Source organism: Castanea sativa, chromosome 2 (assembly GCF_040712315.1).
Source record: "Castanea sativa cultivar Marrone di Chiusa Pesio chromosome 2, ASM4071231v1".
In the NCBI taxonomy this organism is placed as follows: domain Eukaryota; kingdom Viridiplantae; phylum Streptophyta; class Magnoliopsida; order Fagales; family Fagaceae; genus Castanea; species Castanea sativa.
Window position 1 is genome coordinate 40,690,223 of NC_134014.1, and position 144,179 is coordinate 40,834,401.

The window sequence follows — 144,179 nt, forward strand, 5'->3', positions numbered from 1 at the left end:
TATATATATATATATATATATATATATATATATATATATATGCAAAAACTATAGTTAAGTTCAAATCAATCTCAAGCATTAATATTCAACGAAAAAAAGGGTGAGACAATTATTGGTGTCTTGGTTAAAATTGAGGTAGCATAAGATGTGAGATCTTTTCCTTTGAAAAATTGCAAAGTTGAAAAAAAAAGTAAAAAAAATAAAAAGTTAAAAGTGTATGTTAAACAATCACATGATAATGGACGATAACTTTGAGCTTTTAACAATTTTTTTTTTTGAAAACTTTAACTAAGTAAATAATAAAGCTTTTCCCATCTTTACATTAATTTAGCTAAGATACAAAGTTAATTACCAATACACTAATTGCATACATGCTTTGGTACATGGTAGTTTAGGAAAGGCACAAAACAATATATTGTTATTGTTTCACATGTGTATTAACATTTATGCATGCATGAAAGTGTGTCCCAAAATTAATAAAACATTAAAAACTAATGAAATTCTGTCATTCAAAAAAAAAATTCCACAAGTTGAGTTAAAGACACTAAGGTTATGTTTGGTAACAGTTTTTGTTTTTTATTTTCGAAAACTTGTTTTTAGGAATATAAAGAAAAACAATTTTCTTGTATTTTTGAAATCAAAAACATGTTTGGTTAGTTGAAATTAAAAAGATAGTTTTTTGAAGAAAAAAATAGAAAATACTAAAATATGTTGTTATTAGGATTTGAACTTTAATGTTATCTCATTAAATGAGATAAATTCATTAAATTAAATACATATTTTCATTGACTTTTAAAAATTAAAAGCTGAAAATAGCCTTTTGCATGTTTTCAATTTCCTTCACAAATTGAGTTTTGAAAACAGTTTTTGTTTTTTGCCCATTTTGAGTTGCCAAACAAGTTTTTTAGTCTCAAAATAGAAAATTATTTTTGAAAACAGAAAATAAGGGGAAAAAACAGTTACCAAACATACCCTAAGGGTGTGTTTATTTGGAAGTGAAATAGGGTAGATGAAAAACTTTGAAGAAAAAATGGGAAGAAAAACTTTTTTGAGTGTGTTTGATTGGGTGGGGAAGAAGGAAAATAAATGGTATGGCCTAGGTGTTTTTTCTTCGAGTCCACAAAAAAGTTGTCTCTCCAAAATAGAGAGAAAACTGAAAGGAGAAAATGGAGCTACTTAATAGACAAAAATGTCCATGTCCAGTTCTTATCTTTTTTTTTTGGCTGGGCATGTTGCCTCTTTTTTTTTTTTAATTTATTTTTCTTTGCACGTTGCTCTTTTTTTTCTTTTTCTTTTTTCCTGGGCAAGGGGTGGCACGTTGCCTCCTTTTTTTCTTTTTTTTTTCCCTCTCTTTTTTCTTTCCTGGAGGTTGCCTTTTTTTTTCAAAAAAAAATTTCCAGGGCTTTGGGTGTGATAGTTGTTTTTTTTTTTGTTTAATTAGACATGATTTTTATTTTTTAATAATTTGGGTGATTGCTTTTTTTTTTTGGTTGCTTGTCACTTTTTTGTTTTAATTGTACATCATTTTTTAACAAGAGTATATGAGTAAATTTATATAAACTCACTTTTTCTATCTCTCCACTTTTCCACTCCTAACCAAATAAAAATGAGAGAAATTAAAATCTTTTTTATCCTCCCACTTTTTCACCCCTCCAACCAAATGGACCCTAACTGATTCAAGCTCCCAGTGACACTAATTGGTGTGTGGATGGAGCGATCAGCAGCATAAGAGCTGTCTCTGTGGCTATGAGGTGGAGTCATTTGAGAGGGATAGAGAGCTCTCAAATGAGAAGTGAAAATTAAGTAAAAGCTATTGAGTTTTTGGGATTTGTTTTGCTAAGATTTGTAATTGATTTGTTGTAATTGTTTTTGTTTAAACAGTGTCTAAAGATTTTTCTTATAATCCTGATATGTGAATTGTTTTGTAGATTTTTCTTGTTGTCTAGATTTGTACATTGTCCAAATGTTTGGCTAAAAGTTTTTCTTGATATTCTTGGGATAACTAGACAACGAATGATTTGATAAATTTTTCATTTTTGGATTTTATGGGTCAACTTATAAATTTTTTGGGAGAGAGAGGGCCAATGATATTAGTTTTAGAGTTAAAAGTAAAATTTTTGTGCTAATATATATATATACTAGTGGATTTTTTTTCAAGGCTGAGGGCATGGCCCCACCCCAGCCCCAAGTTAATTCTGTCCCTACCCCTAAATACGCTACCTCTAAACATAACCAAAAAGAAAAAGTATATATATGTATGTATGTATATGTGGGGGGTAAAAGCTATTGAATAAATGTTTGGGCTTTGGGCCTGATCGGTTAGTGCCAGTCTGTTTTGATCAGGGCCTTTAGGCCCACAAGTCAATCTGCACTGTAGTAGTCCGAGGAGTTGTCCGAGGAGGAGTGTCTCCTCGAACAGGTCCAGCAATGACCCTGAGACTTGCTAAATGGATTAGAGGCAGAACTCTGGAAGAACTGGTGGGTAAGAGGGTGATCCAAGCACCCTTTAGAAAGCAGAGACATGTGAGAAATATTCAAGGAAAAAGCTGCTACCATCACATTAAAGGCCCTGCATCTACCTCCCTGGCTGCATTAATGTGGAAATGACTTCCAAACAGTAGGATTCAGTCTCCCTGCTATTATTCGAAGACTTCAAGAAGGTGGTGGATGAGACAAGTATCCAAGGGAAAGATTTGTATGACACGTGGATACACCAGTGAAGAAGAAGTATATAAGGAAACGAGAAAGGAAAGAGAAGGGGGATCTGCACTTTCTGCTGAGAAAAATAGGAACTAAGAATTGTAAACTTTGGCATAAAAAGAGAATATATACACAAATTGTCTTCGGCTTACGTCCGAGGAGGTCTCTTTGTCATATTCGTTTACCATTTGCATAGATTGTGGCACTCTAGTCTGTTATTCAAACTTCCAACATCCCGAACCTAGATTTCAAACCCATACTCTACAAATTTTATTGTATAAGGCTCATTGGGTCTGAGCCCAACACTTGTTTTTGGGTTCGGGTACAATTGTGCACTTACAATTGGCGCCGTCTGTGGGGAATCTAGCGTTGAAGGAATTGGAACATCATGGTAGGCTTGGGTTCGCATCATGCAGAATCTCAGGGATCACAGTCCGATGATCTTTTTTAGCGTCTTGAGCATCGGAGGGATCGAAAGAGAAGTGTTCATACCATATATCCTGCCGCGAGTCATACGCACGGCGGAGACAGTGCCACCCATGAGGATGATGCCAAGATCCCGAACCTACCGTATAGTCTGTTAGTCAAACTTTCAACATCCCGAACCTAGATTTCAAATCCATACTCTACAAATTTTATTGTATAAGGCTCATTGGGTCTGAGCCCAACACTTATTTTTGGGTTCGGGTATAATTGTGCACTTACAATTGGCGCTGTATGTGGGGAATCTAGCGTTGAAGGAATTGGAACATCATGGCAGGCTTGGGTTCGCATCATGTAGAATCTCAGGGATCACAATCCGATGATCTTTTTGAGCGTCTTGAGCATCGGAGGGATCGAAAGGGAAGTGTTCATACCGTATATCCTGCCGCGAGTCATACGCGCGACGGAGGCAGTGCCACCCATGAGGATGATGCCAAGGCCATGCAGAGGGAGATTGGCCACCTCAAGAAGAAGCTGTGCCATGTTAGACGAAGGCAGGCTTCACCCCCATCCAATCCTTCTTCAGGGGAATCTCGGGGAAGCAGTTACAGTTCAAGGTCCAGGATTCATCCTAGCGAAACCTTCTCTCGCGAAGAGGATGACCTACCAGGTCGTAAGCATAGGAAGCTTCCTTCCAGGGGCTTGGGGAATGATGCTATGAGCCGAGCATTACACCAACTCTCCAAATCGCCCTTCTCACGCAGGATTGAGAATGGAAGGCTCCCTAGGCGATTCACCCAGCCCACCTTCACCATTTATAATGGCCGGACAGACCCGGTGGAACATGTGAGCCACTTTAATCAGAGGATGGCGATGCATTCTCATAACGAGACCTTGATGTGCAAAGTCTTTCCTTCTAGCCTGGGACCTGTTGCTATGAGATGGTTCAATGGGCTGAAGTCAGGGTCTGTCGGTTCATTCAGGGAACTTACTAGGGCATTCGCGTCTCGGTTCATTACATGCAGCAGAGTGCCTCGACTGTTGGACTTGCTATTATCTATGGCCATGAGGGAGAGTGAGACATTGAAAGCTTACTTCGACAGGTATTGGGAGATGTTCAATGAGATAGATGGAGATTTTGACGAGGTGGCGATTAATACTTTTAAAGTGGGCCTTCCCACTGATCATGATTTAAGGAAATCCTTGACCAAAAAACCAGTACGGAGTGTACGTCGCCTCATGGACTGTATTGACGAGTACAAAAGGGTTGAGAAGGTTATCCCGCAGGAGAGATTACACTGGGCAATCTGGTCTAGCCACTCCTCAAGTAGTTAATACTGTATTTCGAGAACCAGTGCACCAATTGTTGGAAAAGGTCCGTAAGGAACCCTACTTCAAATGGCCCAGTAAGATGGCGGGGGACCCTACGAAGCGGAATCAGAACCTTTCTTGCCAGTACCATCAGGATGTGGGTCATACTACCGAGAATTGTCGGACCCTCTAGAACCATCTAGAGCAGCTTGTTAGCGAGGGGAAGTTGAAGCAGCACCTGTACTAACCTAATGGGCAAGGCAGTCAGTCAGGTTCAAATAATCAGAAGAGCAACTCATCTCGGCCGCCCTTGGGAACGATTAACGTCATCTTCACTACACCTGGCAGGACCGGTTCCTATCCAACCACGGTGATGGCAGTGTCATACTCCCACGCCGAGGAGTCAGGCTCGAAGCTGAAGAGGATCAGAGGGAGTGTGCCTATCTTGGGATTCTCTGATAAGGATAAGGTTGAGACTATTCAACCCCATGATGACGCCTTGGTGGCCACATTGAGGAGAGGAAATTACGACGTCAGAAGGGTTATGATCGATCAAGGCAGCGGTGCAGATATTATGTACCCCGACTTATTCAAGGGGCTTAAGTTGAAACTAGAGGATCTCACTCCTTATGACTCACCATTAATAAGTTTTGAAGGGAAGATTGTTATACCAAAAGGACAAATTCGATTACTAGTACAGTTTGCTTTGGAAACGGTCGAGGTAGATTTTATTATGGTTGACGCATATTCCCCATACACGGCCATCCTTGCCAGGCCTTGGCTGCACGCTTTGGGTGCTGTCTCTTCGACTTTGCATGTTAAAGTGAAATTCCTTTCGGGGGGATTTATCGAAGAAATTCTTGGCAGCCAATCAGTGGCCAGGCAATGCATATCGGCTGCAATACTGCATCAAGCCAAATCAGAGTCCTCGGCCTCGGCTGGGAAGGACTTATAGCAATTAACAACTCTAGCTGCGCCCGATGCGGTGACAGCGGAGGAGGCCATGTGTGAAGATTTGGAGAGGTTTCTCATAGCCGATGACCCCAAAAGGTTCTTTCAAGTTGGTATACGGTTACCACACCAAGAGAAGATGGAATTGGTGAAGTTTTTGAAGGACAATATCAATGTCTTTGCCTGGGATCCCTATGAGGCTCCGGGGGTTAACCTAAGCTTCATTTGCCATCATTTGAACGTCAACCCTGCCGTTGTTCCTAGGAGGCAGCCACCTCGGCGTTCCTCCAAAGAGCATTCCGAGGCTGTCAAAGAAGAAGTGCTCAAGCTCAAAAGGGCTAGGGCTATTAAAGAAGTTTTCTACCCGGAGTGGTTGGCGCATACAGTTGTGGTGAAAAAGAAGAACGGAAAGTGGAGAGTATGTGTGGACTTCACAGACCTGAACAAAGCCTACCCAAATGACTCGTTCCCGATGCCACACATCGATCAGCTTGTGGATGCTACGATTGGGCATCCTCGGATGAGTTTTTTAGATGCTTTCCAGGGTTATCACCAAATACCATTGGCGTTTGGTGATCAGGAGAAGACTGCTTTCATCACTCAAACAGGTAACTATCACTATAAAGTGATGCCGTTCGGATTGAAAAATGTCGGGGCTACTTACCAAAGGATGATGACCAGAATATTTGAATCGCAACTTGGAAAGACCGTTGAGGTATATGTGGATGATATGGTAGTGAAGAGTAAGACAGTACCTACGCATGTGAAAGATCTGGACGACACCTTTCAAATACTTAGAAAGTACAAGTTGCACCTTAACGCCTCAAAGTGTTCTTTTGGAGTGGGTTCCAGAAAGTTCCTAGGCTACATGGTGACTCATAGAGGAATAGAGGTGAATCCGGCACAGGTCAGAGCCATTTAGAGCTTGCAACCACCTCGGAATCCGAAGAAAGTTCAGAAGTTGACCGGGATGATCGCTGCTCTCAGCAGATTTATCTCTCGGTCAGCTGACAGGTGCAGACCTTTTTTTCAACTGTTAAATAAATGGAAAGGATTCCAATGGTCCGAGGAGTGCGCTTTAGCTTTCTAGCGACTTAAGGAATATCTTTCTCGGCCACCCATTATGTCTCGGCCGGAGGTTGATGAAATCCTGTTTGCATATCTAGCTGTGGCCGTCCAAGCAGTCAGCCTAGTCCTTATAAGGGACGACGGCGGGGTGCAAAGACCGGTCTATTATGTCAGCAAATCCTTGAATGAAGCTGAGGTGCGTTACTTGCCTTTAGAAAAGGCACTTCTGGCTGTAGTCCATGCCACGCGGAAGCTTCCTCACTATTTCCAGTCTCACACCGTTGTGGTTTTGACCCAACTGCCTCTCAAGTCAGTGTTACGCAGTGCTGACTACTCGGGAAGGGTAGCTAAGTGGGGAACTATTTTGGGAGCTTTTGATATCAAATACATGCCACGCACCTCGGTGAAGGGTCAGGTTCTCGCGGATTTGGTGGCAGAGTTTGCTGAACCATTGTTGGAAGAAACTGCGAAGGAATCACACATGGATGAAGAATTAGTTGGCATAATTATGAACAAAGGACCTCCAATGTGGAAAGTGTCCGTTGATGGGGCAGCCAACTAGAGGGGGTCTGGTGTTGGACTTGTTTTGGTATCCCTTGAGGGAGTCTCGTCTTCAAAAAATCATTGAGATTAGCGTTCTCGGCAACTAATAACGAGGCCGAGTACGAAGCGGTCTTGGTTGGTATGAACATGGTACGTAGAATAGGGGGAAAGGAAGTTCATATGTTCTCGTGTTCTTAGTTATTTGTAGGCCAAGTGACGGGGCATGGAGGCTAGGGATCCAAGAATGCAAGAGTACCTGACCCAGGTCAAATGTTTACAATCCGAGTTTGATTCTTTTATACTTTCTCACGTTTCTAGAAGTGGAAACACACATGCGGACTCGTTGGCCACTTTGGCGACATCCTCAACTTAGTGTTTGCCTAGGATTATCCTCGTTGAAGACTTGCTAAAACCAACTCTGACCACTAAAAGTGTCGTCCGTATCCATTTGATAAGGCCTAGACCTAGTTGGATTGACCCTGTGATATCTTTTCTAAAAAGCGATATTCTTCCCGAGGACAAGTTTGAAGCAAATAAGATTCGTCGAAAGGCGCCTCGTTTCTGGTTGTCCGAGGATCAGAAATTGTATAAACGCTCCTTCTTCGGACCATATTTGCTATGTGTACATCCTGAGGCAACGTAGGCACTTTTGGAAGAATTACATGAGGGAATTTGCAGAAGCCATACTAGGGGAAGGTCCTTAGCCCATAGAGCTCTGACTTAGGGATATTGGTGGCCCAATATGCAGAGGAAAGCTCAAGATTACGCGAGAAAGTGTGACCAATGCCAAAGGTTCGCTCCCAACATTCATTAACCTGGGGGGTCCTTAATCCTTTGTCCAGTCCTTGGCCATTTGCTCAATGGGGACTAGATATAGTTGGTCCTTTTCCGAGGGCTGTGAGAAACAAAAGGTGGCTACTCATGGGAACCGACTACTTCACCAAATGGGTCGAAGCTGAGCCCTTAGCAAATATTAGGGATATCAACTTCAAGAAGTTTATCTGGAAGAATATTATCACTAGATTTGGGGTACCTCACACACTTATTTCAGATAATGGTGTCCAATTTGATTAGTAGAGCTTTCAGGAAATATTGTAGTGGCATGGGCATCACAAACAGATACTCCACCTCAGCTTATCCTTAGGGAAATGGGCAGGCCGAGGCCGTTAATGAAGTCATAGTTAGTGGACTTAAGAAGAGGCTCGATGATGCGAAGGGTAGATGGGTAGAGGAGTTACCACATGTTTTATGGACGTATCGGACTACGCCACGCAGATCCACTGGAGAAACACCCTTCTCCATGACCTATGAGGCTGAGGCAGTGATACCTTTAGAATCTGGTTTCCCCACGCTAAGGACAAGTTCTTTTAGCTCGGAAAATAACGATGGCCTCCTTGAAAAAAGCCTGGATTTGGTTGAGGAGCGGCGAGAGGCCGCCATTGTCCAAATGACTTATTATCAGCAGAAGCTAAAACGAGGATATCATGCTCATGTGAGGCTAAGGCCACTAGCGCCTGGGGATTTGGAGTTAAGGAAAGTCGTGGGTACTGCCAAAAACCCAGCATGGGGAAAGCTAGCACCAAATTGGGAAGGACCCTATCGGATCATCTCTGTAGCGGGCATAGGATCATATCGATTAGCTGATCTAGATGAAAAAGTTGTACAATGTCCTTAGAATGTAAACAACCTACAAATGTATTTTTATTAATAAAGAGTACTTTTATCGTTCGTTGTTCGAATTATCAATATGTACTTGGGTTTATCTCTCGCAAATTTCTAAGTGTCAAACAGAAACTTGGTCATGCATGGTCCTCGAATCACATACCTTGTGGAAATTGATATCTTATCAAGTGTCAAACAGAAACTTGGTCATGGATAGTCCTCGGACCACATATCTTGTGGAAATTGATATCTTATCATTTGTTAAACAGAACCTTAGTTATGCTGGGTCCACAGACCTTCTACTTTGGAGAAATTAACAATTCAAGTTACTATTTCTAAGTGTCAAATAGAAACTTGGTCATGCATGGTCCTCGGACCACATACCTTGTGAAAATTGATATCTTATCAAGTGTCAAATAGAAACTTGGTCATGGATGGTCCTCGAACCACATACCTTGTGGAAATTGATATCTTATCATTTGTTAAATAGAACTTTAGTTATGTCGGGTCCACAGACCTTCTACTTTGGGGAAATTAACAATTCAAGTTACTATTTCTAAGTGTCAAACAGAAACTTGGTCATGCATGGTCCTCGGACCACATACCTTGTGGAAATTGATATCTTATCAAGTGTCAAACAGAAACTTGGTCATGCATAGTCCTCGGACCACATACATTGTGGAAATTGATATCTTATCATTTGTTAAACAGAACCTTAGTTATGCCGGGTCCACAGACCTTCTACTTTGGGGAAATTAACAATTCAAGTTACTATTTCTAAGTGTTAAACAGAAACTTGGTCATGCATGGTCCTCGGACCACATACCCTATGATAATTGATATTTTATCAAGTGTCAAACAGAAATTTGGTCATGCATGGTCCTCGGACCACATACCCTGTGGAAATTGATATCTTATCAAGTGTCAAACGGAAACTTGGTCATGCATGGTCCTCGGACCACATACCCTATGATAATTGATATCTTATCAAGTGTCAAACAGAAATTTGGTCATGCATGGTCCTCGGACCACATACCCTGTGGAAATTAATATATTATCAAGTGTTAAACAGAAACTTGGTCATGCATGGTCCTCGGACCACATACCTTATGAAAATTGATATCTTATCATTTGTTAAATAGAACCTTAGTTATGTCGGGTCCACAGACCTCCTACTTCGGAGAATTAATATTTCAAGTTACTGTTTCTAAGTATTAACTAGAAACTTGGACATGTATGGTTCTCGGATCACATGCCTTGTAAAAATTGACATCCTACTTGTTGTTGAAAGGAAGTTTGATTATGCTGGGTCCTTGAACCCTCTACTTTGAGAACATTGGCAAAAACCATATCACATTAGTATTGAGGTGTTGATGAAACACTTGGATTGCTTTATGCCCCAAATTAAATTCTAAGTTAAGTTTTTGATTGTATATTGCTGTGTCACATATGTTATGCTCTTGAGGCATGATTTGTAAAGCATAAGCTAAGTATGTGTACTTCTATTTAAAGTCATAACAAATTGACATATTACAAGTGGAGTTAGCTGTTCCGTTCATTCATTTTTGTGTTGATGGGTATTTTTATACTAAAAATTGCAAGTCAAATGAACTTAATCCATACAGATTCCCATTAATTACTGTTAATGTACATTCAAAGCAAAAAAAATTTTAAAAAATTTTGTTACATAACAAAAAAAGAAGTCCTATCTAGCCTAGACCCTAAGCCTTTGAAGGGGGGTTCTGCTCAAACGTGCTGGCAGCCTCTGTACGTTTCAGTTCTATTTCAAATGAGGACTGTGCTTGTTTTTCCTTGTCTGTTGCCACTGGTGGAGGGACATTAGGCTCGGCACCTTGGCTCGCAGTCTTCTCGGCACCTTCACCCTGTTCCTTCTCTTTGTTGGAACTCGTAGGTTCTGTAGGAGTAGGAATGGGCTCTGGGATCAGAGGAGGGAGCATGGAAGATGCTGCCTCAGGGGCAGGGGCGATAGGAGGAAGTTCTTCTATCACCTGGATGTCTAGGGGGAGCCAAATGTTTTCAGGCTTCCTCAGCTCAGAAGTTGAGGGAATCTCTGCCACATTTAAGGCTTCCTCCCACACCTGTTGGCAGTACTCTCGGCACAGCCCGGCGAACTCCTCAGTTAGCTGGTTTTCTGTCGCCACCACCCCTTCCTCGTAAGCAATCTTCTTCGCGCCCTCCATAGAGTCCTTGAAGGTACGAGCCTCGTCCTTCATCTTGGCAAGCTCCTTCTTCATGTCAAAGTTTTCCTGTTGAGTTTTGGACAAGTCTTCATCCTTTTGACGAAGAAGCTTGCATTGCCCCTCCACCTGGGTCCTCATCGTCTTTAAGCTGGCCTCAGCACCATCCTTTTCCCTCTCCAACTCCGCCAACTGTGTGGTTAGCTTCTCATTTTGCGCAAGAGCTTGGCCCAAGGACTTCTCGGTCTCCTGCCTAAGCTCCAGTTCAAGTCTAGCCTTCTTCCGAGAATCTTCCACACACTTCTCGGCAGCGAAGACTTCCTGGATGGCCTGTGGTGAAATATGAAAATGAATGCACTATTAGAAACGCAAGTATCAGGTACATAAGAACATTTCTTACGATAAGGTGTAACGAAAAATAAGGTGAGGATAAGACTCAAATACTCACCAGGGCCAAGTCCCTTTTTAGCGAAAGGAACAATGGCCTTGGTTCATTTGTCCAGGGCGTCCCATGTCCTTGGGAAGAAGAAGGGGACGTTCCAAGGCGTCGGCCAGATGGAGAGCATGACCTTGCTGGAACGCCCGGATACTAGACTGGCAAGAGATTGGTGCCCCGTCCAGTTTAAGCTCGGGAGACCAGGTAGCCGGTGCACGGCGTACCTCGGCAAGGTCCCTGTTCTCCCTGCTCTCTACTGAAGAGGCACGTCCCTTGCCTTTGCTAGGCTTTTGTTGTTGTTGTTTTTGTTGCTTCAACTTCTTCTGCCTCTCCGCCTCTGCCTCCTCGGCCTTACTCTTCCTTTTCTTCTTGGACTCTAGAACAAGAGGCTTAGGGTCGGAGGGAGGAGGGGGTGGTGGCAAGGACGGAGGGACTTGCGACCCACCCGTTCCCTTTTTGGAGACTCTCGCGCCCCTCTTGTGCATCAGCTGCCGTAAAGCGTCCATGTCTTCTTCTTCTTCGGAGCTAGAGTCAGGCTGGACAATCACCAGACCTTGTATCCCCGAAGTCTCAGTGGGCGCGTGTTCCTCGTCCGAAAGAATGACAAGGGGATCTCCTCGAGGCCTTTCAACGTCCTCGAGTTGAAATTGGTCTATCTCCTTATCCAACGATTATTGCGAGGACGCTTGCTTTTCTTGGACGGCGGTTGTCTAGGAGTGTGCCGAGAGAGGAATCGCGGCGATAGGGCGTGTGTATAGAATGATGGAGGGGTCTTCGGGGAGTTCGCGGTTGGAAAGGAAGCTGGGTCTTGCCACGTCTATCCTTCTGCGTCGCTTATCTCCCGCAATGATCGCGTTGTCAATTTCTTGGAAGTCCACAGATATGTGGTCGTATCTTAGTATCAGGTGGGCAGCTCTCACTTGTAGGTCCTCACTGACAAATACTTCGGAGCGGAGGACACGGTTCAAGTCAGCAACGTTGCGAAGGCTGAGGCGTGGGCGTACGTGTTGCTTATCTGTAAGAAAAAGCATCCGAGAAGACGAGCATGGTCAGAATAGTGATAAACATCAAGACAAGAAGTAATAATGTGCAATAAAAATTAAAGGCGATAAAGGCAACGGGATTGAATCATGGGTTAAGAAATCTAACTCCTAAGGAATCACACCTGGCTCTCCCCATTCGACTGGGCAATGAGGACCGTCATACCAGTTTCCTGAGGCGATGAGGTAGTCGTCCTTCATGCCTTTGTTGGATTTAGGAAGGCAGGAAATCAGCCTAACTATACTAGACCAGGATTTAATATAATATCCTACATTTTTAAATTTATGGCACTCGTACATATAGACAACGTCGTGCCATGTGAGGTTCAGACCCATTTGCTCGTTTAGAGCATCGACACAACCTAAGACTCTAAACATGTTTAGTGTGCATTGGTCTGGGCATAACCTATGGTTACGAAGGTATTCACTGGTCACATTTTTCATAGGGAGAGTCATCCCATCTTCTATGAAGGCGATCATGGGAATAAGGAATTCTCCCTTTCTTCTAGCGTTACCTACGACTTCTATAGGGCAATATCTTAGACCTACGTCACTGGGAATCCGATATTTGGCCCTAAAACCCTCCATACCGGCGTCAATATCTACCAAACACTTAAATCTACCCATTTGGGAGAAGCGAAAATGAGAGTTTAAAGAAGAAAAGAGGTTTAGATGGTGGCCGAAGACAGAAGCCAAGAAGGAATGAGTAAAGAAAGTAAGAACTTACGAGAGTTGGTTATGCGATTCTTCACAAACTTCTGGAGAGAAAAGGTAATGATTGACACTTAAACACGATTGATTTCTGAAGAAATGAATGAGGGTGCGGATTTTCAGGCGTTTTTGACGTGCGAGAGGCGGCCTCGAAATTAAAATTGTCCAGCTCAAATTTTTAGAGCTAATCTGGGCTGTTGGATGCGCATCCCACCGTTGAACGTGGGGAATAGGATGTAACTTGCGGTCATAAATGCGCACGTTCCGGGGTTCGAAGCGTCAGAGGTGTTTTCAGGGAGCGAAAGGACCCATACACGCGTGGCAGCTTGCAAAGCGTGTGGAAGGTATGCTGGTTGGTTCAAAACTCTATTTCTCTCCTCGGATGGGAGGGAAAAATAAAGTTTTGAGAGGCTATTGTGGGGGGTAAAAGCTATTGAATAAATGTTTGGGCTTTGGGCCTGATCGGTTAGTGCTAGTCTGTTTTGATCAGGGTCTCTAAGCCCACAAGTCAATCCGCACTGTAGTAGTCTGAGGAGTTGTCCGAGAAGGAGTGTCTCCTCGGACAGGTCCAGCAATGACCCTGGGACTTGCTAAATGGGTTAGAGGCGGAACTCTGGAAGAACTGGTGGGTAAGAGGGTGATCCAAGCACCTTTTAGAAGCAGAGACATGTGAGAAATATCCAAGGAAAAAGCTGCTACCACCACATTAAAGGCCCTGCATCTACCACATTGGCCGCATTAATGTGGAAATGACCTCTGAACAGCAGGATTCAGCATTCCTGCTATTATTCGAAGACTTCAAGAAGGTGGTGGATGGGACAAGTATCCAATGGAAAGATTTGTATGACACGTGGATGAACCAGTGAAGAAGAAATATATAAGGAAACGAGAGAAGAAAGAGAAGGGGGATCTGCACTTTCTGCTGAGAAAAATAGGAACTAAGAATTATAAACTTTGGTATAAAAAGAGAATATATATACAAATCGTCCTCGGCTTACGTCCGATGAGGTCTTTTTGTCATATTCATTTACCATTTGCATAGATTGTGGCACTCTAATCTGTTAGTCAAACTTTCAACATCCCGAACCTAGATTTCAAACCCATACTCTATAAATTTTATTGTATAAGGCTCATTGGGCTTGAGCCCAACACTTGTTTTGTCCGAGTACAATTGTGCACTTACAGTATATATATATATATATATATATATATATATATATATATATATTAGAAATAAAAATCTAAATAAGAGTTTTGAGATCAAAATTTTACTTACATCAAATCGATTGGGGTCAATAATCATAGACCAGATAACATAAGTTGAAATTCTATTATATATTTGAGATATATCAAAAGGAACCCTATCAAATGCCAAGTTATTGAACTGCAGAAGCTTTTTGCGAAATATACGACTGAAATTTGGCGAAATATACGACCAATTTTAGTTGCTCTTTGTTCGGTTGTTCTCCGCATTGTTAACTAACATGGTGGCCTGGTGGGAGATGCAAGCTAAAGCTAGCTACCTGGCCGGTGACGCAGCTAATTATTTACACTTCTATTTTCTTTTGAGGGTCCCTCATAACATGCTGGATTATTTATTGTTGAAGAATATATAAATGCCGTACTGAAGAAATTCTTATGTATATTATGATGTTCCGTAAACAAATGAAGTTAGACTGATACAGTGATATATATTTTTTGGTTATATATATATATATATATATATAAAAGTTGACCAATGATTATTTTTACTACAAACTTTTTCCTTCAATCAAAATGGAAGATACCTACAATTCTAAATTGACCGACTTTTTTTTTTATACGTTATTTGTTATAATGCTGTATTAATGGATGGCTGAATCAATTTAAGAGGATTTTTTTTTTTAAAAGGGGAAAGTCTTAAAAACACTGCAAATACAAACTTTAGACCCAAAGCTATACAAATTGGACTGAGGTTTTTTTGTTTTTGATTTTTGTTTGGCATGAGGTATTGTCCTAAGTTTAATTTAGAATCATTGGCGGCAAAATATTATATTTAACAAACTTATATTAAATTCAAGTTGTCATCTAAAGATCCAAGTTTGCTGTTCATTTCACTTCTACCCTTTCTTTTATTGTAAGTTAAGGAGAGTAAAGTTAGATTTAGATTTTTAAAAAAACGATTTTAAGATAATTCTATTATAAGATCTTAAATAGGACACATGATGACACCATATAATTGTTCATTACAATTTCGTATAGTTTTACTTCTTCATCTTCTACCAAAGACAAACTGCATTCTCTCATGGTTTGCTACCAACCAAACACAAAAACATAAAAAGTAAAAACCAAACTCTGTGCCACCGCAGATCTTTGTGAAAATGGGGCCGGAATTTGATCTGCCATTTCAATTCCTTGTTTTTTGATGCAAAAGAGAAGAAAGGAGTAAGATGCAAGACTTATGTTGGTGAGGCTTTTGTTGCAGGAAAGGTTTGTAATTAAGGAGTAAGAAAACAATATATTATTACTGTTTCACATGTGTATTACCATTTATGCACGCATGAAAGTGTGTCCCAAAGTTAATAAAATATTAAAAATTAATGAAGTTCTATCATTCAAAAAAAAAAAATTCCACAAGTTGAGTTAAAGAGTAGCGACTCTTAAATTTTTCTTTTTTTTCATGGGTTGAGTTAAAGACATTAAGGGTGTGTTTGTTTGGAGGTGAAATAGGGTGGATGAAAAACTTTGAAAAGAAAATAGGAAGGAAAACTTTTTTGAGTGTGTTTGATTGAGTGGGGAGGAAGAAAAATAAATTGTGTGGCTTAGGTGTTTTCTCCTCGAGTCCACAAAAAAGTTGTCTCTCCAAAATAGAGAGAAAACTGAAGGGAGAAAATGAAGCTATTTAATAGACAAAAATGTCCATGTCCAGTTCCTATCTTTTTTTTTTTTTTTGGATGGGCATGTTGACTTTTTTTTTTTCCTATTTTTTCTTTCCTGGAGGCTGGAGGTTGTTATTTTTATTTTTATTTTTTTTCTTGGGGCTTTGGGTGTGATAGTTGTTTTTTTTTTTTTTTTAACTAGACATGATTTTTATTTTTTAATAAATTGAGTGATTGCTTGTCACTCTTTTGTTAATTGTACATCATTTTTTAACAAGAGTGTATGAGTAAATTTATATAAACTCACTTTTTCTATCTCTCTACTTTTCCACTCCCAACCAAATAAAAATGAGAGAAATTAAAATTTTTTCTATCTTCCCACTTTTCCATTTTCCGACCATTTTCTATACTCCCACTTTTCCACCATTCCAACCAAACGGACCTTAATTGATCCAAGCTGCCAGTGACACTAACTGGTGTGTCGATGGAGTGATCAGCAGCATATGAGTTGTCTCTGTGGCTATGGGGTGGAGTCATTTGAGAGGGATAGAGAGCTCTCAAATGAGAGGTAGAAATTGAGTAAAGGCTATTGAGTTTTTGTGATTTGTTTTGCTAAGATTTGTAATTGATTTGTTGTAATTGTTTTATTTAAATAGCGTCCAAAGATTTTTCTTATAATCTGGATATGTGAATTGTTTTGTAGATTTTTCTTGTTGTTTAGATTTGTAAATTGTCCAAATATTTGGCTAAAAGTTTTTCTTGATATTCTTGGGACAACTAGACAACAAATGATTTGATAAATTTTTCATTTTTAGATTTTATGGGTCAACTTATAAATTTTTTGGGAGAGAGGGGGCCAAATATATTAGTTTTAGAGTCAAAAGTAAAATTTTTGTGCTAATATATATATACTAGTGGAATTTTTTTTCAAGGCTGGGGGCATGGCCCCACCTCAGCCCCAAGTTAATTCTGTCCCTACCCCCAAATACGCTACCTCTAAACATAACCCAAAAAAAAAAGTGTATATATATATCAAAAATAAGGATTCTGAATAAGTGATTTGAGATCAAAATCTTACTTACATCAAATCGATTGGGGTCAATAATCATAGACCAGATAACATAAGTTGAAATTCTATTATATTTATCAAAAGAATCCTATCAAATGCCAAGTTATTGAACTGCAAAAGCTTTTTGCGAAATATACGACCGAAATTTGGTGAAATATATGACCAATTTTAGTTGCTCTTTGTTCGGTTGTTCTCCACATTGTTAACTAACATGGTGGTCTGGTGGGAGATGCAAGCTAAAGCTAGCTACCTGGCCGGTGATGCAGCTAATTATTTACACTTCTATATTCTTTTCAGGGTCCCTCCTGACATGCTGGGTTATTTATTGTTGAAGAATATATAAATGCCGTACTGAAGAAATTCTTATGTATATTATGATGTTCCGTAAACAGATGAAGTTAGACTGATATATATATATAGAAGTTGACCAATTATTATGTTTACCACAGACTTATTCCTTCGACCAAAATGGAAGATACCCTACAATTCTAAATTGACCGACTTTTTTTTATATATTTTTTTTAACGTTATTTGTTATAATTCTGTATTAATGGATGGCTGTCAATTTAAGAGGAATTTTTTTTTAAGGGGAAAGTATTAAAAACACTGCAAATTCAAACTTTATCTATTGGGGCACATTAAATCTCGATTTCTTAATTCTGTCAATTTAGACCCAAAGCTATACAAATTGGACTAAGGTTTTTTTGTTTTTGTTTTTTGTTTTTGTGTGGCATAAAGTATTGCCCTAAGTTCAATTTAGAATCATTGGAGGCAAAATATTATATTTAACAAACTTATATTTCCTTATCTCATCCCTTTCCCTATAAATATGTGTATGTGTTTCTCAAAAAAAAAAAAAAAAAACTTATATTAAATTCAAGCTGTCATCTAAAGATCCAAGTATTGCTGTTCTTTTCACTTCTACCCTTTCTTTTATTTTAAGTTAAGGAGAGTAAAGTTAGATTTAGATTTTTTTAAAAACGATTTTAAGATAATTCTATTATAAGATCTTAAATAGGACACATGATGACACCATATAATTGTTCATTACTATTTCGTATAGTTTTACTTCTTCATCTTCAACCAAAGACAAACTGCATTCTCTCATGGTTTGCCGCCAACCAAACACAAAAACATAAAAAGTAAAAACCAAACTCTGTGCCACCGCAGATCTTTGTGAAAATGGGGCCGGAATTTGATCTGCCATTTCAATTCCTTGTTTTTTGATACAAAAGAGAAGAAAGGAGTAAGATGCAAGACTTATGTTGGTGAGGCTTTTGTTGCAGGAAAGGTTTGCAATTTTTGAATTCCCCACACAAGATGATATAAGAGCATCCACACCAGTCCTTGTAAAATTTTCATCTATTTTACAAGAAAAAACCAACTTTTTCTATTTTACACACTCACTTTTGCACAACTTTACAAAGTTCCCACATCAGTTTATCTATCCTCCACGTTTATTCAATAAAATAATTTTTTTTTTTACACAGTCATCTCTCAACACAGCCCACAGCCACCGTCATCAACCCAGCCTCCAGCCTCCCCCTGAGCAACAAGATCAACACCAGCATCCAACCAAAAAAAAAAAAAACCAGAAAACCTAAGCAACAACGAGCAACGACCTGAGCAACAGCGAGATCGAGCGGCGCCGGCCTGAGCAACAGCGAGATCGAGCGGCGCCTGCCTGAGCAACAGCGAGATCGAGCGGCGCCGGCCTGAGCAACAGCGAGATCGAGCGGCGCCTGCCTGAGCAACAGCGAGATCGAGCGGCGCCGGCCTGAGCAACAGCGAGATCGAGCGGCGCCTGCCTGAGCAACAGCGAGATCGAGCGGCGCCGGCCTGAGCAACAGCGAGATCGAGCGGCGCCGGCCTGAGCAACAGCGAGATCGAGCGGCGCCGGCCTGAGCAACAGCGAGATCGAGCGACGCCGGCCTGAGCAACAGCGAGATCGAGCGCCGTCGGCCTGAGCAACAGCGAGATCCAGCGCCGCCGGCCTGAGCAACAGCAAGATCGAGTGCCGTCGGCTTGAGCAACAGCGAGATCCAGCGCCGCCGGCCTGAGCAACAGCGAGATTGAGCGCCGCCGGCTTGAGAAACAGAGAGATCGAGCGACGCCGGAGATTGAGAAACAGACAGATCGAGCGACGCCGGAGATTGTGGGTGTTGCTCAGGAATGAAACAGGGAGAGAGAAGCTGAGAGTAAGAGGTTGCTCAGCGAGATGAGAGAGAAAAAAAGGAGCCAAAAATGTTTTTATACGTACAAAGTTAATAATAAAATATGGGATAACAGAGCTACAGTGTTCTGTGTATATTTACACAACACTGTAGCCGGTTAATGACTTTCCACGTTTTTACATGATTTTACACCCACTGATGTGGGTGTTTTTTTCTCAAATTGTGTAAATTTTTTCAATTTTTGCATTATAGATAATTTTACATAGGCTGGTGTGGATGCTCTAATGTAAGAGAGTGGAAAGTATGCACATAATAATGTTGAATATTGATAGGAGGAGAATTAATAAGAGTTTTGTGTATGGTTGGAGCATCTGAATTAAAAAGTAATTTTGGTCTTCTGTTTTATAAAAACCTTATCTTAAAGGGGTGTTATTCTTTCATCCCAAGCATCTTGGGTCTCAAAGCAACTTGTATTCAGGCGAGATTATAGACTATAGATACCCCACCCCAAGTGGGTGTCATGGATTGCTGTTGACTTCATTTACCATAGATCAATTGATTTCATTTTCAGTCTTTGAATTTTCTTTTTCCAATTGAATAAGCTACAAAAACATTAGCAAACATGTGACCCTTACAAGATTGAGGGTCACTATCCCTTTGTAATTGTTGCAAAGAGAGGTTTGAGTACAGTGAATTGAAAGTGAGCATATTTCACAATTGTAACATGCAAGATTGAGGGTCACTATCCCTTTGTAATTGTTGCAAAGAGAGGTTTGAGTGCAGTAAAGTGAGCATATTTCGCAATTGTAACATGCACAGAGTTTGGTAGGTGAAAAACTGTGAGAACAAATGCGTTTTCTCTTTGAAGAAGATGATAAAGTAAGATTATGTGAAAACGGCATGATCGAATTATTTTGTACTACGCATGTATTTTTAAAATGAATTGTTCCATGTTAGATGAAAAATGCTAAGGACAAACGCAATAATGTATACAATTATAAGAGAGATTTGAGTATAGTGAATTGAATGTGAGCATATTTCACAATTGTAACATGCACATAGTTTAGTAGGTGAGAAATTGTGAAAAAAAATTTGGCTTCTCTTTGAAGAAGATGATAAAGCAAGATTATGTGAAAATGGCATGATCGAATTATTTTGTTTTACGCATGGATTTATAAAAAAAAAAATGAATCGTTCTATGTTAGATGAAAAATGCTAATGACAAACCCAATTACGTACACAATTGTAAGATAGGTTTGAGTATAGTGAATTGAAAGTGAGCATATTTCACAATTGTAACATGCACTGAGTTTGGTAGGTGAGAAATTGTGAGAAAAAATGCGGCTTCTCTTTGAAGAAGATGATAAAGCAAGACTATGTGAGAATGGCATGATCGAATTATTTTGTGTCACACGAGTTTTTTTTTTTAAATGAATTGTTCCAAGTTAGATGAAAATGCTAAAGACAAACCCAACTACGTATACACCTAAATTGACAACATGCTTAAGTGTCTATTGTGATTGGTGCACTTAAATTTTTTTTTTCTAGCAAGGATCTATAGTGGTTTCACGTGTAAATACTAAAATCTAATAATAAATTGACACCTAAGCGTGTTGTGAAATTATACATGAGTTTGGGTGTTAAATAATTTAAAATTTAAAATATATTATCTCAGCATTCCCTTAAAAAAAAAAAAAAAATTAACGTATAATGATGGAATGACATAAACTAGAGTGTTTTAAATGTTTATAGACGATTTTTTTTAAGTTTAGATTTGAAAAAAAAAATTCATTGTAAAGTTTAAAGATAAAAAAATATTTAGTCTAAAATTAAAATGCCTTGTCAGTTGTTATCCAACGATTTTTTTTTTTTCCTGTTACCCTCTCCTCATTTCCTTTTCCACTTTCAAGCCCCAGATAATCTCTGATATATTGACTTGGACATCACTATCTAATTTCTATTAAGGGCAGGTTCCTGTGTGAATTGCCCAACAACCATGATAATTTTATTAGACATTAAGGGGGGGAAAATGTAGGACAAATGAATAAACAAATCTCCCATTGATTACTGATTAGACGGTGAGCAATACCAGCAACGTGTGGATTGGGAATGCCCAGCTAATAATTGAGTTGATTAATCGATAAGAATTGCCAATGTGCTACAGAAGATATTGAGTTAATTAATCTAAAAGCTTGAGTTTCTGACAAGTTATATATAAAGATAATAATATATATATATATTCCAATAGGTAGACACACGTAGGAATAATTATAAACATTATCTTTGTGAAATATATTTAGATTATTATAATTTAGTAAACGCTTAGTGTAGGCTACTTATTTATTTTTTAATTTTTGGTAGAGATAGACAGATGAGATAGTAAACGGTTATTGATGTGTAGTGTACTAGTGTGTTTAACCGTATAAAAATATAACGTTATATTCAATATTGTATTATACATTAAGATTAACCAATTCAATATCTTATATGAAAAATCTTGATATAGTCTCTTAAAAGTTCTAAGCAACAGTTATTTTCAATATCTTAAAATCTATAGGTTGTACTTGTACTGTTAATTGTATAACTAAGAAGAGTATAAGTGATAGCTCTTATAACTATTTAAAGTATTTTAGAATTGTATAGCCCTTCCACAACTCAAAATGTGTGATTTTAGTTTTTCTTATGTTGCATCCTATTTAAACATGACAAATGATCAATATTGTTTTTCCTTGAAGATTTTGTGAGGAAATGATTCGATTAACATAACATTTGTTAACTCGATTAGAGTTTTCTTACACATATCTACTTAAATATGACAAAAATGAGTATACCAAAAATTCACAAAAGAAAGCATAAAATAGAATAATTCACATAAATTCAGTAAATTAATTTAAGTAATTTGATATTTCTTTCAACACTTTTACGAGTCATTTATGTAATATTTGTTTGATTACAAATTTCACATTTTTCAAAGTTCTTTGTTAGTCTTAGAATTAATCCTAAGCTATTCATAATTTTCACATATTTACTATAAATATGACAAAAAACGAGTATACCAAAAATTCACAACAAAAAAAAAAAACATAAAATAGAACTAGAAGATGCTTTATTATACTTAACATTTAATTTAAACATTTTATTACAAGCATGATTGTTGCCCACAAATATTCTTCTTTTAGTGATTAAGTGATTATATATTTGATCAAATTCCATTGTTTGGACCCAAACTAGTAGATTCTTTTTTATACTTAACATTTTATTTAAACATTTTATTACAAGCATGACCCTTGCCCACAAATATTCTTCTTTTAGTGGTCATATATTTGATCAAATTTTGGAGCCAACAAGCCTTTTTTTAGTGATTAAGTGATTATATATTTGATCAAATTCCATTGTTTGGAGCCAACAAGTCTTTTTGATTATATATTTAATCAAATTTTGGAGCCAACAAGTCTTTTTTTAGTGATTATAGAATTAATTAATTTCAGTAATCGTCATCTGATTACATCACTAATGGCTCCTTGGTAATGTCACCTGTCTCATTCACTTGTGTTGGACTTACAGTTTAGCCTAATAACTCAGGACAAATCTACATATATACATACATACATACATATATAATAATAGGTGAAATTGACAGAAACTCAAATTAGAATTTCAAATTAGAGTTTCAATTTTGCGCCATGTGTCCTAAATTATTTATTCTTAAAGAGTTTTATTTCTTAAATTTAGAATTACATGTGAGACCACATCATAAATATTCATCCAAGTGAGTTATTAAGTACAAAAAACTAAAGAGTTTAGAATAAATAAATCGTAAAAAAAAAGTGTTTCACAATAATTTTAAAAAAATTAACAAATTATATTTTATACCTAATAATATTCTTACAATTTCTTTTAAAGAGTTAACAAAATATAAAAATGATTATTAATAGTATTTAAATTATATATGTGAGGACACTAATCAGACTTATCCGCTTTGGGGAGCCAGTCCCTCACGGTTTAATCTCAAGCGGCGTGGAGAACGATACCTGGAGCAAGGGCGGACGTTGGAACTCGGCAGGCCGTCCCACATCGACAAGAGATCCCTCCCACATATGGTTTATAAGCGTCTGGCGCGACCATATGTGTACCACTACTACACATGGTCGCGCCAGACGCTTATAAACCATATGTGGGAGGGGACCCTTTTAATGTGAGGACACTAATCGGATTTATCCGCTTTGGGGAGCCAGTCCCTCACGGTTTAATCTCAAGCGGCGTGGAGAACGATACCTGGAGCAAGGGCGGACCTTGGAACTCGGCAGGCCGTCCCACATCGACAAGAGATCCCTCCCACATATGGTTTATAAGCGTCTGGCGCGACCATATGTGTACCACTACTACACAGTCCCTCACGGTTTAATCTCAAGCGGCGTGGAGAACGATACCTGGAGCAAGGATGGACCTTGGAACTCGGGAGGCCGTCTCACATTGACAAGAGATCCCTCCCACATATGGTTTATAAGCGTCTGGCGCGACCATATGTGTACCACTACTACACATGTGGGAGGGATCTCTTGTCGATGTGGGACGGCCTACCGAGTTCCAAGGTCCGCCCTTGCTCCAGGTATCGTTCTCCATGCCGCTTGAGATTAAACTGTGAGGGACTGGCTCCCCAAAGCGGATAAGTCCGATTAGTGTCCTCACAATATATATAGGAATTATATTATGCATATGATTGTATATCTTTAAGTGTATCTATGCATATGCATGAAGTTACAAGCTAGTATAAATAAATAAATAGTCTCTTTCTTTATCAATGTAGGATTCAATCTTTTCTAGGACAAAATTTGGCTACAAATTTGGTTGTAGCCTAAGATTACAACTTCATTCAATATCTTTTTATTAGATGTGAATTTTGACAAATTTACCATTGAATTATATTTTCTTCTTACATCCTCCATGCTTATAATATTTTTAGAATATCAAACATTAATAGCTATGTCATTAGTCAATTGTTAAAATTGTAAACTTTTATAGTCTAAAATTATTCATAAAAAAAAATAAGTTTATAAATCATATAGTAAAAAATATTCAATTGACACAAAATTTGACATGTATGTTAAGAGTATAAAAAATATGCAATCCAATAGTTAGATTTTCAAAATATGTAGTAATATTAATTTAATTATAGAAAGCTATAGTTTTATGCTATAGTCAAGTTTGTAGCCAAACTTTGTTTTGTTTTTTCAATAAAATTTTTTATAAAGCACTAATTCCTCACTTAAGACTCATTAATCACATGAAAATCACACTTTTTCTCATTCAATTCACCATATTAATTTATTAAAATTACATTAGAATATTAAAATGTTCCAACATCATGTATACTTATTTAAGGAAGCAAGAAAGAAAAAAAAAAAATTGTATTTAGATGCCTATGGAGTATGGATGGCATAACATGAATTTCAGTCATATATTGAACCAAATAACCAGTTATTATGATTCTTTTTTAAGTGATTGCCAATTTGTATATAATTCTCCGTCGAATGGACAGAACTATCCTCATATATCAAAGTTACATCAAAGAAAAAATAAAATATTCATGGAAAGATGTAATTTTCTCCCCGGGAAAGAAAACGAAATTTTATATTTTGATTGGAAAAATAATCTGAGCACTATTTGTTACGATTAGTCACTTTCGTGATGATTAAAGTCACCCATCTCTCATCCGTACCACTTAATTAAAAATCACAATACACTGTATACATCGGAAGCCTTTTTAATGTTGAAAAAAAATAAAAAATAAAATAAAGATTCTAACAAAAAAAAGTCTAGAATTCAACCATCATAAAATTGAGTAATTGAGTAGCTATTACTATAGCCATAGGTCTGACCGTGATACTATGATTATCAATTGATTATTTAATACCTTGCCTTATTTATGTGTACATTCCTTAAAGCTTTGATAATCCATCCATTTTATATTTCACCAAATTTATCTAAAGGAAAAGAGTACGATACCTTCGATTCACCAAAAAAATAAAAATAAAATAACACTCTTTGATACCTTCGGGCGGCCATCTCAATTTCTTTGTCATCTACTAAATTTTAATCTTCAAAATATTTCTGTTTTATTTGTTTGTTTAGGGACATCTATTAGATTTCTGGCGCCACATAAAATATTCTTATCATTGCTGTTTAATAAGTAGTTCCAATATTATATAAAATATCATAACTTTTATTATATTTATTTTACGTGTTGTTATAGTCTATCATTTTTATATAAATCTATAATTTTTTCTGACCATTCATAATGTCCGCATGAATAACTGTGATGTTTTATATGATATTAGTATTTTTGTTATTTAATATTGGAAACCAAGCTTTGCTTTACTTTGACAAAGTCACGAAGTTTACTGAGTAGACAAAGTCGCCAAGTTCTTCCAAAGCTTCCTTCAATGGTCATTGGACCTTACTGTATACTACAAGGCCTTATTCAATATCCAAAAGCTAAACCCCATTTCTCTCTCTCATGCTATCACTATCATATTGCCAAATTGTCCCCCTCACCACTTATAGACCTTCATATGTAATAAATCGCATCCAAATACCTTCACACTTCATAGATCATATATTCCAATTAATTACCTGAATTCCCATACCAAACTCCTTTTTCCAATATAGCTTCTAGTCGTTTTCTTTTCTCTTGTTCATATCACACACACACATCTATACCAAAGAAAATAGTACTTCGTGTTTTTGAACCCTGCAAGATTGCAACATGGTTAGCAAGCAAGGTACCAAAAAAAGAAAACTCAGTTGGTACAAGGCACCAATTAGACTCCTGATCAAGATCAGGGATTTCTATGTCCATAGCATGACTGAATGCTCTGGCCACTTTGAATATGGCATTGGCGCGGCCATGGCTTGCCCCACGCCTCAAATCACCACTCTGCCTAAGAGCTTTAGCACCAACTCCACCAATTCCAGTAGCAAGGAAGATTACAGTGAGCTCATAAGGGTTGCTTCGACAAGGAGTGTAGGCAATAGAACTCAGTTGGATCCTCCTCAAAAACCGCAGGTTATCAAGTCTCCAATGGCAGGGCCCGATGATATGCCTCGAAGCCACAGTGTTGGTATTGGAAGGATCGACGAAGACAAGCCGTGTGAATTCGAAGAAGATATCAAGGTCAACACAGATGTATATCCAAGAAGCAGAAGCTATGCTGTCACTAGGAGAAGTAGGGCGTTTTAGAAAAGGGGAGCTTTCTTATCTTCTTTCATCATAGTTGTTTGTTTCTTTGTTCAAGTTATTACAATTGAAAGTATTTACAGTGGCTGGTGTTTAGGCTTTGAGATTTACTGTTGTTGTTGTTGTTGTTGTTTGATGTTGTCAATATAGTTGTTTTCAAATACTTTTCTTATGAAATTCTGAGGAATAGAATCCACAGATTTGATATTTGCACGTATTGGATTTTTTTTAAAGCCTTGCTAGCTCATTCATGAAGAAGGATTCTGAGAGCCGCTAATCAAGGGGGGGAAATTGGAGTGTACTGTTGACCTTGAAGCCAAGTTGTATATTGAAGCTTTTGTCAAAGTATTAGAATCCTCTCAAGTTGATCGATTTACATATTGCAGATCTAAATGTGTATCAATGTCACAACATTTTAGGTGAAATTGAGATGAGCATGCTCCTCTGTATACCAAGGGAGACGTAACACAATTCCAATTACCATCCAAATGGGAAATATCAAATAATGGCTGCAATTGCAAACATAATTAGACCAGATGATGAAGTGAATTTTCTTGTTGGGAATTTTATTAGAGTAATTTACTTCCTATTGAGGATATGGAATTATGCTGTGGAAAAATTAAAAATCATGGTCCCGTTATGTGTTAAAATGATTAAAATCTGGCCCCAGTAATTTATCATGGTCACTCAACTTATGATTATATTGAATTATCATATGTTTATATACAGGAAAAATGAAATTAAAGTTTAGTTGGTTGGCCAATGTATTCATAGTTTGGACCTGCAGACTGTAGTTGATAAAGGTGAGGGGTGTTCTGCTCCCAAATGTTGGTAGAATACTTTTCTTCGACTAATTTAATTTTGGGCATTTCTAAACTTTTTTATATGCTTTACCGCTTTAGTGCTACCTTTCCAATTCTATATTTTATATATATATATATAGAGAGAGAGAGAGAGAGAGAGAGAGAGAGAGAGAGAGAGAGAGAGAGAGAGAGAGAGAGAGAGAGAGAGAGAGAGAGAGAGTAAAACTCAGAGAAAGTTCAATTAAAATTTAAATTAGAATCCAATTTTGTGCCATATCTCTAAATTTTTGTGAATTTATGTGAGGACCACACCATAATTATCCACTTAAGTTTGTGTCATGTGTCAAATTAAGTTTTTTAATCTTTGTGCCAAGTGAGTTAATGACTGCAAAATACTAAGAATCTAATATTAATGAACTTTAAATTTTTTTAAAAAACTAATCACATTTACTCAATAAAAATCACTACAGAATAAAGATCACCACATGTTCTATATTATTAAAAATTAAAAAAATGATCGTAAGTAGTATTAAATTTAAGTAAGAGTTTTAATATGTGACTAATTACGTTTACTTTTTTTCTTAAAAAATAATTTGACTAATTATTTATATTTTTATGATAAAAATTGTGTTTAATTTTAAATATATCTATATGAATGCATGTGCAACATGCTATTCTATATATAATAATAATTTTACTAATCATTTATATTTTTAAAATAAAAATTGCCTTTAATTTTAAATGCATATCCATGCGTTTGCATGTTTATGCAAGTTTTATTTTTATTTTTATTTATAATAGTTGCGGCAGGAAAATGCAAGGTTAAAGCCGAAGGGCAATTAGAATTGATCAATTAGTGATCATGGTGTTCAAGCCAAAAATTGAGTCAAATAATGAACAAAATAATTAAATAGTGCTAAAGGCAATAGAATAAGGGAAAAAGAAAATGGATATTTCAAAATTGTCCGAAATCCGAATAAATTTTTATATTATTTGGTTATGATGCTTCCAGAAAGCATGAATAGCTCCCACCCCAATTAAAGAATCTTCATGTAAATTACAGCTACCTTCCAATACCTAGTCATTGTAGGCCAGGGATTACTATTATGTCATTGCAAGTCGTTGTAGGCCCCAGAAAAATCTCGGTATCTGATTTATAAATTAAGAGAGTCCAGCTATTAATAGCTTTATGAGATTCCTTTCAATAAAACTGACTTTAACATCAAAATCATATATATTCATATTATTCCAAATGTCTAAATATACTTAATAGCAGTTCATCAAAAAAAATATACTTAATAGCAAATATCGTCAGAAAAGCAGAAGGTTTTTGCGGTAAGACTGTGATGCATTGTTGGGGTGTTTGTGGGATTAATGGCAACAGTTATCGAAAGAGATTGAGATCGACTTTTTACTTGTCCCTTATTAGTTTAGGGAAGGGGCGGTACTACGTTGTAGGTGTAGGCTTGGTGGTACCTTCCCATCTACTTTCAAATATATGTAAGCACAATCTTCTGTGAAATATAAAAACAATGTTATCTATCATTTCATCCTATGCTCTTAAATTTTAAATAATTGTTGTAAGTGGATGAAAATGAAAATGAAAATGGTTCTACAACAGGAGTAGTCTCACTTGGTAATTGATCATGTTCTCTTTCACCAGATAATTGGCATTATCGACAAAGAAAAGCTATGGAGACATAACTAAACACACACCTAAATTCATAATATTGTCATCTTGAAAATACTCAACAGTGCACCTAAATTTACTTTTTTGGCAAGTATTATAATCCAATTATAAGTTGACATTAAAACATATTATAAATTAGGCGTGGGTGTATTTGTAGGCGGACTGATCTACAAAAAGAAGACACTTAAGTGCACTTAGCCTACTTGGGGGTGGCCAAAGACACATTGATAGTAAAGTTAGCTGAGTGTACCAAAGTAACGTTAGGTCTAGCAGAGCTTCTTCTTTTTTTTTTTTCGGCCAGTCATGGAGATTAGTATATTTAATTATGGACAAAACTTAGTTACAATATCTTAAATGATGTTTTTTAGGTTCCCTTTTTAAGATTCAGCCATGTAGCTACTTAAATAAAATATACACTTCCATCTTATGAGTAAAAATCCACATAGCAAAATTTTAAGAAAAAAAATCTAAAAAACAATATTTAAGTACTGTATCTAAATTATGCTCATCAATTATTTATATAAAACCTACATAGCAGAATTTTAAAAAATAAATCTAAAAATTTTTGCTATGTATATTTAATTATGGACAAAACTTAGTTACAATATCTTAAATGATTTTTTTTAGGTTCCATTTTTAAAATTCAGCCATGTAACTACTTAAATAAAATATACACTTCCATCTTATGAGTAAAAATCCACATAGCAAAATTTAAAAAAAAAATCTAAAAAATAATATTTAAGTACTGTATCTAAATTATGCTCATCAATTATTTATATAAAACCTACATAGCAAAATTTTAAAAAATAAATTTTAAAAATAATACTTAAATACTGTATTTAAATTTTACTCATCAAATTATTTATATAAAATGGCGGACATTATTTTTTCTGTAATTAAGGTCAAGAAAACAAGCTCTCCGTCACGTGTAAGATTTGCCTAAATAGTCCAATTGATGTGATGTATTTCATGGCGACTTGCCTTGAAGTGTACGTTGGGGGACAGGTTGAATTGCGTCTAATGCGATTGTATTGAAGACTTTGCGAGACACATTTAATGCTTACGTGAGGGGACCTTTCGGGTCCTAGAGGGCACATTTTAATGTCAGTTTGCAATTTTCACATTTAATGCTATATTTCACAGACTCTCAAAGAAAAAAAGAAAAAAAAAAAGCTATATTTCACAGTATTTTTTACATTTGTTAAATTAACAAGTTTTTATTGATTATCATTTGAGGTTATTACTAACCTTATTTTTTTATTTACTACTAACAATTTATCATATTAGTAGAAGTGACATTTTTATCATTTATTTTATTATTATTATTATTTTTTTTGTGTTCATAAACTCTCATTCTAGATATCTTGCTGAAGATTACAAGATTGACAAACCCTGGGAGTAGTTGAACCCAATGTCGATTGAGGAGGAGAGTGTAATTCCCAAGGTTATACTCTCACTTAGTCCGTTATGAGTTACATTGTTTGCTCCAGAGTTTTAGGGTTTGTTTGATACATATATTTAAACACATATTTTTAGTTTTTAAACAACATTACATGTATTTTTATACACTTTTTCACCCATACATATTTTCAAAAAATACAAACATTGTTACTAGAACAACGTTACCAAACGACCCCTTATTTGTTGAGAACCAAGGTGTTAATTTGGTCTGGTCTCTCAAGTGGGGACCTAGGTGTTACTCATTCTAATTTCTGAGACCCACGAAGTTTTTCTCTTATTTGGACTTCTATGGCAAAAACAAAAACTGAATTCCACAGGATTTATGAGCTAATTAAAGTTTTTGTTCGGTTTCTGCCTTTTTGGTTTTTGTCAAGATCATAGCAGGTTAGCAGCTAAGTTTTTTTTAGAAATACTATGTTCACAATATTTTTATAACAAATTTCAAGTGGTAGGTTGTTATTAATTGTTATAGGTGAGCAAAAAAGTAATTTTAAGTTGTGGGTTCAAATCTTCCTGATTTGATTATTGAATTATAAGAATAAAAAAATAAAAGAAGTTTTTGTTAAGTATTTTTATAAACTACTAGCCTCATATTGTACGTGCAATGAGGTTTTTTATTTATTTTATATATATATTAGTTGGTCTAATGTTATACTTTTATTTTATTTTTTAAATTTTGGATAAGTTTTGTTTTGAAGACATGAATTAGTAGAAAAATATCCTATTTTGTAGCTATTTTAAGTGGAATTGGAAATATATTCTTACCTGATTGTACTCAAGATTTTTCCTATTAAATGTAAGGTTTAGAGATATTTTTGAACCATATAAAAGTCCATTCCAAATAAAAGAATTCCCTTATAAATAGTACAAACTAGTCGCTAACCATAGAAAAACTATTGACTCTGAAAAAAATCCAACAATGAGTAAATAGATGTAGGCATGCAAGGCCCAGGGGCGTATATTGGGCCCTGAGCCTTGTCTAAGGATGTTAAGCAATCCGAGGACAGTTAGATATTAGCTAAGACATACAAATTGATAGGGTATGGAAGGATTATGACCATGAAGGTTCGGGAAGGTAGTCTGAGGAAAAATGCCTTCTCAGCTAAGCAAAACAGAGGTTAGAAGGTTGGATCTGCCATCAAGAGTAACACTCCGGACGATTTTATTGGTAAGGATAAACATCAGGAGGGAATAGGAAAAATGGAAGCTAAGAAATATCTAAGAGAAAACTGCTACCACCTTATTAAATGCTCTATAGCTAATTCTTTGGCCGCATTAATGTGGAGGTGATATTTGAACAGTGATATTCAGCCTTGCAGCTACTTTTAAAGACTTCAAGAAGGTGCTGATAGGATAATGATCAAAGCAAGCAACTTGACCTACACGTAGAGGGTGGAGATGAAGCAAAACAGGAGAATAAAATGAAGAAAGACCTCATTACAAGGAGATCCATCGGAGAATCTGGAGAGAGAGAGAGAGAGAGAGAGAGAGAGAGAGAGAGAGAGAGAGAGAGAGAGAGAGAGAGAGAGAGAGAGAGAGACACTGTAGCAATAAGAACTGGACTTGTAATCAAATTCAAGAGAGATATATACAAGAGCTATTCTCCTCGGACTATGCCGAGGAAGATTTTCTTTGAACAAAACTTGTTTATCTTTGTTTTCTGGTCATCTGGACCCACTATAATTATTGTCCAACTTGTTAAAGCCTAGTTTACAACCCACTCTCTACAAATTCATTGTGTTGGGCTCTTTGAGCTTTAATCCTTTTATCTTTTGGGCTTAAGATCCAAAAACGCGCCCTTACAATAGACATTCTGAAAAAAAAAAAATTTGAAATTAATCTAAACTAATAATTAATCAGTCAAAAGTATAGTTTTTAATAAATAAAAAAAATCACATGAACCTAAATAAAAAAAATTTAAGGTGAAGAATTAAGATCAACCTATAGTCCCTGAATAATTGAGAGAATTATTATAGAATCTCCAAATTTTACTTCAGAACCAAACCAAATTCAACAAATTTATATATAACATACTAAATAAAAATTGATCGTTCCCTGGGCTGGAAGATATAGATTGCATCTTTGATTTTTCTTCAAAAAAATAGAGATGTTTTATTGGCCATGTAGAATATAAAAATAATAATTAGGAGAACTTTCAACTCAAAAACCAAACTCACGATTATTAACATGAGACTTTTTTTTTCAACGTTAGTTTTTTTATTTTTTTATTTTAGTTCTATCATAATTTTTGTTTATAGATAGATTATCAACGTTTGCGTTTGAGTTTAAGTTGGACTTATTAGAGAGATAAAATTTCACTCCTTATTAAATTTTAATTAAACAAAAATAATTTTATATATAAAGAGATTTCAATTTTATATATATAAATAAATAAATATATATATAAAAGGGTGTCAGGTTTCTATTTTGCGTCCCACTCGCAAGCAATCTGCACCAGTGAGTCGATCCGGCTGCAATACCAATTTTACTGCCGCCGTATAGCACATTTCATATTGATGCATAAAGTCTTCCATAGGAGGCCCACTAGCACGAGCACGAGCACGAGCACGAGCACGAGCACGACCATTGGCAGCTTTCCTTTGCCTTCTTTTCTTTTTAATTTTTTTATTATTATTATTTATAATATATTTTTAAAATTTCTTATTTTTATGAACATAAATTTTTTTAAGAGGAAATTAAACTACAAAGGCCGACTAGCCTCACTTCACAACTGAAACAAAACAAAGGGGGCTATTGCCGACATCAAAGGAGCCAAAAAAAATACATTTTAAAGACCATTTTGCGATTTTGCTAGAGCGTGAGAAGTAGAATTGCATTGCCTAGACACCCAACGAATTGAAATGCTTGGAGAATTTGCCAAGAGAGCCCGAGAATCAGCAATGATGGATTTGATACGCTAAGGAGGGTAAGACTCCAACTCCAAAAGGAGATTGGCACAAATTTGGGAATTTGATTCAACAATCACTGCCTTAAAATCCAGATTTGATGTGAAGGATAACACCACTTAATAGTTTCAGCTTTGGCCTAGAGTAGGAGAATGGTGTTCATTTTCATCGAGCAAGCAAATAGTAGTTCCCCTCTCTAGTCTCTGAAAATGGAGGCAATGACAAGAAAGCAATGACTCACACCAGCATCAACAATCTTAATTGAAAGTTGGGAGGGAGGAAACAACTGCTGAGAAGGAGCCAAGCTTTCCTTCGCTTCACAAAAATGTGTTATGATTAATCAATTATAATTATGGTAAGACTTATTCCCAATTAATTGTAATTATTCTTCTCATTTTAAAGAGACAAGCTTATAATCTCTGCATATACAAGAATGCAGTATAATAAAACTTGAATTTCAGGAAAAAACAAAAAAAAAAACTTGAATTGAATATTTTTATATTTTCTAAGTTTAGATATATTAATTTGTAAGTATAATTAATACACCATATATATATAAAATTAGACTCTAATTATATGCCATACAGTGGTGTTCGTGGTGTAGTTTGGTGCATTTTTGGGCCATTTTAAGTTCCACACCGCACCTCAATTCTGCAGTCACATGTACAGTGCGGTGCAGTTTAGTGCTGTGTACAAGATAAGGTTTTGGTCGATTTTGGGGTAGTATATTTTTCAAGATGTCATGACTAATTACTAGTTTGCTATTAATAACCATAACAATATGACAAAAAGCTTATATATATAATATAATATAATATAACTTGTGTAACAAAAATAGTAACACAAATATATACAAGACAAAAAAAAACCTCCATGATAGATTGATAGTAAATTAAAAGTACCACAAATTAATATATATATATATATATATATATATATGTGTGTGTGTGTGTGTGTGTGTGTGTGTGTGTGTGTGTGTTTATGTAGGGGCCCGATGGCCGATGATCAAGTTTGAGAACTGGGACGTACGAGGATCCGAGGACCGATTATGAAGCACAAGAGTTGTAGTGTAGGATGACAAGGCTAGGGGCTGCGGGCCCGACGAGAAGGGTTGCTCAGAACGGTGTTGAGAGGGGTCCAGGAGTGTATGGCAGAGTGGGGAAGATTTTGGTTTGGAGTAGCCTATGGGCTCAAATTTCTAGGTCCCAACATCAATTGATTTTTTGTGTAGGCAGTATTCAAATTGAGTCCAATATATCTAACATTTATTGATTGAAGAAAATTAATGGATTATACAAGGTAACAAAATGAATGTAAAGAAAAGCAGAGGTTGTGATGACTTATAATTACAAACTTTTTAAAAAATAAGGGCACATTTGGTATACTGAACGAGGATTACAATAAGAATTGTAATATTTATTATTGATAATAAAATGTGTTGTAATGGAATAACTAAACCTATTCAAAAGTTTGATTGTGAGTTGTAACATTAAAATAAAATTTAAGATTTATTTTAGAAAATATCTTACTCATACAATTATATTTCCACAAAAATAATATATATTTTTTCTAAATTTGAGAGAGAGATGAGTTTTTTTATTTTATGATTTTTATATTTATTTTTATAATTTATATATATATATATATATATGTATGTATATATGGAAATTTTGTTTATTCAGAAATATATTAATTTTAAAAATTATTGTATTTACTAAAGAATATTTATTACAACTATTTTAGAGAGGAATAATTATTCTTCATTTTAAAGAATAACGGCTATTCTAAACTGCCACTAAAGCTTGTATTAAAAAAAAGACCTATATGGCATTTTTATACTGCCGCTACAGCCTATATTTAAAATTTAAAAACCCTATAGCAGTTTTTTGAAATTGCTGATATAGGTTTTCAAAAACCCACTGGGATCTATATTGACGTTTTTAAAACTGTTGGTGTAGCTCATCCGAGTCTATTTTCACACTTAGAGTCCGTTTGGATAGAAGTTATTGCTGAAAACTGAAAACACTGTACAAAAATAATTTTTTAATATGTAAAAATTACTGTTCATCCCAAAAAGTACTGTTCATTGGCCTAAAATCACTGTTCATGACCAATGAACAGTAACATATGCGCATGGAAAAAAAAAAAAAAAAAACGTGGACGCAGCTGGAAAACGCTGCATCCAAACGTATTCTTATTGGCTAGCAGTTGAAACCAGGGGCATTAGAAGCATTGAGATAGGTAAGTTGTTATAAGCTAAACATGTTTTGAAGTTTTTGATTGGTGCATAATAAAATAAGTGTTATTAATGGATTTATATAAAAATAATGTTACATTAATTATAACTGATAACTTGCCATCTTAACAAATAATAATAATAAGTAGTGTTCCTAGATTTGTTCTTTTAAATATTCTTTATATTTTTGAAAGCTGCGTCACATCGAGTACTAACCTCACTATTTTTTAGTATTTTATTAATTCAAATTTTTACGTTAGACCATGTTAAGTTTAAATAAAATAATGTTTACCTCAAATCTGTTGGTAGATTCCACCATGCATGTCACATAGTCACGTATCATTTCAAACCTTAAAATGGGCATTTATTAAATTTAATTTGTATTTTTCTAATTTTTTGCATGGATTATTACAAAGTCACACACTAACAGTGACTTCGATAATAATTTATGTTTCTACAAAAAAAAAAAATTAAAAGATAATAATTTATGTCAAATTGAAGAGTAATTCCATGGTGGATTATTAAAAGATAATAATCCCAAGAGACACCAAACCTTGAGTTTTAATTATACCTCTTCTTATTATAAAAAGAAAAAATTCTCTTACACATTTCAAGTCCAATGTCTTAAGCAATATTCATAATTAATATACTGATATAACTATTTTAAAAGACGAAAAGAAAATGTTCACAATTAAATCATAAAAGTAGATTTAAAACATTAAAGTAGATAGGAGAATATCATTACACATAATAAACATTCCCTATTTTTTTAAACTGAGAGCCCATAATAAACCTCCTAAATTCACTAGGAGGTATATGGTATATTTTTCCCTGTCCCACACTCTATTTTAACGTGTACATCAGTAGGTGTCAAAGTAGGCCACGTGATTGATACGTGTAGCACCCAACTGACATGCAACAAAAATTAGCAAAACAGATGTACATAGGACCACCATGCCATGCAACCTATAGTGGTGGTGGACTCCATATATGCTCTCACAATCTCACACTCCTCACTCACACCAAGAACAAATTACAGAAATGGCAGCATCGTATGATGAACAAAAGCTGGCAAAACTAAATGCCAAAAATTTCTTGTTTCTATGTCTTCTTTTGATCTTTCTACTGCTTTTCTCAAAGCCTACAGTTTCTTTCTCAATTGTAAAGACTCTGCCAGGATTTTCTGGTTCTCTTCCCTTCAAACTTGAAACTGGGTGAGTCTCCCGACCACTTGGCCTAATGCCTTCCTCTAAGCCTTTTATGATATGTTGAAAATTTTATCAATATCAAATAAAGATTTACAATAAGACTATAATCCACACAAGCCACTGTGTAACCCAGTGACTAAATTTTTTGTAAGCAGATACATTGGCATAGGTGAGAATGAAGATGTGCAATTATTCTACTACTTTATCGAATCTGAAGGGAACCCCAGGGAGGATCCCCTTATGGTTTGGATCACTGGTGGCTCTGGTTGCTCTGCTCTCTGTGGACTTATTTTTGAGATAGGTTAATTTCTCTTTATATATTTTTTGTATGATAATTAATTTATTTTAGAGTTAAATGAAATTTTGATGAGAAGTACTATTGTTTGTGTTTTTTTTAGAAGTACTATTTAATATTTTATAGAAAGGACGCTGAATGAAGATTACTACATAAATTAATGGCCATCTTTATTACTAAAAATAAAATATATTGTAATTGAATAACTAAACTTATTTGTAATTTTGATATACTGAATGAAGATCACTACATGAATTAATGATAATATTTATTAGAATTGTGAAACAAATAGAATTTTTGTGTGACTAGCAACCTACAATTATGCTCATCTGATGTGCCACTGGGCATATATAATGTACGTAGTCCCTTAGTTCCTTGACACTGCCATGTGTTCATTCTAACATGCTTTTACACACTTCTGGCTTTTTGTAGGCCCTATACGGTTTAACATAATTGAGTACAATGGCAGCTTACCAACTTTGGCATTAAATCCATATTCATGGACCAAGGTAAATGCAATATATTGACCATGATTGTCATTGCTAGTTCGTTTATCATTTTCTAAGACAAGTTTATAAATATACGTAGGTTTCTAGTGTAATATTTGTAGATTCTCCTGTTGGCACTGGGTTTTCATATTCAAGGACAATGCAAGGGTCCCATACCGGAGATACAAAATCTGCCGATTCGATTTATGAATTTTTGAGTAAGGTGCAGTATCATCTTCAATCACCTTCCAATTTATTCAAATAGTCACTAATTTTGTTTCACTATTAAGAAACTTTGCAAAAAAGGGAGTCAGGATTGATACATTGATATAACATTACCTACTTATCAATCCATTATGCCCATAATTTGGCAATCTGGTTATGAATTTTTGGGTCTCTAGCTAGTATCTGTTTTTGCTACACTATGATGGTTGTGCATCTAATGAAGGGTTCTATAAGAAGCACAATCATATCTGTTTCCATTTTAGTTATAAATTCTCATTAATGTCCCTATTTTGGCCTAGTTAAACAGTGGTTGCTTAGTCATCCCATATTCATGGCTAATCCACTCTATATCGCTGGTGACTCATATTCTGGCAGGGTTGTTCCAGTAATTGTTCAAAAAATATCAGAAGGTAATGATAAACAATTAAACAGATCCTTTTGAGCACTTCATTTGCTTCTCTTGATTATAAAACCCATTTAGTTACGATGCTGTAGGTATTGAAGCTGGGGACAAACCACCACTCAATCTCAAAGTACATGATCTAATTCCAAATCCTCGATTATTTCAATAGACTCTTGCTATCCTTGTAATGTTCCAAGAATTGTTTTAGGGTTATTTGCTTGGTAATCCAGCGACAGATACACAATTTGATATCAATTCAAGAGTTCCATTTGCTCATTGTATGGCAATTATTCCTGATGAGCTTTACGAGGTTATTTGGTAACATCTTTTCTAGTAGAATTTCTAGTTCATACAAAAATTCATCACTAACAAACTCTTTACATTTTATTGTCACCAATTGCCTTAAATTTGCCTTTAAAAAGTTAGCCATTGTACATTTTTTGCAGAGTGCTAAAAGAAGTTGCAAAGGTGACTTCAGAGATATAGACTCTAGCAACATACAGTGCGCGAATGATCTTCAAAAAATCTCAAATGTCAGTAAATCAGCCTGTTTTCCCGTTTCAGCTCATACTATTCTCCTTAATCTCAATTCAGTTTGCATTGTTGAATAGATTTATTATTAATTATTTTGCTTGTATAGTGCACTGAAGGAATAAACCAAATGCACGTCACAATACCTGGTGCCCTGATTACATGTGGCAATTACTTATAAAAAGACCCGGAGACCCTGATCACTCAGTTTGTAAAGTAAATCCTTCACCTCTCTCTTACAACAAGTTTGTTTCATGGATGTGATGAAGTATGAATTACTGACTACCTTATATTATAGAACTACAATAGTTTTCTCAGCCACATATGGGCAAATAACGCTACTGTCCAGAAAGCACTTAAGGTCAGAAAGGTAAGAGAAGCTCTCTAGAAATTAACATTGATGTAAAGTATTGCTAGCCAAATAATAAATTTTAAAAATCAAACAAACAAAATTTATATAAGGTACAACCTTCATGTAATTTTCATGATGAAAATCAGGGAACGGTTAGAGTGTGGAAAAGATGTCACCGTGACTTACCATACAAGATGGATGTTAAGAGTACAGTAAGCTATCATTTTTGTCTCAACAGCAAAGGTTATCGAGCTCTGATATACAGGTTTGATAGCGACTTATTTTTCTTATACTTCATGTTCTCTCTGCAACTAACATAAAACAAGATATGAGCAAATAGAAGGTTTAGGCTCGATATTCTAATTGGCAACTGTTTCTAATGTTTAGACTTCTTAAACTAGATTGTTTAACCTAATTAATTAACCAAATTGATTATTAGGTTTATTATTCAGATCTAGGTTAAACAAGCATATATCATATCAGCACAAAAGCAAAAAAGTAAATAGCATTATGATATGATGACTCAGGAAAATTGATGAAACGAACCTTTTCAAAGTAAAAACTTGAAGACGATTTGACTTAGTTATTCTCGAGGTAAAGTAAATCCACTATAAGAGAATTGAAATTTTTACAATCAGATTTAACTTTAAATCTATTTCTACCTTATGTAGTAACTGATATGACCATGTGTAAACTTCAAATTCATGACTTCCTTCTCTTCTTGGATTTACACCAACTCAAAGGTTTCAGATCACTATCAGTAATGATCTTGATGCTGCAACTATGATATACCAATACTTGATTGTAGATCTTGCTCCGGTAGATTATTGTGTAGTTAGAAGGTACAAAACCTCTTAGATCTCACAAAGAGTAACATAAAAGTCTTCCAAAAGTTTGAAAAACGTAACTAGGGTTTCCTTTTTATATGTGGAGAAGTGGGAATGAAACCCTAAACGTTTTCCGGGCTTAGTTCTGTTTTAAAAATTCTACAGAATTCTGTTCCTACGATTTTCAATTAGTCGAGTCTAATTTCTCGATCAGTCGAGCAAGGCAGAAACTCTTTTCCTTTTTTTGCAGTTAGCTGGACTTGAAACTTGAAACCGATGCTTTTAAGCATTGCCTAACACATAGACTAGACATGTTTTGTTTTCGGTTTACTAACACAATCAAAACATGATTCTAAACATTTAAACCTAAATCTTTAGAACCTAACAACAACTCTATTAATATTGTTAGTATCTATGCTGCAGTGGTGATCATGACATGATTACTCCATACATAGGAACCCAATTGTGGATCAAATCTCTAAATTTGTCCATTGTTGATGAGTGGCGTCCATGGCTGGTAGATGATCAAGTTGGAGGGTAGGCCTATCCTATGGTTATACTGTTGAATGTTAACAATGTTGAGTTCTATTGCAAGTTGTGATTGTTTTGATTTTTATGTAGATTCACAAGGAGATACTCAAACCACCTCACATTTGCTACTGTAAAGGCAAGAGTTCTATTCAACCATAAGTGTTTTGCCAAGTAAAAGTGAATAGAGTTCTAATTAGTATGATCTTTGCAGGGAGGGGGTCACACAGCTCCCGAGTACAGGCCTAAGGAATGCTATAACATGTTCGAAAGGTGGACCTCTCATGAACCATTGTAATCGCTCTTTTTATTACCAGCTCCAGATGGCAGACAAACTAGAAGTTTTGCTAATAAATGCCTTTAATAAGGCCATGACACTACAAAACACGCGGGTCTTAGGCCACGTTTTTTTCGGCCGCGTTTGCAAAAACGTGGCCTAAGACCCTAGTTGGGCCACGTGGGTTGAACGCAGCCCAAGCCCAGGTCTGTAGCTGCGTTTTTTTTTTCTACAGCCGCATTTTTCTGGAATGGGCTGAAGTCGCGTTTTTAAAAAGCGGCTTCAGACCCATCTGAATTTTTTTTTTTTTTTTAATAAATGTCTTGAAGCCGCGTTTTTAAAACGCGGCTTCAGACCCATCCTAAAGCCGCGTTTATTAAAAAACGCGGCCATAGTCACCTTAAAGCTGCATTTTTAAAACGCGGCTTCAAGAATCCCTGAAGCAGCGTTTTAAAAAACGGGGCTAAAAACTATACTATAAATTAGAAAGAAAAAAATCCCCTTACCAAAACGCGAGACCCTTCCTCTCTTCTGTCTAAGCCCTTCAAACCCAGTTCCCACGAAACCCAAACCAAAACCATCATCACTAACCTCCAGACCAAGCGCCGTTTCACCGCCTCCACCCTCACCTGCACTGAAGTCCGAAGCGGCGGAAAAAAGCCTTACCCTCAAAAAAATAAAAAAAACCCCCAAGGCACCGAATCTCCACCACCGATCGTAGACACCGGCGCTGCCTTGGGTCTCTCCCTCTCTCTCTCCAACTCTCAGTCTCATTCAAGACACTGACAGGGCCGACTAACAGTAAGTTTTTTAAACTCATTGTTTTGATTTTTGTTTTAGGGTTTCCATTTTTGTTTTAGGGTTTCGATTTTCGGTTTAGGGTTTTGATTTTAGGTTTAGGGTTTCGATTTTGTGATTGTAGGGTTTCGATTTTAGGTCTAGGGTTTTGATTTTAGGTTTATGGTTTCGATTTTGGGTTTAGGGTTTCGACTAATAGTGATTTTTTTCCAATCTGGGTCTCGCTCCCCTGAGGGATTCTCCACGAGGGTATTCTGTTCCTGCACCACTGAAGGCGCAGAGAGGATTGCTTCTGGTGCTTCCTCTTCTCCACGAGGGTATGCTTCATTTTTTTTTTAATTTCTTCTATATTTTGGTGATTGGTCACTGATTGTTCAGTTTCTTATGCACTGTGAAGTGGATTATTAGATTGATTTTGATTTGTGGTGTTTGCATTGATTTAAATATGATTTCTTTTTAATATTGATATTTGTTTGGGTTTTGATTTTTCTGCAAAAAACTGATTTATTTTTGCCATTGTTCATTGGGCCTTTTATGTTTTGTTTATGTTAATTTCTCACTTGGGGTTTTTTATTTTTTATTTTTAAATGGATATGGGCTGTTTTTGGAATGGATGCTGTTTGGAATTTTAGTAGCACGGTTGCAATTACATCTCAATTTCAACCCGGCACTTTGTGATTTCAGTCGGCCAAGAGTCTTGTAGCTCAATTGGCATGTCCTAGTGTTTTTAACAGAGTTAAAATGACTGTGATATCAGTCAGACCCATTAGAAAGATTAAACTGGTTTGAGTATTGGATTTTTTGAGCCTGTTTTAAAGTGGGAAGCGCAATGGGTGGAAATGAAGGCTAAAAAATAGATATTTCTAACCCACCAAACCACTTATAAAAAATAATGGAAATTGCTGAAATGTAGACACGATTATGAAACTAATTGAAATAGAGAAGCCCAGGTTAGTAGAGAGAGGTCAGCACTAAAACGAATATAATTCATCAAGCCATGGCTATATAATTTTTACCTAAGCTTCATTTGTTCATTAGTTCTCAGTTCATCCTCCCATACCACTTTGGATACCATTTTGGGGTTATAGGAATGGAAGTTGTAATTACCTTAACATGGTTATTCCATCTACTTGTAAACTAATACTTGATTTGAAGTTTTAACTGATTTGTTATTTATGCAACTACTAATAACTGCCTAGCTTGCTTGTGTTAATCTGGCTCTCAGGTGGTTTGCTTCCTTGTTCTACAGACTTCGTTTTTCTATTAGTCTTGTCTTCTGATCTTGTTGCATATGTTTCTCACTATAATACATGTGGTCTTGAAAGAGGGAAAGATAGGGGGTGGGGGATCCTATGTTGATTTTGTGGAAAAACATAATTTTTTTTGAACTATATGATTTAAAAAAAAAAAAAAAATAGGCCGACATTTGCCAACTGGGAATGGATCAGCGAAAAGTGAATGTACTTGCAAGAGAGTACTGTGATGACATCAAGAGGAAAAACAAGCCTATTATTTTGTCACACCGTATATTCCTATTTCTTTATACTGGCTATTTCTCTATTTATTTTTGTATCCTGTAACATTTTGTGTATAGTTGTGTGGTTTTTATTTGTTTTGCTTACTAGTGATTTACAGACATGTTACCCGGTTTAGAAGAAGGTCAGGCGAAGATGTCAAAAAGTGATCTACTATCTTCCATTTTTATGGAAGATGACGAGGTAGGGTGCATGTAAATTGGTATCAAATTTCCATTTAGGGGGTTGCATTGTGTTTTTTTATTAGTTGCACATAGCATAAGGATATAGTGAATTATCAAACTAGGTTAACCTTAGATTTATTCTGCCATCATGTTGTAGGCTGAAGTGAATTTGAAGATAAAGAAAGCATACTGTCTTCCAGGTATTGTGGAAGGGAATCCTTGCTTGGAGTATGTGAAGTACCTCATTTTACCTTGGTTTAAAAAGTTTGAAATAGAGCGCAGTGCAGAGAATGGTGGTGATAAGTAAGTCATAAGGATTTTATTATGAAAGCTTTACTTATTTTATTTAATTAATGCTAGGACATCTGCCTTTTCACCTTATTCAACCCTCGCATCTTGTTGAAAGTGCGTGCTCCTTAAATTAGTACAATTGCTTGAGCTATTTTTCCAGAATCAGTTTTCATTGGGAATATTAACTCAAATTGTTTTCTTCCAATGTATAATGCCCGTTATCCAGGAGCTTTGAAAGCTTTGAAGAATTGGTTGCTGACTATGAAAGTGGAAAGCTACATCCAGCTGATCTTAAACCAGCCTTGGCAAAGGCTTTGAATAAGATACTAGAGGTACGTTCTTTCCATTTATCCATTTATCTCTAATTAATGCTTCTTAGGTAAATTGATTCCCCATGACTTTGGGGAGTGATGCCACTGCTTTACACATTTTGGATAAATGATGTTGGACTTCTGCAAGCCATAACCATCTTGAAGATATGATTAAATTGCTAGGACCTTAATTTGATTGGCCCACATCCTTTAGGGTATGTTTGGAACTGGCCCATCCAAACATAGGGTGAATTTTTTGGAAGGGTGGAGCTATTGCAAAGTATGCTCAAGGGAGCCTACAATTCATCAAATTTGTTAATTCTGTGGTCTAACTTCTTTGTTCTGTCTAGACAGAACAAAGAAGTTAGACCACAGAATTAACAAATTTGTTATTTAAAGTTTGGTTTTTGTTAATTGTGTACTTGGGTTGTGGTTTATAAATGTGTTATCTTTGGGATGTTGTTAGTTGAAAATGGGAGTTTTTTGGGGTCAATGTTCCAATGGAGTCTGCTTTTTGGTTAGTGAATGTGTTTTTTGTAGAATAACTCCTTGTAGAAACATTATTTCCAAGTCCTCCAATCTTAGTTTGAGTCTTTACAGTAAAGAATTGGTGTGGTGGCTGTGTATCAATGTATTATCTATATATGCATTCTGAATTGGTATTGAATCTGTGCTTGTGCTCTTTCTTTGGCTAGGTTGGATTACACAAAATTTATTCAATTATAGACTTAGAATATATGTTAGATAATTTTAAGTCAATGGAGACAATGATATAGTTCACAATCCTATGTGACTTTGCTTAAGTTAATTTTATTTTATAAATTATGTGACTTATGTGTCTATCATGCTGGAAAAGAATGGGTTTGAAGATTCATGGCCAAAGGGAGAGCCAAAAAAAAACCAAGGCTATAGCTGCAAGAAGTTATTTTGGGGCCATAGTAATATGCAGAAGCCGCGTTTTTAAAACGTGGCCACAGTAGTGGGATAAAGCCGCGTTCAAAACGCGACTAATCTCTTTTCCAGGCAATCAATATTTGACCTATGGCCACGGCTAAAAAAACGTGGCCATTGGTCCCGGCCTAGAGCCACGGCTAAAAAAACGTGGCCATAGACCCCTCTAGGCTATAGTTACGCATTTTAGGCCATGGGTAAAAACGTGGCCATAGACCAAATCGTCCTATAGCCACGTTTTTCTGACCTATAGCCACGTTTTCAATTTATTTATTTGATTTGAGTTCTGTTTAAGTAAAAAGAAAAAAAGTTAGAGAAAATAATCTCTCTGTTTTTTTTTTTTTTGGTATATTGTAGTTCTTTTTATATCCTTAATTAGGCTTGAATCAAGCTATAATTAAGGATTGACTAAATACTATGTTAAAAATGCATGAAATATTGTACTGCCATTTTAAAATTGTAACTTGTCAATTCTTTTATTTATTTATTTTTATGCAAGATAGAAATTCTACTCTAACCTAAATTAAGTGTATATGTGTGTGAAGCTCTCTCCTCGAGACTTGAACCCCGGTCCTTACACCCCACATTCTACAAGCACTTATACTTATGAAGTGATCATTACATTAAGGATGTGCGGTGGTGTAAGTGTGAAATTCCAGAAATTTTATGATACTGACATAAAAATTTTTATAATAATTTTTGTAATAATAATTTTTTAATTATTACAAAATAATTATTACAAAAATTGAGTTGACAAAATTTTATTAATTTTCAACTAATGCACCACTAACATCATTTTATTATCTGTCATTCAACTTTAAGCCATTATTATCTCTTTTTGTTGACAACAAAGGATAGGAAATCAGTGGGTTTCAGTTAGCTTAACTGGTAAAGTCTCTGATGGTTGAATAAGAGATCTCGTATTCAATCTTTGACTATACCAAAAACCAATTGGTGTCTTGGTCTAATAATAAAGAACTATTATCAAGAGCAGACGCCAAATGTTGAAACTCTCTCAAAAAAATGGGCAAGAAATCAAAAGGGCCAACTCTTTTACAACGGGTTGGACTAATTTGAATTTAATTTAGTCCTATATTTCTAACATCAGTTAATTTAAGAAAATTAACTAATTATAAACATGAACAAAATTAGAGGCTGTGATGATGACTTATCATTACAAATTTTTCAAAACAATAAGTTAGTGATACAAATATAATTTTCATAATGAATTTGGCTACAAACTTGGTTGTAAGCTAAAACTTATAATTGAAAGATGACATGTGTCCATGTCCCTATCATGTGTAGTACAAATGACTTACTAAATCATACTTAAGTGATTTAACAAGGATATATATCATCTTTCTATTATTAGTTGTAGTTTAATCTTAGGCTACAATTAAGTTTATAGCGAAACTTTTTCCTTTCATAATTGCTAAGCTAAGATGTTTTGATTTGTACATAATAAAAGAGGAGCCAATGGTGAACTCGTGTGAAAATGATGTTACACCAATATTGATAACTTGTCACTTTAGCATTTTTTTTAATTAAAAAAAGAACTCTATTTTTTTTTTTTTAAGTTAGGAAATTTTACATTACCAATACTTTTTTATTTTTTATATTATTTGGGTGTCAGTATGATACTTCTATTAATAACAGAGCATGCATGATGATAATTACTTTTTCAATTATCGCATATATTGATAACTCACATCACATAATTACTTTGTCACATAATTACTTTTTCAATTGTTGCATATATTGATAACTCACATCACATAATTACTTTGTCACATAATTACTTTTTCAATTGTTGCATATATTAATAACTCACGTCACATTAAGTAATAACCTCAATAGTGTTTTTAGTATTTTTTTAAATTAATTTTTTCATGTTAGACGGTGTTAGGTTCAAATAAAATAATGTTTACCTCAAATCCGTTTGTAGATTCAATATTCCGCCATTAGAGCATCCACAACAGTGGAGTAAAAAAAATAGCTATTTGGCACCTACAAAAGTCACTTTATTTATTTTACCTCTTCACAACCCACAACAATGAAGCTATATTTTTAACTATTTGATAATACAAATAACTCATTAAAATAATGATAAAAACATCCACACAAAAAAAAAAAAAAAAAACTAGCACAGCACAAACATCCACCACCACCAATCACAAATAAAATAAAAAATCACCAATCACAAACTCAAGCCACCACCCACCATTAGAAACCTACCATAAAAAAACCACTGCAAAAACGAAACCCACCACCACTGCCCACACTCACTGCCACCAGCCACCATCACCCACACCCACTGCCACTGCCATTACCACCCACAACCTCAACCTAAATCAAAACCCAATCACAAACCCAAAACCAAATCACAACCTAAACCCACCATATCAACCAAAACCTAGCAAAAACCAAAAATCATCAAATCAATAAAGCTTGGATTCAATCTAGAGAGAGGGCTAGAGAGAGAGAGAGACAAAGAGAAAGAGAGGGTTAACCCACCATGGCTAACCCACCGCCGTCGCGCTGTCACAACCAAACCCACCAGATCAACTAAAACCGAAAATCATTAGATCATTTGAGCTTGGATTCGATCTAGAGAGACAAAACGACAGAGAGAAAGATCGGCACTAGGCAAGGGCTTGGGTCGGCGGCGAGTGGAAGAATTGAAGCTTGCAACGGGAAGAAATGAAGAGTGTGAGGACCGACTGAGGGGAGAGAGGAGCAACAAGTAGAAATGGAGAAGGAGGAGAAAGAAAAAAAAAAATTCTATCTATTAGTGTGAACGCAAAAAAAAAAAAAATTTTTTTCTTTGATTTACAGTGCACATCTATCATAATGTAGCTGAGAAGCAAAAATTTTTTTTGTTATAACTCCACTGTTGCAACTCCATTTTTGTGATTGGTGGTGCTAAAAATAGCAATGTAGCTATTTAGCACCACTGTTGTGAGTGTTCTTACATAGCCACGTATATGTATCACTTCTTTTTAATTTTTTATTGAATTTTTGCATAGATAATAACTGCAGAGGCGTGCATTAACAGTGACTTCGTTACGTTAGATAATATTTTTTTTGTCTTATTGAACAGTAATTCCATGGTAGATTTTATAGCCAGAGGGAGTAGATTGACCTTAATAAGGGCTTCCTTACCTCCTATTATTATCAAAGGAAAAATACTATTTTACACTCATTTTACGTTACAGTTTTACAGGTTCATAATTGATGCACTAATATACCTGTAAGGACACAATTTGAACTCCCGACCCACAATCAAAAGGGAAAGGGCTTGAAAGACATTTTTACAATAAATTTGTAGAGAGTGGGTTTGAAATCTAGATTTCAAAGGTGGTTTAAACAACAAAGAAAAACGGGCTTTGGGCCCAATGGCACAAATAAGGAGTTATCTATAAAAATATGAATGAAAATTCCTCCTCAGACACAATCCGAGAATAGTTTATAATATTGCTTCTCAAGATAGATTACAATTGTGGATAGTCAGATTTATCATACACTATTCTTTCTTTTTTCTCCAAAGAAAAGCCTACCCTTCTTCCGAAGGTCATTTCTCTTATTTATACTTCCTCTTCCTCTCCTTCTCATCTTCCACCTCATGGTTATAACGCTGGTTTAGATACTTGTCCCATCAAATTTCCCTGAAGTCTTCTAGAGTCAGGGGCCAAGTTCCAAACCTCATGCTTAGGTCTCATTTCTCCATCAATGCAGCCAGCATATCAATTGCAGAGTCTTTAATGCGGGGGCGGTGGTAGCAGCTTTATCTTAAATATTCCACCGCCCTTTCTATTACCCTCCACGTGTACCGTATCTTCCCGAAACCATAGAAATTTCTATAACATAGCCTAGGGATATTAAACCTTCCCTTCTATTACCTCGGCTTTATTATCCGAGGACAAAGTCTTCCTCAGACATAATTATTCATACACTATCACATCTTTACCTAGTATTTTCTTTATGAGATACATTCACACACTCCTAGATCACTTGATGTCCTCGGATTGGGCTTTTAGCCCAAGAGATATTCTTGGGCCATCCTTCATAAATTACTGGGCCTAATGTCCCTACAATAGCCCCTCGAGATTCTTATTTCTCCAATTCGGGATGAAAAGAGGATCTCGACATTTGTCTTCTTTTGTCCTGCGGATATTTGGCAATATTGCTGACAGGGATGATGATTTTTGAACTGCCCATCGCATGTTCCTGACGCTTCGGCATGCGAAGTGTCCCTAAATTAAATTCTGGCGTCTTTATGTTCCCTACGTTCAGCGACGTGACACATATCCAACGGTTGAGAATTGCCCTTGGGCAGAGGCAGGAATTCTCCCGCTTCATAATTCCTAACGATATATAAATACTAATTTCTTTCGAATCCTCTCACACACCACAACGCTCCTATAACGTACCTGCCACATTTGCCATCTACACGTGCTTTCTCTTTTTACCAAATACCCTGTTCGAGGTGACCGTGCCTTCTTTTTTTAAAGTAAGTTCTCCCATACTCTCTCCATTTCTTATCAGCTCTTTTTCTTTTTGTTTTTCTTCCTTTCCTCTGTACTCTGTTATCCTCGGCTTAGTCTATTTTCTTAGTTTCTCTAACATACCAACATCCTTTTTTTTCCAAAATGAGTAGATTTGCATCCCTAGTGGATTCAAATGAAAAAATAGAGCAATTTAAGGCTAAATACCGAATTCCCTCGAGGGTATCTATTAGGTACTGTACAGAAGAGGAGTATTTTGTAAAAAGAAAAACAGGAGAGGTAGTAATCCTGATGATTACATTCATCGAAGGAGGGATGAGAATCCCCATGGGGACTGTAACTAGGGATTATCTTAGGGCTTTTAGAATAGCTCCTACCCAGTGTGCCCCAAATGTTTTTAGGATCCTAGGTTCCATAGATGCCTTAAATGAGAAGATGAACCTAGGGCTCACTCATCACGATGTGAAATGGGTTTATAACCTCCACTACCTAACGAAAAAAGATGAATACTACTTAAAATCTAGGCATCCAGTAGTTAGGTTAATTTAGTGTCTGCCCGAATCTAATAAGGGTCTAAAAAACGACTTCCTGATCATATCAGGAGATTGGCACGACGGCTTACCCTATCCGACAAAGGAGGGGACCCCAGGTGAAGTTTTAGATCTATCTAAAACCCTTAAAAACCATTCCTTTTATCTTTTTATCTATTCTTACCTTGTTTTTCTTTCTTTTGGACAATTCTGCAGACCCACACGTAGCGGATCGTCACCCTCTCCTTGTTGATTTTGGGAGATTGGACAGAATTTCACAAGCCGAAGTTTTCGTGCATATAGACGGCCAACTCTGAGCGGCTCATTTAATCCTCGACTACGATCCCATTTCCAAAGCTTTTCAGGCACCGAAGTGTGTGATTAAAGCCAAGGACCCACGTCTTCCCCAGATCAGCGTTGCCGTTGAAGGTTTTCTGCTACCTGAGGGGGCTCCTATTCCTCAGGGTACCCTGGTTACCCAACCCGTACAACCCCCACAACCCGTTCCGGTAGGGATTCCCCTAATCCCTCTTTCAACACAACACATACTTGGTGAAGCAACCTCTTCCCAACCCAGCATAAAGGAAGAAGAAGAGATTGTTGAAGTATCTGATTCCGAGGACGAGTTCGAGGTTTTTAATCAACCTCACTCCCTCGAAGACCAAGTTTTTATCCTCGGCACATCCTCTCAAGTCTCACAAGACATCATCCAACAGCATGATCCCATGGGTATCCAGCGCAAGGCCAAGCCGAGTCTAAAAGATGTACTAGAGGCTCAAGCAGGGCCTCAAGAGCTTCCTAAGGAACCTCGCACTAGGGTCCAAGATAAAGGTTCTGAAAAAGGCCCTGAATTAAGGCTCCCTCCTCCTCCTCCCCCTTCTTCCCAATCTCAGCGTATCAACCCGGCTGACCACAAAAGAAAACGGGACCAGCAAAAAGGGAAAGAAGTGATGAAGGTAGGAAAGGGCTCTCTTCCTAAGGAGCCTGAGATCGAAAAAGGAGGAAAACAGGCCCGCACCGTGCAAACGAGGTCAGATAGACGGACTGAATCTCACGTGGCCATACACAATCCACTCTGGCTCCCTGATATGACTATGGATGACCATGCAGTCACTGTTGATGCATCCATTAGGAACTTCGATGAGGGAACAGCTGCTTGCGTAAAAGACGCATTGGAGCAAGCTTTGCTGTTACCCAAGGATATGGGTGAGCTCAGAAAAAAGAGAGACCAAAATGTCTTTATGATTCTGAAAAAGGAACTTGCCATGGTAAGCATCTCTTCTAAACCTTGTCCATTTCTATTCCTGTTATTTTTATAAAACTTATAAATTTGTCTTTTTTGTATTGTTGTCTTTCATTCATAGGCTGTTCAGTCTGCTCATAAGGTAGAAGAGATCGCCATTAGCTCGTATAAATCTTTGAAGGCCGAAGAATCAAGGCACGAAAACGCCCAAAGGATGTCGGACCTACAAAAGAAAAAACTGCAAGAGGTCTCAGATAAACTGGTTGAGGTAGAGAGTAAGAAGTCCAGCTTGAATGCTGCTCTTAAAACAACTGCGAAACAAACCGAGGACCAACGACTGCTGCTTAGGCAAACTGATGAGAACCTTGCTGCAGCGAGAAAGCTAGTTGAGAACCTTAAAAAAGATTTGAAGGAGTCTAAGAGGGTAAAAGAGGAGGCCATCAAGAGCAAAGAGAAGGCCCTTCAAGAAAAAGAAGAGGATGAGAAGGCAAGAGAAGAGGTTGTGAATGCAAAAGACCGAGTTGAACAGGAAGGTTATGAGGTCGGCGTGAAGGAGATCATAGAAACCTTCAAGGCTCAGGTCCCTGAGGTATGCAGGCATTACTGCCTCCAAGTGTGGAACGAGCACTTTCCCGAGCTGGGGTTGAGGCTTCTTCTACTCTTTGGAAAGCAGAGAGTGTCGACTACCCTCCAGCCATTCGAGCCTCTGACCTTTCTTAAGTCGATGATGATGCTAACCTACCACTATCTGAGGATAAGGAAGGTGAGCTGGCTAAAGACTCTGCCTTTGCTGAAGGTCAACTCCCAAAGCAAGCTGATCCAATAGAAGGAAAGGCACTAGAGGACACACAGCCCTCAAGTGACCCCAAAGACTCTTCCAAGGATAAGCAGGGTGATCAAGCAAATCCGACAACCTTGAAGGATGATCCAAAAGGCAAAGGAATAGCTGTTGAGTCTTCGGCGCAGCCTCAACTTCCTCAAGACCCTAAAGGCCCTTTGAAGATAAAGTTGAAGCAGTGATTGTTCTCCTCTCGTCTTTAGCCTTTCCTTTATTTCTACCTAGTGTAATTCTGATAATTCGCAAGTACTTTTGTAATTCCAAAGAATTTTGAATTTAATGAAAACATAAGTTCTACCTTCTTTGTTTGATGTTTTTGCTTTTGTTTTGCCTTGATCATACTACTTCATACTTGTTTTGCTATATTTAAAATAGTAATCCTTTTACCCTTATTAGTTTACTAAAGCCAAAGCAGCAACCTGGATTGAATTTAGGCAATAAACATGTTCAACATGTCTGTAAATGCATTAAGTGATGCTCATGGATTTCTATCCATTTATCACTATCTAAGGGAGACTTTAAGATATACGTAGTTGAATTTCGTTTAGATGGGGCACGTCTAAGGACCAAAACGTTTATTAGGCTCTATTCAACACTTAGTGAGATATCCATTTAGATAAGGCATATGGTCCAATGATCTAGATGGTGAAAAGAATTGAAATGTTAATTTCCCCAAAGTAGATGATCCGAGGACCAGACATAACTAAGGTTCTGTCTAACACTTGATAAAAAAATATCAATTTAGATGAGGTATGTGGTCCGAGGATCCAGGCATAGGTATGTAGTCTGAGGATCCAGGCATACCAAGCTTCAATTTGATACTTAGTGAAAAGAATTGAAATGTTAATTTCTCCAAAGTAGATGATTCGAGGACCAGACATAACTAAGGTTTTGTTTAACACTTGATAAAAAATATCAATTTGGATGAGGTATGTGGTTCGAGGATCCAGGCATACCAAGCTTTAGTTTGATACTTAGACAAACGAAGATAATGAACGTAATATAGTGTCAATAAAAATGGCCGAAGTGCCTTACATTTAATAATAGTACCTCTGTAGGTTATTTACATTCCAGGGACGTTGTACAACATATTCATCTAGATCTTCAAGATTATAAGCCCTTATGCCTGCGACCGAGGTAATACAATAAGGTCATTCCCAGTTAGGTCCCAGTTTTCCCCATGTCGGGTTCTTTGTTGTACCCAAAACTTTCCTCAGTACCAAGTCCCCAGGTGTAAGAGGCCGTAGTTTTACATAAGAATCATACCCCTGCTTGAGTTTGTGTTGATAATAAGCTAGTTGAACCATGGCGTTCTCTCGTCGTTCTTCAACTAAGTCTAGACTTCTCACCAATAGATTATCATTGCTGCCTGGAGTGAAGGAGTTCTTCCTTAGTGTTGGGAACCCAGTTTCTAGAGGTATTACTGCCTCGGCTCCATAAGTCATGGAGAAGGGTGTTTCTCCTGTGGACCTTCGTGGTATAGTTCGATATGTCCACAAGACATGTGGCAGTTCTTCCACCCATCTTCCCTTAGCACCACCCAACCCTTTCTTGAGCCCATTAATTATCACTTTATTGATAGCCTCGGCTTGCCCATTCCCTTGAGGGTAAGCTGGAGTGGAATTTCTATTCGTGATGCCTAGATCACAACAGTATTTTCTAAAGGCCTTATTATCAAATTGTAGACCATTATCTGATTTGAAAGTATGAGGGATTCCAAACCTGGTGACAATATTCTTCCATACAAACTTTTTTGCTTCCATGTCTCTGATATTTGATAATGGCTCAGTTTCAATCCATTTGGTGAAATAATCTGTTCCGACGAGGAGCCACCGCCTATTCCCTGCTGCTTTTGGGAAAGGTCCAACAATGTCCAAGCCCCATTGAGCAAAAGGCCAAGGGCTAGATAGAGGATTAAGAACACCTCATGGTTGATGTATGTTAGGAGTGAATCTTTGACATTGGTCACACTTCTTCGCATAATCCTGTGCTTTTCTTTGCATATTGGGCCACCAATAGCCCTGAGTAAGGGCTCTATGAGCTAAAGACCTCCCTCCAGTGTGGCTTCTGCAAATCCCTTCATGCAACTCTTCCAAAAGTAACTCCATTGCTTCTAGGTGCATACATAACAAATATGGTCCTGAAAAAGAGCGCTTGTATAATTTCTGATCCTCGGACAGCCAGAACCGAGGTGCTTTCCTGTGAACCTTATCTGCTTCAGACTTTTCTTTAGGTAAGATATCATCTTTGAGAAATGTCACAATTGGATCCATCCAACTAGGCCCTGTCCTAATTTGAAGAATTCGAGTGGCGTTATTACTCGTCCCAGTGGGTTTCCACAGATCTTTAACAAGGATGACCCGAGGTAGGCTTTGCGCGGAGGATGTTGTGAGTGTGGCCAAGGAGTCAGCATGAGTATTCCCACACCTGGACACATGTAATAAAGAAAAGGACTCAAATTTGGATTGCATATACCTGACCTGGGTTAGGTATCCTTGCATTCTTGAATCTCTTGCCTCTAGCTTCCCTTCCACTTAGCCTACCACCAATAGTGAATCCGAGAACATTTGTACTATCTTCCCTCCTATCTTATAAACCATGTTCATTCCAGCGAGGACGGCTTCATATTCTGCTTCATTATTGGTGGCCGAGAACCCTAATCTCAAATATTTCTCAAAAGTAATTCCCTCAGGGGATACCAAAACTAGCCCCACACCAGATCCTCTTTGATTTGCTGCTCCATCAACATATACTTTCCACAACGGAGGCTCTTTGTACAAAATCATGCCAACTGATTTTTTATCCATGCCTGATCCTTTAATATACTCCGCCACAAGATCCGCAATGACTTGCCCCTTTATAGAGGTACGATGCATATACTTGATATCGAAAGCCCCTAGGACAGTTCCCCATTTGGCAATTCTTCCCGTATAATCCGCACTCCGAAGTATAGACTTATGAGGGAGTTGTGTTAGGACAACAACTGTATGAGACTGGAAGTAATGGGGAAGCCTTCGCGTAGCATGCACCACCGCTAAGATTGCTTTCTTTAGTGGTAAATAATTCACCTCGGCTTCATGCAAAGACTTGCTTACATAATAAACTAGCCTCTGTACATTATCATCATCCCGTATAAGAACCAAACTAACTGCATGATTAGCTACTGCAATATATGCGAACAGAACTTCATCAATTTCTAGTAGAGACATAACGGGTGGTTGCGAGAGATATTCTTTAAGTTGTTGAAAAGCCACCGCACACTCCTCGGTCCATTCAAAACCCTTCCATTTATTTAACAATTGAAAGAAAGGCTTGCATCTGTCCGCGGACCGAGAAATAAATCGGTTGAGGGCAGCAGTCATTCCTGTTAGTCTCTGAACCTCTTTAGGATTCCGAGGTGGGTGTAAGTTGCTAATGGCCTTGACCTGAGCAGGATTGACCTTAATTCCCTGGTGAGTTACCATATAGCCTAGAAACTTGCCCGACCCCACACCAAAAGAACATTTAGAGGCATTGAGTCACAATTTGTACTTTCTCAGCATTTGAAAAGTGTTGCTCAGATCTTCCAAATGCGTAGAAACCGCTTTACTCTTTACCACCATGTCATCCACATATACCTCGATAGTTTTTCCCAGCTGTGGTTCAAACATCCTAGTCATCATCCTTTGATAGGTAGCTCCTGCGTTCTTCAAACCAAAGGGCATCACCTTATAATGATAATTTCCTGTAGGAGTGACAAATGCAGTCTTTTTCTGGTCCTCCACAGCTAAAGGTATTTGGTGATAACCTTGGAAAGCATCAAGAAAACTCATCCGAGGATGCCCAACAGTAGCATCCACCAACTGATCAATCCGAGGCATTGGGAAAGAATCCTTCGGACAAGCCTAGTTTAAATCTATGAAATCCACACAAACTCTCCACTTCCCATTCTTCTTTTTTACCACCACCGTATGAGCTAACCATTATGGATAAAAAACTTCTTTGATAGCACTTGCCTTTTTGAGTTTGAGCACTTCCTCCTTAACAGCCTCAGAATGCTCTTTGGAGGATTGCCGAGGTGGTTGCCTCCTCGGTACCACAGCTGGATTGACATTTAAATGATGAAAAATAAAATTCGGATCAACCCCAGGGGCTTCGTAAGCATTCCATGCAAATACATCCATATTTCTCTTTAAAAACAAAATTAACTCTGTCTTCTCCTCCTGTGGCAATTGAACCCCCACCTGAAAGAACTTTTCAAGGTCATCGTCTATGAGAACCCTTTCCAATTCTTCACATGCAGGTTCATCTACCTTAGTTGTGGCCAGAGACTTTGATTGCTACGACTTTCCGTTAGCCAAGGTCGAGGACTCCGGTTCAGGTTGACGCAGAATTGCAGCCGTGACACACTGTCGAGCCACAGATTGACTCCCAAGCAGCTTCACCACTTGATCTCTAAAAGGAAATTTAACCTTGACATGCAAGGTTGAGGAAACGGCACCCAAATCATGAAACCAAGGTCTTGCCACAATAGCTGTATAGGGAGAATAGGCGTCCACCACGATGAAATCTACGTTTACCACTTCTGGGCCTGATTGTACAGACAGCCTAATTTGCCCCTTTGATACGACATCCTTTCCCTTAAAGCTTATCAAGGGTGAGTCATAAGCCGTAAGATCCTCAAGCTTTAAATTTAACCCTTTAAACAGGTCAGGGTACATGATATATGCGCCACTGCCTTGATCGACCATCACCCTCTTCACATCGTAATTCCCTATTCTTAGGGTAACAACTAAGGCATCATCATGTGGCTGGATAGTCCCGATTTTGTCCTCTTCTAAGAAACCCAAAGCTGGTAGGACATTCGCTTTAGTCCTCTTCGGCTGATCCCTTGATTCCTCAGCCAAGGTCCAAGCCACAGACATTAACCTAGAAGGAGTTGAGCCAGTCCTTCCAGGTGCCGTGAAAATAACATTGATTGTACCTAGAGGAGGCCTTGACGAAGGGCCATTGTGGTTTGTCACCCCTGAGTGGTTTCCTTGACCATTAGGCTGATACAGGAATTGCTTTAACTTTCTCTCTTTAACCAATTGTTCCAAATGATTCCACAGAGTTCGACAATCCTCAGTGGTATGACCCCTCTCCTGGTGATAATGGCAATGGAGATTTTGGTTGCGTCTCAAAGGGTCCCCTGCCATCTTATTAGGCCACTTGAAGTATGACTCATGCCTGATTTTCTCCAACAGCTGTTGCATTGGTTCCTTGAAAACAATGTTGACCACCTGTGGGGCGGTAGGACCAGCTTGTTTGGAAAAATCTCTTGCAGGCCTGTTGTTGTTGTATCTGTCCGACCTGAAATCCCTCCTCTCCTGATGGATAACCTTCGCCTTACCCTTTCCTTGCTACTGATCTTCCTCAACCCTTTTGTACTCATCGATGCGATCCATGAGCCAACGCATGCTCCTGACAGGCTTTTTCGTCAAAGATTTCCTCAAGTCATGCTCCGTAGGTAGGCCGACCTTGAAGGTCCTTATCGCCACATCATCGAAGTCCCCGTCAAATTCATTGAACATCTCCCAATACCTGTCCGAATACGTTCTCAGGGTTTCCCCTTCCCTCATGGCCATGGATAATAATGAATCTAAAGGCCAAGGAACTCTACTGCACGTGATGAAATGAGATCCAAATGCCCTAGTAAGTTCCTTGAAAGAATTGATAGAGCTTGCCCTCAAGCCATCAAACCATCTCATGGCCACGGGTCCCAGGCTAGAGGGAAAAATCTTGCATATCAAAGTCTCATTCTTGGAATGTACTGCCATCCTTTGGCTGAAATGGCTCACATGCTTCACAGGATCCATTCGGCCATTGTAAATAGTGAAGGCTGGTTGTGTGAAGCGCCGAGGTAGCCTCCTTTCTTCCAACTTGCGTGTGAAGGGTGACCTGGAGATTTGGTGCAACGCCCTACCCATTGCATCATTTCCCAAGCCCTTAGAGGAATAGTTTTTACCCTACCGCCCATGTAGGTTGTCTTCCTCGTAAGAGAAAGATTCTTCTGGGGGAGTTTTGGATCTCTGCCTGTAATTGTCATCCTCGGAACCCTCCGAAGAGGGATCGGAGACAGAAGGAGTTCGCCTTCGCCTTTCGTGACACAATTTCCTTTTTAGGCTGTCAATTTCTTTCTGCATGGCTTTGGTATTTTCCTCGTGAGGAACTCTACTTCCCCCTTGTGAATGTCTCCTACTTCTGGTAGTGTGCGTAGTATGCAGACTACCTTCCCGGTTCTCTTCGTGCTCAAGATGCAAGGAGTGATCCTCATGCTGGGAGCCCACAAACTCTATACGGTGTTGTGGTCCTGAGCCCACCATGATGTTTAAACCTCTTCAAAGACTAAATTCTCACAAACAGCGCCAATTGTAAGGACACAATTCGAACTCCTGACCCACGATCAAAAGGGAAAGGGCTTGAAAGGCCTTTTTACAATAAATTTGTAAAGAGTGGGCTTGAAATCTAGATTTCAAAGGTGGTTTAAACAACAAAGAAAAACGGGCTTTGGGCCCAATGGCACAAATAAGGAGTTATCTATAAGAATATGAATGAAAATTCCTCTTCAGACACAATCCGAGGATAGTTTATAATATTGTTTCTCAAGATAGATTACAATTGTGGATAGTCAGATTTATCATATACTATTCTTTCTTTTTTCTCCAAAGAAAAGCCTGCCCTTCTTTTGAAGGCCATTTCTCTAATTTATACTTCCTCTTCCTCTCCTTCTCATCTTCCACCTCATGGTTATAACGTTGGCCCTTCCTGAAGTTTTCTAGAGTCAGGGGCCAAGTTCCAAACCTCATGCTTAGGTCTCATTTCTTCATCAATGCAGCCAGCATATCAATTGCAGAGTCTTTAATGTGGGGGCGATGGTAGCAGTTTTATCTTAGATATTCCACCGCCCTTTCTATTACCCTCCACGTGTACCGTGTCTTCCCGAAACCATAGGAATTCTATAACATAGCCTAGGGATATTAAACCTTCCCTTCTATTACCTCGGCTTTATTATCCGAGGACAAAGTTTTCCTCGAACATAATTATTCATACGCTATCACATCTTTACCTAGTATTTTCTTTATAAGGTACATTCACACACCCCTAGATCACTTGATGTCCTCGGATTGGGCTTTTAGCCCAAGAGATATTCTTGGGCCATCCTTCATAAATTACTGGGCCCAATGTCCCTACAATACCCATTTTCAAAGACGAAAAGAAAATGTTTATATTTAAAACATGAAATTAGACGTGAAAAAGTGGACACACGAATATTATTGCCCATAATGTCTTTTTGTTATTATTTATTATAAGAGCCCATAATAAACACCCTAAATTCACGAAATTTTATTTTTTGTTTTTGTGATAAAAAGGGATGATTTTATGAGGATATAATAAAGGATAGCAACCAACGCCATCCAAAGGAACAAAGCATTCATACAGCATACCAAATTAAGAAGAAAATACACATAAGAAAGAGACTCAAAAAACATAACAAAATCCTGAGTTTGATGAGCACCAAGCCGGCCAAGTACATCAACATACTTGTTAACCTCCCTAAATTCATTAAATTTCTAACTTTTATGATGCCATCTGATCTACTCAACTTTTATCCCTGCTTTAAAGTTTGACAAAAGGTGTCAAAGTAGGCCATGTGATAGTTGATACGTGTAGCACCGAACTTATATGCAACAAAAATTAGCAAAACAGATGTACATGTTGAGGACCACCCAGCCATGCAACCTATAGTGGTAGATGGTAGTGGACTCCATGTATACTCTCACACTCCTCACTCTCACCGAGAGCAAATTACAGAAATGATAACATCACAAGGTGAACAAAAGCTAGTGTTAGGACATATGTGATTCATATTAGGAACATCTGTCATTAAGAATTGGCTACTCCTTTGACAAAACGCACTTTACTTGTAATTGGGTAAATCTAGGATGTGTTTAATACTTCAAGGAACAAGATTTCAAGTTCAAGTGTTAAAGCCATGCAAATCTGTCCAAGAAACAAGTGAAGAAGTGCTGAATTTTAAATCTCGATAGCTAGCTTGACAAATAACATCTATTGAGGTTTAAAAGGCTGCTTTAGCCCAATGCTTGATAGCTACTCGATAGATACCCTATCTATCGAGATTTATGAAAATCAGTTTTTCAGATCTGATTTCACTCTGTTGATGCCCATTTTTGAACCCGTACCCAAAAAATCCATACTGAGGAAAGCCCAATGAAAAGCAAAGCCTAAAGACCCACCAAGAAGACCGAAAAGCAAGAAATGTCCAAAGAAAGAAGTGCAAGGAAAAGCGATCTACAGCAAAACGCAGATCTGCAGCAAATTACAAATCTATAGCAGAATACAGATTTGCCACAGAATATAGTTCTTCAGCAGAATGACTTCGGCAAATGAAGATAAATTGGGCTCCAGACCCTTTTGATCCATTCAACATTATTTGACCCATAAAGGCCTAAATCCTTTTGTATAAAAAAGATATGCGTGAAAACTAATATGAAGAAGCACGATGAAAAGAAACAAGGAACAGTAGGAAGTATCAGCAGCAGGAATCACGTGAAGGAAAGAAAAGCCAAACCTGACAAACACAGCAGGAAACACATGAAGAAATAAGACAAAAAACACGCAGCAGAATGAAACAGAACTAATTTGCTACAAAAGAAATGGCGTGGGAATGAAAGAAAACAAAAACAGAAGATAGTGAAGTAAGCATAGAAGGGCTGAAGCCCCACCAACCTGTACCTAACCAATACAAGGAAGGTAGGCCCAGGGTCAAAGGGATTCAGATGGTGTGGTTTGGTGGTGGTAGGGAAAATAGGGTCTATATTTGGTTCCCTACCATGACTTCTTTTAGGAATATACCTTGCTGGAATGGTATCTTACCCAAAAGAAGTAATAGATGGTTGAGACCATCTGATGCATGCTATTGAGCTAGGTAGTGAGGTAGCCAAATCCTTATCCATTTAAACCTAGAGGTAGAGGTATATAGCAAGAACAAACAAAAGGAAATTTTTTCTTGAAACAAGTAGTGGTGCACAAATATGTATTGAGTAATGGCAGTGGTCGGGGGCAACCAATGGGTTAGTGGGTAGTCCTAAAGAGATGTCCACAACAAACTAAAAATAGTTGGTGAAGCTTTAGGGATAAAAAAGAGAAATCACATTAAATTAGCTCACTATAAAAGGAGGAGGTATCTATGGATGAAGAGATGAGGAAGGACCAAAGGGAAGGGGGAGACCTAATGGGGAAGCACCTAAAAGGGGAGACCCAATGAGGAAGCACCTAAGGGGGGAACCTATGGTAAGAGAGGAGGAAGCACCTAAGGGAAAATATCCAAGTGAGAAAAACAATCCACGGCAAGATAGTAGTTATAAACTAAGAGTAAAAAAAAGAGAAAAGAATGGAGAGAAAGAAAGAAAGTGGTAAAAAGAAGAGAAAAAACACGGCAGAAATAGGGGCATACATCAATAGACCATCTTTTCCCTCCCTTTTAGCAAACCCACCCTTTGAAGTCTCCAAAAGTAATAGCTAGTAGTCATTTAGGCCTATTCTCCAAAGTGCACAACTTTGATGGCAGAAGCCTATGACAAGGTTGTTCAAGTTGGGATTTAGGTTCCTTCTTAGTTTACTTATTCTATGGGAAGTTTCAATACTTGATTTCAATTGGAAATATATTTGAATTCTCTCATTATAACTTATATCTGTTTTATTTAGTCATTCTACTGTAGCACGTTTTTATCATGTTTGTTGCATCAGTTGTCTTGTTGTGATATTTTTTACTTGTTGTACTAGTTATTCTACTGTAGCACCTTTTTATTGTATTTACCGTGTTAGCTATTATACTAGTTGAACCTCCTTTTCTGCTAAAGCTTTCTTATTTCTTTGTTATTATGTGTTTTACCTTATCATTATCCTACCATAAGTGTGTGTGTGTATATATATATATATACATATATCTTGTTTCTCATGTTCTGCAAAATATATTTTATAGATGTATATGTGAATACGTATAAGTATATTTACAAATATATGTATGTATATATTTGAGAATATGCTAACCCATGTAAGTTAACATTTGCTTGATTGATATTTTCTTTGGGTTTTAGATTTTTTTATATGTAAGAAGTAAAAAAGTATTTTTGCAATAAAAAATGAAGAGTAGTCATCACATTGCAGAAGGCTTTATTGCACAGTAGAAGACTTTAATGCACAGTAGAAAGCTTTACTGCACTGCAGAAGGCTTTACTCTGCACAGCAGAAAGTTTTATAGCACAGCAGACAGTTTTACTACACAGTAGAAAGTTTTGCTACATAGCAGAAAAGTTAGACCTGTGGCAGAAGCTGGAGAAAAGTTCATTTTGTGGTAGAAACAAAGGATAAGCCCACTTTGCAGCGTCTTCCCTTGGACTTGGACTTGGACTTAACGTTTGCACACAAACTGGTAGTGGCAGAATGGTACTTTGGAGCCCATTCCACGGAGCGCCAAACCCAACTTCCTTCTTAGAAAAAGTTTAGACTAAGTGTTGTCCAATAACATCAAGAGGCGTGTCTAAGGTACAAGAAACTTAAAAAGAACCCCTGACATTTTTTAGTGACTCCGCTGGGGAGTTGGGATCAAGATGGGGAGAATGAGATATTTCTCCTCCACAAACATGTTTCCAAGTCCATACCAAAGCGAGACGCATATGTTCTTAAACCGTCCAAGCTATACCCTCTGGAAAGTTTCCAAAACATCACAGTAGTACCATAGTGGAATTCTGTGGTGGAGTATTATGACAACATTACAGCAAAACGGTGTTGCAGAATTCTATGGCAGAATATTGCAGCAACGTTACAGCAGGACAGTATTGTAGCAGAAATCTGTAGCAGAACATAACAACGTTAAAACAAAGCAGTATTGTGAGTAAAATGCTATGGTAGAATATTGCATAATATTAGTACAATACCATAGGGTTCTACAACAGAAATATCATGAGAACTCTATAATAGAAGGCTTTTACAATACTTTGTCATATCCTTTAAATGCCATTTGTTCTCCTTGTCATGCATGTAAGACATGTGGCAAGCCACTTATTCAATCATGCAACTATCCTAAAAGCTTTTTAAGCCACTTATCACCTTCTTGCTCTCATTTTTTTAGAGGAAACACTAGAAGCTTTCTAAACTCTCTCCATCTCCACTTTCAAGTCCATCATTTAAAAGAGAAAAATCCCTTCATTCCCTCACAAGGTTTCAATCATTTTTTTTTTCATGCTAGTGATTCTAGCTCTACTTCCCTTCAAGAACTAAAAGCTAGAAACAAAAAATGAAGCTATAGAAACCAAAGGAAAACTATCATATTATTATACTGTGGCTGTCTTCGGTGAATTTCTGTAAGCCCAAAGAGCATCTGGCAGGTGCAAGGCCCATCCTCCTGTGTATTTTTAGCTCATTTTGTTGATGATCTTTATGAGGTTCTTGTTTGTCACCTCTGCCTGCCCATTTCCTTGCGGGTAGTAGGATGATGAACGATGGTGTTTGACTAGGTAGAATTCTAGCATCTTCCTCACATCATTGTTGACAAATGGCGTGCCATTGTCGCCGATAATCCTATGAGGTACCCCAAACCTCAAAATTATATTTTCTTTGATGAAGTTTGCTATTACTCATCTTATGGCTTTACGAAATGACACTGCCTCTACCCATTTGATGAAGTATTTTGTAGCCACTAGGATCCATATGTATCCATGCGATGGTGGGTTAACTGACCCCATCAAATCAAACCCCAAAGTATGGAAGAGCCATGGGGTAACCATAATGTGTAATTTCTGCGGATGAGTGTGAATTAGGTTGGCTTGTACTTGACAGCTGTGGCATCTATTCACAAATTCTGCCGTATCCTTTTTTCATGGTGGGCCAGTAATAACCCATTTGTAGCAAGCCTCTATACAACTTCTTCCTCCCCTGGTATTCCCCACATTCTCATGCGTGCACTTCCTTTATCATATCTCTTGCTTCCTCAGGGCTCAAACATCGTAATGGGTCCCCATCATACCCTTTCTTGAAGAGGACCCCGTTGTGTAGAAAGTAACACGTTGCCAGCCTCTTTAGCTTGTATCTTTCACTGTGCTTTTGCGGCAGAATACCTTATGTCAAGTACTGTGTGAATGGGTTTCTCCAGTCTTCACTAGTGAATGTAGTATAACTTTCCTCTCTGTCTGCTGCAAGCTAGCAGGTTTCACATTGGGTTTGGACCTGACTTGCGTCTTTACCTATACTTGGCCAATAGAAACCTGTCCTTTGGAGTCTGTGGTAAAGACTGACTTCTCCGTAGGATCCGCAGGTCTTGTCATGCACTTCCTTGATTATTTGCCCTTCTATCTCGGTGTGGAATATCCTGGCAGGTTGGGCCACTAGCTTGGTCTAGGGATCCACATTCAGTGTATGCACCACCAGCCCTGGGTCTAATCTTGGCATTTCACTGCATTCCCATGCAAAGACATCTTTGAATTCCTTTAGCAATAGTATCAATACTGCTTTCTCTTTTTTCGACAGCCGTGAATTGATTAAGATGGGTCTCATTTTCTGCGGGTTAGATCCCAAGTCAATTTCCTCCAACTTTTCTTCTACCACAACTTGTGCAATTCCTTCTTCCACAAGTTTCTTGTCTTTCTCTTTACTAACGTCTTCCCCTGAACCTTCTTGAGCCACGCAACATACCAAGCTTTTGCGATGCCCTTCTTGTCTGGGGCCCACTTGCATTTCTCACATAGGCCCCGCGCACCTTCATAACTTATATACAATTTTGCCATTAGGGCCTCAGACCCTGACGCATTGTAGTGTGTCATCTGGCTCCGCAGTAGGCGCTTCTTTCCTCTTTTTCCTCTAAGATAGTAATTCTTTCAGATCAGGTTCTGGGTCACTCCGGACGTCTTCCCACCTAGGAACGAAGGTGCCTTGCGGTTTTGACATTGAACCTTTCCTAGATGGCGCCCATTGGTCATAGAACATGGTTTCTACTAGATGGGCTTCTGCTTGCTCAAATGGTGATGAATTTGCTACTATGCGTATCATCCTGCCATTCAATCTCCCCTTTATGCACTGGTGGTAGGTGGACGGGACTAATTGGTGCTTATGTAGCCATGGCCTCCCAGAAGCACGTGATATGAGACCTCCATTTTTACCACGTGGAACCGAGCTATGGAAGCTATAGGACCCACTTTTAGCCATAGCTGGATGTGGCCTGCGGTGTATTCGCCCCTTCCTCCAAATCTCGTCACTTCCATTGGGCACCTCTGAATCTTCCTCTCTAAAATTCTTGTTGTTTATAAGGTGCTTAGTGGAATGAGATTTACAGAAGCGCCTGTATCCACCAAGGCTCTCTTGATGGGGATTTGGTTTATAAACGTCGCCAAGTAAAAGAGCCTCCTGTGATCTGAGTACCCCACCTCCATATCTTCGTCACTGAAAGTGATCTCACTTGATTCCTGCAGGAGAGTCCTGCCACCTGCGGCTTTTGCTGCTAGGCATTCTATTCCTACCCGGAGGCAATGCTTACTAGGGTTTCCGTGGCTATCGTTCGCTCTTTCACTGTGAGCCCTAATTGGTCGAATAAATTCCTGAACTTCGAACTCTTTTATAAGGTGGTGATCACTGTGGCAAGCAGGGCGGGATTCTCTTCTTCGTCCTCCCCTGGATCCGCACAAATCACAACCGCTACTACACCCTTCCCTTTGTGGTTTGGGAGTGGGTTTCTTTGAACTTCCGGTTGGGAGAACTCCAGAGTCCCTTCCTTGATACTGAGGTGTACCAATCTGCTGAGCGCCCAACAGTCTGCGATAAGGTGTTGCACATAGTTATGCAAGCGGCAGAAGCGTAGGTCCCTCCGCTCATCTTTTGTGGGCTCTCTGGAAACTTGATTGGGCTTGAAGATGCCGTTAGCTATCCATTTGTTTAAAAGCACATCCAACTCCTTTGGGGTGCAAGGTAGTGGTGGAGGGGTATTGTACCCCCCCCGTCAGCTTTCCTTTTTCTTTCGCTAGTGGACACCGCCATGGCCTGCGTGGCATTTCTTTTGTCAGAACTTGGCCTTGCTGACTGAGCAGTCTTTCTGGCCTTTTGTAACAACTACGCAAACTGCGAGATTTCCAAGTTTTCCGAAACGGCTCTATACTCCCTAATCATGTTTGTCATACACATTTCTATCAATGTCTTTTCCTTACAATGATCATTACAGTCAAGTGCTATGTCTCTGAACCTTTTGATATACTCCATTAAATCCTCACCATTTCTTTGCTTGGTTGCTTGCAAGGTCGCAAGCGTTACCGTTTCTTCTCCATGGAAATATTTAGTACAAAATACGTCCACCATGTCATCCCAGATTGGGATCGATCCTAGCTTTAGACCTATGTACCAGGTATAGGCACGGTCACATAGTGATTTAGAAAATTCCCGAAGACATAAATCCTCATCTGCCACGTAAGAGCCAAGAGTGTCAATAAACTTACTTATGTGCTCGATAGTGCTTCCTTTCTTGCCATCATACTGCATAAAAACTCGTGGTTCATACCTCTCAGGGTATGGTTTGCTGAGCACCCTTAATGGGTAAGGAGTTCTTCGAGCATAGAATCTCTCCTTCCGCGTTCTATAGAGCACCTCCATCCGGTGTCTCTTCTTTGTCTACCGTATGCTCTGGGACATGCTGGCTCCCCTTCTCTTTTGTCTTATCTGTCTTCAACTGGCGAATTTCCTCCATCATCTGCTGCTGCAAATGTTGCAGCGCCTGCAGCACCTCAAAAAAAACATTGGCATTGTTAGTGGGTATCCTTGCTGCGGTTAGGGTTCAGTCTTTTTTCCCTATCTGCCTCCCAACTCCCCAGTGAAGTCGCCAGTTTAAATGTGGTAGGCCTTTTTGTGTTTTTGAGCTGGACTGCTTCTGCAATACTAGGCCCGAGTATTCTAGATAAGAGAGTTGGGACCGGCCCAACTGCAACTCACTTTGGTCCAGCTTACGCACAAACTATGTCTCCGTTTGCAGAAACTATTGTCACATGCCCACGGCAGGCGAAACTATCGCTAAAGAAAGTTGTGGGGGAATGGGTGCAACAAAATAATGATAAGCGAGATACGTTATTGTTAGACAGACTAAATAAACAGTCTTTCACTAAAATAAAAGAAGAGAATGAGTTGTAAGAGTAATAATAAAGGCTAGAGGAGAAAATATAGCAATAATTAGTAAAGTCAAAGAAGAATATGATTAGTTTGGCAAATTTAGTTTAGTTACGCATTTGTGGCCAAGGAGAGAACCATTTCCTCAATGTAGGTAACCTCGTAAGAGCATCCTGCCATGAAAATTACACACTTTGAGGAAGCGGACCTGAATGGCTTGTGCCAGGAATTATTTCTTAGTAGAAGGTAGGCTTTAAGAGGGAGAGAAGGAAAAAACCCATTGATGCATGCTTGCCATTCTAATCTCTCTTGCTTTTTTTCTTTTAATACTTTGTTTCTTTCTCCTGTTTCAACTATTTCAATTCTCTGTTTCTGTTTTCTCTCTTTTCTCTAATGCTTTCTTATGTAGCGTGATGGTCATTACTCTCGTGGTGATTGCTACCGTTTTTCCCCCTACTGTGCACGGAAAAGGCTCTTTATATACTGTCTGCCGCGCCTGTTTCTTTACCATTTTTCCCCTTAACAACCTTTGTCTGGTCTGGGTGTCCATGCTGACTACCACTAGTCTGTCAGTGCCCTAGCCACCACCACTTATCTGTGCTGGCTGTGCCACTCCCCATTACTAGACAAAGAAGGTTGTTTTTTTTGTTTGCTCACTGTGGCCTTCTCATCTGCCACGGTGTGCATGCTCTCCCTTCCTATCGCTTATGGCATGCATTTAATAGTTCTAGCTCATCCTCCCTCTTTTGGGGGGTATGTCATCCCAGTAGGACATTTCCCCTAAAAGAGCTTAAGTAGGAACCCTAGAATAGGCTTCCCCTTCTCCCTACCACTAGACCATACCATCTCTTACCTCTAACCTATGACCCACCACTCCTGTATTGGCTAGGTACAGGCTGGTAGGGCTTGGGTCTTGCGCATGCTCCACTTCTTGTGTACGTCCAAACCTGTCTGCTACTCATGTGTCTGCCGTGGTCTGGGGCTCGTCTATATGTTCTGCCGCCTCCTCTTGACCTTTTATGGCGTGAACCGTCTGGTCTTTCATTCTTTATTGGTCTGTTTTTTTCCAAGGGCTGGGACTTGCTTGGACTTCTCTTTTTAGTCCATTTCTTGCTTCACCCAAAGTCTTGTTGCTGTTCCTGCCACACCATTCTGCTATTCTTGCCACGGTATTATTGGACCTGTGTTTGCTGGGCCTCTTTGGGCTTGCTGCCCAGCCTTCTTTCAATGGCTCTGTATGGTCATTCATGTTACTTTGGGTTTCCCAATCCGTTACATTGCTTGTGGGCTCCTTTGTCCCATTTCTTTCTCCTTGAGCATCCTTGGCCCATTTGCTTTCCTTGGGCATCCTCGGCTCATTTCCTAATTCTGTATTCCCATGGGCGTTTTGCTAACTCTTTTGGGCTTCCTTGGCCTAATTACTTTATCCTTCATCCTTGGGGCTGATGGGCTTTCCATCAACCCCTTTCTTTCTTACCTCATTACATCGGGCCTACTCTGACCCATTCTTACTTTTCTTCATTACATAATACCCATGGGTTTACTACTTCCTCCTTTGGGCTCCTCTGGGCCCATTTGCATTTCTCAAGACCCATTTATTTATTTTATGGGCCTATAATCCATTATTTCTGCCGTTATTGGTTCCTTCCTATCAATCCGCCAACTCACTTCTTGCCCATAATGTTGGGCTTCTTCCTGCTGATGGGCTTTTTTAAAAAAAAAAAAAAGAGCTTCAACAAAAGTTATAACCTATTTCCCTCTTCTATATGTGTGTGTTTCTCAAGAAAAAAAAACTTTTAGGCGAAACCAAGGATTAACTAAATACAATGCTAAAACTGAAGGGAATATATATATATATATATATATATATATATATGTAAGAGAAATGGGCTTTTGCCCTTATTTTTTAAAATATATAGCATAATGTCCCTATTTTGAAACTCGATTTTCTTCAAATCAAGTTTCATAAACTCGAGTTCCACAAAATATTTTTTTTTTAAGTTTGATTTGGCTATAACTTGATTTTCTAAAAATCGAGTTTTACATTGAAACTCGATTTTGAGAAAATTGAGTTTCAAAACGGGGACATATTCCTATATAGTTTCAAAACAGAAATATTGTGTTAGATATTTTAAAAAATAAGGGCAAAATTAAAACTCATTTTCTCCTATATATATATATATATATATATATCATTATATACATATTTGTGTTTGGCATGACGCTTTGATTGTTTAGTATTTTTTGTTTTGTTTTGTTGAGATTTGTTGAGTATTTGAGACCTAAAGTTAAATATTTGAAATTTGGGCGTCATCTGACTCCAAGTAAAGGATTGTACGAATTTTTTTTCTTTCATTTTGAATTTGTGTGTGAGTGTGTGTTTTATTTTCACGACACTACTCAATTTTTTAGTTAGAAGGATGCCAATCTTTTCACGTATGAATTTATCAACCTTCTTGATTCACATTATTTCCTTCATAGCTTGAATATTCACCTAATAAACATAATATTTTTTGTCAATCATGCTCTTTTTAATTAAACATCTTGGATTAATAGAAATAATGCATTCACTGTCTATGGATTTAAGAATTGGGAAATAAAGTGGATAGAAAATTTTGTATATTTTTAATAATAATATAGCTAATGATCCTAGTTCTCTTCGCTCAAATGTTTGAGTTGCTGAGATATTATGTAAGGATTTTATGTCATTCATCTTATTTCATCCATTAAAGCACCTATCCAAAATTGTAAGATGATAAATTAATACGTGATACTTCACTTTGACACTACGAAATTTATTTTGTAAGGCTAGCAATATGTATGAATGTTTATTATGTTGAGAGACGAGACCAAACTTGTCATCAACAAGATGATGTTATAATTGAGTATGTGTTAAGTTTCTTACACTTAACACAACTTTCAATTACAATAATTAAACTGTCAATTTGGTGAATTTTTTTAGTTATGAATATTGTAAAAACTAGAATTTAAAACAAAATAGAAGATGAGTATTTAATAGACTCTTTGAGTTGTATTGAAAGGAAAATTATTGCGAAATTTCGTATAGAATCCATCTAGATGAATTTTGGTATTTAAAAAGCATAGAGTTCAATTTCGATAGACCACAAATTATTGAGTTGAAATCAATTAAGAAATTGTCATTTTCCATCCTTATTATTGACAAAAAAATTTATTAGCACTAATCAAATAATGATGTATTAGCAATTGTGAAAAATGTTTCATTCATTTCCTTTACATTTTGTTCTCACAAAATGTTATTTTTCATCATTGAATTTATTTTCTTTCAAACATCCAAACAAGAGAAATAAATATTTTATTCTTTTCCATTCTTTCCTATTTTATTTTACTCATTTCATTTTGTTCCCTTTTTATGAACTCCTAAACATGGGGTAAATGAGAATACAAATTCACAGTGGATTTGAATTAGGTAGATGACACTCCTTCAAGATTCTAAATGTGACAAATAAAATCATGCCACAAGATGTTTACTTTGTCAATAAATGACACTCCCTCAAGATTCTATAAAATATTTACTTTACTTTTTCTTTTTCTTTTGGATCAATAAACTCTAAAGTCAAAGGCTACTACAAATTCTCTTATATAAATAAAATTCTACCTAATTGTCGAATTACTAACAACAACAAAATTCCAATCTACTTTCAACCTCAAAAGATATATTTTAAAAAAAATTATATTTGAGAACCAAAATTTAAAAAAAAAAACTTTGGTAAAGAAAATTTTTTGATAACACAAGAAAACAAACAAACAAACAAAATTGATCACTATCATAATGATAAGAAAAAATCTAACTTTAAAAGATGAGTGATTATTTTTCTCAAAAAAATAAAAAGAGGAGTAGTTAAAGTTTGTCTACAAATTTGGTTAAAATTAGGTTTCAATTTATATATATATGACTTACTTAAAATGATTAAGTATGTGCATGTATATAAATTTTTCTATTGGAGATAGGTTCAAGTTACGCCTGGTGTAACTCCACAAGAGTTACATCTTTTTTAAGCTATAGATTTATGAGAGATCCAACGGATAAAAACAAAACACCATTATCAATTGCAACATTAAATACTTACCTAATTAATAGTCTCCTCATTATCTCTCTCCTCATTAAATATTACTTATGTCTCTTTTTCTCTCTCCTTATTAAGTCTTTCTTTCTGTTTTCTTTGCAATTTCTCCTACGTTTCTACTTTCTTAGTTTTTTCCTCTAACTGAACTCCAAGGCATTGATAAACCCTGTTGAACTCATTTCGACTAATTTCACAAATCTGTGTCCATGCCTTACGATATTTCTGATCCCCACCCTGTAGACAGTTAATTATGCCACGATAGTAAAAGAGAAACTCAACAGACATAATGTGAAGCCTAGATATTCAAAATTTTAATAGTGACCTAAGATTTTGCATTATCTAAGAGATTAACCTCAGTCCCATAAGCTACAAAAGTTTAAAAAGAAAAAAAGTCACCTGGAGGCGAACCACTACCTTTTGTGCCCTCTCCTTCAAACTAGGAACACTGTCGAACCTCTTTTTTGTTTCTTTATAGAGATTAACCTCAGTTCAAGTAGTAATTCTTTCCAGATGGAATTACTTTTCTTAGGAAATTTACGGTTACATCATCACCTTAATTTCTTTCAGTTGCAGTTCCTACAAAATGAAGCTTGGAGTAAGATCTCGTCAAGAAAGAATTACCATCATTTTAATATTACTGTATTTTTCACTGTGTGATTCTTATACTTTTGAGTTCTTTACACGTTAGGGCATTTTATAATGAAGAATGATTTTGTGACACACTACAAAAATGAAAAATTAAATGATGAAATGTGATTCTAACTTGAACGTTACTTGTGAAATCAAATTGACTAAAGGCATGGACACAGATTTGTGAAATCAGTCGAAATGAGTTTAACAGGGTTTTTCAATGCCTTGGAGTTTAGTTAGAGGAAAAAACTAAGAAAGTAGAAACATAGGAGAAATTGCACAGAAAATGGAAAGAAAGGCTTAATAAGGAGAGAGAAAAAGAGACATAAGAAATATTTAATAAGGAGAGAGATAATGAAGAGACTTGATTAGGTAAGTATTTAATATTGTAATGGATAATGATGTTTTGTTTTTATCCGTTGGATCTCTCATAAATTTACGGCTTAAAAAAGATGTAACTCTTGTGGAGTTACACCAGGTGTAACTTGAACCTATCTCATTTATATATATATATATATATATATATATATATATATATATATATATATATATATATATATATATTATAAAAGGGTTCGGTTAATGTGTGCCCTAAAGCACATATTAAGCCATCCATTTTGGAAACATTTTATGAAAAATTGAAAAAACTATAAATTTTCGATAATTTTCGATAAATTTTTTTCCAAAAATAGTATATAATTGTGTGCTCTTATGGCATATATTAGTAAAATCCTATATAAAATAATGAGAAGAGGGGAAAGAATAATTTGGTTACTACTTACTCACTCGAAAAACCTTAAGGGTCCGTTTGGTAACGTTATTTATATTTTTTGAAAATATGTGTGGGTGAAAAAGTATGTGAAAATACGTATAATGTTGTTTAAAAACTGAAAATTTTTGCTCAAATAACCATACCAAACAGCCACTAAGGGCCTATTTGGTACATGTGTTTAAACACATGTTTTCAGTTTTTAAACAACAATATATGCATTTTTATACACTTTTTCATCCACACGTATTTCCAAAAAATACAAACAATGTTACTAGAACAACGTTATCAAACCGCCTCATAAAAACAAAAACTCAAAACACCATCAACTGTTGTATGCTGTAAGGAAAGCTCAAATGGAATTACTAAATTGAAGGGCATTACCAAACAGCCTTGTTATTTCCATTGAACTGAAATTTTTTCTATCTCCTTGAGCCACAATATTCTAAACCAATGAACCATGAACAAAAACGACGCAGATTCAATGAAGCCTTTGTCAACATGCTTTATCCGCAACCTCCACCTTCTACGCCAGTATTCTGTGTGTGTGTGTGTGTGTGTGTTTCTTCTATTGTAATGTGGATTGTAATTGTGTGACCTTACAGCTAGAAGAGGAGGAGGAAAAGCCAATGAAGCTATTAGAAGAAGAGTTTGCTATGGATCTTACTTCAGGTTTCAATATCTATATAATTATTATTAGTATTCTCTTTTCAATTTCTTTTTAGAATAAGAAAAATTGATTCTTGATTGATGATTTGACGATGGATAAAATTCAGATGATTGGGAAAAGAGTAGTTGCTCTGCAAGTGATGATAATGATGATAGTGAGTCTGGGACGCAGAAGCTAACGAGGGCACAGAGGAAAAGGCTTCGCAAGAAGAAGCTTATTGAAGAAGTACTAGTCAAGTTTGACTGATGAGTGTGGCAACTTGGTGAGTTCCAAGAGAAGAATCTTGATTGCCTTATGATCCTAAGGTATGGGCCTGCAATATGGACATGAGTTGGTGACACTGAGATGAAGTAAGAGCTATTGTAGTCAACTCCTCCATACTATTTGCATTATCCAGATTGGAACCCAGTGAAACCTGATTGGCTGAGTGCCCCTTTATTTTGTTCTTATACCCATGAGGGTAACCATGAATCTTATAGCATTTGTCCACCACATGCCCAAATATTCCATAGCGTGAACAAATTGGCCTTTCCCTTTTACCATTAGATTTGTTGGCATAGTTACCCTTGTTATACGAAGTATTAGAACCTCTAGAGAAGAGAGTAGCAGATTCAACTGCAATGGCATTATAACCAACTCTTCTTTGCTTTTCTTCTTGAGTGATGAGAGAGAAGACTTGATTCAGTGAAGGCAAGGGCTTCATTAGTAAGATCTGTCCCCTAACAGTTGCAAAAGATTCATTAAGCCCCATCAGGAAGTTCATAGTACACTCCTCTTCTTGATACTTAACTCGAGCAACCATTGAACCACAAGTGCAAATACCACAAGAACATGAAGGAATTGGCTTATAATTGACCAATTCATCCCAGATTACCGTGAACCTTGTGTAATAACTACTCACAGAGAGATTATCTTGAGAGAGAGTACTTACCATTCTTCGAAGTTCAGAAACCCTAGGGCCATTGCTCTGAGAGAATCGATTCTTGAGGTCTGTCCAAACTTCTTATGCAGTATTTAAGTAAATCACACTTGAAACCAGATCCTTGGACATCGAATTGATAAACCAAGAGAGAACCATTCTGTTACATTTCTTTCGAGTAGGGAAAATTGGATCTGAAGGACTTGTTGGAGCTTTAATGGTGCCATCAACGAAGTCTGTCTTGTTCTTGGAATCAAGAGCATAAATGATAGATCGGCTCCAAGTAGCATAGTTTTCTTCAGTAAGAGGCTGATTAACCAAAACCAAGCCAGGATTCTCGCTACTATGCAAAAAATAGGGACTGGATGGTTTTTCCCAAGCAGGCACAGAGGTTTGAGAAATAGATGATACAGAATCTATATTGGCAGTTGCGGAAGCCATTGGAGAAGCTTGAACTAGGTTTTACAACGAACTTAGTTTCAAGAATCAGAAAGAAAACATGAGCAAAGAATTATAGAGACTTTGTAAAAGGAATCAACGAAAGAAAAAGAACTACAGAGTGAAAAGAAAGCTTCAAGAAAACTCAACAATGGAGGATGAGTTAGGAATCAATGGAATACACCGAGACAACTCGCTCTTTTCCAATTTCATGCCCACTATCCTCTCATATCCTGGTGTTTACTCTCCTTCCTCTGTTGCTGCTGATTGTAGTCTTGTTTCATGTAATAACTCCACTGTTTCAAACTATATTTTGTGGCATAATAGAATGGGTCATCCCTCTTCATCTAGGTTGCACTTGCTTAGCTCAATAATTCCTGATGTAACATTCTGTGACAAAGAGTTTCCTGTTTTTACTGTTTGTCCTTTAGCCAAACAAAAAAGACTTCCTTTTCCTAATGAAAATAACATTTGTTTTTCCATCTTTGATCTTGCTCATTGTGATATCTGGGGACCCTTTTCAGTTCCTTCTTTTAATGGTTTTAAATACTTCCTAACTATTGTTGATGACTATAGTAGATGTACTTGGGTATATTTGATGAAATTCAAATTTGATGCTAGAACTATTATTCAGTCTTTCTTTTCTTTTGTTGAGACTCAATTTCATATCAAAATTAAATCCTTGAGATCAGATAATGGCCTTGAATTTCATATGCCTCAATTTTTCTCTTCCAAGGGTACCTTACATCAACTGAGTTGTGTAGAAACACCTCAACAAAACTCAGTTGTTGAAAGGAAGCACCAACATATACTGAGTGTTGCTTAAGCCCTTAGGTTTCAAGCCAATCTGCCTCTGAAGTTCTGGGGAGACTGCATCCTTACAGCAGTCTATCTTATTAATAGATTGCCTAGCCTTTTGTTGAATAACAAAACTCCCTATGAAGTCCTTTTAAGTACTTTTCCTTCTTACTCTCACCTTAAGGTCCTAGGTTGTCTTTGTTTTGTATCTACTCTCTCTTGGAATAGATCTAAATTTGATCCTAGAGCTTCTTCTTGTGTCTTTCTTGGTTATCCATATGGTGTCAAGGGATATAAATTGTTCAATCTTGAAACCAAGTCCATTTTCTTGTCCAGAGATGTTGTCTTCCATGAGCATATTTTTCCCTTTCATTCCATGGATTTTCATCTTAACAATCCTTCTAATTCTCTTCCACTTTCTGCTGGTTCCTTATTTCCACCTCCCACTTTCAATACTGATGATTCACCACTGGAACTTTTTGAACCAATCATTGACACACCTGTACCCCATATACCTGAATCCATTATCCCTTCTCCACCTGATATACATGTTCCTAATCCAGTCACACTTGACCCTGTCCCTAACCAACCTGTCCAACTTGTCCCTGAGCCTATTAATCTTGCTCCATCAGCACCCAAACGTTCCTCCAGACCTCACAAAGCCCCTGCTTACCTTCAGGATTTTCACTGTTAGCTTGCCTCAGCCAAACCCCTGCCCTTACCTACTACTCCTTTCCCTATTGAATCTGTTCTTTCCTATGATGGACTATCTACCCCTCATAGAGCTTTCACTATTGCTCTTTCTGTTTGTGTTGGGCCCAAGTCCTATACTGAGGTTGTAAGAGATCCTAGGTGGCAAGCATCAATGTTTGATGACATACATGCACTTGAAATTAACAGTACTTGGTAGCTTACACCTTTGCCAGCTGGTAAGGTTCCTATAGGTTGTAAATGGATGTTTAAAGTCAAGCATAGAGCTGATGGGAGTGTTGAGAGATTCAAGGCTAGACTGGTGGCCAAAGGGTACACTCAATAGGAGGGTTTGGACTACTATGAAACTTTTAGTCCAATTGTGAAGTTTGTCACTGTTAGGACTCTACTAGCTGTTGCAGCTACTCTTGATTGGCATTTGGTTTAGTTGGATGTCAATAACACATTTTTGCATGGAGACCTTGTTGAGGAAGTATATATGCAACCTTCTCCTGGTTTTGGTAGCAAGGGGGAGCCTAGTTTAGTTTGCAAACTCACTAAGTCCTTCTATGGACTAAAGCAGGCCAGCAGACAATGGTTTTCAAAGCTCTCAACCACAATCATTAACCATGGATTCACTCAGTCCAAATCTGACTACTTCATGTTTACAAGAGTTCATAATGATGTAATCATTGCTATCTTAGTGTATGTTGATGATATTTTGGTGGCTAGCAACAACTTTGAAGTTGTTTAAGAGTTCAAACAGTTTCTTCATAATCAGTTTAGGCTAAAGGATCTTGGTCCTTTGAAATACTTTCTGGGATTAGAGGTGGCCCGATCCTCCACAGGCATAAGTGTTTGTCAAAGAAAGTATGTTCTACAGCTTCTAGCAGAGATTGGACAGTTAGTAGCCAAGCTAATTAAATCTCCTATGGAGCAACACACCAAGCTGTCAAACTATCATGGAGAATTGTTAACAGATCCTTCTCAATATAGGAGACTTGTTGGGAAGCTGTTATATTTGACATTGACCAGACCAGACATTGCTTACAGTGTGCATCAACTTAGCCAGTTTCTTGCACAACCTAGACAACCACGCCTCCAAGCAGTTAACAGGATTCTTAAGTATTTAAAAGGAATACCTGGACAAGGTCTCTTTTTCTCAACAACCTCAGATTTGCACTAGAAAGGTTATTGTGATGCAGATTGGGCTAGCTGTCCTGATACAAGGAGGTCTATCACTGGATTTTGTGTATTTCTGGGTGAGTCTTTAATCTCCTAGAAGTCCAAAAAGTAGCATACTATGTCCAGGTCTTTTGTTGAGTCAGAGTACATGTCTATGGCTGCTGTTGTCAGTGAGTTTGTATGGCTAAAAGGTTTACTTAAAGACTTGTCAATCAGTCATGATCAACCTACTCTTCTATATTGTGATAGTAAATTGCAGCTAACCCTGTCTATCATGAGAGGACTAAACATATAGAGCTTGACTGCCATTTTGTGAGGGAGAGGATACAAGATGGTCTAGTCAAAACTTTCCATGTCTTAACTAAGCACCAATTGGCAGACTTGCTTACAAAGCCTCTGGGGCATCAACAGTTTAGCAACTTACTCTGCAAGATAGGCATGAGTAACATATATGCTCCATCTTGAGAGGGAGTATTGAAGAAGTACCAGTCAAGTTTGGTGCTAGCTGCAAGTCATTTAAATGTTACTGTTGTGTACCAGTCAAATTTGGTGCAAGTTGCAAGTCGTTTAAATGTCACTGCTATGCTACAAGTAGTTTAATACTTACCGTTATTGTTGTTTAAGTCATCACGTGCAGATCATCTAATATTTGAATTAGTTATTAGTAGACTAGTTTGTTAAGTTTGTTAATGTGTATATAAGCTAATCGGGTTTTAAATAATAATCAAGCAAAAGCATTTCATTCATTCTATTTTCTCTCTTCTGAAATTCAATAAAGCTCAAGGAGGATGCTTCTCGCCGCGGGAAAATGATTGGGCCATTGTTACCTTCAACAAAGGAAGTTGGTGATGATGGTTGTACAGGTGGTGTTCGACAAAATGCTGCTGAGAATGTTGATGCTACAAGTGATAAGTCAGGTGAGATTCTCAAACGCTAACCAAAAATGACGTTCGTTTGATAATAAATTTTCTGATATTGCTGAGGAGAGCAGCACATTGTTATTTATATTGTATGTATAGAATGTTGCCAGTAATGGTAAGGTTGATTTTTGCATTTGTTTAGCTGAGCAACCAGAAGAAACGAAAGCACAGAAGGATGACTAAAAGGCTTGCAAAGGAAAGGTGCAAGATAGCTAATGTGGAGCATTGTGATCCAAAATAAGGATTGGGGATTTTACCTGAAAACATGTGCGCGATGTTGAATTTTTACCTTTGAAGTGTTGGAGCTGAAGATGCCTGGCGAGTGTCTCAATGCAGATTCTTATTGAAAATGATTTGATAAGTGGATTCATTACACATGTTGGAATCGCCGATGATGAAGAAATACGTTAGATTAGATCCATTGGAAGTAGCATTAGGATGAATTTAGTTCCAATCCTGGTTGAAAGGTTGAAAAGGAAAAGCCTAATGTGAGACTCTGTCAATGGCCCTTGTGAGTCGCTGCATCATTTGATGTAAAATGGAGAGAGATTATACAGTAAAATTAGGATTTAGAGTTATCATTTTTGGAGAGACCGGAATGAAAGAAATCATGATGGGAAAGTCAAAGATGAATCGCAGATTATAAAATCTAATAGAGGTGATGTAAGGGGCAGGATAGTTAATGGAGTCTAAGATGAAGAACTCAATCTTGAAGAATAACTTATGCTGCATTTGGAGATTGCAGTGCCCTGTTTTCAAATTTTGAGTTCGCAATCACACTGTTGCTGGTCTGTTTGTAGTTTGTTGTGTAATCTTCGTTGTAGTTGTTTGCAGTTAGACTAATTTGTACTTTTGGTCTTCGAAATGCCTTTTTTTTTACACCTGAAATGATGAAAAGTCTTATTTATCAGGGGAGGATTATGAATCAACTTCTTGAGTACAAAGATTTGATCACTAATGTATTATTCACGAATAAAAAAGAGAAGAAAAGAATAGGCTATTATGTTTATATGGACCAGCACTATCTTGTAAGTGTATACCTATCAGAAAAGCAGTTTTTTTTGTGGAGTACTCTTCTGATGTCTCACCTTAATCAACTCAAGTGTGAAAATTTCACGGTTTCTGATTTTGAGCCTCACACACGACTAGAGAAAAAAAAAATTCAATTTCCTTAATACAAATTAAATCCAAATCTTGTGGTAATCATATATATAATATTTTACTACTACTACTACATTCATGTTTTGAAATACCAACCTATTATCGAAGATACAAGAAAATGCTTGGCCATTTGGCACCAAATATTTGAAGATCTGAAAACCCAAAAAGCTATAATACTACTAACACAATCGTTTTTACAATAGTTGAATTGGTAAGTTTTTATTGACTTTTATTAGGTCCACCACTAACGCCACTTAATTATATATTATTCAAAACTTGCCACCTCGTTAGTTATGAGTCCGTATCCCTTGTTGTAGACAATCAAAGGGTAAGATACTAAGAGAGAAAATTCTTGACAATAGATTGGCTGAGAGAATTAGCATCCGGGAATGCAAATATATATATATATATATATATATATATATATATATATATATATATATATATATATATATATTGCATCCTCAAACACTATTATCTATATTACTAATCCATTTTATAACTCACCTTACATTTCAGTTTTTATTTTTACATACAACCTTGTAAAATATAAACTACTATTCTTTTCTTTTTCTTTTTTTCCTCCTATTTACTTTTTCTCTTCACACACAACCACAAGATTAAAATAATATATATTTTTTACAACCTATGAATAGTAAGGTTGCATAAATGCAACCTTACTATTCATAGGTTGCAAATTTTTTTTAAGTTTGCAAATCCGGATGGAGTGGGTTTTGGGTGTTTTAGGTTGTAAAATAGCAACTGGGAGGTGTTTACACCCCAATACTATTGCTCTAAGCATACTCATTTGGTTAAATTTTAGACCAACATTTCTAACATTTGTTAATTGATGAAAATTAACAGCTTAAAGAAGGTAACAAAATGAACATAAAGAAAAGTAGAGGTTTTGAAGACTTATAGTTGCGAACTTTTCAAAACAGTAAGCCTAGTGATATCAAAACATTTTATTACTTTTTCCATAACTTCTAAGCTGACATGTTTTGATTGGTTTATAATAAAAGATATGTTCATAGTAGGATTCAAATATTTTATTCTATTTTTCCTGCTCCACCTATGTTTCTCCATTCAAAGTAAATTAAAACTCATCTCTTTTTTCTTTTCTTTATCTCTAAAAATCCTCTCTTTAGTTTATACATTTTTTTTATTTTTTATTTTTTTTCAAGAACACTTGTCTCCTATTTATTTATCAAATTAAAAAGTTTTAAAATACATTATTATTATTGATGATGCCTAAGAGATCACCAGTAAGCTGCTAGTACTCCATCGATTTGAAGCAACACCTGCGAAGAAAAAAGTAGGTGATCGACAGAGAGCACCGGTGTGGGGCCGGCCAAAGACCCTCCGACGATCAAGTTAGAATCTTTAAACAACCCTAGAGTGCCAGAATTGAGGTAATTGTGCGTACCTTTGGGTCATGAGGGTCTTGGGGTATATATAGTGGTGTGTGGCCGAAATATGCGCCTTGGTGAAGAAGTACTTTCCTTTTTAAAAGAGTAATTCGCGGATCTTCGCCTATTGTGTTGAGTCCTTTCCTTATAGGAATCTTCTTAACTAAGTCGAACGCGTAGCGCAAGAACTTTCCTTATATTCACGTAAGCAGAGGTCAAGATAGGCTGAAAATGAAAGTTGGATTATTCCTTCAGCCTTCACCTGCCAAGGTCGTCAGCCAACGTGTAACTCCTATACTGTCGTCAGCTTACGTACGCCAACGTGGTCCGTCAGCCAAGGACATCAGCCAAAGACCTTACAGCCAAGGTCGTCACCCCTGACTCGTCCACGTGATCCGTCAGCTTAACGTTGCTGCGTGAGGGGCATGGCTATGAATGCTAAAGAGGCGTCAATGACAGCAGTTGACGGATAGCGTATTGTCAGTTTCTTAACGTGCATTTAGTATGTAACGAGAGAACTTCCGTCACTTCTTAATGTTCCGTCACCTTGCAATAACGTCACTATCAATTATAATTATTTTACATTAAATTAAATTCCCTAATAAGGTCAATGTAGTTTTATTCGTCTCTGTCAACGATTTTTTATTATTTGAAAGGCCATTAGTATTATTATAAACATTTTAAAAAATTCTCTCTTTTTAACTCGTGTAAGTTATAATGCAGTCAGAGAGTTCGGTCACTCCAGAAACTTGTTTGGGTACAAAAGTAAAATAGGGTTTAGTATTTTAACAAGCCCATCTCTGTCTCTCTCTCAAGTCTCAACTCCACTCTCTCTGTCTCTCTTCTTCTATTCAACTTCAAGAGCTAAAACTAAAACCCTTAACCTAAAACCCAAATCCTCTCTCTCTCTCTCTCTCTCAAACCAACAATGGTGGAGGTCAAGTTATCAGAGAGCCGAGACCTAACCCGGATAGAGCGCATAGGCGCACACTCCCACATCCGTGGCTTAGGTCTAGACTCTTCCCTCGAACCCCGCGAGGTCTCCGAAGGCATGGTGGGCCAGACCTCTGCCAGAAAAGCCGCCGGAGTCATCCTCCAGATGATCAGAGATGGCAAAATCGCCGGCCGGGCCGTTCTCTTAGCGGGTCAGCCCGGCACAGGGAAGACCGCCATAGCCATGGGCATGGCGAAGTCCTTAGGCCTCGAAACCCCATTCGCTATGCTCGCCGGTAGCGAGCTGTTTTCTCTGGAAATGTCCAAAACGGAAGCCCTAATGCAAGCCTTTCGCAAGGCCATTGGCGTGCGCATCAAGGAAGAGGCGGAGGTGATCGAAGGGGAGGTTGTTGAGATCCAAATTGACCGCCCTGCAGTCGCTGGGGCCGCCTCTAAGACCGGGAAGCTCACGCTTAAGACAACGGAAATGGAGACTGTTTATGACTTGGGTGCTAAGATGATTGAGGCGCTTGCCAAGGAGAAGGTGCAGAGTGGCGATGTCATTGCCATTGATAAGGCTTCCGGGAAGATAACAAAGCTTGGGAGGTCCTTTTCGCGGTCCAGGGAGTATGACGCCATGGGACCTCAGACAAAGTTCGTGCAGTGTCCTGATGGGGAGCTTCAGAAGAGGAAGGAGCTCGTGCATTCTGTTACTCTTCACGAAATCGATGTCATCAACAGCAGGTATCTCACTCTCTTTTATACTATGTTGGTTGGTTATGTACTTATATCTGTTGTTGTTGTTGTTACAATTTCACTACCACTAGATAAAGAAGGTTAAACAAGGTATCTGGTCTGTTAACTATGTTAGAAGTGATTATTAGTAGAACAAAGTTAGACAATTTAGCATATGTGCCCCTTCTATAACTGAAACAAATTTGAGTCTTAGTTCTGCTGACAGTTATGGCAAACAAAGAGCAACCGTTGGGTTACTGTAGATTGTGCTTGGCCTCTTAAACTCTGTTGCTGCATACTATGTCTTTAATCATGATTTGATCTGCTCACATTGAGCATTCAGTTTTAAGGGCATCTTTATTGTGGAAATAGGTGGATGTTAAATTTTGATAAAAGTAATACTGCGCAATTTAGAAGTAATTGGGCTCATCTTATAAATAGGAAAACTTAAGATACCACTAAGTCTGTGATTTCCTTTGTGTACGCAAATTATAAGGGACACATACTGGTTTTTACCATGGATATTTTTTTTGAAAGGATAATTACACTTAACCCACCTTCAGTTTGGGATGGTTGCACCTTTCCTACCCATGGTTTATTAAGTACCACTTTATCTAGCTGAGATGAGCTCTGTTATGCAGCCATAACTCACCTCTGTGCCTGCAGTTAAAAAAATTATAATAATATAAGACATAAAACAAGCTAGTTCTTTCAAAATAGCCCTTTTCGTTCCCACTTTTCTCACTTTCTCTTCTCTCCAAATACACACCAGAAAATGAAATCTTCAAAACCCATTGAATTGTACAAGGAAAGGAACACTAAGGAGACACTCTCTGGTCAATTATTGAGAAGAGTACACAAATGAAAGTGACGAGGAGTACCACCTCCTTCATATTTTCACAGGCGGTTGCTCTTAACACTTCTCTACTTCTTGTTTCAAATCCATCCTCAGAATTTCCTATTAATATATTTATGAATATTTCCAAACTTAGGTTGTTTTTCTTGTCTCTGTTTTTTATTATCAAGGCATTGATATGGAGGTGTTATCTGCAGGTCTTTTTGATTGCAGACTCTTTCTGATCTTAGTTAGCCACGGTATTTCATATTTTTGTGTTTGGTTTTTGATTGGGTGAAGACTAACTTGTGCTGGGATTCTTTTAGAATATGGAGTCAATCATAATGGATTTCCCCTGGGAGATTGTCAACATAACATTTTTCATAACTTGTCATAGCGTTTCTAACATCAGTTTTGCAAAATGTTTGGAGACAAAGGAGAGAGAGTGATATAAATTAGAAACATAGACCAGTTGGAGACTATAGTGTGTTTACAATGATCACTGATCTTTCTTTTGTCATCATCTCAATTTTGTACCTTGGATTTGGTTTATATGAAAACTGGTATCATCTTTTCCTTAATTTTTGCTCTCTTGTCTTGTATACTCCCCAATGTACTTGATTTTTGTCGTTTTTAATAAATTTATTTACTTATGAAAAAAAAATGAATACTGGAATCATATAGGGTTATCACTAGTAAATCTGTCTTCTTAGACTTGGGTTTTAGTAACTTTAGTTAGTCTTTTCAAAGAATAGAATAAGTGAAGACAAAAGATGGCCATTAATCCTTATCCTCTGGTGGGTCTTTTCCTTCATCTTTGATTCAATTTCTCTCTCAGTTGACACTATCACCCATTTGAAATCCATAGATTTGCCAAATCCTTTGCAGAGCCTAACATAGTTGGATTTGCTTCCTTTCCTTTGGCAATACTGCTTTGTTTCAATGCTTTAGCTATTAGTTGTACTAGGAAACATAATGACATAAAAAGGGAAATGAAAGTTCCTTTGGTGATGATGGTGTGTTCACCAATGTTGGAATTTGGAGCCAAACTACCTTCCAGTGGCTAAACCTGATTTTTAAATGGGGTTGAGTCAGAAAATTAAGTTGCCTTCTATTCCTTCAGTTCCTCAATCTGAAACAGCTGAAAAACAGAAATATGAAGCATATTCATTGCTAAAGGCCATGGTCTTTTTTATTTTTTTTTCCTTTCCCTGTAGGAGTTAACACAATTGCATCTTATTTGTTTCCCTTTCTAATCACAAACTTTGTGAACTTCTTGTTGGGAAAGGAAGGTGATTGACCATGAAGCATCCATCCTCTATGGTTCTTATATATATATATATATATATATATATATAAAGCATCCTCTATGGTCTGAATTCTTGCTTCCATTTATTTTCTTTGCAAAGACAATGATTTTTTTGGAAGGGGATAATAACACCAAGTTTTTTCACAAAATGGCTAACTCCCATAGACGGTCCAATCTCTTAAGGACCTTGGAGGTGGATGGGGTGGTTTTTGAAGAGGCTTCCGAGGTAACTTATCAAGTTGTACAATTTTATATAAATTTGTACAAGGAGACTGAGGAGTGGAGGCCTTTTGTGGAGGGTTTGGAATTTGATCATATTGAGATCAGGGAGAGGGTTTGGCTTGAAAGGAAGTTTGAGAGAGAGGAGATTCTTCAAGTTGTTAGGGGTTTGGAAGGGGACAAAGTTCCAGGTCCGGATGGATTTACTATGGCATTCTATCATCATTGCTGGAGGATAGTGGAGAAAGATGTCCTAGCGGTCTTTGAAGAGTTTTTCCATCATTGCAAGTTTGAAAAATCCCTTAATGCGACCTTCATTGCTTTAATTCCTAAAAAGAATGATGCCTCCAATATTAGATATTTTCGTCCTATCAGCTTGGTGGGGAGTGTGTATAAGATCTTGGCTAATCGCTTGAGAGTGGTTTTGGATCAGTTGATTTCTGAGAATCAAAACAGCTTTGTGGGTGGGAGACAAATCCTTGACTCGGTTCTCATTGCGAATGAGTGTGTGGATAGTCGTGGGAAGAGTAGGGTTCCTGGAGTCATTTGTAAGCTCGATATGGAGAAAGCCTACGACCATGTGAATTGGGAGGCTTTGTTGTATCTGCTGAATAGGATGGGTTTTGGAGTGAAGTGGTGTAAGTGGATTCGTTCTTGTATATCCAGCTTGTTCGGTTCTGTTTTGGTTAATGGGTCCCAGCTGATTTCTTTGGTAGTTCTAGGGGTTTAAGACAAGGAGATCCGCTATCTCCTATGCTGTTTTTGATCTTGATGGAGGTTTTTAGTAGGATGTTAAGGAGAATGGAGGGAGCTGGCTTGATTCGTGGATTTAATCTTGGGGGCAGGAGGGATGGTGGGGAACGTGTTTCACATCTCTTATTTGCAGATGATACCATCCTCTTTTGTGATGCAGATGTGGAGCAAATTCTTCATATTCGGTTGTTGCTCCTTAGTTTTCAGGCGGTAACGGGTTTGAAGGTCAATGTGCATAAGAGCGAAATGGTTCCTATAGGGGAGGTTGGGGATGTGCATGCTTTGGCTGATATATTGGGCTGTAGGGTTGGTTCTTTACCTATGTTGTATCTTGGCATGCCGCTGGGGGCTCCTCACAATTCCCCTTTAATTTGGAATACAATTTCGGAAAATATTAAGCGGAAATTATCTGGGTGGAAGAAGTTGTACTTGTCTAAGGGGGGTCGTTTGATGCTTCTCAAGAGTACGCTTTCTAGTCTTCCGACTTACTTTCTATCGTTATTCACTATTCCTACTCATGTGGCTAATAAAATTGAAAAGTTGCAAAGGGATTTCCTTTGGGGAGAGAGCAAGATTCATTTGGTTGGTTGGGACAAAGTTTGTGCGCCTATAGCCAATGGTGGCTTAGGGATTAGGAAACTCACTACCTTTAATAAGGCTTTGTTGGGGAAATGGTTGTGGCGGTTTGGAAAGGAAGAGGGTTGGCTATGGAGGCGGGTTGTAGCTTCAAAATATGGGGAAGATTGGGGGGGATGGACCTCAAAGCTGGGTAGGGGAGCTCATGGGTGTGGTTTGTGGAGAAGTATCCGCATGGGTTGGGAGGATTTCAGCAAAAATTGTCAGTTTGTGGTTGGATTGGGGAATAGGGTGAGGTTTTGGCAGGATGGGTGGCATGGGGATCAACCTTTTCATTTGGCTTTTCTAAGGTTGTTTGGCATTGCCATTGTGAAGGAGGCTTCTGTTGAAGCTTCTTTGCAAAGGCAGGGGGCGGAGGATAGAAGATTTTGGAATGTTCGGTTTAGTAGATTTTTTAATGATCGGGAGATGGATGAAGGGCTGCGGTTTCTTCGTATGTTGGGTGCTATAACCCCTCCTATGGATGTTGGAGATCGGATAAGATGGAAATTGAAGTCTAATGGAGCTTTTGACATCCGGTCGTACTATAACAAATTAAGAAATTCTCCTTTAACTATCTTTCCTTGGAAAGCTATTTGGAGAGCGAAGGCCCCAAGACGAGTTTCTTTTTTTGTTTGGTGTGTAGCTTGGAATAAGATTCTAACGGGAGACAATCTGAGATTGAGGAGATTGGTTTTTGTGGATTGGTGCATTATGTGCCGTCATAGTGGAGAGACGGTAGATCACCTTCTTCTTCATTGTGAAATGGCCTACCGGTTATGGAGCTTTGTTTTCCTATCTTTTGGCTTGGCCTGGGTTATGCCTAGATCGATTCCTAAAATGCTTTTTGGTTGGTGGAATTGGTTGGGGAAGCATTCATCTCAGATCTGGAATTTAGTCCCGCTGTGCATCCTTTCGTGTATTTGGAAGGAGCGTAACCGGAGGACTTTTGAGGATTTGGATAGCTCTAGTGAACAGTTGCTTGTTTTTTTTAGTGGGACTCTCTTTGATTGGTCGCGCGCGTGGGGACTCACATCTAGTGATTCCCTCCCTTCTTTTCTTTGCTCCCTTTTCCTTGTCTAATTTTCTTGTTGTCTTTGTTTCTCTTTGTTTTCTTCTTCTTGTATCTCCTAGGTTGCTCTGTGTTTTTTCAGGCATAGAGTAACCCTTCGTATATATATCATTCTTACTTATCAAAAAAAAAAACAATGATTTTTTTGGTGCCAGCGCATCAGTGTACGAGTAAGGTCAATGCTAATGGCATTAATTTACAAGAAACCTCTATCCATTAAGTTTGCTAGCTTAAGCAATGGTAAATTCCTATATATAATCAATGTGAATGCTAAAAGAATTGGAGACTTCTGCTGGTAACATCATCTTAGGGAAACTAAGGAAACTAAGAGAAGAAGCTGAAAAGATGGTTCTATTCCTGATCAGCAGTGGCCTTTCTCTTTTGGGCTTCACCCACCTTTTTTTCAGTTAATACTTTTGATATCTGCATTGTATTGAATGTTAACAAGGCTACATTGTTCGATTATCTGGTTTGTTATGGAGAGAAAAGGGTTCTTCTGAAAAGAACATGGCCTTTTCTAAGTAATTGGTTTTTTTAATGGCTGGGACAAATGTGGGTTACGGCTTAATCATGGAGGTAATCTCAGATAGGTGAATTGATGCCTTTTAAACCATGGGTAGACAAGATGCAACCACCCCAAACCATAGGTGGGTTACAAGATAGGTGAATTGTTGTTTTGTTCTTTCATGATGAATATAAGTCTTATTACTTATCAAAAAAAAAGAAGGGTTTTCTTTCTTTGCTAGCCGCTTTCCTTGCTTGCTGTGAAAGGGAAAGACAGAGTCTGTACAGGAGTTTCTCTCTGCTCTTCCCCCCTTAGCAATCCCCCCAGAGGAGAATCAAAGCTGGGGGCAGCCCTCATAGTGTAATAATCCCATTTCTTTTAAGTAAAATCCCATTAAAAAATGCGAAGGGATCGTACCCAAGTATACAGGAAGTATTCAAGGAAAATCCATAGCAAAGAATAAAGAGTAAAAAAAAATTAAAAAATCTTTATACAATCTTATATGAAAGAATGACATCTAAATAAAATTTATAATGTTAAAAAGTCCAAAGAATAATCAAATCAAGAATCTCCATATGGTGTTAGTTTACTCCTTTCTCAAAAAGCATGCAATTGTTCACTACTGATTCTTTTTAAGCAAACACAAACATGTACATGTATGCACATGTGTGTGTGTGTGTGTGTGTGTGTGTGTGTGCACGCATGTATGTATTTTTATAACTACATTTTGATATTACAGTTTGGTCCTTGAAGCAAAAATTCCTGGCTTCACCCTTGAGTACAATTTGTCTGAAATGGGGGATGCACAGAACTCACTAACTTGAGAATCCTAAAATCAAATTTGTGGTGGTAATGAATCAGAAGTGTTTGGATCATGTCATTCATGTGATTGTTTTAAAAAATTTACAGTAATCAGTAATCACCTTAAAATGACCGTTGCATCAATTGTAATCCTTTACTTTTCTATTTAAAGGAGGTCAAAATTTATTTCTTCTTTGAATTCCTGTTCATGGTTCATATATATTTCTGTTATATGAAACCAATTAGCTCTAGGCTCTAGCTCAAATGGTACCTCCTTCCCTTGTAAGAGCAAAGTGGAGGGTGAGGTGGGTTCAAACCCACCATGTTTGTGTAGCTTACCATTTAATTTTTTTTAAATCTTTATATGAAATAGCATAGGGTGTTTTGTCGGCAGCTTCAATGTCATATGCATTTACAAGATTTTTTCATGCCATCTAGCTTTGTTGAAGGGAATTTCCTTTTACCATCCATACAGATCAAGCTAAAATTTTGGCTGATTTAGGCTGCAGGTTACTTTTCCTGTTCTTACACTGATTGTCTAAGCTATTGATTTCAGGACACAAGGATTTCTAGCTCTCTTCACTGGTGATACTGGTGAAATCCGTGCAGAAGTGAGGGAACAAATCGACACAAAGGTGGCAGAGTGGAGGGAGGAAGGAAAGGCAGAGATAGTGCCTGGTGTCCTCTTCATTGATGAGGTGCACATGCTTGATATTGAATGCTTTTCTTTCCTGAATCGTGCTTTGGAGAATGAGATGGCTCCAATATTGGTTGTTGCTACCAACAGAGGGATTACTACAATCCGTGGCACAAATTATAAATCCCCACATGGGATTCCAATTGATCTCCTTGATCGCCTTCTCATTATCACAACTAAACCTTATACAGAGGATGAAATCCGCAAGATTTTGGACATCAGATGCCAAGAGGAAGATGTGGAGATGTCTGAAGAAGCAAAGCGTTTGTTGACTAAAATTGGTGTAGAAACATCGTTGAGATATGCCATCCATCTCATCACAGCTGCTGCATTGGCTTGCCAGAAGCGAAAGGGAAGGACTGTGGAGATGGAGGATATTAACCGAGTTTATCATCTGTTTTTGGATGTGAAGAGATCAACACAATATTTGATGGAGTTTCAAAACCAGTACATTAATGAAACTGCTGATGGTGACGAAGAAGATGCCAATGCCATGGAGTCTTGAGAGTTGGTTTTGAAGTATGTGATTATACATGTGCCTTTATTTATTATTTGCCAAAGCCTGCTGTTGACTAAGGGTAACTCTGCTTGATGTGTTTTTCATGCACCTAGTTGGGATTAACAGTAGTCTGTTAGTTTTCACTTTTCCCCGTGCAAGTGCATACTGTATGTTTGTAGGACTGACCATTGCAATTGTTTGTTAGATAGTTCGTGTCTGGAAAAATATTATGCATTTTTCAAGCTATCAGGCACTTTTGGTTTACAGTTTGCTTACGGAAATGAGGCATGCACTTAATGCATAATCTCTGAAATTTACAATATAGTGTGGGAAGTATTTATCAAGTGCTACTACCTGAAACTACCAGAAGTCGATCTATCTAGAACTATCTTCAGGATCGATTTTATGTGCTAGATTTAATTATAGGCTCCATTTTGCTGAAGGGTAATGAAATCACCAAAATAGGATCCATTTAATTATAGGCTCCATCTGTGATCTGACTACTGTCTTTCAAGGTTCACCTTGTAATGACTAATGATTGGGACATCGACCCTCCTTACTGGTCGTCTGGTCCTAACAAAGAAATAGAAGCATAGATTGTTCTCTGAGTCATTTTAAATTGTATTTCTGTGATTATCGTCGAGTTTTCAAAAAGCTGCATATAAACTGAGGATCAAAATAAGTTAGATTTTAAAACCTATTTATACACACAAAAATTGGAGTGCTATAGAGTCCGGAGGTAGTCCTTCGCATCCAATTAATTTTATACCATATCACTTGCATTGTGTTTATAGCTGCTGGTGCGTCTACAAATGAACACGCGCATCTATCTCTCCCTCTTTTTCAAACACACACAACAAAATGATTCGATTGCCCCACTCTCCCATTAGTACATGTTTCCAGTATGACTGTGAAATAATATAAGGGAAGAAATTTAAACCACAACTTTTTGCTTTATGAGACATCATCTTGGCCCATCACGGCACTTTTGATTTGCCCCAAACCTAGTCATCTACAGTGAAAGCTGAAAACTTTGGTGAATCATAAAGGCAGTAACATGTATTTTAATGTTCACCAAAAAAACATGTATTTTAATAATCAGCATAAATAATTGGCATGGCTCATGCCTGGTGGTTTGTAGGATTAATTAACCAGAACAGACAATAAATAATGCACATTAATGCAAACAAAATAATTTAGGTAGCTGCATACAATTCATTTATTTGTTCGAGAAAAGTTAAGAGTTTTTAATTATTTATTTATTTTGAAATGTGAAGGGTTTATTTGGTTTTTTTTTTTTTTTAGAGGAAAAGGTAAGCGAGAATTATTAGATTAAATCAAGTTGGAATACATTATCCAAATTATTAGGTAGCTCTTCTACCTAAATATCAGTATCTGCAGATAGAACTGCTCTTCTAGTTAGGGCATGAGCCAAGTTATTACCCTCCCTACAAGTATAAAATGATTGTATGTCGGGATATGTTTTAGATCCTAAGAAATAAATAGATTCGAGGACCAAAGATTCTTGATCCTGTTTTAATTATAAGGGATATACATAAAGGGGCAAGACTTAGATACAGTACTTAGGTGTTTTTTAAGTTTCCATCTTAAGATTTTGTCATGTGAATTTTTTTTTATGGAACTATATATATAGGTAAAACTTAGAGAATTCTTTTAGAATTTGAAATTAAAATCCAATTTTGCATCATGTGTCTAAATTTTTTTGAGAACCACACTATATTTATCCACTTAAGTTTTTTAATCTTTGTATAAAGTGAGTTAAATTAGTACAAAATACTAATAATCTAATGTAGCGTCAATGGGCCCTGGAGTATATATCTATGTATGTATTGGGCCAATGGCTCAATCCGAGGACATTAGGAAGTCCGAAAATGGGAAAATATCTCCTCAAGGGTCCGGGTTGGAAAATAAAAGGATAAAGTCTAACTAAGGTCATCCAAGAATGCGGTCCGAGATGGAATATTTCCTTGGCAAAGTATAGCCGAGGTTGGGAGGGATGGTCTGTCTACCAGAAGCAACCTTCTAGGAGGTCCTGTAGATAAGGATGTACATGGTAAGAGTATAGGACAAGGAAGAGTCGTGAATGCTCTGCAGCTAACTCTCTGGCCACATTAATGAGAGGATGATGCCTAAGCATCAGGGTTCAGCCTTACAACTACCTTTAAAGACTTCAGGGATGGGCTGATGAGACAAATATTCAAACCAGTAATCTAATCCATACAAGGAGGATGTAGAGAGGAAGAAAGATGATATAAAAGAAAGAAAATACTATAGACTGGATATTCTTGTAATCTTCCTTTAAGAAGAAAGAAGTGTATGAACTAGCTCCTCGGCTTGAGTCCGAAGATAGTTTTTCATCACATAAACTTGTCCATCAATATTATTTTGTGATCTTGAGCCATTACTGTTGTTAACAAAGCCCATAAGCAACTAGATTTAGGATCCACTCTCTACAAATTTATTATATTGGGCTCTTTGGGCCTATACCCTTTCTACTATTGGGCTTAGGTGCAAATTGTGACCTTACATCTAATATTAAGGAACTATAAAATAAAAAATATAAACCAATCACATATACTCAATAAAAATCACCACACAACAAAGATCACTATACGTTCTATTTTATTAAAAATTAGAAGAAAAAAATTATCATAAGTAGTATTAAATTTAGGTAAGAATTTTAATATGTGACTAATTACGTTTATTTTTTTAAAAAAAAATTGACTATTTATCTATATTTTTATGATAAAAATTGTGTTTAATTTTAAATTTATCGATACGTATGTATGTGTTACATGGTTTTTTTTTTATAAATATTTTGACTAACTATTTATGTTTTAATAATAAAAATTGTGTTTAATTTTAAATACATCCATGTGTTTGCATGGATTACATGCTAGTTAAAATTAATTTTGATATGGGTGTGAGAAGCTCTTTGGTGTTGTTGATAGTAATATACAGAGATCATAAGGTGGAAGTGTTCTTGATTGGACTAAGGGTCTGTTTGGTCAGAGGAGTAGAAAGTAGGAAGATAAAAAAATTGGTAGGAGGATGAAAAAGTAAGAGAATAGAAAATATTTAGTTTTCCCTCATGTTTGTTTGGTGGAGTGAAAATGTGAGAGGGATGGAATATTCTTAAATTTTGTTGGAGAGCAAAGTGGGAGGATATAAAATGTAGTTTATATAAATTTACTCTTACGCTCTTATCACATAATATGTAAGAAATAATTTATTTGTACTCATTAAATAATATAAAAATTAGCACATCATAAGTAGAGAGGAGATACAAACAAAGTAAGGAAGACATCAGGTGTGTGGACCATGTGGTGAAATAGGTGGGGGTAGCTAAGAATTCATGAGAAGCATTAAAACTTGGGGGCAATTTCATCATTGCGCTAGAACAAGAGTTTTCACTCCTGATTTTTCTCCGATTTGGAGAGATGAATTTTTGGTGGGCTAGAGAAAAAAAAGCTTAGGTCCCACCAAAAAATTTCTATCCTTTTTCTCCTTACCAAACAACACCCAAACCCAATTTTTCTCTTGAAGGTCGTCTAGATATTTTTCCTCGTCCAAACTCTTTACTAGCATGTCATCTACATAAACGTCTACATTCCGTCCAATTTGTGGACAAAACATATGATTGACCAGCCTTTGGTAAGTAGCCCTCGCGGTTCTTCAAACCTAAGGGCATCACCTTGTAGCAAAACAATCCTTGGCTAGTAATGAAAGAAGTTTTCTCTTGATCTACCTCGTCCATTCTTATTTGATTATAGCCTGGGAAGGCGTCCATGAAACTTAGGAGTTTATGACCTGCAGTCAAATCCACCAGCTGGTCAATGCGCGACAATGGATAACTACCCTGGGGCAAGCCTTGTTCAGATCAATGAAGTCCACACACATCCTCCACTTGCCATTAGCCTTCTTGACCATAACCACATTAGCCAACCAGTCCGGAAAATAAACTTCCCGGATAAATTTTGCCACGGTCAACTTCTGGACTTCTTCTTTAATGGCGTTGTCTCGAATAGGAGCAAAAGCTCTTTTCTTTTGATGTATAGGCTTGGAGGAAGGATACACGTTTAGACGATGGGTAATGACACTCGGATCAATGTCTGGCATATCCTCGTGACTTCATGCGAACACATCAAGGCTTTCTTTAAAAACTGGACCAGGTTTTGCTTCGTCTTCTTTTTCATACTCGCCCCAATCCTAGTAAACTTTTTGGGGTTGCTCTCTACTAATGGAATGTCCTCCAGTACTTCTGTGGGCTCCATGGTAATCCTTCTCTTGTCTACACTCATTGTCTATACGTGCTTGTTCATAGCCAACATGGCTAGATAGCATTCTCTGGTGGCTAATTGGTCTCCTTGCATTTGACCTACTCCATACTCAGTTAGGAACCTGACAGACAAATGGTAGGTAGATGTTACCGCCTTCCAACTATTTAAAGTCGGTCTTCCAATGATGGCATTGTGTGACGATGAGCAGTCAACAACAAGGAAGTTTACTTCTTCGGTTATCTGTTGTGGATACGATCCAACCATCACAGGTAATGTAATGGTACCCACGGGTTGCACTTTCATTCCTCCAAATCCTACCAAGGGTGAGTTTACTAGACAGAGCTGATTTCGTCTAAGCCTCATTTGTCGGAAGGTGGGGTAATACAAGATGTCCGCTGAACTCCCGTTGTCTACCAACACCCTTCTAGTTGTATAATTAGCAATGAGCAAGGTGATGAAGATCGCGTCGTCATGTGGGTGGTGAATCCTTTCAGCATCCTCATCCGTGAACGTCATGGCTTGCTCGTCAGCTCCCCTCATCCTCGGAGATCGTCCAGAAAGTTGGACGTTTTGCACCACCTTTAGGTATGTCTTCCTTGACTTGGTAGTTTCACCTGTCGAGGTTCCCCCTATAATAACTCCTATCTCTCCAAGTGGGGGTCATGACGACTCTTCCACCTTTGCCTTCAATTTCTCGTCCTTGTGGTCTCGTCCGAGAAAATTTCTTAATTTTCCTTGCCTGATGAGATTCTCTATATGCTGCTTCAAATCAAAACACTCATCCGTGCGATGCCCATGATCTCTATGGAAGCGGCAATACTTGTTCCTATTACACTTGTTGGAATCTCCTTTCATTTTCTCTGGCCACTTCAAGGATGGGTCATCCTTGATTTGCATAAGCACTTGCTCAAGTGGCATATTTAAAGGTGTGTGCTACTGAATCCTTGTTGAAGAACCTGCCTTTTTGTTATCTTTGTCCTTCTTTTCCCCTACTCGAGCCTTCTTTAGACGAGGACCCTACTTAGGATGGCAGGGGAGATCTGCTACCACTCGCTCTTCTCTCTTTCTCTTCTTAGCTATGATTGCATCCTCTGCATTCATGAAGTTTTGGGCTGAATGGATGGTTTGTGGCTCTTGCTCGTAAAGCTTATGAATGAATAGAATGGAGTTAACTCCGTTATGGAAGGCGGCCAATAACAACTTATCATCCATCTCATTCACCGTCAGGGCTTCTCTGTTGAACCGGGTAATAAAAGACCGCAAACTTTCATTTTCCCCTTGCTATATGGTTACCAGGCTGGACGAAGAACGCTTGTGGCGTTGTCCTCTGATAAAATTGTTAACAAACAACTTACTCAATTCTTCGAACGAGCTCACAGTGTTTAGGGGTATCTTGCTGAACCACACTCGCGCTAGCTCCTTGAGGGTGGTAGGGAAAGCTTTGCACATAATCTCGTCTAGAACCCCCTGAAAGTGCATTGTAGTCCTGAAGGTGCATGGCAGTCTTGGAGGTGGCAATATGATCACACGGGTCACGCGTTCCATCATATGAATTTAAGGAAGGTATCTTGAACTTTGGGGGTAAAGGGTGACTATTGATGGAAGTCGTGAAAGGGGAGTTCGTTCGATGAACTAAATCATCTATGAGATTCACCCTTCTCATGTTCTCCCTCATTTCATCCATAGTCTTTCTCATTTGGTCCATCTCCCTCTCCAAGTGTGGTACCCTTCTTGAAGCGGTACCCCTTTGACTGGTTCTTGGGCTCAGCATTTTCTCTTCTACTTTCTTGACACTGGGCTTGCCTTTCCACATGTCTTTCATGGTGTTGCCTCCTTACACTAATCTCCCTAGTCAACTCTTGGTTTTGACGAGTTAATTCCGCCGTGACGGCAGCCATGGATTGTATGTGTTGAATGGAAGGCGGTTGCATGACAGGTGCTAACTAACGATCATAGTGGGGATTACTAGAAGCATCTCTATTCTCCTGGTGGCCTAGGCTAGTGGCCCTTAATCTTGTTCGAACCATATAGCCTTTTGTCGGAGGAAAAATGTTGTAAAACACAAAATTTCCACTTCCTACTGACGACGCCAACTGATGATGCAAAGAAAATCAGTAGGTTGGATGCTTTGGGCTTCAAAGGATTAGTGACTATTTGGAAAGCCTGAAAAAAGAACACACAATCAAAGGTGACCGAGGTGGACCGGCCAAGAAGCCTCCGATGCCAAAGCTAGTTTCTTTCCTTTATTCTAGAATTCCAACTTTTCAAGAATTGCTTTGTACTTACCTTCATTTGATCTGAATGGGTGTTTATATAAAGTGCTCTCAAAACGGTTATCTGATTTGTAACTTCCCCTGTATTTGAGGAGGTTAGAGGGTTCAAGGATAACTCCCACAGCTGCTATAGGAGTTATATTTTATCTTCATCTTTTATAACTGTCATTGGAAGTTAAATACTCAGTTAGAAGACACAGTGACGAATCGAGGTCTTACTCTTGCCTTGGGATAATGACACGTGGTTCGATTTGCTAGTTTGTGTGGATAAATTTCCCTGGAATTTTCCCAAGTGTTAGGGGGTCATCCATGCGCTTTCCTCACAGACGACCCTCATGCCCATGGACGGTCGTCCTGCTATGGACGACCTTCTTACGTTGGGACAACCTTTCTTCATAGACGACTCTTATGGACGAGTTGGAATTGGTTTAATGTTTAGTTCACCATTAAATATTATTAGCAGGAGAAACAAAAACAGTAGTACTAGAAGAAGCAATATTAGGAGAAGAAATCATACCCTAAACTAGTTCGATCAGAGGCAGATTTTTGCATGCTGAGCATCTTATCAAGCTTTGCACTTGAGGCCCTCTCCAATTGAGCTCTTACTTGAAATAGTTCCGCCTCAAGCTTCTTGAACTTCTTAGCCAAGAAATTGTTTTCAAACCTCAATGCTCCAATGGTCTGATTTGCTTCATCAAATTTTGTGGAGAGTTGTTCTCATTTAAGCTCCACATCACTGAGCTTCTTGGTGGCCAACCTATACAACTTCTCATGCTTTTCCAAGACCTTGTATAACTTTGCATAAGCTGTGTATATGTCATCTTGCTCATCCATCTTCTCAAACTTTGATTGCACCAAGTTTTCTTCTTCATCCACATCTTCTACAATCCCTTCAGTAGGATTGACAGTGGCAGTAAGGGCATTTAGGATTCTGTCATCTTCATTATCGGAATCATCCTTAGGTTTGGTGTCGCTGAAGATAGCAGCAAGTGCCTTGCATTTCCCGATGGACTTGAGATAAATAGAGTATTCTTGTTTCATGTGACCAAATCCTTGATACTCGAAGCACTTGGGTACTGAGGGAGTAGTGTAATAACCGTCAGCCTTAGCATCATTCTTCCCTTTATCTTGGCTCTTAGACTGAGAAGAACTTGATTGCCTACGGTCATTGTCAAAGCCCTTTGCATTTGCATTCTTCATGAACTTCTTGAATTGCTTGGTGATGCAGGACTTCATTTTAGAATCTTCATCATCGAAAGACTCATCCATGTCACTATTCTTGGCCTTCAGTGCCATGCTCTTGCCCTTACTTGACTTCCCGATCCTAGAAAAACCCAACTCATAGGTCTACAAATTTCCAACTAGCTTTGTCAATGGAATTTTGTCAATATCTTTTAACTCCTCAATCACAGTGATCTTAGCATGGAATCTCTCGGGCAGAGATCTAAGCACTTTTCTCACAATCTTGGATTCGGGAATGGTTTCCCCAAGATTAAATGTTGAGTTCACTATGTCCTTGAGCCTGACATAGAACTCATCAAACAACTCATCCTCTTCCATCTTGACCTCTTTGAAGCTTGTAGTCAGCCTTTGAAGCTTCAAATCTTTGATAGCCTTGGTTCCCTCATAGGTTGTCTGAAGAATGGTCCATGCTTCCTTTGCAGTTTCAATGGAGGATATCTTCTTGAACTCCTCATTTATGACTGCATTGAATAAAGCATTCAATGCCCTGCTATTGAAATTTGTCGTCTTGATCTTTGCATCATCTTAGTTGGCCAGCGCTTCCTTCGGCCTGGTCCAGCCTATCTCCACAGCTTGCTACACATTCTCATCTAAAGACTGCAAGAAAGCTCTCATGCCCACTTTCTAGTATGCATAGTTAGTACCATCAAATAAAGGAGGTACAATAAGTGACTGTCCTCTATCTATGACAAACAGGGGTCAATGGATCACACAGCAAAGATTAAAACCTAATCAGAGTGTGTTTGCTTTGATACCACTTGATAGACCAATAACGTATTGATCCCCTGTGATGGATTAGTTGATTAATTAGTCAAGTTTAATTAATTAATCAATTTAACATGCAATGTACGTGGCAGTACAAATAATTCACCAACTAAATAAATATGCAGCAGAAAATAAATTGACAAGGTGATTTGTTTATGAATGGGAAAAACCTTCGAGGCAAAAATCTCACTGGGTGATTTTAAGATCACTACTCCCGAAAATTCACTATTATCACAACAAGCAGTTACAAGTAAAGGAATCCTAGTACCTTATACCAACCTACAGTTGAACCCTTACCCCAATACCCAATTGGACTTGTTCTATAGTGACAATCTCTCTTTGTATTGCCCAGCTCCCTGTACGTGACTAACCAATCTGATGCGCGGATCCCAATACATGACTTAATCACCAACTTGAGAAAAATATTGGCTGAAAAGTTCTTCTAATCATCACACGATGAAAATCATGCAGTTACTTAGTCACAAAACCCTATAGTTTACAAACACAATAACTTCTTCAAGAGAAAAAAGAACTAGGGCAAACTAGGTTTCCGATCAAACTTTTCTTCACACTTGTGGAATTGTGCTCTTGTGCAACTGTGCAACCTGTGACGGCCCTTAAAATAATCCTTATATATGTTTAAGGTTGTGAGAAAAGAAAGCTCAAACATACATTCACGGATTGGATGAAAATCAGCTCTGAAAAAACTGAACTTCATAAACCTTGACAAATACCTTATCTGTCAAGCAGCTATCAAGCCTCGGGCTAAAACAGCTCTTTCAAACTTGATAGATGCTAGCTATCGAGCTTTAATGAATAGTACTTCTTCACTTGATTCTTGGACAAACTTGCATGGCTTTAACACTTGAACTTGAAACCTTATTTCTTGAAGCATTAAACACATCCTAGATCTACCCAAATACAAGTAAAGTGCGTTTTGTCAAAGGATTAGCCAATTACATAACATGTTGACATATGTTCCTAACATGAATTACATATGTCCTAACATAGATTGCTAGCAGAGATGAAAGGAGGAGTACCAAGAGAAATGCTCTCGGTCTGAGATGCACCCACAAGAGTGACTCCTTTCTAAGGAGTAGGGATCTTGGTAGGAATGGGTACGGGCTCACCAACTCTCTTGGTCTAGGCACTCTCCTTAACAGGATCATGCTTATGTGAAGGAATTGGAGCCTCGGCAGGAACCCCCTGTGCAGTAGCAAAAGCAGAGGCGATGGCCTCAGCCACTCTGTCCGCCCCATCAAAGAAACCCTCCACGGGGGTACCCATAGCTTCAGAAATCTCCTCGATTGTAGGATGATACACAGAAAGGGGCTCAGGGTCAGCCTGAAAATAAGAAGAAATGAAGAGAATAGAGAAGAATGAAATAATAATAAGAGAAAAGAAAAGAAAGAAGGGAGAGCACATGGTAGCACGAGACAAGGGGAATGCATGCAAAAGAGAGGGATGTACCTCCAACTCGAGCTCGTCAAGAAAAATAGAGTGGGTGGCAAAAGTATACTCCTTATACTTAGACTACCAGGAAGTAACAAAAAAAAATAATGAAAAAGGAAGAGAAAGAGGGGAGATAAGTAAGCATGCATGTATTATTATACTACAGGAACGATCCCATAAAAAAAATGAAGAAGAAGCAAAATTAGAGATAACATACTCTCCTCTCAGTGGTGGCAGATGGAGATGGTGGGGATGACTTCCTCTTGCTGCCTCAGGTCCTACTAGAAGGAGGGGCATCTATGGATGGCCGTGGAGCAACATGCTTGGGCTTGCTTGCAATGGGGCGCTTGCTAGAATGAGTGCGAGTAGAAGAGGGAGGAAAACCCTCAAGGACTATATTACCTATGGGAGGAAGGCTGCCCTCATAGGGAACAATATTAGAACAAGTTTCAAAGGAGTCATCACCTCTCTTCGCAGACTTAGGCTTGGCGGACCGAGACACCAAACCCTTCTTCGCAAGTGCGGGAAGGTTCACCACCTTCACTTTCTTCTCCCAACTCGTGGGGTACACACCAGCATACAAATACCATCCATTTTCCATTGCCTGCCACTCAAATATAGTAGATCGAATCTGCTTCCTAGCATAAGCCACCACGAACTTGGTAGGAAGTAACAACCGAGGGATGGCAAAGATGATAGCATGAAGGCCATTAGGAGGAATGAGAGATAACCCACGGCTACCCAACAACTCCTTCTTAAACGAAGTCATCACGTCCTACCAATACCCATGCATGGTTGCGATGCAAAGGGCCTCCCTAGTATAGTGACTATTGTAAAGCGCCTGCTCCAAAACTCAAAGGTACTAGGCTGCAAGAATGGTTGGACAGAAGTGGTAAACTCTAGGATGGCAGAAAAATCATCAGGAATGTCTTGATCCAACCCAAACTGTCTCCTCACTCTATTGGCAGAATAGTGCATAAACCGGACCCCCTCATTAGCATGGTAAGGCAGCCACCCAGCATTAGTGGCCGCCAAATACGTAATTCCCCTCTCATCAAAAGCAGTCAACTGGGTGGTGGTCCCAGTCATATCAGTTAAGGGACCCATGACCGAATTAGCACGTGTAACCAGTGCCCAGATTTCTATATGCTCTCCAACAAAAACCAACTCCTTTATCAAAGAACTCCATAGCAGGATGCCTAAACGGCTTCAACCTAACCCAGTGGTAAGCCAACAGAAATTCAAATACAAAACTATCATAGAAGTTAGTAATAACCTTCGAACATGAACGATACTTCTCTTTGGCAAAGCAGGCGGACTTGCACTTTGCCAAGTGCCTAGCACAACGTTCCCATAGCAAAAGTTTCAAGATAGTACTTTGGGCAGAAATAGTAAATATATGGCAGGAGCCCGCCTGCTTCTCATCACTCTGCAGAATATCTAACTGCACATACAGATGACCTAAAAACATAAGGGCTAATGGCAGACTCACCTCGGTAGAAATTTTCATGGCTAAGCGGAAATAAAGAGGTTTTACAGCATAATGAGGGTTAGAGCCAAAGACGAACTTACAAAGCCAGAATGCAACGAAGGCCGTATAGCAAACTACATCGAAAGGCTTGGAGAAAGCCCCAACCCAATCAACTTTGCATTGCTGCCCATCCCTTTCTTCAATTCTCCACCACAGCCTCCTCCTCGGGAGAGAATTCCATGTCGCTCAAGTCCACATCACCAAGAATGGGCAACAATAGTTGGTTTGCCACATTTTCCAAAGTCATGGTGATCTCGTCACAGGAAAGAAAGAAGGGATGGGTAGCAGTGCACCATCAGCAAGCCAATTGGCAGAGATTGAACAAATCCTTATAATTAGACAAGCAACACAACGAGATAATAGCTTTCAATACACTGGCTTGTTGCAATGCCGCCATAAAATTCGTATCAGACAACTCCTTATCTACCCATTCCTTTCAACCCAAAGAAGTGCTCGACTTGAATTCGAAGAGAATAGGCACGGGGAGCGAATTTCCTTAGCGTATATAGAGATCAGGGATTAAAGAAGCCAAAGGGGCCCAAGACACCTTCGTGTCACGATGGCAAATAGAAAGCCATACGCGACCTGGTGGTGGAGGCAAATACTCACTGGGTACCACTGGAAAATGCATGTGGGTATCGTACCACGGATCGATGAGAGGAGCGCATTTGCTATCCGGATCACAACCCACTTCCTCTTCCTCAAAGCGCTCCGATTCAGAGAGGGGAGCGTCCTCGCCTATGGTTTTGGTGGTAGGATCATCAGTGGCAAGTTTATTCCCCTTCCAGCGAGAAGAACCCTCGCCTTTCGTTGGTGTCATGATGAGGCTTTTGGTTGAAGTGGATGGGTGAAAGTGTTTGAGAAAGAAACACGGTGAAGAAAAGAGAGAGTAAAAAGGCGTTTTGTGCGAATAATGGAAAGGGAATGAGTTTAAGTACTAATGACAATAAAGATGACATGAAAGTATACAATGGGTCAGCCGCCAAAAGAAGCATCGTATTAATGAAGAAAAAGTTGCGTTCAGAATAACTGCTAAACTGAAAAATCCGAAGAGACAACACTGTTCACAAAAAAAGGAGAGAGAGAAGAAGAAGTAGAATTTTTTTTTTTTTTTTGCATATGAACCGCAGGAGCAATTCATATGCTTAAGGGGCTGAATGTTGATGCCCACTTTGGTAAAAAGGCCCAATAACAAGAAGAAACCCAACAATATGGAAAGGGCAAAGGAACAAGAACTAGCAAGGCAAGAAAAAACTATTAAACCCGAATGACAAGAATAATGGTCCACAAGCCTACAAAATAGTGAAAATACCATAAAAAAAGCAAACGGGCTCCAAGGAAGCCTAGAGGAAGGAGTAGGAAGCCCATGGGTATCATAAGAAATGGAGAGCAAGCAAAAATAGGCTGAAGGAGCCCAAGGGAAAGAATTAGTAAATGGTATGGTAATTGGGCCAGGGAAGCCTGAAAGATTTAGCATAAGCCCATGAGAATGTAGTAGTGGAATGGGCCAAGGATGCCCAAAGAAATGAAATGAGCCGAGGAAGCCCCAAAGGGATGAAATGGGCTAAGGAAGCCCAAAATAGTATGAGAACAAGCCCAACGGAAGTATTTGGCAACATTAACTGAGTGAAGGGAAAGTGTATGGCAGGCCCAAATGAGGCCCAATAAGCACAAGTCAAACGACAACATGACAGAGCAATAGGGCGGCATGGCAGAAGTGTTAGCCAGCCCCCAAAAAGGGCACGGGCCGAATTGAAGAAGGAAAGAACCCATACTCGAGCAAAGCCTAGCCCAAGGAAGGAACGAGATACAAAGAATGGAGATCTAGTGACTCCTCCACGCCACAAAGGGTTAAAAATAAGCACCAGGATATGCAGAAGGATTAAACCAATCCACAGGCCACGGCAAACGCATGAACGGTAGACAAGCCCTGGACTCACATGGGAGTGGAGCACGTACAAGGCTCAGGCACCACCCACTTGTACCCAGCCACTATAGGCGCGGTAGGCCATAGGTCAGAGGTAAGAGAGGGTATGGTCTGGCGGTGGGGAGAATAGGAAAGTCTATTATGGGATTCCTGCTTAAAACTTTTTTGGGAAATGTCCTGCTAGGATGACATACTACCCAAAAGGGGGAAACATGAGTTGGAATCACTAGGTGCATGCCATATGAATTAGTAAAAGAGAATGCCCAATTCTTATTGGGAGGGGAACGCCACAAAAGGCAAGAAAGTAAAACAAAAAAACTCTTTTGTCTGGAATTAAGACATGGTGCAACCAGTGCAAGGTAGTGGTGCTGGCTGAGCAGCAGGCAAACCAGTGGGTGGTCCAGGAAGGACACCCACACCAGGCCAAAAGTAGTTAAGGGGCAAAACAGTAAAACTCATCACGACAAGCAATATAAAAGGGGCTTAGCTATGCACGGCAAAAGTGGGAAAAAAAAACAAGAGCAAAAAATGTAGAGAGAAAAGAAAACAAGTGAGAAAATAGTAAGGAGAAAAACAACATTGTAAATAGAGAGAGTAAAAAAAAAAAATAGGAAAGGGAGAATACAAAAAAGTGTGATAAGGCATGCACCAATAGGCCATTTCCTTCTCTCCCTTTCGATAGCCTACTCTCTAGCAAGTTAGAAGATTTGGGATCAAGCCATTTAGGTCCACTTCTTCAAAGTAAGCAATTTTTATGGCAGGATTTCCATGTGAGATTGCTCACATTGAAGGCAAGTTCCCTTTTTGGACTTAATCTGCCAAGTAACTGAATATAGCAAACTAATTCCCCTTTGCCGTCCTTCATTATAACTAATTAAACGGTAACCATACTCCCATCATGTTTCTCTTGCCATAACATTTTATGTAAAAGTGCCCTCTGCCGTAAGCGAGTGATTAAGATCTTGGTGAAAGGATTATAGCTTGTGCACAAGCCGGCTTGAGGTGAGTTTCAATCAAGCCGGTCCCGACTCTCTTACCCAGAATCATTAGGCCACAGTGCGGCAGAAAGCAGTCCAGCCCAAAAAGGAAAAAACACAAAAGGCCCACCATAATAATTTTTTTCTTCTTTGTTTTATTTCCTTTTTTTTTTCTCTGTTGAAGCTAGGTGCCAATAAGTACTGGCTTTCCACTTTGTTCTAGCTCCTCAGTCTTCTCACTTTGTAGTTTTTTTTTTTAATTTATTTATTTTTATCAATATACTTCTATCATTTTAGTAAAAAAAAAAAGAGTTCCTACTAGACTATTGCTCCAAATAGGAAAATGTTTTTCTCCAAACTCCTATATCTTTTTTTTAATTGGAATTTTGAAAATCGAATTATTGGATTACATATTCTTTATGTTCTTAACACGTATGTCATGTTTCACTTAAATCGGATATTATATATTATTCTATCAATAAACTTATTTTTTATTTACAATTTTTTACTTAAAAAAACTTGAAATTAAAATATAGCGACATAACTATTAATCTTTAATTTTATTAAAATTTTGTAAGTATAGAAAATATAATAAGATGATACAACCCAATGGTTATATTTTCAAAATTTAAAAATTATATTTTCAAAATTTAAATCTAATAAAAAGATATAATAGAAAATTGAAAGATTTTTTCCCAAATTATATTTTGTCGGTCTTTACAATCTCTTTCTTTTTTCGCAAGTGTCTCTTGTGTTGAGATCCGCTAATTCTTTTACCACCCTATTGCTAGTTGAGATTCTTGTTGTAATTAGGTGGAAAGGAAAATCATCTCCTGTATTCCGTGTTCTGTTTCCACTTTATTGCCAATGGAGATTCTTGTTGTAATTAGGTGGAAAGGAATCTCATCTCCTCTATTCAGTGTTCTACTTCGTATCCCTACTTTGCATTTAATATGTGTATCTAATGTGTTACATCATTTAAAAGCGTGATAATTACTAAATGATGTATCATTCTGACACTTATTTAAGAAATAATATCTTAAACCTTTAAATGAAACTTGTCATTTGTCAATTTAGTGTGAAGTTCGTGGTTTGATATAAAAGTTTAAATATATATTGTCTGTTTTTAAATAGTAATTCATGTATTTTTATATTTTTTTTATTCATATGTATTTTATAAAAATACAAACAACGTTACTATAACAACATTATCAAATGTCCTTTTATTTTTCTTCAAGAAAAAAAAAAAAATATATATATATATATATATATATATATATATATATATATATATATATATATTTCAAAGGTATCCCTCCTAGGATTTGTCATAATCTCATCCATCTAAAGAATATTCAAATTAGGTTGGCTTTGAAAGTGTTGATGAATTGATGATGATAAGGACTGAGAAGAGAGTTCCAATGAAACAAGAAAAAATGCTTTTCGATAGCCTAAAAACGTGTTTTTTAAAATTCAAAACTCTATTTCGCATCAATAACTTATCATAACTATTTTACAAACATTAATTTTAAATCCAAAATTCTATTTTTCAACCACTCATCCAAATGTACCCTTAACGGTGAACCCATAATGCTATTCATCTACCATTTCTTAATAATAAAGGAGGGGCACAGGGCACCCACACAACAGCATGATGTATCCATCATATGACATGAAGCTCTTAAAATTATCCTTCAATCATGCACTAATTTAAGCCCAAAAAAGGCAAAGTCATACTTTAACATCGATGGAAACGTGAAAGTAAAAGCAACAAAACAGGGAATCAGAGTTCAAAAAAAAAAAAAAAAAAAACAGGGAATCAAGTGCATGCATAAAATACAGAAATAGATATGTTAGTAAGCAAAATCTAATGGTAAGATCGCTCTCGAGTATGAATATCAAAAAAGCATAAAAATATCACCCTCGGGTCAAGGCCCTCTACCAAAAGTCGATTCTTTCTTTTTCTTTTCTCATGTGATCCCCAGCAGAATAAGCCGATTAAAATATCAAAATTATTCCATATCTCTCGACTAAAAAATAGATTATACTTATGGAAACCAACCCCACATTATAGGAAAGAGTAATGGAACACGAAGCACTAAACCAAAAGCAAATAAATATAGACAACTCTTTAGTCTCTATCTCCAATCGAAAAAGTAAAATATAGTATTCATTTTAGTAAAACATTAATTTAGCGGGACTAAAAATCTTACCCAAAAAAACAAAGTGAATTTACTACTACACACGTAATCCACGCAATTACATTACACCGTTTCTTTTCACAACACAACAAATCATACAAACTGTTATTGGTTCTAATTTGAATCTAAATTTTCTTTCTTTCAGTCCCAGCTAATACCAATCTGCCGCTTAGAATTGTTGGGAGAATATTATGCTATTAGTATTTTTCTTTTTCTCTTTTTTTTTTTAACAAAACCCATCTCACCAACCGTCCTCCTCAGCTGGGTAATCAAAGGGCACAGCAGAGAGAGAGGAATCCAGTGGATTGGGGTGCACAAAACCATACTTACGAATCACCTGATTATCAGCGAAATTCAAAGCCTTTCGCATCCCATCCCAGCACGATGTGCCTGGGTACATCTGATTGTGGTCCCCACTACAAGGCTGACACCCAGTAAAGTGCGTGATAAACGGTCTTCTCCAACTCCACCTTCCATTCCCAGCATCTTTCAAGTGCTTCTCCCTAAACGCACCGTATTGCTCGCTCACTTTTTCTGCGTGCCTCCTCCTCAGCTTTTTGTCTTCTCTCTCTATTTCCATGTACCTCTCGGTGATGTTATCGAGCGTCCCCACTATGTCGTGCCAGTAACCCTGGAAATAATACTCTCCTTCTAAATAAATCTTGTCCGCCCATCTGTCACCCTCTTTGTAAATCAAGTAAATCAGACCCGTCTGATCGTCCGACTCTGGAAACAGCTTGTCTTTGAACGTTGATCTGAGAATCTGGCCCCACTTGTTGTAGTCTGGGGTTTGTGGGCCCATGCTGGCCCACACATCGATAAGGTCCATGGACCACTGACAGTTCCTGATTAAGAAAACGCCGGCGTTTAGGCCAGTCCAGCTCTTGGCCTCGTAAATCATCTTGGCCCACCCGTGAACGATAAAGTTGTGATCTTTGTACCGATGCAAGGGGGGTTTAAACTCCAGGTCGGTGAACAACGCGTCCGAGTCGACCCACCAGATCCACTCGGCTTCCGGGTGAGCCAGCATGGCAGCTCGGACCACCGGTAGCTTGGCCCAATAAGAGCCCATTTTTGGGTGCAACAAAGCGTTGTTGTAGAAGATATCGTAGCCGTGGATTCTACAGTAGTCAACCTTGTTCTTGAAAAACCGTAGCAGCAAATGGTCGCCGATGGGGTTCTTACAAGGCTTCGGCTGCGACCCACTCACCATCACGACGCGCTCGCTCGCTCCGGCGGCGAATGATGGGTGGTGCTTCAGCCACTCTCTTCTCTTCTCGTCCCAGTTCTTCACTGGGTTTCCGATTGAGTAACCGAGTTCCGGGTCATCGTAGAAGGTTGACTCGTCCGAGTCGTGGGTTAGGTTGACAGCGCAGTTGAGGGCAGAGTTTGAGTGAGCTTGAGTGGGAGAGAAATCGGGGTTTGGGGTAGGGGAGATGAAGGAAGAGAAGGTCCAGACTAGTAAAAGAGCGAAGAATGCTCCACTGAGGAAGATGAAGCTGTCGGTGAGCCACACAGAGGCTTTGTTCCGCACAGAAGGTTTAGCCATGTGAGAAGTGTGAAACTGAGCCATTTCAGGCGAGACCATTACTAAGGGTCTTTTTTCTTTGATGGGGGCTCTTTTGTCTCTTCTCGTTGTGGCTGTGTGAGTGACACTCGTCTAATGGTAGGGATTAATGATGCACATGCATCTCTGTGAAGCTTTGACAAACTTCTCTGCTAAAAATTATAGCAGAGAGAGAGGGAGAGAGAGAATTTTACACTTTTTTTTTTACACTAAAATGCTGAGTGTAATTTGCAGTGGGGTTTTTGGTGAGAGAGAGTGACTGGTTGTGTTACTGTGTCTGTCTGTGTGTGTGAGTTTACTGGTTAAAGAAACTAAAAGAGAGTACTACGTCGGTTTAGTAGAACAGGTTCTGCTAAAATGCGCTGCCGTTTGAAGTACGGCAAAGATTGGTCCCACTTTACTTTAAACTTATGCTTGGAATGGTGTGCCAATTTAGAGTAATTTAAAAAATACTGAAATTACAATATTTTTATGGGTAATACAAGAGACTGTTTTATTGACGAATTTTTTTATTTCCTTTAAAATTAATGTCAAAATTTTCTTAAAATTAATTTTTTATCAATGTCTTAAAAATATTCGTTAGCATTTACCTATTTTTATAAACAAAACTATTGAAATGGTCAATTTTTACTAATTCTCTTGTTGTTAAGATCATTTTTTACTATCATGCATATTTCACGGGATCGTTAATTCACAAATATAAGTTTATGTACTATAGAAGTAAATGCTGAAATTTAAGTCTCACAATCCTTACACACATTATTCTAAGAGCAACGGCATCAGTTGATGAAAAGTTGTGCAAAATAGAAAAAAGATGCCCATTTTACATATTTTGAACAAAAAAACACTCACGTCAGTGGGTGTAAAATTGTGCATTTATGCACAATTGTTACAATAACTGTGCATATATGCACGATTACTATAGCATGTGCATTTAATATTTTATTAGTTTTTTTTCTCTTTTGTCTTTGCTTTTACTTTGACTCTCACCTGACTCTCTCCTTGTCTTTGCTCTCACCTCACCTTACTCCCCCTTTTCCTCATTTGCTCTCACTCACCACTGCTGCCGATCAAACCGTGCCTCCACTACCATCGATCATCAAACCCTCACTCTTACCTCTCTCTCTTTCTCAGCTTCATCACCTTTTCGCCAATTCTCTTTGTCGTCGTTGGGATTCTGAGATTCTAGTCGGATTTGGCCAGAGAACATGGCATTGACTTTGGCAAGAGCCAGAGGAGGCTTTGATCAACCTTCGCAGCTGCAGTAGAGGAGGATCAACCTTCGGAACCCACTAAAGCGATGAGGCAATGAACAACGTGATGAACGAGTGCTTCATCGGAGCTAAAATCTTAAGATTTATAGTGGCGCAGCTAAAATCTCACAGTCATTCATGGTGGTTTGTGTGGTAGTAGTGGTGGAGGTGGGAGGATTTGAAAATTTTTGTTTAATTTGTCTTAAATATGAGTTGTTTGGTTTGTGAGAAAATCTAGGATGTTGTTTGGATGTTTTGTGGTTATTTTATTATGAAATAGAGGATTGTAATTATTGTTTGGTTGATGAGAAAGTGAGAGAGATGTGGATTGGGTTTGTGAGAGAGAGAGGCGGTGAGGGAGATGAGTTTAGGATTGGGTCTGTGAGAGAGAAGCGGTGAGGGAGAGAATAATAAAAAATTGTAAAAGAATAAATATTTTATTGAATAAATGTGTAGAATAGATAAACTGATGTAGGTGTTTTGTAAAAATGAGTATGTAAAATAAAAAAAGTAATTTTTTGTATAAAATAAAGAAAAAAGTTGTATCAACTGATGTAGTTGATCAATTAGAGACTAAAATAAATTTCCATCTCACATTAAAAAAATATAATAAAAAAATGACTCTTTCTTTTTCTTTTCTTTTTTGAGAGAGGACTCTTTCCTTTGTTAATATCCACATGACACACCACGACTTGTAAAATACTTTGTAGACCTATAATATATCTTTTTCTAATGTTGCGCTTGACAGGTGGAAATGAACCGACACAATTTGCGTAAGATTTTCAGCTTTTTGTTTTGGAGTTGGGCCACTTTGGCTGCAATCCCTCCCTTCTATCCGTTTGGCTGTCTGTCGGTGTTTACTTTCACGGATTGCACGCAAGTAAAAGAAGCAGTATTGGAAGTATATATATGATTCATTCCTGCTAAAACGGGTATCACATGAACGGTAGTTACTTGTTTGTTTGTTTGTTGAGCCTTTAAGAAGTTTGAAGGGCCACGTTGGCGAGTCTTTGGATTGCATCAAAAAGTATGAGAGAGAAATAAATTGGCAGGTGATGGCAGGATTTGAATTTTGGTAATCCCATTACCGAAATTCCTGCTGCCCAAACTATTGCCCGAGTGAGTGCCCAAATAAAAACAATTGTGGCAATGCTATTGACAAAAATGGGGAAAAAAAAAAAGAAAAAAAAAACTAATTGAGGTGCCATTGCCGAAAATAGGAGAAAAGTAAAAAAAAAAAAAAAAAAAAACCAATTGAAGTGCCATTGCCGAAAATGGGAGAAAAGTTTTTTTTTTTTAAAAAAAATCAATTGTGGCAATGACATTGCCGAAAATGGGGGAAAATATTTATAAAAAAAAAAAGAGAGAGAGAATCAATTGTGGCAATGGCATTGCCGAAAATGGGGAAAAAGTAAAAAAAAAAAACTATTGTGGCAATGGCATTGCCCAAAATGGGAGAAAAAAAAAGTTGTGGCAACCAAGTCGCCGAAAATGGAGGGAAAAAAAAATCGTACGTCCACAACATTTTTCACAACAAATTACAAGTGGTTAGTTGTTATTGGTTTAAATTTAAACCTAATACTAAGATAACTTTTGTGCCCCAATAATAACAATCAGTAACAACCTGCCAGTTAGGATTTGTTGTAAAAATATTGTGAAAATATTGTGAACGTATCATTTCTAAAAAAAATCATGGTGTCGAAATAGAAGGAAAAAAAAAGTGGCAAATTGTTTTTTTTTCCCCTCTATTTCGGCAATGCAATTGCCACAAAACAATTTGCCACTTTTTTTTTCCCTTTCTATTTTGACACTACGATTTTTTTTAGAAATGATACATCCACAATATTTTCATAACAAATCTTAAGTGGCAGGTTGTTACTGATTGTTATTATTGGGGAAAAAAAGTAATTTTAGTGTTAGGTTCAAATTTGAACCAAAAACAACTAACCACCTGTAATTTGTTGTGAAAAATGTTGTGGACGTAGCATTTTTTTTTCCCTCCATTTTCGGCAACTTGGTTGCCACAATTTTTTTTTTTTTTTCCTCCCATTTTCGGCAATACCATTGCCACAATTGGTTTCCATTTCAGCATTTTGGGCACTTCACTGGCAGGCCTTGCAGTATGGGCAGGACAAGAATTTCGGTAATCTCATTACCGAAATTCAATTTTCTCTCTTCCTTGACACATTCTACTTTTTCTTGCAATTTCGGCAACACCGTTGCCAAAATTCAGTCTCTCTCCTCATTTTTTCAAATAACTTTGAATAGTATCTATAACCACAATAAACTCCATTTTTTGCAATCTTTAGCCAAAAGACTCCCATGTGGCCACTGCCCATCTCCTCTCCTCTCGCAGCCATCCGTTGAGTATCATCTCTCTGTAACACCATTGAAATTATAATAATAAAAAATGACACACGAATAGTAATTATACAATTCTGTAACGTTGCCATTGTTCTGTTGAGATAAGATAACCGTATCAATTTTGTCCAAACTTGATAACCGAGGGTCGTTATATAACAATTGTTGGTTCATTGTTTTTAATTTCCAGGGCTCAACTGGGTCCAGTTTTGTATTCTTCCCTTATTGAAATCAACTAATTAATGAGATCATTTTCAGCTTAAAAAAAAATGTTGTTACATGCAATCAATCAACTAGACCTTTCGAGTTCATATATTTCGCAGTTACAAATATACTGCCAAATTTGTATCAAGATGAATTATCTGGGACTAGGGAGTGCAACCAATCTACCAATCTGTCAAAACCGACTTGATTCAATCCAACTTGAACTATTTTACACTAAGTCGGGTTAAGTGCAAGTTAGCACCTATATTTAACATATATATTTAAAAATATATATTATATAATTTTATTATTTTTTCTATTATTTATGAACTGAGTTAGGATAGAAATATATGATATCTTACTAATTTTGAAACATTAATAAAATAGTTTGTATTGGTTTAGTGTTATGCTTAGATTTATTAGGTAATAAATTTACTCTTATTTGTATTTGTGTTATTTTAATACTCAATTTAAAAATTAAAAAAAAAAATTGTCCAACCCAATTCAAGTGGATTGGTTTGGATTGGATTTTTTTCAATGGACCATGATGAGTTGGATTGAAAAAAACTTTATCCCGTTCCATACACATCCCAACTCATGTCTTTGAAGTAGATAAGGAAATAAACAAAAAGGACATAGAAGTTTAGCCACACCCCAACCAAAAAAGAAATAAAATGACCTAAATTTCTGTGCTTCTTGCTAACATCTATTTTTTTTTATTTAATTTATTTGTCTATGTATATTTTTTTTCCTAGATATAAATATATTTTAATCAATTTTTAACAAATGAACAAGTAAGCTTTTAGCTATAAGTTACATCTAAATGGTCACTAGCATTGTACATGAAGATTGATGAACCATACCCCACATCCTAATGTGAGCATGCAAAAAATATGAGATGCATAAACACAATTGCTGCCTATCTGGAAAATTCCTAGCCAATGTACTAGAACGCGTGAGTGAAACTACATTGGGCCTCTTTTCTACCAAAAATATACATATGAAATCACAAGAATTGTTTACAGTGATGTTAAATGTTAGGAATATTCAGTATATAAACTTTGTAAATTGATATGTCATATTCATTTATAGATATTTTGAAATTTAAAAAAATTATACCTTTTATAGTCTAAAATTTGTTCTTAATTGATGTTTTAATGACACCTCTTGATATTTATAGTTCAAATTTTCCTCTCATTATGACTATTAAATTATAAATTTTAAAAAAATTCAATTATTGAGTGAAGTGTATGGAAAAAAAAAAACTATAGTACAAATTAAGAAAATGTGCATTAAAATAAAGCCTAACCCCTCAAACCATATCGATTTGCCGTAAACCAATTAATTAATTGAGAGATGCTACGTCCATAACATTTTCAAAACAAATCAGAGGTAGTTAGTTGTTATTGGTTCAAATTTGAACCTAACACTAATGTGGCGTTTGGTACGGGGGAATCCACATTACTCTTGGCATCTAGATTCATAGAAATGTGATTCCTAGAAATGTGATTATTAGGAATCACATTCCTAAGAATGTAGCTATTCCTATGTTTGGTTTTACCACATTCCTAGGAATCACATTCCTAAAAATATAGCTATTCCTATGTTTGGTTTTATTGGGAATATCTTAAAATTTCTAGGAATGTGAGATGATAATGTTTAATTTATTCCCAGGAATCTTAAATGAATTATTTATTTTTCCTATTCTATCCTTAGATTTGAATGTGAACTATCAAGTCGTTAAAAAAAAAAAATTCCTCTAAATAAATAATGAAAAACCAAATATAAATTATTAATTATGAAAAATTCATTAAAATTATAGTTTAACATTTCAAAATGACAGGTACAATACAAAAATAACTATTTAAATTCTCAAATGTTTTTATTCTTAATAATAATTTTAAAAGAGTTTAATCCATAATAATTTGTTTTATATTTTATCTTAATTGCTTAAATGATAATGAAAAAGGGTTAAAATTGTCAATTTATAAAAAATACAATTTCCTTTAAGCTTGGGAATCTGGATTCCCACCTGTTTTGAAGGGAATTCACATTCCTACTGAGAGGGGAATCCAGATTCCCCTGGCATCTGATTCCTTAGAGTGATTTGCAACCAAACATGGGAATCTTTAAACATTCCTAGGAATCCTAAAATATTATCCCGTACCAAACGCCACATAAGATTATTTTTTTACCCTAACAATAACAACCAGTAACAACCTGCTACTTAGGATTTGTTGTAAAAATATTGTGAAAATGTTGTGGACATATCATTTCTCTAATTTATTTTGTTATATTTTAAATTGAGAGATGCTACGTCCACAACATTTTTACAACATTTTCATAACAAATCATAGGTGGTTAAAATTTGAACATAACACAAAGATTACTTTTTTGCCACACCAATGAGAACTAGTAATAACCTGCCATCTAGAATTTATTGTGAAAATATTGTGAACATATCATTTCTCTATTTTAAATTAAACAGTCGGGCCGACGTAAATAATTGTACTCAAATTTAATAAAGAGGTCTATTAATTTACTAGTATTCTAGAAAAAAAAACCATTGCGGAAGACAATATAAAATGACAGTGCATAAATTAGAAGAGTAGCTGTATGACAAGAGACAGAACAGGAGGACCATAAAGAAAGAGAAACGTTTCTCTTTCTTTATTGGTTCATCTAGTTTTAAGAATCACATTCTTACAATGGCCGTATACAATAAGTGTGATTTTCACATGACATGGATGCTCCAATCAATATATGTCTATAAAGTTTTGTCTTTGGGAGCAATATTCCAAGTTTTCTCTCCCGAACACTATAGAAGATAAGACTTCTAAAGGGTCATTATCTCCCTATAATTCTATCCTTTTTCAAACCACCCACATACAAATCATGCTCTCGAGAGGGTAATACTTACATACTCTAGGAGTATTGCTTCCTCCTCTCACATGAGGATCGAGCCTTATGATGAGAACTATGTGTGAAGCCCACTCCTTATGTGAGAGGAGAAAACATTATTCCCAGACTGTCTAATAATTTTTTCTTTCAAGATATCACGGAAATAGACAGTAAAAGAAAACTACATACAATTCCTTGCTTGGTGCGACTTCAATAGAAAATGTTGATTTATTTTAATTAAATAAATGACTCCATAAAACACAATCATAATTTAGGGGTTACTAAATTTATTATGAAATTATGTTGATATCAATTACAAATCATAATTTTGCCATTACAAATGTACTATGAAATTGTGATAGCAGTTACAAAATATTTCATTTATCCATATGTAACTTGCTTGTATCCAAATTCTATATAAAGGACATACATACCACTACCGCTGAGTGAGATATATAGAAATGGTGTGAGATAATATGTGAAATATGTTAATATGTATGACATAATTTTATGGAGTACTTTTTTTTAGTTTATTTTGATGGCAAAGAAAAGGTAGTCTAATAGAAAATTTATTGCATTGATTTGTGTACTTTGCCAATTGCAAAGGAATTAAATCTCTTTAAAGAGAATGAGATTTTCATATCTCAACCTGATTGGTTTTGTAATATTTTTTTTTTTACCTATTTAGTTGGTTTCATTTTTTAATTTTAAATTATGATTTTAAAAAAATTATATTTTAGTGTATTATCAAAAACCAACATGCAAATGAAGCAAAAAAAACCAACATGTAACCGATGCAAACGTATAGATGAATTTAAAATTAAACACAATTTTCATTATAAAAATATAAATTATTAGTCATATTATTAAAAAAAAGCATGTAACATATGCATACATATAGATACATTTAAAAGTAAACACAATTTTTGCCATACAAATATAAATAATTAGTCAATTTTTAAAAAAAAAGTAAATGTAATTAGTCACATATTAAAATTCTCACCTAAATGTAATACTACTTACGATAATTTTTTTTTCTAATTTTTAATAAGATAGAATGTGTTGTAATTTTATTGAGTATATGTGATTGATTTTTATTTTTAAAATTTTATAGTTCATTAATATTAGATTCTTAGTATTTTGCACTTATTAACTTACTTGGCACAAAGATTACAAAATTTAAGTGGACATATGGAACAAACTTAAATAGATACTTATAGTATGGTCCCCATGTAAATTTAAACTCATAATGTAAAATTGGATTCTAATTTTAAATTCTAATTAAATTTTCTTTAAATTTTACTTATTAATGTATATATAGATAAACAAAAATAAAAATTATATTAACTACTATTCTTAAATCTAATTAAGGGCCGTGCAAAAAGCACCAACTCCATATAAAAATAAAATAAAAAAGAAGAAGAAGAAGAAAGAGAGCACCATAATTCAGTCAAAATTGGTTATTTCTTATACTTGCACGAGGTGTTTTTATCCCAAATTTGAAGAAAAACACAAGGTCCAATCTATCATTGTAGGCCCGTTAGATTTAATTTTTACGGGCCCTTTATGCGTGCAAAAAGCCTAAAAGCACCAATTCCACCGAAAAAGAGAAACAGCCCATGATTTAGTCAAAATTGGTCAAGAATTTATACTTGCACGAGGCACCTACCCAACAAAATGATGCCCTCCATCACTCAAAATTATTGAAAGTCGAAATTCCAGCCAAAAAAGAAAAAAAAAGTGAGAATTATCCTACAATCATGCACTATTTTAACATGCTAAAAGCTATAAAGTACAAATTCACATTTTAATAATGTATATATTCTTTCATATCATGTTCATTTCTTTCCCATCATGTATAAAATGTGAAAACTTAATATAAACATGTAAACATTGTGTGAAATCTTATACATTTGGAAGTATGAAACAATAATTTCTCTCAACAAAGCGAAAACGAATACAATCATCCTTATCCTAGCACCATAATATTGATTTTACTAAATAAACCTACCTGATCAAAAAAATCCATAATATGCGGCTACACTCTTTAAATAGTTATTCTAGCCCCCCCCCCCCCCCAAAAAAGTCAACAAATTTGTGTAAAATGAATTAATAGACAATACTTAACTCTGCTTTAAATATGATTATGGATCAAATTGATGAAGATAATGCTAAAACTCAAAAAGGAATTCAAACTCAGCCTTATCAAAATAACAAGATTAAGTCTATCTTATCTGATTTGGTTTTGAAGACCAAAATATGATCTCGAGATCGAGATCAACAATGAAAAGATATCGAGACTATGTTGCCTCAATCAACCATCAGAGTGTTTGAAATGACACTGTACACGTTGAGGCCAAAATGTGGCCTTGAGCTTGAGCCTTTCCAGCACGAACTCAATATCGAGATTCGAGACTATGATTCATCAATTGACCACATTGCAATAAAAGTATTACTCATAATTTTTTTTAAAAGAATTAATACTCATAATTGGCATAAGTCATACAAAAAGGGTTTGGCTTACCTCAATTACTTAGAATCTCCTTTTATTTTAATGAGAGGTTGACACGTCACTCACTAATTAAATAAAATGTGAAGATTAAAACTCATTACCACTTGCCATTATATATATATATATATATATATATATATATATATATATATATATTTTAAAAAACGTATATGTCTAATTAAAAAAGTACTAGGGATAAGCCAAATCCATTTAGAAATTATATCATCTGTAAATGGGTAATTATGGCACATGTAAGGGATCTTGGCCTAGTGAACCCAGTACAATAAATTTGTAGAGAGTGGGTCAAAGAGCTAGGTTTTAGTGCTTGGATAACAGTTAATATGGTTTTGGATGATGAGCCAACAAGAATTGAACCCGGTTTGTGCGAGAAAGTTGGTTCTCGGCACAGTCCGAGGAGCTCTGTTCTAGCGTATATTGGATGACCATGGTTACAGGAGTTGTTGAGATTGCTATAGTGCTTTCTCTTCTCCTTTTTTTTTTTCCTCTCTGGGATCTCTACCCTTATTTATATTACATCTCTCCTTTCATCCTTACCCTACATGTGGACTACATGTGGACAGTTGATGGTTTATGCTGATACTTGTCCCATCAGCCCCCTCTAAAAGTCTTCTAGGGTGGTTGTAAGCCTCATAATACCGTTCGAGGTCACTTCCTCATTAATGCAAATGGTAGCAGGCTTCCCCTTAGATATTTTTTGAGCCCTTATCCCTCTTGTACATTCATGGTGCTCGTTGCTATCATTAGAACTTCCCGAAAGGTCATCTTTAATCATTAGGATCTATACTTAGATTTGCGTTTAACTTTTAGTCCGAGGAGATAGTACTCCTCGACTCGGACGACTCATGCTTCTCGGCCAAAACCACATGCTCGGCCAAATCCCAAAATCCATGACCCCACAATAGCCCTCAAAACTCCGGTTTTCTCCTCGCATCCGAGGAGAAAAGTGGGGTTTTGAATTCTTAAGAGTCGATTCCCGCTTTGATCCTTTGATTTACACCTGAGGGAGTGTCGTTTAATGCGCCCCATATTTATACTGTGAATTGCTTCTTTCAGAGCTACCAATCTGAGGATTTGGTTATAATATTGGGTCTGTCTTGACACTTAGTGAGAAACAAATAGATGTTGTGGAATGATAATTTCCCAAAGTATGGGATCCGAGGACTGAGGCATGATTGAGTTATAATTTAAACACTTTGAAGAGAAATGTTATGAAGTTTTAACTTTCTCATATCATCTGGTCCGAGGACCGAGGCATGATTGAGTTATAGTTTAAACACTTTGAAGAGAAATATTATGAAGTGTTTATCTTTCTCATATCATCTGGTCCGAGGACCGAGGCATGATTGAGTTATAGTTTAAAAACTTTGAAGAGAAATATTATGAAGTGTTTATCTTTCTCATATCATCTGGTCCGAGGACCGAGGCATGATTGAGTTATAGTTTAAACACTTTGAAGAGAAATGTTATTATGTGTTAATTTCTCCAAAGCAGGAGGTCCGAGGACCCGTCATAGCTAAGACTCTTTTAACCACTTCAATAGATGTCAGTGTGTGTTAATTTCCCCAAAGCAGGAGGTCTGAGGACCCGTCATAGCTAAGACTCTTTTAACCACTTCAATAGATGTCAGTGTGTGTTAATTTCCCCAAAGCAGGAGGTCTGAGGACCCGACATAGCTAAGGTTCTGTTTAACCACTTCAATAGATGTCAGTGTGTGTTAATTTTCCCAAAGCAGGCGGTCCGAGGACCCGTCATAGCTAAGGTTCTGTTTAACCACTTCAATAGATGTCAGTGTGTGTTAATTTTCCCAAAGCAGGAGGTCCGAGGACCCGTCATAGCTAAGGTTCTGTTTAACCACTTCAATAGATGTCAGTGTGTGTTAATTTCCCCAAAGCAGGAGGTCCGAGGACCCGTCATAGCTATGGTTCTGTTTAACCACTTCAATGGATGTCAGTGTGTGTTAATTTCCCCAAAGCAGGAGGTCCGAGGACCCGTCATAGCTAAGACTCTTTTAACCACTTCAATAGATGTCAGTGTGTGTTAATTTCCCCAAAGCAGGAGGTCTGAGGACCCGAAATAGCTAAGGTTCTGTTTAACCACTTCAATAGATGTCAGTGTGTGTTAATTTTCCCAAAGCAGGAGGTCCGAGGACCCGTCATAGCTAAGGTTCTGTTTAACCACTTCAATAGATGTCAAGGTGTGTTAATTTCCCCAAAGCGGAGGTCCGAGGACCCGTCATAGCTATGGTTCGTTTAACCACTTCAATGGATGTCGGTGTGTGTTAATTTCCCCAAAGCAAAGAGGTCCGAGGACCCGTCATAGCTATGGTTCCGTTTTAACCACTTCAATGGATGTCAAGTGTGTGTTAATTTCCCCAAAGCATGAGGTCCGAGGACCGACATAGCTAAGGTTCCGTTTTAACCACTTCAATAGATGTCGTGTGTGTTAATTTTCCCAAAGCAGGAGGTCCGAGGACCCGTCATAGCTAAGGTTCTGTTTAACCACTTCAATAGATGTCGTTGTGTGTTAATTTCCCCAAAGGGAGGTCCGAGGACCCGTTATAGCTATGGTTCTGTTTAACCACTTCAATGGATGTCGGTGTGTGTTAATTTCCCCAAAGCAGAGGTCCGAGGACCCGTCATAGCTATGGTTCTCGTTTAACCACTTCAATGGATGTCAGCTGTGTGTTAATTTCCCAAAGCAGAGGTCCGAGGACCCGACATAGCTATGGTTCTGTTTAACCACTTCAATAGATGTCAGTGTGTGTTAATTTTCCCAAAGCAGGAGGTCCGAGGACCCGTCATAGCTAAGGTTCTGTTTAACCACTACAATAGATGTCAGTGTGTGTTAATTTCCCCAAGAAAATGAGGTCCGAGGACCCGTCATAGCTATGGTTCTCGTTTAACCACTTCAATGGATGTCAGTGTGTGTTAATTTCCCCAAAGAGGAGGTCCGAGGACCCGTCATAGCTATGGTTCCGTTTAACCACTTCAATGGATGTCGAGTGTGTGTTAATTTCCCCAGTGAGGTCCGAGGACCCGAACATAGCTAAGGTTCTGTTTAACCACTTCAATGGATGTCAGTGTGTGTTAATTTCCCCAAAGCAGGTGGTCCTTGGACCCGTCATAGCTATGTGTCGGTTTAACCTCTTCAATAGATGTCAGTGTGTGTTAATTTTCCCAAAGCAGGAGGTCCGAGGACCCGTCATAGCTAAGGTTCTCGTTTTAACCACTTTAATAGATGTCAGTGTGTGTTAATTTACCCAAAGCAGGCGAGGTCCGAGGACCCGTTATAGCTATGGTTCTCGTTTTAACCACTTCAATGGATGTCAGTGTGTGTTAATTTCCCCAAAGCAGAGGTTAGGTCCGAGGACCCGTCATAGCTATGGTTCTGTTTTAACCACTTCAATGGATGTCAAGTGTGTGTTAATTTCCCCAAAGGGAGGTCCGAGGACCCGACATAGCTAAGGTTCTCGTTTTAACCACTTCAATAGATGTCAGTGTGTTAATTTTCCCAAAGGGGAGGTCCGAGGACCCGTCATAGCTAAGGTTCGTTTAACCACTTCAATAGATGTCAGTGTGTGTTAATTTCCCCAAAGCAGAGGTCCGAGGACCCGTCATAGCTATGGTTCCGTTTAACCACTTCAATGGATGTCAGTGTGTGTTAATTTCCCCAAAGAGGTCCGAGGACCCGTCATAGCTATGGTTCCGTTTAACCACTTCAATAGATGTCATGTGTGTTAATTTCAGCAAGGAGGTCCGAGGACCCGACATAGCTAAGGTTCCGTTTAACCACTTCAATGGATGTCAAGGTGTGTTAATTTCCCCAAAGCAGAGGTCCGAGGACCCGACATAGCTAAGGTTGTTCGTTTAACCACTTCAATAGATGTCGGCGTGTGTGTTAATTTTCCCAAAGCAAGAGGTCCGAGGACCCGTCATAGCTAAGGTTCGTTTTTAACCACTTCAATAGATGTCAAGTGTGTGTTAATTTCCCCAAAGGAGGTCCGAGGACCCGTCATAGCTATGGTTCTGTTTAACCACTTCAATGGATGTCAGTGTGTGTTAATTTCCCCAAAGCAGGAGGTCCGAGGACCCGTCATAGCTATGGTTCTGTTTAACCACTTCAATAGATGTCAGTGTGTGTTAATTTCCCCAAAGCAGGAGGTCCGAGGACCCGTCATAGCTAAGGTTCTGTTTAACCACTTCAATAGATGTCAGTGTGTGTTAATTTCCCCAAAGCAGGAGGTCCGAGGACCCGACATAGCTAAGGTTCTGTTTAACCACTTCAATGGATGTCAGTGTGTGTTAATTTCCCCAAAGCAGGAGGTCTGAGGACCCGACATAGCTAAGGTTCTGTTTAACCACTTCAATAGATGTCAGTGTGTGTTAATTTTCCCAAAGCAAGAGGTCCGAGGACCCGTCATAGCTAAGGTTCTGTTTAACCACTTCAATAGATGTCAGTGTGTGTTAATTTCCCCAAAGCAGGAGGTCCGAGGACCCGTCATAGCTATGGTTCTGTTTAACCACTTCAATGGATGTCAGTGTGTGTTAATTTCCCCAAAGCAGGAGGTCCGAGGACCCGTCATAGCTAAGGTTCTGTTTAACCACTTCAATAGATGTCAGTGTGTGTTAATTTCCCCAAAGCAGGAGGTCCGAGGACCCGTCATAGCTATGGTTCTGTTTAACCACTTCAATGGATGTCAGTGTGTGTTAATTTCCCCAAAGCAAGAGGTCCGAGGACCCGACATAGCTATGGTTCCGTTTTTAACCACTTCAATAGATGTCCGATGTGTGTTAATTTTCCCAAGAAGCGAGGTCCGAGGACCCGTCATAGCTAAGGTTCTGTTTAACCACTTCAATAGATGTCAAGTGTGTGTTAATTTCCCCAAAGCAGAGGTCCGAGGACCCGTTATAGCTATGGTTCCGTTTAACCACTTCAATGGATGTCGATTGTGTGTTAATTTCCCCAAAGCAGAGGTCCGAGGACCCGTCATAGCTATGGTTCGTTTAACCACTTCAATGGATGTCGATGTGTGTTAATTTCCCCAAAGCAGAGGTCCGAGGACCCGACATAGCTAAGGTTCCGTTTAACCACTTCAATAGATGTCAGTGTGTGTTAATTTTCCCAAAGAGAGGTCCGAGGACCCGTCATAGCTAAGGTTCTGTTTAAAACCACTTCAATAGATGTCGGTGTGTGTTAATTTCCCCAAAGGTGAGGTCCGAGGACCCGTCATAGCTATGGTTCTGTTCTTAACCACTTCAATGGATGTCAGTGTGTGTTAATTTCCCCAAAGCGGGAGGTCCGAGGACCCGTCATAGCTATGGTTCCGTTTAACCACTTCAATAGATGTCAGCGTGTGTTAATTTCCCCAAAGCGGAGGTCCGAGGACCCGACATAGCTAAGGTTCCCGTTTTAACCACTTCAATGGATGTCAGTGTGTGTTAATTTCCCCAAAGCAGGAGGTCCGAGGACCCGACATAGCTAAGGTTCTGTTTAACCACTTCAATAGATGTCAGTGTGTGTTAATTTTCCCAAGCAAGAGGTCCGAGGACCTCATAGCTAAGGTTCTGTTTAACCACTTCAATGGATGTCAGTGTGCATTAATTTCCCCAAAGCAGGAGGTCCGAGGACCCGTCATAGCTATGGTTCTGTTTAACCACTTCAATGGATGTCAGTGTGTGTTAATTTCCCCAAAGCAGGAGGTCCGAGGACCCGTCATAGCTATGGTTCTGTTTAACCACTTCAATAGATGTCAGTGTGTGTTAATTTCCCCAAAGCAGGAGGTCCGAGGACCCGTCATAGCTATGGTTCTGTTTAACCACTTCAATAGATGTCAGTGTGTGTTAATTTCCCCAAAGCAGGAGGTCCGAGGACCCGACATAGCTAAGGTTCTGTTTAACCACTTCAATGGATGTCAGTGTGTGTTAATTTCCCCAAAGCAGGAGGTCCGAGGACCCGACATAGCTAAGGTTCTGTTTAACCACTTCAATAGATGTCAGTGTGTGTTAATTTTCCCAAAGCAGGAGGTCCGAGGACCCGTCATAGCTAAGGTTCTGTTTAACCACTTCAATAGATGTCAGTGTGTGTTAATTTCCCCAAAGCAGGAGGTCCGAGGACCCGTCATAGCTATGGTTCTGTTTAACCACTTCAATGGATGTCAGTGTGTGTTAATTTCCCCAAAGCAGGAGGTCCGAGGACCCGTCATAGCTATGGTTCTGTTTAACCACTTCAATAGATGTCAGTGTGTGTTAATTTCCCCAAAGCAGGAGGTCCGAGGACCCGACATAGCTAAGGTTCTGTTTAACCACTTCAATGGATGTCAGTGTGTGTTAATTTCCCCAAAGCAGGAGGTCTGAGGACCCGACATAGCTAAGGTTCTGTTTAACCACTTCAAAAGATTAGAAGATATCAATATATATACCTTCAAGGACTAGCCCCGTCGCAAATCCCCATTAAATTGTTCATATGTTGCTGCCACTTCCTCTAATGGAGGTTCAGCGAACTCGGCCACCAAATTCGCGAGGACCTGGCCCCCGTAGGAGGTACAAGGCATGTGCTTGATGTCAAAAGCCCCCGAAACCGTGCCCCATTTAGCAATCCTCCCCGTACAATCCACACTTTGTAGTATAGACCCGAGCGGAAAGCTAAGTTAGGACAACAACTGTGTGCCTCATGTAGTGACTTGCTCACATAGCAAATTGGCCACCACAATGGCTTTCCCCAGAGACTCTTACTGATGGGAGCCCAATTGTATCATATTTAACCGTTGCACTCACTATCACACAAGCTCTCCCCACAGACGGCGCCAATTGTGGGGACACAATTTTCAGACCAAGCCCAAAATGTAAGGGATCTTGGCCTAGTGAACCCTCAAAGGACAATAAATTTGTAAGAGAGTGGGTCAAAGAGCTAGGTTTTAGTGCTTGGATAACCGCTTAATATGGTTTTGGATGATGAGCCAACAAGAATTGAACCCGGTTTGTGCGAGAAAGTTGGTTCTCGGCACGAGGAGCTCGTTCTTGCGTTTATTGGATTACCATGGTTACAGGTGTTGTTGTGATTGCTATAGTGCTTTCTCTTCTCATTTTTTTTTTTTCTCTCTGGGATCTCTACCCTTATTTATATTACATCTCTCCTTTCATCCTTACCCTACATGTGGACTACATGTGGACAGTTGATGGTTTATGCTGATACTTGTCCCATCGACTTCTAAAAGTCTTCTAGGGGTGGTTGTAAGGCTGCCATAATACTGTTCTAGGTCACTTCCTCATTAATGCAAAGGTAGTACTTTCCCTTAGATATTTTTGAGCCCTTATCCCTCTTGTACATTCATGGTGCTCGTTGCTATCATTAGAACTTCCCCGAAGGTCATCTTTAATCATTAGGATCTATACTAGATTTGCGTTTGGCTTTATCCGAGGAGATAGTACTCCTCGGACTCGGACCACCCATGCTTCTCGGCCAAAACCACATGCTCTCGGCCAAATCCCAAAATCCATGACCCCACAATATATATATATATATATATATATATATATATATATATATATATATATATATATATATATATATATATATATTTTTTTTTAAAAACGTATATGTCTAATTAAAAAAGTACTAGGGATAAGCCAAATCCATTTAAAATTATATCATCTGTAAATGGGTAATTATGGCACATGTAAATTTAATAATCATGCCTAGTAAATCTTATGGGAATTCCTTATAAAAAGTTAGAAACATTTTTGAGAAAAAAAAAAGGTTAAAATACTTAATTCCAGAGATATCAATTTGTGTTTGCGGGTCGGGTTTAGGTCGTGTCGAGCCATGAGTATTCAACTATATGGGTTGACTCAAACCCAGCTTGTTTAGTAAACATGTCAGGAATCTTTAACCCAAACACGACTTGTTTATTAAATAAGTCGACCTGACCCGACCCGATACGTTTGACTCATTTAATTAACAAGTCATGTAAATGTCAATATAAATGACCCATTTAATAATTTATTTGATTATTAGGTCATACCAAACCTATATAATTTTTGTCAATTCCCATATATCTAAAATTAAAATACAATTACAACTATAAATATAATAATAAACATATAAAAACAACCATTAATTAAGTAATAAAATCAAAATAATTAATAATTAATAATTTTATAAGCTAAATGGGTCAAACAGGTTAGACGAGTTCGCATGTTGAACATGAACAAGACCCCTTTATAATACGAGTTAGCCGTATCAACCCGAATATAACTCGAACCCATTTAACCTCAACCTATAACCTGTTTATAAATGGGTTAGTCATGTCTGGTTTGCAGGTCGTTTCAGATTTTGCCACCCCTATTTAATTATTCATCTTTAAGAGAATTTATATGATAGGAAATAAATGTAGAAGACTTAAAACTTAAAAGCACGTCTCACTCCTATAAAGAGAAATGTTATGTTCATAATATTTTCATAACACTTTCTTAACAAATTTTAAGTAGCAATTTATAACTGATGAGCAAGAAAGTAATTTTAGTTGTTAGTTCAAATTAGAACAAATAACAATTTACCACTTAAGATTTGTTATAAAAATGTTGTGAACGTAGCACTTTTCTTTTCATAAAAGACTTAAACATAAAAGAAATGTGGTTAGAATGAAGTTAAGTAACTAATTTTAGTTCTAAATATATTTAAATTTATATTATTTTAATCATTAAAAAAACTTAAAAGTAATTGATTTTAGTTCCTAACAAACTTAAAAATAATCACTTTTAGTCCCAATGGAGTGATAATGTTTATGTTTTTAGTTTAATTACGTCATTTAATGAACTAATCACTTTGAATTTTATAGTAATGCTACTTTTATAACATTTTTACAATATTTCACGATAAATCCTAAGTAGTAAGTTGTTAATGGTACTTTAAAAAACAATGTCAGTGATGAACTCAACATTTCACAACGTTTATGCACCTGAAGTATAGAGTAATTTCTAAAAACAAAAGAGTTTTTGCTTAAATCAATTTACATTTATCATGGTAAAGAATCATTTTACAATAAACTTTTTTTAACTTATCTTTAACCATTAATCTATTATTATAAAATATATATTAAATAAATGAATGTCCTATATTAATGGTAAAAAAATATGTATATATATGATATATATAATAAATAAATAGGAGGAGGGAGATTATGTAAAAAAAAAAAAAAGAGGGGAGAAAGAAAGAGCTTGTGTGCATAAATTTATTTTTACTGCAAAAAAAAAAAAGAAAAAAAAAATTTCTCCCTAAAATGAATGAAACTATATTATGAGAGACCATGACTATTCAATATTCATAATTCACAAGCAAATAAGGTCTCGTTTGATACACCCACTGAAACACATGTTTTTAATTTTTAAATAACATTACATGTATTTTCACACACTTTTTCATCTACACTTATTTCCACACATGTTTTCAAATATATATTTTCAATTTTTAAGTGCATGTACCAAACACCCCCCTAAGATTTTCTGTTTCACTACCATGATGGCTCAAGCCGGATAATCAAACGGTAGAGGAGATACAAAGGAAGAATTCATTAGATCAGGGCGTACAAAACCATAGTTGCGAAGCACCTGATTGTCTGCGAAATTCAAAGCCTTTTGCATTTCAATCCAACACGTGTCCCCAACGTACATAGGATTATGGTTCCCATTACATTGCTGACACCCGGTGAAATGCGTGACAAAGGGCCTCCACCTCTTCTTATATCCAGCGTCTTCCAGATATGGCTCCCTCAACTTAGCATAATACTCGCTGAGTTTCTCTGCGTGTCTCCTCCTTAACTTGGGCTCCCATATCTCAACCTCTTTGTACCCCTCGCTGATGTTATCATATGTTTTCACTATTTCTACCCAGTACCCTTGAAAGTAGTACTCGTTCTCTACGTAAGTCTTGTTCCCCCATTTGTCTTTTTTCTTAAATAGTAAATAAATCAAAGCCGACTGGTCATCTGACTGTGGGTATGTCTTGTCTTTAAAAGTTGATAACTGGATCTGGCCCCATTTCTTGTAGTTTGGGCTATTTGGGCCCATTTCAGCCCAATCATTCACCAAGTCCATGGACCATTGACAATTCCTAATCATGAACACTCCCGCATTAAGGCTCGTACTACTCTTGTTACCTTTATCCTCGTAGACCAAATTGGGCCAACCATAAACAACCAGATTATGGTCCTTGTACCTGTCCAGTGAACAAGTAAGTAAGTTAATTCGAGTTGAGAGAATGAAAAAAATATTAAAAAAAATGTAATAATTATATTATTAGAAATAATAAAAATGGACATTTCAACTATTGAAGTAATTGGGGTTATGACATATTTAAGTGGTAGAAAAATATAGAGTAAAATGTAAAATTGACCCTTTAAATTTTTTTCAGATTTTGTTTAAGTCCTTTAACTTTGCTTTTGTTTATTTTTGTCTAACTTTCAAGTGTATTAAACTAAGGCTTTTCTATCAACTTTTTTTATATATTGTGGTTAATTTTTAAATTTTATAAATTTTTCTTCAAAATTTTTTAATTAAAAAAACTAAATAAATGATTGAAATATATTTTCCAATTTTTTTTTTCCAAAATATTTTAACAAAAGTTAACAGAAATGTTTTAATTGAATAAATTTGAAACTTATAAAACTGAAATGAATGAAAGTAAAATTAGAGAACTGAAATAAAATTTGAAAGAAGTTAGAGAATCAGTTTTGCATTTTAGCCAAAATATGTATATATGACTGACCTTAATTAATGTATTGACGACTCATAGCCGACCCGAAAAACAAGAGCAGTTCTAAGACTACAAATTATTTCACAACTTTTTGTCATAACTCTAACGTGACAGATTGTGAGTGGTTAACTATTACTTACGAATGGACCCACTATTTTTTTTTTACTAATCACACTCTGTAACGTCACAATTGTGCAAAAAGTTGTGAAAAATTACGTAATTCTAGATTTTTCCCAAAAACAATGTTGTTGTACCTGTGTAATGGAACCTTAAATTCCATATCAGTGAATACCGCGTCGGAATCAATCCACCAAATCCATTCAACCTCTGGGTGGGCTAGCATGGCGGCCCGGACTACCGGAAATTTGGCCCAATAAGAGTCCATCTTGGGGTGCAAGTAAGCGTTGTTGTAGAAAATATCGTAGCCGTGGATTCGACAATAGTCAACCTTGTTCTTGAAAAGCCTTAACAACAAATGATCACCGATTGGGTTCTCACAAGGCAACGGTTGTGATCCCGTGACAACTAGGATGCGATCACGTGCTCCTGCAGCAAATGATGGGTGTTGCTTCAGCCAATCACTTCTCTTCTCGTCCCAGTTCTTCATTGGTTTCTCAATCGAGTAGCTCAGTCCAGGGTTGTCATAAAACGATTTCTCAGGTGGGTCGCAGAGTTCATGTGCAGCACAATTTGGTGAACCAACAACCCCATCTGGTTCAAGTTGAGGTTCGCTTTTGGCTTTGGTGAAAGGAGAGTGAATGATAGGGATGGGGCTATAGAAGGATGATAAGGTCCAAAGGTGTAGAAGAAGAAGAAAAAGTACTAAACTAAGAAAGAGAAATGTATTGGCGAGACAGACACATGTTGTGGATTTCGCCATGGGATGTGAGGGGGTTTGGGAACTGAGAACAATCTTAAACAAGAGGAGGCCATGTTAAAAAATGGAGTTTTTAAGTCGCCTAATATGGGAGATTTCAGTGTATCAATGACTTGCCTATATATGGGAGATTTATAGGTATCAATGAGTTTCTACTTTCTAATATGTACACTGCCAGTTATGGTAGAGGTTTTATGGAGACATAAAAAATTCTGTGTGGCTGCATTTTGTAGCTAGTAGGGTTTTATGGTAGCTTCGGCCAGCCACATTTACCAAGCTGTACTAGCCAAATCATAGTGTCTACGTTAATATATTTTAGACTGACTTATCGTACCAACAAGCTTTCATAGCTCAGTTGGTTAGAGCACCCGTTTAGTAAGCGGGAGGTCTTGAGTTCAACTCTCAATGAAAGCACAAGTTGATTTCTTTTTTTACTTCTTCAATAAAAAAGCACAATTCAGCAGAGGTACGATCCTATAGAACAGATCAAAGCACATCTCAGCATAGGTGACGCAGGATCTTTCCTATAATTTTGTCAAAATTATTGCACGGTCAAACCTACACATCTAATAGAGATGTCCATAACCGCAAGACTCATCCATGATCCCTCACAACACAAGTAGAAGTAAGCTTTTCACTCTCTCTCTTTTGGTACCCTTACTTTTACCCAAAATTTGCTCAATAACATCCCAATAGAAACTTTTAATTCATTATTTTTGAATTCAGAAATCATTTGTAAAAATACAGATTACATATTTAGCTTCAATAGGTGGGTATCACCCAATTCCATTTTTCCTATTCTGCTGAAAATGAATTATCAAATCTCACAGAGGGTTCAATGCATAAATTTACATTAAGCGGATGGCAGGAGAGAACCTTACTCCACTGCGATCTTATTATCTAGATCTATTTGACTATCTATAAAGTAACAACAACTGTAGACCTCACCAACTAGGCTAACTTGCCCATCTTCTTGGGATTCACTGTGAACAACCTTGAAGATCACGCCATCGGAGATAAACTAACCCTGCCCGATAATGAGTGTAGGCTCCAGCAACTACTAGCACATGAAATAGTTGGTGGCTTTGCCCTGCAATGTCGAATTTCCCAGGCATCCATCGTTCAGGAATCCTTGTGGCATAAACCACTGCTCCAAGACCATAGAAAGCCCCCATCAGCAGCTCATATCCAGTTGTGTGGAGAACCTCAGGTTGGCCCCAGAACAAGATAAGCTTGTGCAGGATTGGTGCTACCCCAGAGAAACCCATGCCACAAAAGAGACTTGCACGAACGGTGCGGAACTTAGGGGTTTGAAAGACTGGCAGGAGAGAAAACAAAACTGTAGTAATTCCCAAGAGAGTTATAAATCCCAAGTAGAGGTTACAGAAGAAGGGGCTGCACATGAAGGAGTAGTAGACAGGAGGAAAGAAGGAGGTAGATATAAGGGCAGCAATTCCAGCATAATCAAGCCTGAGAAGGATGTATGATAGGCGCTCAGAGTGGCAAGAAAGGAGGTGGCAAGTGCTGCTAGATAGCAAGCAAAACATGGCCCCACCTAAGAATGCAAAAAATGGCCACCGCGTGATTGGTCTAACCAGCAAGGGTGCTACAATGTTTTCCACGTCTTCCTTCATGCTACGCTGCATTTGATCAGAAACATAATGAAGACATTAGCTGCATGAAGCTTTAGAAAATAAGTCAATCCATCATAAGAAAAAAAAAAAAAAGATTATATGACTCAAAATTATTTCAATTGTTTATACTATCAATCGAACAAGAAATTGGATATTGTCAGTTATGATCTTCCTCTGTAAAATACACACTCACCAAGAATCTATTAAAATCTCGAATGTTGGAACATTGTTTCCAAAAGGAAATTTTAGAAAATTTTTCCCTAAACAATTGTGTAAACTAGCGATGTGAAAATTTGGTTTAGAAAAAGAATAAAGGATCCCAATGTAGAATGCATTAAACAAAAAGGCTGATTTTATAAGGACTTATATGCAGTCGGTGGCAGCATTACAAAAGAATCACATCCAACAAAAAATCATGAACTAACAGCATCAATGAGTTTCAACTGTAGATCTTAAGATACTTAATTCTATGTTCTGATGACATTCATTAAGTACCTTGCTACATGCATGATCAACCCTGCCATTTCTGAAAATAAGGTATGACATGGTAATAATTGTCTGTTCAATGAAAATAAAGATATACCAAACCATTTCTTTAATGAAACGCTAAGATACAATTTTACTTGAAGCTCATTATCATTTGTTGGCACTTACTAGCCTTCCTTCACACTGCTCTGTTGATAAATATAGAGTCGGATAAGGCCAAAAATTCTATGACACATATAATGTCTTTGGTGGGGAAGCTCCAAAAAATAAAGTTCACACAGGTGCCAAAACTACATTTCCAATAGACCACCAAAAACAAAATAAGTCTTACACAATGTTGAACATCACTGATTATTTTTCTTTTTCCTTATTTTTTTCCTTTAAAAATCATGGACATCACCAAATCTTTAACATTGAAGTCTCAGGAAAACTACAAGCCACATCCATCTACACAACTTCATGGAATTGTGCAATTGTGTTACTTCAAAATGGATGGCATATTGATGAGAAATATATCAAGAAGTGAGGCAATCATAACAGACATGCATTACTAGGATACATATTGCTTTTTTTTCTTTGGCTGAACTAGGATTCATATTCCAACTTAAACCACTACTTCTACTACATGATCAATGATCAACTCTGTATTTTCTATCTATTGATTGATGACTCAACACATTTACCCAGGGACTGTAATAACCATGCTATTTCAAGCAGCTAAAAGTCATAGCTTCGAAATTTCAATTTCTCTCACAGATGATGTAACTTCTTTCTTGAAGCTTCAATTCACCATCAAATAGTCTTTAACTAGTACCATAACAACTTCTCATTGACACAACCATCTATTCCTTTTTAGGATAACACCATCTCAATTAGACTGCCTAATCTTATCATCATGTAAAACTACACTTGATTTCTGAATGAGTTCAAAAACTACATATCATAGACTCAGAATATGGCTGGAATTGATTACGGAGTCTTAAGTAATTTAAAGTCCAAGGAATTAAAAGACTGGTAATAAAAATGTGTACAAGATACTACAAAAATTAGTTGGCTAGAGGATATTACATAATAAACACCAAGAGACAAGGAATACTACGCAAATAATGAACATTATAAAAATGCATGATGAACCAAGAAAAATCAGAAAGAAATTGTTTGCAAATTACTGCCATAAAGCCAATGTTAGAAGGACTTGATGAACAAACATAAACAACCTTCCAATTTGTTAAAATCAATCATGAAATAAGTAGTAACCATTTAAGATTATCATAGCATCCAAGCATTGAGGTGTGGGGTGGGGGGGGGGGGGGAGAGAAGCATTACCAAAACACAAACATCTGTATAGTTGCCACTGGAAAATCGCTCAGGCAAACAATTATATAGGAGTTCCATAACATGCCAACCCGAGAGTGATGGAAGAATATCCATTGAAGGCAATGTAGTCTTTACCTCCTCCCTAAGTTTGTGCAGATCAGGCATGTTGGGCAAGGAAGGGAGGCATGTCATAAGTTCCGCATGCAGTTTGTGCAGGTCAGCCTTTTTTAGAACATCAGGAAAATGTTGTAGAGAGTGAAGATCAATACTTGGAACCTTTGTCGCAGTGTATATGGTCAGGGAAAGGAAGAGGAAGAACCCAATCAAATGCCTGTAAAGGAAGTATATGCTTAATGACGAGAACGTTTAGAGGAGCTCAGAATCTTTTTATCTTTTGAACCATGTATTGAGCAACAATCATTTAACAGCCTATATATAAGTAAAGAGGATGCAGCACATACATGTTATAGAGAGAAAACAAATCAAACAACAATTTAGCCTAACAACATAGATACACCTAACCAAATATAGTACCAAAGTCAAAACTATGTTTGCCTAATTGTTAACAAGAAGTCTTAAAATGTAGCACTTTTTTTCTTAGTTTGGTAAAGTCACTCATTTACTAAAGGAACACATCAAACCAAATAATAAAGTTAAAATCAAATTACAGAATTTACTTGGTTTATAGGTAAATACAATTCACCCATCCCTAAATATTGATCCCATGATCAACTTTGAGGAAAATGCTTGTCAATCAACACATATCTTCCTTATGTTTACCCTTCAAGAAAATAGAAGAAAGAAAACTCTTTTTTACATAAATCCTTTTCCCAGCAACTCCCAATTCCAAACAAGAAGATTACACACATATAAAGAAGTTTGGATTTGTTTACTGAATGGACTAATCCGCATTCAAATGAAATGAACCTATAACACTTCATAGGTTCTAACATTTATTTTTTTATTGGTAAGTTACAAATGCACCGAACGGTTTTTGAACCCACAACTTTCATAGGTTCTAACTGTCATCATAACCCAAAGTCCACATAACTTTGAGGTCAATGCTTCTCAATTTGCACATATCTTCATTTGTTTTCCATGCCAAAAAAAAAAAAAAAAAATTTTAAATCCTTGTCCCAGCTACTCCCATTTCAAACAAGAAGATTACATACTAAAATACTTCTTTCTACATATATGTCCAGACCAACCAACAGATTTCCATTAAAATCACATAATGAATAATCCATTTACTCTTTCAAAGAAAATAGAAGGAACAGTAGGCCTTACGTCCAAACGTTTAGTGTCTCATTGTGAATGGTGAACATGCTAAGCAAGATCTGCTTCAATGGCCATTCAGGGCGGTAATGGCCCACAATGAACTCATTGTCCTTCAAATACGCAGGCAATGAGTGGTACTCAACCAGCTGGTATTTCACCTTCTTCCAAAATCTCTTCCCTTTCCCCTCCTTTGAAGAATGTGTTGGAGAATTCTCCATTGCTTCAGAGGAAGCTTTCATTTCCTCACCATTTCGAAGACCTTCACTCATCCTTTGATTGACCCAAATACACAAAAAAAAAAAAAAAAAAAAATAATAATAACAGTAATAAATAATAACATATAAAAAAATAAAAATAAAAAACCCCCACAAAAACCCAATTTTAAATATTTATCACCAAGATCAGCATAATACAGCAACCCAGCTTAGTTTCAATAAAAGATTTTCATTCTTTTCAAATAAAAGAACCCCGAAAAAGAAAAAAAATGTTTTTCTTTTTAGTTGGTCTCCTAATAAAGCAAATAATGGACATACAATTGAAAAGAACAGAAATTGAAGAAATGAGGCAAGCAAGTAAAACCCAGATGAGGAAAAATGAAAAGAAAAGAAAAACACCTGAAATTGAAGAAGTAGCAGCAGCTGAGAATGATGACCCAGAAGAAGATTCTTCAGCTGCTTCAATTATATTTGTTATATATTGTTCATATAACAAATATAAACGAATTTTCAAGGCTTAGAAAACCAGCAGTACCTTCAAGAGGAAAACGGCAAAAAGATGATTAGAATTAGGAGACAAAGAAAGCGGAAGAAAGTACGGAAAAATCTATGAATGGTAAAGTATATGGGTTTGATTAGTAGTTGATACTTTTTGGCGGTCCGGAAATACCCACAAAGAAATGTTTTTTTTTTGACGTAAATAACTACGGCAAGTGTTTATAAAAGAAAAAGAGAGATTCTTTTGAAGAGATGCGAAGATGCCACGATCTCTGGGAATATGTGGCGACATACAAAATTTGATGCCAATGTTTGCGTAATGCCTATTAACAATTTGCATAGTGCTTTTTTGTGGACCCATCCTTAAGGCGGGCTATTTATTTGGTTGTTGTTGTTGTTTTTTTTTTGTTTTTTTGAGGTGTATAGTTTCAATTTTAGAACAGGGTAGTGATGTTTCTGTTAAAAATAAAAATTGATGTTAATTTTTTTTGAGATAGTTTTAATTTTTGAGATAGTTTTAATTTTTTTGAGATAGTTTTTTTTTTTTTTTTGAGGTGTATAGTTTCAATTTTAGAACAGGGTAGTGATGTTTCTGTTAAAAATAAAAATTGATGTTAAATTTTTTATTTTTTTGAGATAGTTTTAATTTTTGGCTCCATTTTTTATTATAACTCTTTATTATTAAATCAAACTATTAAACGGTTTTTGGTGTAGACGGAAATTGAATCTCATATCTTTTATTCAACCATAAGAGATTTTACCAATTAAGATAACTGAAAGCTATAAATTTATGTTAATTGAATTATAAGGCTGTTGACAATTAATTTATTTGTTTTATGTATTTGTTAAATGATAAAGACAAAAAGTGGACTTAAGCTAATAATCTAGTTAAAAAATATAAATAAATAGAAGCCTTATAATTTAATTGATTGACATGTTTTGACATTTCTAACCATGACATCTATGATTTATATCTCTCATTTCTCAACTATCGAATTATTAAAAAAAAATTGCCAAAAAATACTGTGGATTGGAACTTTGGCTGTGGCTCTATTTGTTTGATGAAAAACTTTATGTGAAAGTGGTCTTTTGTGTTCTATTTGGAAATATTAGGTAAAAAAATGGTTCAATTGAAAACTAACTCTTGACTTCTCTTATATTGTCCAGCATGAAATAGAGTTATTTTTCACTAAATTGTTTTGGAAAATATCAGTAAATAAGGGAAGTCAACTTATCAACAAAAAAATAATAATAACAAGAGAAGTCAAAGAAAAGTTTTCCAACTTATTCTAAGATTGCTGCTAAACATACAAAAATGAGATAAATTTCTAGAAAATGTTGATTTTTAAACAAATGAAAATATCTTCATGGTCACACACCTAGCAGAATGAAATATACTTCCTGCAAGAGAAAGAAGAGAGCAAATTACCCATTGCAAATGTTAACAAGCACTACCCAAAGCTATATTTTCCTCTTCTCTCACTCACTTTCCTCTCTACCTTGCCGCTTGATTTCAACTAAAATAGTTCTGCTTTGATATTGATCACGTTTATATAATTTTACTGTCGATATTTATGTTACTTTGCTAATCTCTTTTGCTTGACCGTGCTGGACACTTCTTATTACATTATGAGAAATAATTGAGCATGTATGCTTTGTTTTGCTACACTTTTTTACATTGATTTGAAGCATTGCTGGACTCTTCGTAGCCTTGCTGGACATGATCATTTAGTATGTTGCACTCTTTGAATCTTGTCAACTTAACCCTGCTAGACATATTCATTTGAACTTTACTAAACACATTTGATTACCATTTCTAGATACTTTTTTAAAGTTCTATAAAAAAAATAGTATATTGCATTCACTAAACGCATCATCCTAGCTTTGCCGGAGGAATTAACAAGACTTTGTTGAACGTGTTTTTTTTTTACTCTCCCCTCTTGTTCTCATTCTTACTAAACACACTGGATTGTTTTGGTAGCCCATGTGAGTGAACCAATGTGATTCTTCTCTTTTCTTCCCATGATTTGAGTGTATATTTAACTTGTCACCACTATAAATCTCTAATTGGCAAGCTGCATGTAATATTGTCAAAATTATTTTGGAATTGATTTTAATGTTGTTGAGGTTACTGTTGGAAGTCTGGTATTACCACTAGATATCCAGTTTTGTACTCGTATTATCACTTGTAAGAAAATAGAGTAAATACCTCCATATGATCATATACTTGCTTGTTCCACGTTGTAAACCATACCTCTATAGCTTGAACAGTTTGTTGCTCATGGTGGTGCTTGCTATTAGAGCAAGTCACACAACGTCCACGGCCTAAGATCCATAGGACAAAACCCAAAAACATGAGAGTATGGTGGAAAGAAAAAAGAGGTTCATGAGTTATATAGATGAGAGAGGTTACAGTGTTACACCCTTTTGTAACCCATTCTCATGTAACTTATGTTACATGAAATTAATCCCATTAAATGTGGCTAGTCAAATGTCATGCCCACTAATGGGTAACTTTCCAAATTCTAACACCACTAGAAGCCTATGGTTTACTTAGACACCACCATACCATATCACAACTAACATCAAAGCCGTTGGATCTCTTACGTACTCTTCTTGTTGGATACTCTAGGATCTAACTACCTCCATCAAGGAAAAGTTCTTTAGTTTAGTTCCCTACATTGTCGATTTTCTTTTCTACATCATTCTTTATCTTCTTTTACTTATTAATTACATTATTTTATTGTTAAAGAGTAAGCACAACTATAGCAACCAACGGTGATCCATTGACATGAGTTCTAGACTCGACTATCCCCTCAAACTTGGTTTTAATTATTAACATGTTAAGTCACGACACGTGTTAGTGCAACAAAAAGACCCTAACTGTCGTAATCAATCCAAGCTTTAAGCATTGCATAAAAGAACTAATAGAAGATATCAGGCAAACATTTGAGCTTGGATTTGCTCATAAGTCATAAGTGAACGAGTCATCATTGACTCGAGCAGGTGATATGTTCTTGAAGCATTTACGCGTGTTGCTTTTAATTTGTGTGCCTTTAGGGTGGCTACAAATTACGATAGGGACAATATCATAATTTAGTCGGTAGGACATTGTCTTTCGATTTCAATTTGTGATGAAAACGTAAGCAATATGACTATAGAGTTTTAGATAAGAAAGAGTTGATTTTGTTGACTTTTTTTTTTTTTTTTTAACATGGCCCAACTTTTGCAATTTTTAGGTAATGGGCTTTTGTTGTCTAGTTTCATTCGTTTTAGATTTGGAGTTAACTGTGAAGGAAGCTGTGTTTCATGTATTCTATATAAACCTTCCCACCGATTGTAAAAGTATGCAAGTGAAATAAGAAACAGGAGTACGTAAATGTAGTGGGGTGGGTAGGGGTGAGTAGCCAATCCACCGACTCAACCCAACCCGTCGGGTTGGGTTAGTATCTAAGGGTTGATGGATTGGATTGAGTTATGAAATTTTTTTTAATAGTGGGTTGGATTCAAGAAAGTCAATACCGTACTGGATGCTGTACCGCTTTGGCCACTGGTACGATATATTTCGGATACCGGTCAATACCGGTGTACCGTTTCAAGTTTACCGCTATTTTATATATTTAATACACACACACACACACACACACACACACACACAAAATCTCTATTTACCATAAAACATTGCCTCAAAAATCTCTGATTACAATAAAATATTATTTCAATTGTTCATTGCATATAAAGAAAACAAAAACACAATATAAAAAAAAAATTTAATTATTCATTACATACAAAGAAAACAAATAATACAAATAATTAAGTTATATATATAATGCATGGGATGGATCGGGTTTATATATATAGTTAACAATGAAAATAATACAAATAGTATTTTCACTTATTTTAAAATTATGGTCAACTTCGTGTTAAGAGAAATTTTTTTCTTTCTAATTTTCTTATGGACCAAACGTGTGAAAATATTTTATCATTAAAAAATATTTTACATAGAAAACAAATGCAAACCTCTCGAATTAAAAAAAAAAAAAAGTTAGCAAAGTATCAGCACAAGAATATCCCCTTCAGCACAAGAATATCCACAAGAATATTCCCTTTAGTAAACTATCAACCACTGTAGTGTTCAGAAAAGAAGGCCCAAGATTATGTACAAAGACAAGAAGAACAACAAACAACAAAACAAGACACATCTTCGCCATCTCTCTTCGGACTGGCAGGTGAGGTGAACCCATCTTCACTTCCATTCCCATCTTCACCTTATTCACCTCCGAACTCCATCTTCACTTTTGATACAAAAAAAAAAAAAAAAACCATACTACTCTTCTTCTTAGTTTCTTGGCTACTTAGTTGTGTTTGTGTGCACTTCATCTTTATGTTCTTCTTCTTATTCTACTATTTACCCAGATGAGAATTGTACCCACCAATGACCAATGGCTGCATCATCATCATCTTTGGTGAGCATAGAAGCCTCCTTTTTTTGAAAATCTCAAAGGCTTTATTTTTTGCTGTTGTTTGTTTCGGTCTGGTATTCATTTTTCGGCCGGTACGTAGCCAGTACGGCCGGTATTTTTTCCAGTACGAAATAGGGGGTGTACCTGTACCGGTGCACTGGCTGGTACGGTATGTACCGACCGGTACGGTACAGTACGGTATCATCTTCACTGGTTAGGTTAGGTTCCGGTCATAACAATCATAACCCGCTTAATTTGACTCGACCCACCTATATATTTAAAACTTAAATTATATATATATATATATATATATATATTATATATTTACAAATATATTATATAATTAATAATTTTTATTTAATTTTTTCCCCTGTTCGGCTCTTCCTATATAAAACTCAATTATCTCGCAAACCTTAACAATCTTATTTCTCTTTATATTGCCTCCTACTCCTACTCCTATTTGTTTATAACTGAGTTGGGATACTAGTTCTTGTATATTTTATTTATCAACTCAATTAGATATATTTTGTTTATAATTAAGTTGAAATACTAGTTGTAGGGGTAAAGGGCATAGAAAAGGATATTGGGCCGTGGGCCATGTCCGAGAACATTAAGTCGTCTGAGGACAGGTGGACATTAACAAGGACGTACAAATTAGTAAGTTGTGGAAGAAGTTTGGTCGTAAAGGAGTGAGAATGAAGTCCGAGGAGAAATACCTCCTTGGCTAAGCAGAGTAGGGGTCAACGATCCGACCTTTCATCAAGGACGAGGCACCAAACAATCATGTTGGAAGGATAAGTATCAAATGGGGATAAGACAAAGGAAAGATGAGAAATATCTGAGAGGAAAGCCGTTACCATCGCATTGAATGCTCTGTAACTAACTCTCTGGCCACATTAATGTGGAGGTAATACCTGAACAGTAACCTCTAGTTTTACAGCTACCCACGAAGATTTCAAGAAGGTACTGATGGGACAAGTATCAGAACTAGAAATCTGGTCTACACGTGGAGGGTTAAGATGAAGTGATGAAAGTGAATATAAAGAAGGAAATCCCTATTACAAATGGATCATCAGATAATCATAGAGGGAGAAAATCACTATATACTCAAATCTGTAATTGTGCTTAAGTTTGAGAGAAATATATAAGAACTACCATCCTCAGACTTTGCCGAGGAGGATTTTCTTTGCATTGAACTGCTTATTCTTACTTTCAAGTACCAATTAGCCTACTATGATTACTGTCCAACACCTTGGAGTTCAATTTCTAGACCACTTTCTACAAATTCATTATTTTAGGCTCTTTAGGCCTTAGTCCTTTTCACCTTTAGGCTTTCCAAGTAAAACGTGCCCTTACAATTGACGCCATCTGTGGAGAACTAAACATTCTTGTGTTCATCGTGTAACCATGGTGGGTTCGGGGCCAAATCGTGAAGAGCTTGTGAGGTCTCAACGTCAAGATCATTTCCTTAATCTTGAGCGAATGAGAGATCGTGAAGTTAGTGTACACACCACGCATACAAGTAGGAGTTGTTCTAAAAGTGGGAGTCATGTGTCCCAAGGGGAGAGCACTAAGAACATGCAATTGGAGATTGACCACTTATATAGGAAACTACACCATAAACGATAGAGGGGGACTCCTTCGAGCTTAGAACCTTCCTCTAGTGATGATGATGATGATGATGATGCTAGGTATAGGCCCAAATCAAGGGCTCCCCCCAGTAAGTCTTTCTCGTGTGATGATGAGCACCAGTATAGACAGAGAAGCAGAAGTCCATCTCATGAAGGCTTGGGTAATGATGCTATGAGCCGTGCCTTGCGGCAGATTTCTAAATCACCATTTATGCGAAGGATTGAGGGAGAAAAACTTCCTCGGCCGTTTACTCAGCCAAACGTTTACCATGTACAATGGTAGGACAGACCCTATGGAGCATGTCAACCATTTCAATCAAAGAATGGTTTTTCACTCAAAGAATGAAGCGTTAATGTGCAAGGTGTTCCCATCTAGTCTGGGACCAGTGGCGATGAGATGGTTTGATGGTCTAAGGGAAGGTTCAATCAACTCCTTTCAGGAGCTTACTAGGGCTTTTGGGGCCTATGTTGTTACTTGTAGCAGGGTTCCTCGTCCCTGAGATTCTTTGCTGTCCATGGCCATGCGAGAGGGAGAGACCCTGAAAATATACTCAGATAGGTATTGGGAGATGTTCAATGAGATAGATGAAAATTTTGATGATGAGGCAATAAGGAATTTCAAGGTCGGTCTACTTGCCGAGCATGATTTGAGGAAGTCTTTGACTAGAAGGCTTGCTAGGAGTGTACGCCAGCTTATGGATCGTATTGATGAGTATAAGTGAGTCGAGGAGGACCAATATCAAGGCAAGGGTAAGGCCAAGGTAGTTCCCCAAGGCCAAGGGAATTTTAGGTTCGAAAGGTACAATAACAATTGACTCAGGAGGGATTTCGCTGGGCATACAAGATGCTACTGCCCAAGTAGTTAGCACTGTGTTCAGGGAGCTTGTGCATTAAATTCTAGAAAAAATAAATAATGAGCCCTACTTCAAGTGGCTAAATAAGATGGGTGGAGACTCCACGAAACGCAACCAAAATCTTCATTGTCAGTACCATCAAGACCAATGACACACTACAGAGGAATGTAAGACCTTGCGGGACCATCTGGAGCAATTGGTTAGAATTGGGAAGTTAAAGCAATTCATGTATTAGCCCAATGGTTAGGGGAGCCAGGCAAGATCGGGATATCAGAGAGATGCTTCTTCGAGACTGCCTTTGGGGATAATTAGTGTTATTCTTGCTGCCCTAGGAAGGTCTAGCTCCTATTTGTCTAGGGTGATGTCTATAGCCCGGCCATTTGCGGAAGACCTGACCCATGACCCCAAAAGGAGTAGAATTGGGATTCGACCAGCTTTGAGCTTTTCTGATGAAGATAAGGTTGGAACCTTGCAGCCACATGATGATGCTCTACTGGTTACCCTTAGAATTGGAGGGTATAATGTGAAGAGAGTGTTGGTAGATCAAGGCTGTAGGGCAGAGATTATGTACCTGGATCTGTATAAGGGGCTCAAGTTGAAACCTGAAGACCTAACTTGTTAAGATTCTCCTTTAGTAGGTTTTGATGGGAAAACAGTCATCTTGAAGAGTCAAATTAGATCGCCTGTTCAGGCAGGGTCAGAAGTCGTGGAAGTGGACTTTTTTGTAGTAGATGCGTATTCCCCCTACACTACTATTATGGCAAGACCTTGGCTTCATGCCATAGGGACTTCCACCTTGTACTTGAAGGTAAAGTATCCATCAGGGGATCAAGTTGAGGAGCTGATCGGGAGTCAATCTATGGCCAGGTAGTGTTTAGTGGTCGCGATTAGGCGTCAGACTAGAGGTAAGTCCTCGACCCCTGCTGAGGAGAGTTTGTAGCAATCAAAGGGAACAATGTTGTCCACGAATGTGGTGGCAGAAAAGGCCAAGTGTGAAGGTTTGGAAAAAATTGTCATTGGTGATGACGATGAGAAGTTCTTACAGGTAGGGGTAAAACTACCTCCTTGGGAGAAGGAAGAGCTGATTGTTTTCCTTAGGAAGAATGTTGATATGTTTGCATGGAGTGCTTATGAAGTTTCTGGGGTGGATCCAAATTTTATTTGCCATCACTTGAATGTTAATCCGTCTGTTACTCCTAAGAAGCAGCCACCTCGACGCTTTTCTAAAGAACATTCTGATGCTGTCAAGGATGAAGTGATCAAATTTAAGCAGGCAGGAGCAATAAAAGAAGTGTTTTTATCTTGAATGGATGCCCAATACAGTGGTGGTAAAGAAGAAGAATAGGAAGTGACAAGTATGTATGGACTTCACTAATTTAAACAAAGCTTGCCTAAAAACCCCTTCCCAATGCCTTGGATAGACCAATTGGTGGATGCAACAGTGGGACATTCTCGGATGAGCTTTTTGGATGCCTTTGAAGGATACCATCAAATACCTTTGGCTCTAGACGATCAGGAAAAGACTGCTTTTGTTACACCTATTGAGAATTACCATTACAAAGTGATGCCTTTGGACTAAAGAACGCATGATCAACCTATCAGAGGATGATGACTAGGATTTTTGAGCCTCAACTTGACAAAAACATTGAAGTCTACATAGATGATACGGTGGTGAAGAGCAAAGTAGAGTCCAAGCATGTGAATGACCTTGAAAATATTTTTGAGATATTGAGAAAGCATAAACTATGCCTTAATGCTTCTAAGTGTTCTTTTGGCGTTGGTTCGGGCAAATTTCTTGGCTATATAGTCACTCATCGTGGAATTGAAGTCAACCTTGATCAGATTATTAACAATCTGCAGCCTCCTTGGAACCTCAAAGAGGTCCAGAAGTTGACGGGAATGATTGCTACCTTGAACCGATTCATTTCACGGTCAACAAACAGGTTCAGGCCTTTCTTCCAGTTGTTACACAAGTGGAAGGGATTTGAATGGACTGAAGAGTGTGTCTTGACCTTTCAGCAATTAAATGAATATCTTTCTCAGCCACCCACTATGTCCATGCCCGAAGAGGAAGAGGTTCTTTTTGCTTATATTGTTGTGGCCTCTCATGCGGTGAGCTTAGTACTGATAAGGGTGGACAATGAAGTACAACGGCCAGTTTATTACATGAGCAAGTCATTGCACGAGGCAGAAGTTTGTTACCTGCCACTGGAGAAGGCTATCTTGGCAGTGGTACTTCCAAGCTCATATAGTTATGGTTTTAACCCAACTTCCTATTCAATCGTTACTTCCGAAAGCTGATTACACAAGATAAATTGCCAAGTAGGGAACCTTTTTAGGAGTCTTTGATATCAAGTATATGCCTCAGAATTTAATTAAGGGCCAGGTTCTTGCAGATTTGGTGGCAAAGTTTACTGAGTCTCCAATGGAAATGGAGGGCTAGAAGCAAAACTTGGGAGGAAAACTAGTCGAGTCAATCTCTCTACAAGGACCTTTACCTTAGAAATTGTACGTGGATGGTGCAGCTACCAAAAAGGATCTAGGGTGGGGCTAGTTGTGGTGTCTCCAGAAAATATTACTGTTGAGAAGTCTTTAAGGCTAGGTTTCTCGGCCACAAACAATGAGGCCAAGTATGAAGCTTTGTTGGTAGGGATGGCTATGGTCCAAAAAATGGGAGGAAAGGTAGTAGACGTATTTTCAGATTTGAGGTTGGTGGTGGGCCAAGTAAAAGGAGAGTTGGAAGCTAGAGATTTGAGAATGCAAGAGTATTTAGGCCAAGCTAGGCACTTGCAATTAGGTTTTGAATCTTTCACTTTGCAGTAAATCCCAAGGAATAGAAATACACATGCTAACTCTCTTGCCAATTTAGCAACTTCCTCAAAACAGGGTTTACCCCGAGTTATCTTTTTTGAAGATTTATATAAGCTTGTTGAGGCGAAGAAGGAGAAGATCTAGACCCACCAGATCAGGGTAGGGCCTAGTTGGATGGATTCCATAGTTCTGTTCCTCAAGGAAGGTAATTTGCCTAAAGAGAATGGAGAGGCAGACAAAGTACGAAGGAATG

General features: G+C 37.5%; 10 protein-coding genes and 1 non-coding gene across 12 annotated transcripts; 6 read left to right on the plus strand and 5 right to left on the minus strand.

The window, feature by feature from the left end:
- Positions 1-25,656: 25,656 nt before the first annotated feature.
- LOC142626243 (uncharacterized) lies at positions 25,657-26,932 on the plus strand. The gene has a single exon (XM_075800046.1). The coding sequence runs from the start codon at positions 25,911-25,913 to the stop codon at positions 26,382-26,384; it is 474 nt and encodes a 157-aa protein (XP_075656161.1). The 5' UTR covers positions 25,657-25,910; the 3' UTR covers positions 26,385-26,932.
- Positions 26,933-36,518: 9,586 nt separating this feature from the next.
- On the plus strand, positions 36,519-40,669 carry LOC142625340 (serine carboxypeptidase-like 7). The gene is made up of 15 exons (XM_075799018.1): positions 36,519-36,691; positions 36,841-36,986; positions 37,413-37,489; positions 37,569-37,691; positions 38,001-38,103; positions 38,189-38,226; positions 38,305-38,406; positions 38,543-38,629; positions 38,737-38,794; positions 38,836-38,843; positions 38,926-38,997; positions 39,126-39,244; positions 40,230-40,343; positions 40,428-40,473; positions 40,549-40,669. Exons 1-15 carry the CDS (start codon positions 36,519-36,521, stop codon positions 40,630-40,632), a joined length of 1,350 nt encoding a protein of 449 aa, XP_075655133.1. The 3' UTR covers positions 40,633-40,669.
- A 2,158-nt stretch (positions 40,670-42,827) lies between these two features.
- LOC142623627 (tyrosine--tRNA ligase 1, cytoplasmic-like) lies at positions 42,828-43,893 on the plus strand. The gene is made up of 4 exons (XM_075797070.1): positions 42,828-42,933; positions 43,045-43,127; positions 43,266-43,411; positions 43,626-43,893. Exons 1-4 carry the CDS (start codon positions 42,849-42,851, stop codon positions 43,762-43,764), a joined length of 453 nt encoding a protein of 150 aa, XP_075653185.1. The 5' UTR covers positions 42,828-42,848; the 3' UTR covers positions 43,765-43,893.
- A 29,531-nt stretch (positions 43,894-73,424) lies between these two features.
- Positions 73,425-74,492, minus strand: LOC142625341 (uncharacterized). Its single transcript, XM_075799019.1, has 2 exons — positions 74,219-74,492; positions 73,425-74,131 (listed from the first exon to the last, which is right to left on the minus strand). The coding sequence occupies exons 1-2, from the start codon at positions 74,490-74,492 to the stop codon at positions 73,425-73,427; spliced, it is 981 nt and encodes a 326-aa protein (XP_075655134.1).
- Positions 74,493-81,391: 6,899 nt separating this feature from the next.
- Positions 81,392-89,889, plus strand: LOC142626047 (uncharacterized). Its single transcript, XM_075799817.1, has 2 exons — positions 81,392-82,329; positions 88,986-89,889. Exons 1-2 carry the CDS (start codon positions 81,581-81,583, stop codon positions 89,629-89,631), a joined length of 1,395 nt encoding a protein of 464 aa, XP_075655932.1. The 5' UTR covers positions 81,392-81,580; the 3' UTR covers positions 89,632-89,889.
- A 4,061-nt stretch (positions 89,890-93,950) lies between these two features.
- Positions 93,951-94,442, minus strand: LOC142625342 (uncharacterized). The gene has a single exon (XM_075799020.1). The coding sequence runs from the start codon at positions 94,440-94,442 to the stop codon at positions 93,951-93,953; it is 492 nt and encodes a 163-aa protein (XP_075655135.1).
- A 12,055-nt stretch (positions 94,443-106,497) lies between these two features.
- Positions 106,498-108,184, minus strand: LOC142625798 (putative glycosyltransferase 7). The gene has a single exon (XM_075799521.1). The coding sequence runs from the start codon at positions 107,880-107,882 to the stop codon at positions 106,536-106,538; it is 1,347 nt and encodes a 448-aa protein (XP_075655636.1). The 5' UTR covers positions 107,883-108,184; the 3' UTR covers positions 106,498-106,535.
- An 18,427-nt stretch (positions 108,185-126,611) lies between these two features.
- Positions 126,612-128,749, minus strand: LOC142626362 (glycosyltransferase 6-like). The gene is made up of 2 exons (XM_075800184.1): positions 128,104-128,749; positions 126,612-127,318 (listed from the first exon to the last, which is right to left on the minus strand). Exons 1-2 carry the CDS (start codon positions 128,740-128,742, stop codon positions 126,635-126,637), a joined length of 1,323 nt encoding a protein of 440 aa, XP_075656299.1. The 5' UTR covers positions 128,743-128,749; the 3' UTR covers positions 126,612-126,634.
- A 330-nt stretch (positions 128,750-129,079) lies between these two features.
- TRNAT-AGU (transfer RNA threonine (anticodon AGU)) lies at positions 129,080-129,153 on the plus strand. The gene has a single exon. It is a non-coding gene; the product is annotated as a tRNA-Thr (tRNA).
- A 259-nt stretch (positions 129,154-129,412) lies between these two features.
- Positions 129,413-134,209, minus strand: LOC142625976 (heptahelical transmembrane protein 4-like). 2 transcript variants are annotated; one of them, XM_075799734.1, is made up of 4 exons: positions 134,069-134,209; positions 133,464-133,724; positions 132,312-132,507; positions 129,413-130,379 (listed from the first exon to the last, which is right to left on the minus strand). In XM_075799734.1, exons 2-4 carry the CDS (start codon positions 133,721-133,723, stop codon positions 129,720-129,722), a joined length of 1,116 nt encoding a protein of 371 aa, XP_075655849.1. In that variant the 5' UTR covers position 133,724; positions 134,069-134,209; the 3' UTR covers positions 129,413-129,719. The 2 variants fall into 2 exon arrangements, with proteins under 2 accessions (XP_075655849.1, XP_075655848.1); XM_075799733.1 differs by having other exon boundaries at positions 132,186-132,507.
- A 7,267-nt stretch (positions 134,210-141,476) lies between these two features.
- On the plus strand, positions 141,477-141,986 carry LOC142625343 (uncharacterized). Its single transcript, XM_075799021.1, has 2 exons — positions 141,477-141,666; positions 141,754-141,986. The coding sequence occupies exons 1-2, from the start codon at positions 141,477-141,479 to the stop codon at positions 141,984-141,986; spliced, it is 423 nt and encodes a 140-aa protein (XP_075655136.1).
- The last annotated feature ends 2,193 nt before the right edge of the window (positions 141,987-144,179 follow it).

Excerpts from the sequence above, each read along its gene's own strand:
- LOC142626243 (XM_075800046.1), top strand. The coding sequence starts at position 25,911 with ATGGTTAGCAAGCAAGGTACCAAAAAAAGAAAACTCAGTTGGTACAAG.
- LOC142625340 (XM_075799018.1), top strand. The coding sequence starts at position 36,519 with ATGGCAGCATCGTATGATGAACAAAAGCTGGCAAAACTAAATGCCAAA. Across the intron at positions 36,987-37,412 it reads TGGACTTATTTTTGAGATAG|GCCCTATACGGTTTAACATA; the intron begins GTTAATTTCTCT and ends GGCTTTTTGTAG. Across the intron at positions 39,245-40,229 it reads TATCGAGCTCTGATATACAG|TGGTGATCATGACATGATTA; the intron begins GTTTGATAGCGA and ends TCTATGCTGCAG.
- LOC142623627 (XM_075797070.1), top strand. The coding sequence starts at position 42,849 with ATGGATCAGCGAAAAGTGAATGTACTTGCAAGAGAGTACTGTGATGAC. Across the intron at positions 42,934-43,044 it reads GCCTATTATTTTGTCACACC|ACATGTTACCCGGTTTAGAA; the intron begins GTATATTCCTAT and ends AGTGATTTACAG. Across the intron at positions 43,128-43,265 it reads TTTTTATGGAAGATGACGAG|GCTGAAGTGAATTTGAAGAT; the intron begins GTAGGGTGCATG and ends ATCATGTTGTAG.
- LOC142625341 (XM_075799019.1), bottom strand. The coding sequence starts at position 74,492 with ATGGCTTCCGCAACTGCCAATATAGATTCTGTATCATCTATTTCTCAA. Across the intron at positions 74,132-74,218 it reads TTTCCCTACTCGAAAGAAAT|TTTGGACAGACCTCAAGAAT; the intron begins GTAACAGAATGG and ends CTGCATAAGAAG.
- LOC142626047 (XM_075799817.1), top strand. The coding sequence starts at position 81,581 with ATGGTGGAGGTCAAGTTATCAGAGAGCCGAGACCTAACCCGGATAGAG. Across the intron at positions 82,330-88,985 it reads ATCGATGTCATCAACAGCAG|GACACAAGGATTTCTAGCTC; the intron begins GTATCTCACTCT and ends TATTGATTTCAG.
- LOC142625342 (XM_075799020.1), bottom strand. The coding sequence starts at position 94,442 with ATGACGTTCACGGATGAGGATGCTGAAAGGATTCACCACCCACATGAC.
- LOC142625798 (XM_075799521.1), bottom strand. The coding sequence starts at position 107,882 with ATGGTCTCGCCTGAAATGGCTCAGTTTCACACTTCTCACATGGCTAAA.
- LOC142626362 (XM_075800184.1), bottom strand. The coding sequence starts at position 128,742 with ATGGCGAAATCCACAACATGTGTCTGTCTCGCCAATACATTTCTCTTT. Across the intron at positions 127,319-128,103 it reads TACACAGGTACAACAACATT|GACCATAATCTGGTTGTTTA; the intron begins GTTTTTGGGAAA and ends GACAGGTACAAG.
- LOC142625976 (XM_075799733.1), bottom strand. The coding sequence starts at position 133,723 with ATGAGTGAAGGTCTTCGAAATGGTGAGGAAATGAAAGCTTCCTCTGAA. Across the intron at positions 132,508-133,463 it reads GAGACACTAAACGTTTGGAC|GCATTTGATTGGGTTCTTCC; the intron begins GTAAGGCCTACT and ends CTTCCTTTACAG. Across the intron at positions 130,380-132,185 it reads ATACAGATGTTTGTGTTTTG|CGTAGCATGAAGGAAGACGT; the intron begins GTAATGCTTCTC and ends GATCAAATGCAG.
- LOC142625343 (XM_075799021.1), top strand. The coding sequence starts at position 141,477 with ATGTCTATAGCCCGGCCATTTGCGGAAGACCTGACCCATGACCCCAAA. Across the intron at positions 141,667-141,753 it reads AGTGTTGGTAGATCAAGGCT|GTTTTGATGGGAAAACAGTC; the intron begins GTAGGGCAGAGA and ends CTCCTTTAGTAG.